General features: G+C 42.3%; 5 protein-coding genes across 7 annotated transcripts in view; 3 read left to right on the plus strand and 2 right to left on the minus strand.

Moving 5' to 3' along the window:
- The window catches only part of usp4 (ubiquitin specific peptidase 4 (proto-oncogene)), a 25,519-nt gene extending 7,683 nt beyond the window's left edge, over positions 1-17,836 (minus strand). Inside the window, exons 1-18 of the mRNA XM_080727655.1 lie at positions 17,667-17,836; positions 16,146-16,273; positions 15,206-15,336; positions 14,980-15,106; positions 13,177-13,322; positions 12,754-12,815; positions 10,545-10,691; positions 9,854-9,971; positions 9,590-9,763; positions 8,261-8,419; positions 7,357-7,581; positions 5,396-5,479; positions 5,182-5,276; positions 4,594-4,776; positions 2,671-2,906; positions 1,778-1,996; positions 1,603-1,673; positions 57-172 (exon numbers count right to left, since the gene is read on the minus strand). Coding sequence (XP_080583781.1) covers positions 57-172; positions 1,603-1,673; positions 1,778-1,996; positions 2,671-2,906; positions 4,594-4,776; positions 5,182-5,276; positions 5,396-5,479; positions 7,357-7,581; positions 8,261-8,419; positions 9,590-9,763; positions 9,854-9,971; positions 10,545-10,691; positions 12,754-12,815; positions 13,177-13,322; positions 14,980-15,106; positions 15,206-15,336; positions 16,146-16,273; positions 17,667-17,824 — 2,579 coding nt within the window. The 5' untranslated portion in view covers positions 17,825-17,836. The remainder of the gene's footprint in view (positions 1-56; positions 173-1,602; positions 1,674-1,777; positions 1,997-2,670; positions 2,907-4,593; positions 4,777-5,181; positions 5,277-5,395; positions 5,480-7,356; positions 7,582-8,260; positions 8,420-9,589; positions 9,764-9,853; positions 9,972-10,544; positions 10,692-12,753; positions 12,816-13,176; positions 13,323-14,979; positions 15,107-15,205; positions 15,337-16,145; positions 16,274-17,666) is intronic.
- A 2,897-nt stretch (positions 17,837-20,733) lies between these two features.
- Positions 20,734-28,333, minus strand: emc3 (ER membrane protein complex subunit 3). Its single transcript, XM_080727275.1, has 9 exons — positions 28,181-28,333; positions 26,244-26,415; positions 26,093-26,150; positions 25,815-25,908; positions 24,738-24,842; positions 24,266-24,347; positions 23,609-23,688; positions 22,385-22,467; positions 20,734-21,608 (listed from the first exon to the last, which is right to left on the minus strand). Exons 2-9 carry the CDS (start codon positions 26,396-26,398, stop codon positions 21,480-21,482), a joined length of 786 nt encoding a protein of 261 aa, XP_080583401.1. The 5' UTR covers positions 26,399-26,415; positions 28,181-28,333; the 3' UTR covers positions 20,734-21,479.
- Positions 28,334-29,472: 1,139 nt separating this feature from the next.
- LOC308287865 (RNA-binding protein 5-like) lies at positions 29,473-42,290 on the plus strand. Of its 2 annotated transcripts, none has more exons than XM_080729180.1 (25): positions 29,473-29,611; positions 30,289-30,341; positions 30,760-30,979; positions 31,804-31,950; positions 32,064-32,133; positions 32,881-32,954; positions 33,680-33,763; positions 33,876-33,936; positions 34,157-34,225; positions 34,327-34,487; positions 34,608-34,705; positions 35,215-35,302; positions 35,778-35,849; positions 35,939-36,005; positions 36,110-36,192; positions 37,871-37,961; positions 38,092-38,183; positions 38,295-38,474; positions 38,957-39,115; positions 39,300-39,377; positions 39,657-39,836; positions 40,254-40,322; positions 40,418-40,521; positions 41,395-41,524; positions 41,792-42,290. In XM_080729180.1, exons 2-25 carry the CDS (start codon positions 30,325-30,327, stop codon positions 41,915-41,917), a joined length of 2,520 nt encoding a protein of 839 aa, XP_080585306.1. In that variant the 5' UTR covers positions 29,473-29,611; positions 30,289-30,324; the 3' UTR covers positions 41,918-42,290. The 2 variants fall into 2 exon arrangements, with proteins under 2 accessions (XP_080585306.1, XP_080585307.1); XM_080729181.1 differs by having other exon boundaries at positions 29,505-29,611; positions 30,320-30,341.
- A 15,691-nt stretch (positions 42,291-57,981) lies between these two features.
- Positions 57,982-119,991, plus strand: LOC308287421 (sodium-coupled neutral amino acid transporter 3-like). Its single transcript, XM_080728590.1, has 16 exons — positions 57,982-58,218; positions 78,758-78,996; positions 80,464-80,548; positions 80,933-81,048; positions 91,110-91,183; positions 93,248-93,340; positions 96,249-96,330; positions 101,988-102,070; positions 104,766-104,824; positions 108,153-108,311; positions 110,761-110,840; positions 112,354-112,454; positions 115,680-115,804; positions 116,336-116,480; positions 117,071-117,174; positions 117,895-119,991. Exons 2-16 carry the CDS (start codon positions 78,857-78,859, stop codon positions 117,997-117,999), a joined length of 1,551 nt encoding a protein of 516 aa, XP_080584716.1. The 5' UTR covers positions 57,982-58,218; positions 78,758-78,856; the 3' UTR covers positions 118,000-119,991.
- Positions 119,992-130,250: 10,259 nt separating this feature from the next.
- Positions 130,251-143,621, plus strand: LOC308287453 (inter-alpha-trypsin inhibitor heavy chain H3-like). 2 transcript variants are annotated; one of them, XM_080728626.1, is made up of 21 exons: positions 130,251-130,365; positions 130,908-130,937; positions 133,797-133,951; positions 134,165-134,269; positions 134,371-134,533; positions 134,626-134,736; positions 134,857-134,985; positions 135,779-135,895; positions 136,116-136,284; positions 137,432-137,557; positions 137,992-138,173; positions 138,727-138,912; positions 139,080-139,219; positions 139,846-140,006; positions 140,139-140,168; positions 140,291-140,371; positions 140,480-140,593; positions 140,800-141,001; positions 141,214-141,386; positions 142,293-142,404; positions 142,553-143,621. In XM_080728626.1, the coding sequence occupies exons 1-21, from the start codon at positions 130,258-130,260 to the stop codon at positions 142,689-142,691; spliced, it is 2,733 nt and encodes a 910-aa protein (XP_080584752.1). In that variant the 5' UTR covers positions 130,251-130,257; the 3' UTR covers positions 142,692-143,621. The 2 variants fall into 2 exon arrangements, 1 of the variants encoding a protein (XP_080584752.1); XR_013962134.1 differs by lacking the exons at positions 142,293-142,404; positions 142,553-143,621 and having other exon boundaries at positions 140,480-140,574; positions 141,214-141,355.
- The last annotated feature ends 558 nt before the right edge of the window (positions 143,622-144,179 follow it).

Raw genomic sequence — 144,179 nt, forward strand, 5'->3', positions numbered from 1 at the left:
GACCATGAATGCTTTTGTTACAATGTCAAGACTGAAGGTTGTCATGAAACCCATACCACGGATCGTGTTCTCCGAGCGTCTCCATGGTTGTGAAGAGCTCGATGCATTCCCTCAGAGCCACCGTGGCCTTCTTTTTCTGGGGTTGGAGCATGCTGTCGTGTTTCTCATAGGCCTGCAAACACAGGGACCATTGGAAATTAAGATTTTTTTGTTTGGGGGTTTTATGCCTTTATTGATAGGACAGTAGACTGACAGGAAATGGGGGGAGAGATGGGGAGTGACATGGGGCAAAGGTTGTCCGGATCGAGAATCGAACCGGCGATGCCGCCAGGCATCCATGCCTATGTGGCAATGCTTAACTCATTGAGTGCCAATCCCGAACTAGTTCGGCTTTATTAGCGTATCGCAGAGTGCCGATCCCGAACTAGTTCGGCTTTAAAAAAAAAAAAAAAGAAAATTGAAAAAATATTTTTTGAAAAAATGTTTTTGTACCCCATCAAATCTGGTGAACATGATTTCAATCGCGATTTTGCATGTTCCACCCCCATACAACCCCATCTAACATACAGGGCAGCCATTTTTGTTTACATAACATGTAAAACATAATGGCTATTATCTCAAGAATGCCTGAACGGATTTCCAATCGGATTTTTTTGTTTGAAAGCTGTGAACAAACTGCACAAATCCACTCCAATGCAATCCAGGATTGCATTGGATTTTTTAGAGCTCATTCTTCTCTGTTTTTTTCCCATGCATGAGGTGTGCAAAGTTTAATCGAGGCTAAATTGCAGAAAATAGATCTTCTAAAATGCTTGGTAGCCAATAGCTAACTTCAAGCTAACTTCATCCTCTTCCTGTACATGCACAAAGGAAAGTGTTCAGGCATGTCATGGCTGCAGGGCTTGTGCATATACCAGCACTGTCTAGGTAGAATTCTCTGGTCATTGGGGCCCTCTAGTGGTGAAAAAGGGGGCACTCAAAGAGTTAAAGGAGTAGTTCACCACTTTTCAACCTGTCTTCATATAATAGGTCCTCACTAATGTTCATGATAAAATATCACAATTTTTTTCTACTCAGTCCAAGTCTCCTAGGAGAGCTTTGGGAAGTTCAGAATCCATCGTCTTGTGACATCATCATTTTCCAAAAAAATGTTTTAATCAATATTTTTGAAAAGAATATTTAGATTTTTATTATCGCGAGAACAATGGCTTCCACTTTAAAATTGCAACTTTTCAGGAATAGAAAGCCTGCAGTTTCTATAAGCTGGATTGGCAATCGATGATGTCACAAGACGATGGGTTTCTGACCTGCCCACAGCCCTCCTCTGAGAGAAAAAAAATATATATATATATTTTTGAGTGAGCACCAATTATATGAACATAGGTTGAAAAGTGGTGGAGTGCCCCTTTAAGTGGTATGCCACATTTTACAATGAAAATGTTATCTTTTTCCCAAATAAAACAAAACATACAAGGGAGGTAGTCAGACATGGCATGCAAACAATGTAGATATATGACCCTTGATGTGTTTCAGAGGAGTGTGAGCCAACATTAGCCAGAGACATTGTAGCTGTACTGTAGCCTTGTAGCTTGTACTACTGACCTCCGCTTCCTGGTCATCGTAACACAGTTTCTTTGTGTCGGAGTCCCAGTCAATCGCCACTGTGGAATGTGCTGCAGAAAAAGAAAAATCCAAACTTTGTCAGCTCAATCAAAACGAACACCAATACAAAAACAATATTCTCAAACATTTCTTCTATGAAAAAAACGTAACTTACGATTCAGTTTAAGGACATTTCCGTCGCAAGGCAGTGGGCTGATGTTGGCTGTTCCGTAGGAGTTGACCATGCTGAAGGTGAAGAGCTTGGGAGGCGTGGAGCTCAGCTTGGCTTTAGGTCCGTTTTCCAAGTCGGAGGTCTCCTCGTCCTCTTCCTCCTCTTCTGACTGGCCGTTCTCTGGCTCCGGGCTCACCTGGTGGTCCATGGCCTCCTCCTCACCTGCAACAAAACCACAACGACCACGGACGATCGATTTACACCTTTATACTCTGCTAGAAATAATCCTTAGTAAGCCTGGTCCATTTGTACACCCTCAGAGTTACATGAACACTCAGAATTTCACGACATAGATTCCATATCCTTCCATCAGGGTTCCCACACATTTTTACCAATTAATTTCCAAAACATCTCCAAAACTTTTTCAGAATATTTAACCCAATTTCCAGGACTATACAACAATAATTCAGCTCAATGACAAGTCGTGTACTCCTATGCGCAATGCCCAAAGACAGGTAGTGTATGCCAGTGGTTCTCAACCTTTTCAGGCTGTGACCCTTGAAATAATCATATTTTAACTGGGGACCCGTTGAGGAATTTTGTATAGCACGTTTCTATTGTGAAAATAGCAGATCTACATGCTCACAACGCCTCGCAATGCGAGGCGTTGTGAGCATGTAGAACGGCTATTTTCACAATTTCCGCCTCTAATATTTGACAATGTTTAATTTGTCATTTCAGAGGTATTAACAAAATCAATAACCAAAGACAATGCATTGCTATTTTTCCCAGGACCTTCCAGGACCCTTGACCAATTCCAAAATATTTTTCTAATTTAAAAATATTTCCAGGAATTTCATGACCGTGGGAACCCTGCTTCCATGTTGGTGGCTTACCCTCACATAGCCCATTCCCATTAGGGCCATTGCAGGTCCCTGAGTGGTTGCTGCCATTGCTGGAGCTGGCACTGCATGAGGCCCCGTCTGACAAGGGGCTGCCACAGCCGGCGCTTAGGTTGGTGTTGTGACTGGACGACGTGGAGCATTCAGCCGCCTGGCTGCAGCTGGTGAAGGTGGCTGAAGCCGTGGACCTGCTTTCACTGCAGGGGCTCTGGGAGTGCTTCACATAGCGTCTGGGCCACAGAAAACAGAAAATGACAGTTAATCTGGGGTCACTGGAACCAGAGGTCGTATTAGGCCAATTATCGGTTTCGGACAAATACTGAAAAAGATTATTCCCTCTGGACATCCTTTGCCAGGAAAAAAAAGGGGGGGAAACCAGTCACAAGTGACGCACGGCAAAAGCAAGATGTGCAACACCAAGTGATTCTTGCCTCAAATCAACAACAATTACAGAAGAAGCATCCAACAGAGGTGCCAAAAGAAACTAAACAAAAGCTGTCCGTTACGACAGATCCATTGAAAGAACAGTAGTTATGACACCCTTTCATCTCGCCGCAAACACGTGTCTCATGTATTGTGCATGCATTTATCAACACCCATTGAGGATTCAACGTTCAAACTACACAATTCGAACGTTCAAACTACACAATTCGAACTAGTGGTCACCCGCATTACTTCCGCTTTCTTCTTGTTCTTGCCGTTATCTATGAGCACACCAAAATAAATTCCAAATCGAATGCAAGTTGTTTTGGGCAATAAATGATTTAACACTCGAGTGCCATAACTACTGGGGTAGGTTAAGACGCCTGTGGACGTCTGTTATATTAATATTATTCGTTTCAAACTCTCTGAATAGCTTTGCATTTTATGTCACTCCGAAGTCTTGTGTATAGGTGAAACCGCATAAATGGAATACACACCCAATAAAATGTTACTACTCAAATAGAAAAGCTCTAAAAGGGCTCTAAATGCAGAAAGCCTAATCCACCGTCCATGACCCTTGAGTAGGCTATATTTTGATTTATTGCCGGCCAGCTCCATCCTCCAGTTAAGTCAATGAACATTATGAAGGATTATTCTGTGTGTGCCTATTTTTGAGCAGCACCCTTTCATTATTCAACGAAGTGTTCTAATAAGCTAATGATGCAATAATGCAACATTATATGCATCATTACACAAACAGCCGTATGCACAACAACAAATGTGCTATTTTAAGATTAATATGTCTGTTTTTTGTACCAGATGTTATCCAGTGATTGATCAGCAGGCGCAATAAAGATGGCACGGACAGACCCTGGTGCCCGAGCAGTCCAATCTCTTTCACGTGCACAAGCTAGCCTTGTTTACTTCCCCAGTCACACGCCGTCTATTGTCTAATCAGGGGCAGACTTAAAACATACATAAGACGGGTGCATATCAGGTGTTTAAGCATCTCTTTGATTGGCAACGGGAGAGTGACGTTGCACCCAGACTGAGTTGCGTCACTGGTTAAAACCAGGTAAAGATCCATATTAATACATGCGCAGAGTGCAAAAAACTATATATATAAGGATAAAAAAAAAATCCTATTTAAATGCCCAATTGTCAGTAACTCTCTGTGAACCAAGACAATGTAAGCAACTTGGGACATACCAGTGTTGTTTTTGAGCAAATTTTGATTTAGTTTTAGTCAGTCTTAGTCATAGATTTAGTTTTAGTCATAGTCTTAGTTTTAGTCATAGTCATGACTCTTCTCCACTAGTCCCTCCCTAACGTTTTAGTCTAGTTTTTATTTTGTTGACGAAATTGTCAATATATTTAGTCCTAGTTTTAGTCATCACAGCTTAGTTTTTTATTTAGTTTCCGTCAGTGAAAAAAGGCAGTCGACAAACATTTTTCGTCATAGTTTTAGTCGACGAAATCAACACTGGGACATACCCGATCCTTTCCAGGATCTTGTCGTACAGAATCTCTGCTATGAGGTTCAGCCTGGGAACAGTAATGAGTAGAGGCTGGCCAAAGAGCATGGTGCCCGTGGAGCCTCCGCCATGCTTGGAGTGGCGCTCCCTGAAGTAGACAGGCAGGTTCATCTTCTCACTGTCCTCCTCCTGTACCTCGTACCTGCAAAGAGCAAAAAGAACACGCTGCATTGGGGAAAAACCCAGCCACGGCAACAAGCCCCGACATGTCATCTTCACTCCACTATTTCTCAAACATTTTCATGTCAAGGACCCCCAAATTGATATATATTTGGCCACGGATCACCAATCTGAAAATGTTTTGTCCCAGAGATCCCCAGAAGAAAAGATTAAGTTATAGAAATAATTGTTTTATTATTATTATATTTTTAAAAAGCAGATGGACAAGCTTGCAGCCCAACACAAATTGATGCGCTGTGAGCTTGTAGATCTGCCGTTTTTGAATAACGCTACTCTAACTACTTTTGCTGGGGACATCCCTGGAACCCTGGGGGTCCCCGGACCCCACTTTGAGAACCACTGCTTTACACCCAACACTGAAACTTACACAAAGATGTCGTCTTTCTCCATGATTTGGTTTAGGCCATCGTCCCGCCGGTAGATTTTATGGAACCGGTGATTGTAAACGTCGGCCACCACCATCTAGGAAGACACAAGTAAATTCAATTAAAAATATGCAAAGCACAGACACATGATTCCATTTCAACCATGGAAATAATACTGAGATCATTCTGATAGCATAGGAGGGTTATGTTGCTTACATTCTCTGGAGGGAATCCACAGAGTCGAGACAAGGCGCCGCACAGGTCCATCACTGTACCCATCTTGGGGACCACCACTCGGTACTGACAGAATAATGAATGAAGTGATCATCTCAGACAGTGAACCACTTTATTATAATGCTGCTAAAAACACTGTTAATACCAGTAAAACGCCCTAAGGGCGAGAAGCGACCGCGGCACATTGGTGCGTGCATGCATCCGCCTGGGTGACAGCAGACTGCTGGGCGATCGCTGGGGCTTTGGCATGGGATCAACTTTGACAAAGAAAGAAAAGCACAGACCTGGTTGGTTGCTTAAGTTGGACAAAATGTGGTCATATTTTCTCAAATATGGAGATGACTGACATCTGACGTCATAGACCACATGAGACTGACACAATATGTCCATATATGGACATTCTCAGATATGTGCTTAATACTGATGACAGGGATCTGATGTCATCAATGATGTTCTGACATCATTGTGATGTCAGAACAGGTCAGCTATAGCCTTCTGCTGAGCAGGGATGAGGTGTCACACAAGCGAGGAGCTCATTCGGCTTGAGTTTCTTGCAGGTGGGATTTATGGCTCTTTGAAGTGAGCCGAGCCGGATCTCTGCGATCCGTTCCTTTTCAAAGAGCCGTTCAAAATACTACATGTAAAAAGTACAAACATTCTTTACTACAATGTACAAAATACACAAGTAGAAGTGTAATTAAAATGTACTTGAGTAAAAGCACTAAAGTATTGGTATCAAAATGCACAGAGTAGTTCACCCCCCAAAATGACTTTTTTTCTATCGATTACTCGTGCCATGGAGACTTGAGTTCAATAATGTGTTGTAGACTATTTGTAGCATTCCTAAGACAAAAATATGATTATAGTACATTTAGCCTCAATATGCAGAACGTCACATTTCACAGGTTTTCCAATTAATAACATTTGGAAAAATCATTTGAAAATAGCAGATCTACAAGCTCACAATGTGTCGCAACGTGACACATTGTGAGCTTGTAGATCGGCTAATATTTTCAAATGGCGGAAATGTATATGGCCAAAATGCAGGCCTATATAGGGTTGAAGTGATTTGTAATTATAATCAAAATCTAGAAAGTAACAAAATAACTAAAAGTAACTAAAATGAGACAGTATTTTGAACGGCTCTTTGAAAAGGAACGGATCGCAGAGATCCGGCTCGGCTCACTTCAAAGAGCCATAAATCCCACCTGCAAGAAAATCAAGCCGAATGAGCTCCTCGCGTCACACAATGACTGGCGCACGCACACACAGGATCTGCAGGTTTTTATAGTAAATGCGACCTATGGTCGCAACAACCTACATCAACAGTGAACACAATTCTGTTTCAAAGATATGAATTTATGTCTTCTATTAGAATTTACATTAGAGTAATATAATATGAATTGCATTCAAATAGTCAAGTAAGCCTTGGGAACCAACCGATCACGAGACATGGTAACACATGCTTGTTGCACAGTCAGAAGGAGAAAATATTTGTAGAGATCAACGGCATCTGTACTCAAGATTAGGTACCAATCATTATACCCTTTTAGTAATGATGAGATGCAAGAGTGCGGACTAGCCAACTAAGCTTTCATGCCGCAGTACATCTATGGAGGTAGTGTACTTCTTGCCTTTCCTGGCTTTGACCTGGGTTGGCTTCCATAATGTCTGTTTGCTTTCCACTAGTTCAGTACCGACTTATGTTTCGTTATGGACAGAATAGTAAATCTTCAGCCCCCCGTCACCTCCGCGCGGTCCAGGGGAACACAACCGAGCGCTCCCTACCTCCGGTTCAGCCAATCACAAGCTTCCACTGCCGATACCGGGGTGCTGTTTTGATACACGCCTTGGATGGACAGTCTACACAAGAATGCTACTTCTAGTCCCAATCTGTTTTGTCGAGTGACACCTGTCAGGCACTGATCTGATGGCCATCTCACCTGCGTGGGTCTGGACTGGGGGTCCGAGCGGACCAGGAACACCTCCATGGTGCGGTCCTTCTTCATGGGCAGAGGCAGTGTGAGGTAGCAGAACGGGTCAAAGGTGACAGAGACCTTGGAGCACTCTGGGCACACCAGAGTAGACTTGAAGAGGCCGTGGAATATGTCCACTATAATAGAGTCATTGCGTAAGCGATGGTTAGTCCAAGCTTCTGTAGCTACAATCTGTAATACAAAAAAGAAAAAAGGGGTAATAGAGGGAATAAAAATCATATAAGATCAGGAGAGGGACGCAGCAAAGTATTGGTTGGGTAAATTTGTGAAGGATGTAACTTTGCATTTGCAACTTTAGATCACATACAACATTTTGCTCCAATGTTTACAAATGATGTAATATTTAGAAATGATGTAATGTGTCAAACTATTCACACATTTACAGTGCAATTTAATAGTGAATCCATTCATAAGGAAAAATGCTCTCAATCCAATGACTCAAACAAAAGATGAGTCGGGATGACAAATGCTTAGAAGGCACAAACATCTGAGATATATCATGTAATCTTACTTCACATGCAGGTGTTGCCTAATTATTACATAACCGTCCAATGCAATTATTTGCGATTTTCAGAATTATTTAATTTTGCATTATCGTCATAATCTTTTTCCATCATGAAAAATACATTTCCAAATATAAAAAAAGCAGAAATAGCTGATCTACAAGCTTGTAAAACTCTTGTAGATCATCCCTTTCTGCCATTTATTTATTTGTGATATCTGCCCTGTGCAATTTTTGATTACGAAGCCTAAAAAGCCAACAGAAATTACATTTGTATTCATTATGTTCAATCTTAAAACTTAAATTTGTAATGGTTGACAGTCCCAACCACAGTTTGCTGCCTGTTACCTCATCCTGACGGCCCTCTGCATCTCGCAGGGCCAGGTAAGGCTTCTTTTTGACACGGTTCAGGTCTTCATGCAGCCCGTCCAGAAGGAAGGCCAACAGCTCCTGGGAGTCCTGCTGCTGGTAGCCAGAGAACTGGGGGGCAAACCGCCCAACCTGCGTCTGGAACAACGCAGTGAAAACACAAAATGTGAAGAGGTCAACATCACGCCACTTTTTGTCCATAAATTCAACGTAGCAGAAGTCCTTTTCAGGCTGTAAAGATACACAACTACGTAACTAAGTTGACACTGGATTAACCAATTAACATTTTCATGTCCAGGACCCCCAATATTATATGCATTTGGCTGCCGACTAGGTATGGGACGATATGAAAATGTAATATCAAGATTATTGTGACAAAAGAAATCGCGATTTACGATATTATCACGCCGATCAAAGTCCTTTTTCCTGGGGCGGAACATTTGCCTAAAAATAGCAGATCTACGGTTTCACGGTTAATTTTCATAATAATATGATCACATTTTTCTGGACCTGGATAGTGTTGTTTGGCAGGGGGATGTGATTTTGTTAAACAGACTCTGGGAGGCGCAAGAGAGTAGTCTTATCTCATCATGTCCAATTGGAACAGTGAATGAGTTTTGGTGTTACGCAGTGGGGTCTTTGGACCAGGGAGGATGAGACAACATAAGGTTAATTCTGTGTACTTATATACAATTTTGGGTTGAATTCTTTTTTTTATAATAATTAAAAACCGTTAATTAACCGGTTAATGCTGACGGCTAACCGGTTACTGAATTAACCGTTAGTGACATCCCTAAACGCGACGCGTTGTGAGCTTGTAGATCAGCAAAGACATTTGATAGAGTGAAAAGAAGACTATCAAGTATGTATTATTATAAGTACCTTTTACCAATTATAGACGGTTTAAATGGTACTGGATATGCAGCTTGGCAAATAAAAGGTGAATTGATCCCAGTGCATGACGGATGACAACATCACGATAAAAGATCTCCACGATATGATTACCGTGAGTTTATTTTTTTTCACAATAAACGATAATATCGATTATCGTCCCATCCCTACTGCTGACCCCGAGTCTCAAATTATTTTGTTCCAGGGACCACCAGAAGCAAAGATTTTAACAGTTTTCGCTTTTTCAAAAATAGCAGTTCTACAAACTGCTATGAGCTGCAATGAGCTTGTATATCTACTATTTTTGAATAGTCAAAGTATAAAATGACACAGATGCTTTCCCGGTTTTAATGGGTCAACACTCCATTAACACAGGATTTTCAGCTGCAGGGTTTGTTGGACGACACCACCACTCACTTTGAAGGTGCGTGGGGCCACATAGCTGCTGCGGCTGAGCCACATCTGTTTGACCAGGTCAGCGTAGGCCTCTGCGATCTCCCCCCTCATCCCCAGCGGATTCTCCCGGTTAATCTCCGCCTCGTACTGATCGTCCAGGAAGTATTCGGTGAGTGAGGATGCGTTGCTCAGGCACTAGAGAAAAACATGTTTGTTTTTGAATACCGCAAAATGCTTCTGGTTGTATCTAAACATTTGTTACATAACAAGCAACCTATATCTTACCTGGAGGGCAGAGTTCATGAAGCATGTGTTGCCAAGATTGCTGAGACCACAAAGGCCGGGCTGAGATTGTGACTCTCGGTAGTTGTAGGAGGAGCTGTACGAATTGTAGCCACCCAATCTATTGGAAGTAAAACAAAAATAAACTAAATATATTGAGCTACATCCTCCATAAGGCCTGCTCGCCTACCCAGGGCTGTGACTTTCGTGGTGGGGTGCAACTGTCAGGACTCAAGGAAGCCGATTAGTTTGTAAAATGGATGCTGTAACTGTTTGCAAAAATCTAACCGGTTTTAGAGGTCTGCTATATAAAAAGGCAACTCAATATGTGAGTCCAATATTTAAAGAAATATTTTCACGTCAAAGTGAATTTGAAGGTAATGACATCAAATTATGAGAAAAGTGAAAATTACGTTTAACCACTTAAATGCTATAGAATTATTTGACTAGGGTACCCTGGGGCTCTATACTTAATACACTCCTTTTCCCCCCTCTACAGTAAAGGAGATCTTCTCATTTTGCCGAATGTTCAACCCAGAATAGGGATGCAGGGGTCATTGGTAAATGTAAACACTAGAGTAAAGTTACTCATAGCTGTGAAGAAAGCTTAAGTCAGGTTGTAACTTTGTAATTAATGACAATTTTGTGAAATAATTAATGTAATACACTGTTATCTGATTAAAGGGGGTCTTACCTGTTACCACCAGCAGTGCTGTTGTTCAGTGTGTAGCTGGAGTTACTACAGTTATCTCCGTTGGTTACTGTCGAGGAGATGGTCGCTGTCGCGTTTGAGGAGAGTTTAGGGGAGGTAGTGAAAGTCCTCGATGTGGCAGCGCTGGATCTGATGCGCATGAGAAAGATGTTTCAGACAAACATTACAGAGCGAGGTCAGGATTTCACTGCCATGACATCAGAAATAAATAATAATTATATACAAAAAAACTGTACATGCACACACAAAATCTTCCTTTTTTTTGTGCAACAGAATGATGTTCTGTACCAGGACAATAACCATCATCCTGTCTTGACAACTAAAAGCCCTGAGACACCAAGCCAACTTGCACAAACTTAACAGTGACTGATCGTATGGCTTTGCATCCTCACATCTCTGGTAAAAAGCAAAGCTGGAACGCCATCTACAGCTGAAGCTCAACTGAATTCTGTGACTGCTTCAGAGGAATTAACTCCCCATACCAGTAGATGGCAGTAGTCTGTATCCTCACAATCCCGGCATATCCTCAAATACTTGGGAATCTTTTCCCACTATGCGCCTTGTAGGGCAAGAAGTTTAAGTAAGTAATAGGGAGTCAGTCAAAGAACATTCTAACTTGGGAAATCAGGATGGGGTGAGGAAGGGTTACGAGAGCTGTAGATTTGTGGGCCATATTAAAAATAATCACATCACAGACCTACTGTCCCTCCAGCCTATAGATATGCGTCCACAAGGAAGCAGCCAATTAGGTCCAAGCCATCCGTACAGCCCCTGACCACCAGCATGCATTCAAATACAGCATCATTTGTATCCTAGTTAACAGAAGCATGTCAATCATAGATGATCCAGGAAATCTCTTAGTTACAGATTGTCTTTTCAACATAGTCTTGTTGTCAGTCACTGGGGAAATTTAAAAAAATTGCATTTGCATGCATCTTCCACAGAGAACTCTGTATTGATGTAAACAGAGAGACACATATATTCATAAGTGCATCCAATGTTTGCTCCTGCTTCATTTTAGCAGCCTCGCCGCCACTAGCGGCTAATGCACAATGCACAGCAACTATGGAAGCTGGAAAGGCAAAGGCAAGTCAACGTTACTGCCAGACAAATTACAAGGCGGGCCATTTCTCAAAACCAGAACGCAAACAACAGACTTGTTTCCTTGTGAAGAATGACCTCATCAAGTTAAAATGGGGTTAACCCTCACAAATGTTATTGTTGCTATTGGATGATATTACGATAAATATCTGGCCAAACTTAAATTACTAACATTACAGTAACAAATTCAATTCAAACTGAGTGAATCCAGCAGGTTGTTGGGGTTTCCCCAATCATAACTGTCAATCATCCCACACTGATAGGGAGGACAGACACCAAGATGACTGAATGAGTACACTTTAATGTGTCGTGATCAAATATCACACATCGTCGTCTTCTTTACAAGATTCATGTGACCTGCGACCAAGCTGGACTTTGATGCATATGACCTTTCTCCAAGCTGTGGGAAGAGGCTGTTTGAAAGCTACATTTATGTTTTGAAAAAATACCAAGTGTACTGCAACGCCAAGATTTTTTTTTGAAGCAGAACAGAGGTAGGAAAATGCCTGACAACGTATTTAACTCGCTTTACTTTCACCCTTGTGTTGGTAATTAAAGATCAGGAAGTAAACAAAGCCATAAATGATAGTTATCATTACCTATGAATGTTTCTAGAACAGATTACAGAGCATTTGTTTCTAAACTGTCACCAAAACATTCATCCACTATTGGCGTGCAGACCAGTAGGAATGGCTCAAGATAGTTAAATCACTGGGTTCATAAAGTGGTTCTTTAAATGTTACCTATCAGTTTCATATATTCTCTAAATATGCTTGGATGGCATTATTCTCTGCACTACAATAGGGAAGGCAAAACAACCTGAGCCTTGTCACGGCTCTCGTGTCAATATTTCATTCATCCGTGCACCCTTTTTATGTCAATGGCTTGCTGGTCACTTTTGTTTCTCTTCCGATGCTCGGATTGTCTCAGACTGAACATCCAGAGAGGGCTCCCTCATTGATTAACTCCGCCACCAATTCAACATGCTCAGTCAGGGTATGACTGACTGCTGCCTACAGCATGGGACACACGGGCAACTACGGGGCCACAGATGCTCATGGATGGCTTTGCGGACGGTGTTTTGGCTTACTTGGGATGGGAGGCTTGTCTGGGCCATGTGCCATCCTCGTTCTTCCGTTCAATCACAAGCACCTGGGAGAGACAAGCAGGTGAGTCGTTCTGACTTTCTTACTTACGAGATCAGATTTGAAATCAATATGAGCTTGGGACTACCAGCTAAAAAGGTACATTTAAGACATGGCTAGCAGTTCTGTTAACAGCATGTTTCTTTTACTTATTTATGAAATTACTCTGAATAGAACGTCCGGCGCTCATGCCATTATACAGTATAGTTAAGATGGGTTCTTTATAATCAATAATGTATATGAAAGAGACACTCTGTTTACATCTATCATTAATACATTGTGTGAGAAGTAGAACTAGAGGACTGATTTGCTTGGTTTCTTGGAAACAAAAGGTCAGAGGCTATTTGAACGATATGGCTCTACTTTACCTGTCCTTGGAACAGACCAGCATCCTGCACAGTGCTGTCTGGCTTGTTCAGCTGCTCGTACGTGTTGCTCATGTATTTGTTCCACAGCCGCGTCTCCTTCTCACATGGAATTTCAAAGAGCGACCTCATCTCCTTCTCTATGGTATCTGAAGGGATCCATAACATTGTTACTTCACAAACAGACAAACGACTGATGCCCAAACAAGTAGAGTAGACCCCATCAATGTGTGTTTGTTCTAGAAATTACCGGAATACACTTGGCGGGTTTTAAACCATATCTGAGCACAGAGCAGTAGATAGAAAGCTTTACACGGATACTGCGAGACAATGCAGGAATGGATATACAGTATATTCTGGAGTGGTTGGTATATTCAATCCAAGGAGGACTACAGAGGTGGAATAACTGAATGTTGGTAAACTGCATGTCATACTATCACAAGGGAGATTTACTACAGTCTGCACTGTTAGCAACAACAGCGCAACCACTTTCTCCCCAATTTAGTAAGTATGCCAATTAATTCCTCCCCACACACATTTGTGTGTGGTCACTGCTGTTGTATCTACATAGAATCTTCATCCTACTCCTCCCGCCCCACACCACACTCCCTGCTGACAGGTGCATGCAATGACAATTTTCACCCTCTCCGCCCGGCTTCCCTCCCCCGGACAAGGGCCAATTGTGTTCGCACAAGACCCTCGACAAAGCCAGATGCACCATGTTGGACGCAAAACAAATATGGAATTATTATCTCAGTACACATGCAGTCAATGATTTCCATCATGGAAAGGAACATGCACTACTCCGTCATAGACGTCATAATGTCTGCAGAATCAAGTTGAATTACTAATATTCTGGGAACAATATGCTCATTCCACAGAGAGGCTGCCAGTGACGCATCGTGACCTGCTCCCAAAAAAAATAAAAAACATTAAAAAATTAAGGATGTTCCAAAGGTTCAAACCTTTGAGGAGCCCCCACTGGTCCCGAAATAGGCTTCAGGACCAGCCTTACCCCAGGGCTCTATACTAGGTCCTACTACTAGGATCTAAAAGCTCACAACGCATTGTGAGCTTGTAGAGCTGCCATTGTATTTACCCTGACCCCCCCCCCCCCCCCCCCCCCAACTTCATTCAACTTTCTCCATATAATCCACACGAGGAATGATGTTTATAAATACCTTGTGGCAGTTTTTTTTATCCCTCCGAAAATATATACCTAGGCTTAACAGAGCATACGAGCGAAAATGAAACTAGCGCTAGACGCTAGTTTCTAAAAGTCGGCAGAATGTGTGTGCTCGTCGGCCGTCTTACAACCTTTTCTGTCAAGTCTGGTAACTAAAACTTCTCTACAATGTGTTTATATCACCACTCAATGCGATTTGAGACATGAGTTTACAGAATCACAGTACATGATCTACCCGTCGGTTTATTCACAGCGTACAGTGTGAGAACCCCCAGTAGCATACGTTACTATAGTAACCCGACACTGCACAGATCTACAAGCGTGCGAGCTTGTAGATCAGCTACTTTTGAAACTAGACCCGCTGTGCTGTACGGGGAAGGGTAACTCGGGCTTATAGGACTGTGGAGCTGGGAATTTTGGGCCGACGATAGGAATATTTTGGCTTATCGCCGAACCCTAATTAATAGATACGGGTGTGCTGTAATTACTGCAAAACCGTCGGTAATGGGAATACGAAAACCGCGGTAACAAAATGTTACTACCGACCCAGTCCTACTTGTTACACTCATAGTTGGCCGTTTCTAGCCAAAACAATGCATTCATCTCATATTGACTCTCACCTATAGTGTCAGCTTTACTGAAATGACGCGTTACCACGTTGTCCATGTTGTCATTCTCACACAAGTTCAGCTCCAACAAATAGACCTCCACTTTACAATGCTTGACAAACATGCCATGTTCAACCACCTAGGACAAAAACAAACAAAAAAGAATAACTTTGTTAACTGAATTAGTAGTCAGCATTAGATAAATAGTTCAAAAGAGAGAGGTCTCAAGTGGCATTACCTTCCTGACAATGGCTCTCTGGCCCTCAAGACAACCATACCAGCTGACCAGCTTGTTCCATGCTTCAGTGGGAACTAGGACATAGTCCAGCTCATCTATAAGGTGCTCTTTCAGGACTTGCGTCTCATGGTCTATAGGAGAGAAGTAACACAATAATGGAGTTTTTTCCCGATACCATTACCAGTATCGTAAAAGCTGCTGATACTCTATAAACGAGTACGCCAGTCTGTGCCAATGCGATACTGTGTCATTTATCATATGATATGTCATTTACACTACATTTGTAATGCTTTAGTTGATTTTGCACTACTGTTTACATTATTATTTTACTAACTTGTAGCTGCAATTTAAAAACGTTTTTTTTTTTTTTTTTATCTATTCCTCGATCAGTGGTTCTCAATCTTTTTAATTTCAAGGCCCCCATAAAGGCCCATTCCCACTGGGCCAGATAACAGATATCTGGAGATATTTCTCCAGATATTTCTCCATGCAAAGTGGATGGTAGATACAGATAAAAAAATGTTTTGCCACAGATAAAAGTATCTGTGGCAAATATCTGTGGTAGATATTTTTTTTATCTGTATCTACCATCCACTCTGAATGGAAAAATATCTGGAGAAATATCTCCAGATATCTGTTATCTGGCCCAGTGGGAATGGGCCTTAACTCTGAGAGTGTACAGATGGAACTAAATGGAAGTGTCCATTTGGTTCTATTTGTACACCGACAGACCTGTAAGGGTCCATTTGGAACCCGGGAGACTCCCTGGACCCCACTTTTGAGGGCCACTATCCTAGATCGTTTTTAAACTGGTATCGAATCGGTACCCTGTATCAACCGACGGGTAAGGTATCGGAATGGGTAAGGAAAAAAGAAAAAATCAGAACATCACTAGCGTAGACATGCAATAATATTAACAACAAGGATGTTTAATGTTTACCTGAGAACAGTCCGGAGTTATCAATAGGTCCTGGATAGAGGCTATGTTCTCCGACATTGTACATGTCCCAACTGTCAAATCCCACATATTTCTTCCACTGTTTGAACCACCGACTGTCTATCAAGTACCTGGAAAGAAGAAGTGCTCATGTTGGTAACAGTGAAAGTCACACACATTCAGTACTACTACTACCACAAACTTGAAACTACTTCCATGTTCTGTCATTAGGCTTACGTGATCGATTACTGGCACATTTCCTTTTATTTCCAAAATATAAAATGCCTCTTTGTCTTTCTAACTTGTTGGGAAATACAGTATAATGCACTGGCCCTTATTCTGCCAGTAAAGTACATTATGCAAGACCAAACAAACTGTGACATGCCCTGGCTAGCTGTGTCGCATTTACAGATATAGCAACAGCCAGCACCACACCACCTTTAATCTCATAACAAGTGACAATCTCTTACACTGCGTTGCTTTCATGACTCTAAAAGTTGGATATAAGAGATCCCTAACTGAAATACCAACTTACCACCAACTTACTGCATTATTTTGTTGGTGAACAGTGCCACTAACATACCATAGCCCCTTCACATAATCTGCAATTCTATCATCTAGTCAGGTCAAAGATGTTCTATTTAAGACACTATGGGACACATTAGCCACATAGCTAGAAAGTTGCTAATCAAATCAAATGGGCCAGTGCATGATGACTCCTTGAGTTTCTATAATTTCTGACAGAGAAAGAGTGGCCAGTCAGATTGCTCAGTATAGCTCGCTTCCCTATGTCAACAACACGAGCCCGGCGTTGTTAACATTCACTGAAATAAACACTTGTTATTTTCGGTTTCAGTTCATTCATCTCAGGGCCCTGTGATCTTCATTTGAATAGCATAACAAACAATAACTTCAAGCCTCACAGGCGCCAGCTAACGCCAATTAGCTATACAGGCAAAGCTAATGCTAAGTTAACTTACGGGTGAATTGAAACTTAAAACATTTTGTTTCGCTTTCAATGCAACCCCATTTCCTGGTGATTACGTTAGTTGGGAGTTGGAGGAAACTGGTTTTACACAAACATGGCTTCATTTGAACACGGGGCCTTTTTTAAGCCGAGTTAACGTTAGCTAGTAGCAAACTACAATAGCTCATGTCATGTTTAGTTGTCAAAATTCACGTAGTCCTGAAACCTGTGTTACTGTGGGTTTATTAGCTAGTTTATAGCAACTTAATTGACGGCAGTCAACCACCGGTGTCTCATATATACCGCACAAACACACACAGCGGTGCTCGTTGTAACTGTATGTGTTGACGGCCACACACACACAGCTAAAAACGACAACACATTCCACTTCACTTGTGAAATCATTGCATGAGTTGGCCCGTCTGTGCCGATAGCTAGTTAGCTCGGTGGCTAACAGCGTTAGCATTTCCTGTTTGTGTGTGTGAGCAAGCAAGCAGGCTAGGCTAGGTAGTAGGCAGGGCTGACGTTGTTTTAGCCGTTTAAGCCCGAACCCTTACCATTCGTCGCCTTTTCGCAGAGTCGTTTTAAGAAGCGATCCTATGGTCTGTTTCTGATTCTCGGTTGAAGGTACTGTCGGTATCTGTGCGGCTACCACCGGCTCCGAGTCGGAGTCGGCCGCGCTGCCCGACTCGGGTCCGCCTCCCTCGGCCATCATGCAGAGAGTGTACCGGTGTCGTGAACGCGCGGTTGGAAACACAGCCTCTTGAACGAGCTTCGCACAGCGTCCTTCTGGGACGGCTCTTGCTCTGTGGCCACCATGCAGCCGAGGAGTCCTCTGCCACTGCCCCCTCTTGGCGTATGGGGGCCCTGGGTACAACGATTCACTGCATGAATGTTCTTCATAGGGGGTTTAACCTATAACTCTATGGGTTTAACCCATTTAAGGCCCATTCCCACTGGGCCAGATAACAGATAAAAAAAATCTCTTTCTCCAGATATTTTTCCATTCAAAGTGGATGGTAGATACAGATTAAAAAAAATCTGCAGATAAAAGAAATATCTGTGGCAGATATGTTTTTGTATCTGTATGTACCATCCACTTTGAATGGAAAAATATCTGGAGAAAGAGATTTTTTTATCTGTTATCTGGCCCAGTGGGAATGGGCCTCTGGACTGGGAAGTGGGAACGCATTATTTTGTGCTTTAACTATTGAAAAATAGCAGATATTCAAGCTCACAGCACACGCTGCGAGCTTGTAGATCTGCTATTTTTGAAAAAAAAATTGTGAAAGTTTGTGCAAGTCTTTGAATATTTCAAATACTTCTAAGATTTTTGGAAAAACCTAAGATTCCATTCTCAGAATATTTAGTTCCAGGGACCCCCCAGAAGCAAAATTTGAGTTACAAATGTTCGCTGAAAAAATACATAGCCAATATTCAAAGATTTGCACACATTTTCACGACTTTTTCAAAAATAGCAGATCTACAAGCTCGCTATTTTTCAATAGCTAAAGTATAAAATAATTAAGGCCCCTCCTCATTGGGCCCCTGGGGGTCAGCAACTTTTTGACATGAAGTGCCATGTTTGAATTTTCCTGATAGTGTGCCATTGTTTGATCATGACACACCATATCAAAATTGTATATTTCCAACTGATTTTGATTATCCATAGGCTATACATTACATAACAACCTTTTGTAATATTTTCTTTCAGTATGTAATGATCATTACACTGAGCAATAACCCACCTCTCCCAGTCTCCCTCCCCAGTCAAATTATGTGCAGAATGTAATTTTTATATAGATTTGAGGGGACTTAATGGACCAATCCCCAATCACATACACACCCATTGTAACAGTTACAATGGGTGTGTATGTGATTGGGGATTGGTCCATTAACTGACTAAACCTTTTGTAATATTTACTCTCTCACACTTATGCCAGTGTGCCAATGATCACCCTTGGTACCCTTGCCTAAAGTTGCCTACCCTGTATACTTTATTAGAAGTTTGCATAGGAAAAAGTACAGTACAGTTCACTGATACAAGCCAAGGTTAACTAAAAGGATAAAGACCACAAGCTTTTGGGCTTGTTTAAATTGGGGCTGCAAACCCACATCCACATCTGAAAAGTAAAATATTGTGCTACGGCGTCGGCATGGGACCGCCTCTTAAGATTTGTGGCGATAAAATGTTTCAATAATATTCCCACTTCTTCCAAGTGGGGATGGGGACCTGGATGGGGACCCGGATGAGGAGTAATGCATTTGGGTCCCCATCTAGAATCAATGGGGGTAAATTTACTATAATACTTTTTTTTGTCTTAGGAATTCGACAAATACCAAAAAATATTATTGAACTCAAGCCTCCATGAGGTGACTAATCGTTTGAAAATGTTGGGGGTGAACTACTCCTTTAAAATGTCCACAAAGGCTGCAGCACTCAAGACACGTGGAAGGGCATTCCATACCCTTTCGTTTTTTACCTTTTTGAGCGATGCAAACAGCTCCTACATTTCACTCTATTTGTACGGAATTAGTATGGATCTCTATGTATGGGCGTTCATACAGGGAGAGATCTCCACTATCGTGGCAGGAGATGGAGATGTGACAGTGAAGAAGGAGAACGACCCCTGACCTCTCAGTCTTCCTTTTGTGGCAAATGTTATCATAGAGAGGAAACTAGATTTAGTCTTTAAACACCGGCTTCGACTGCTCTCTTCGCATTCAATCCGACTTTTTCACCATTTCTCAGACGTTTGAATGCAGAGAGTATGCACTGGGTATCCACGGAGGAGTATCCACGGTATCCTGTTCTCCGTGCACTTTGAAGTATGCATGCGCCGATATCTCTCGCCTTGAATATTATTCCCCTCAGGGGAATCGAACCCAAACCGTGGGTTTGTTGCATCCGTGCTCTACTGACTGAGCTAATGAACGGATGATGTGACTCCTTTTTTGTGCATTTATCTTTGACGTGGATAGTGGGGTAGGCGTGGATAGTGAGGGACTGAATATTTACTATTCTGTCCATAACGGCACATAACTCGGTAACGCGGCTGAGTGGGATTGGGTGCCGTTCCCACCCAATACCGCGCCGCTCCGTCGGGGTCTGTGGCGTGGGGCGTTACACCGGGGAACAGAGCATACTTGGCATCTGGTTCGAGGCTGGGATTCACCTCAGGTTTTATTTTTGCGCTCCTCTGAGGTTGACCACTAGATGTCGACATTTTACTACTAATATCTCTGCATTTGGATACTGGATATCCAAGTATCCTGGATACTTTCTGCATTGAAGAGTCTGAAAGCACGTGAATATTTCGCATTAAGTGCGGGCTGCATTATGTAGGCCTGTAGGACGAAGGCCCTACTACATCCTCCCAGTGAGGGCTTCTTCCCGGGAAGGTGCGTCAGTAGGATACAACAGCAGTGGTGACACAGAAATGTGTGTGCAGGAATTAATTGACATAATGACTACATTGGGGCGGAAAAGGGGGTAAAAAATTATTGGCTACTAAAACAAATAATTAAAAATTATGATTTTAATCCTATGAATGAAGGTGTAATGAAATAAGTAACACGTTTTTACGTATAGTCAAACAAGACTTTATACAAAACACAGGGAATAGTTACAAAATAAACTGCCTAAATAAATATATATTAAAAAAAAAACATAACTTCAACTACATGTTTTCCTTTGCCAGAACCCAGCAATTTTTAAGTCTAGGTCCATCAGTCAATATCAAACGTCACGAAGGCAGCTGCTCTGTTTATGAACTGACAGAGGACTGATGAAGGATTGTGGAAGTGCAATGAAATAAGTATCACTTTCATAACCACAGCTATGTAAAATGACAGTAACTGTATCTTGTTTAGTTTTTTACAAGGACATCTGAATACAACGGTAGTAACACAAACGAGCATGAGATTTTTTTTAAAAACACTAGAGTTCACATACTGTAGTAGCTCATTACCTAACGGTATGTTAATAGTAATGATAGCATATAAATACAAGCTAATTGATAATGCATTCCAACAAGAAGAAATATGTCTTTCATATACGTGTTTTACTTTTCCATACTTGTTTAAAAACAAATTGTCAAAGTTATGCCTTCTAACTTGTTATGTCTCCTAATAGACAACGGAACCAGTGTATATAGTTTAGCTGCGGGTATTTCATTGCAAGCAAACCTGACCTGATGCTTAATAAATGTGACGACAATGATTGTATATGTAGTGAGTGTAAACTTTGCATAATGTTGAAGGGGATTTGCCTCATTTCTACACAATTCATCTCAAAACCTCTAAGAGATCCCACCTGCCAAATGAAACACAATCAAACCGAAGGCTCTTATTAGTTACAGTATAGTCAATCAGAACATGCCGGTGGGCAAATCCTTGCTAAACATTCCGTCAAAGTCCAGTTCCCTGCTCATCAGTTCCTCTTCAACACTATCAAGTGCCCACTGGTGGTCAGTTAGTTCCAGTGCTTCCCACTCCGCCTAAAAAACAAAAGAAAGTCAAATTAACAAAATCATGCTTTGTTAGTTTACCCTAAACCTGGGGTCTTCAACGTTTTCAGGCCAAGGACCTCGTAGTTGAGTCTCTCTCTCCCTCTCTTTCTCTGCGCCCTGTGTGCATGTATGTGTCGCCGTGGAGAGAGAGAGAGAGAGACAGATAGAGAGAGAGAGAGAGAGAGAGAGAGAGAGAGAGATGACTCCTGCGGGTACCATGCAGCTCTACATTGTGGGTTGAAGAATTCATAAACACAGGGGGAAAAGGAGGCATTATTACGCAGCGGATAGATGTCTCGTGGACAGATGTGGACTAATAATGCGATTCCTTGCTGCAGTTGACAACCTGCAGTGAGCTCAAACACATTAAGCAGGATCTTAGTCTCTCTCTTCTTTGTGTATCCATAGGGAACCACTGCTGGTCATCAAACAAGTCAGAATGTTGGTGAACTATCCCTTTAAATCCCTGAGCATTCATTTCAAGGCTGCTCAACAGCACCGCCCGGTGGCTGCAGCTGCTGTTGCCGTGAGACATACATAGCCATGAGATAGATTGATTGATTGAATACTTTTTTAGCAGTTTGCGTTGGAAAAGACAAGAGCGTACAGTTTGGATACAAGGTCTACTTATAGGATTTAAACAGAAGAAAGCACTATGGCTTGTTTACATTGGGGTCCTTTGTACTCAATTCATTGAGAAACATACACACTTCGTCAAATGCCGCTGCGGCAGGAGCCGCTCAAAAATAAAGCGCACGTTCTACCTTGAAGGCTTTATTTGTATCTGCAGGCATTGCCATGGCTGCACCGCTCATCTGCTCCTGCATGATCCTGGACTGGTCAGCACCTGTGGGGAATGATGTCAACAAATACTTAGTTTAATCACCTTGGAATTATAAATGGTGTTCTTCTGACTGCTGTTGCCATGTCTTTTGATTGAGTGAATATTTTATTAGTCAAAAATGGAGTAAACAGTACAAGTGTAGTCAATACAATAAAAGAAATGTAGTACAGTACAAGTACACCCTGCCTAAAAGGAGCATCCCAAATAAGCCTTTTTACGGTCTTGTTTATGTCGGAAGTCCTTGGTATTCCATAGCAAAATAGAAAGCAAAAAAAAAAAAAAAAAAACATTCAAAAATCATCGCAGTTATAAAAACACTATATGTACAGGGTAGGGGAAACTTCTGTGCTCACTTCTCGCCTGTCTATGGGAGAAGATTGCAAGAGATTTTCCCTATCTAATTTAATCTTTACTAATTCCCTCGGTATTTTCAAAGAACTTAAATTTGGAACTCTAACTAACCAACTGGGAAAGAGTTGGGCTTCTAAATCAACCATTTAGATCTGTGGGGGGGGGGGGGGCTTGTATCTAAAGTGTTAGTTGATCATTTTGTGCTTCTTGTTGTTTAAACCAATGGTTTTCAAACATCAACAACAGGAAACCCCCAAATTAATACCGGTATGTATTTATCTGCAGACCCCAGGCCCCATCTGAAAAATACCAGGCAATGCCACAGACCCCAAGACCCCAAGACAGATTTGTGTTGTTAAAGGTAAAAGAAAAAAGGCCACATTTTCTTCAATATTTTCTTTAAATATACCAGAGCTATAAGCTCAGCAAATATGCGGTGTATATAGGGTTAAAGTGCTCATAGTCGCTTCTTTTGGGCTTGTTTTCATAGACCTGGTTGCTCGTTTCTTTTTCGTAAAACCTGGCAACTCTGCGTCTGAGGGTAAACCCTTTCACACGAAGAGTGCTGCTCTGTCAAAGTATGATAACATTAGTATTACAAGATCCTTTTCACACTGAACAAAGCCAACATTCATTCAAGAAAAACTCAAATAAATAACAGCACTCAAACAGCAAGCACAGCATGTAAATTAAAATAGGCATGCGTCTCATTGTGCACAAACAAGTACAGTCTCACTAGCTTTAAGGTAGTGGGGAGGGGGGAGAAACATGATGGAAATTAGATAAGAATTACCATTATCTTGTCCAAGGATTAATGAATACATGCTCCGCAGTCCAAAGACATTCAAGAAATACCACGATGCTGAGCTCACCCTAGAACAATGCACACACAATACATTAGCAAGTATGTAGGTCATTATTAAGCCCCTGATACACGTAGCACTTTTCATCAATATATCAACTAGCAACAAGCAGAAGAGTCAATTGGGTATGGTACCTTGGCTAAAGGGGGAAAAAAATAAATGGACTTCCTAAAATAAATTCATGCCTGTTGATAAGGTATGGCAACATGACTGGTGTCTTGCACGCGTGAAGGCACAAAAACATTAATCCAATTACGCTGCCAATGGCCATACCCAATTGACGCCTCTGGTCGTTGCTGGTTGATATTGATGAAATAATTGCTACCTGTATCATGGGCTTTATATTATTTATATTTATACATATTAATATATATATATATATATACACACAGTATATAGTATATACACACACGCACGCACACAGCGGTTACAATAGTAATGCGCAGGCCTGCAGCGTAAACTGCGGGCCCCGCATTTATTAATAGTGTGTGTGTGTGTGTGTGTGTGTGTGTGTGTGTGTGTGTGTGTGTGTGTGTGTGTGTGTGTGTGTAGACAGACAGCTATAGTAGATAACTTTCTATTTTTACCAAGACGCATCCAGGGAGAGCAGTTCTATTCCTTGTTGCAACATGGGCTTGAAGCGTAGTGTGAGAGGGAAGGGAACTTTGGCTGTGTAGGACAAAATATTTGATACATTTCATTACCTCAACACAGTCAGTACATCAACAACATATTATTGGTACATTGCATTCATATTTAGTAGAAATGTAATTCATTCACCAACTACTGCACCGTGTGCTGAAGCATTACATTACACCTCTGTTGTTATCTACGATTGTGATTTTGTTGAGACGTGTGTAATTAACTTAACCACCAGTTTCCCCTCAGAGGAATCGTTTGGTTACATATCCGATAGAAGAGTTTAACTTTTGAACAATTCTCAATGTACTGCAGGCAGCAGCTAAAACTAGTTGATGACATTTATAGAGGTATAACTGAATAATAATAATAATAGTAATAATAAAACAACATAAGTCTGAATGTAGATGAGGGCATTACTTGTCACGAATCCCGAAAAGGTCCAATTGATCCAGCCTCCAATAAGGATCATAGGGAGCACATTGGTTACATTTCCTTTCATCATGTCTGTCAGCATACTGGGATCTGGGTGAAGACACAACCAGCAGAGAGTACACATCATCACTGAGTCCAGTTCAATCATGCTTTTGTGCTAGAGTCCTAGAGTCACCCTATTCTGGGGGTAACATTCACAGAAAATAGCCGATCTACAAGCTCACAACACGTAGTGTGGTGTGTTGTGTGAGCCTGTAGATCGTCTGTTTTCGGCCTCAAACGTTGTGGTTTTGTTTTTTGAAGCGGGTGGTGAAACATTAAAGGTGGTTGCATACTGCTGTTTTTCGTTGCGTTTTGGAAATCAAAAAAAAAAAGAAAAAGAAAAAACGTTTTTCAGGCCAAGGAGAGAGAGGACAGAAAGAGAACGCAGGGACCCAGTGTCGACCATTGTGAAAAAAAAACGATCCTGGTCCGAAAATAAATACGAAACGGGCGGCAGTGTGCAAACTTGATTGACATAACGTAGGTTGCTTTTTTTATTACGTGATCCAAAATTCGCTCCGATATTCGACCGAAAAAAACGCTGGAGTTCTGAATCTATGACCTGATGAAGCTGGAACCAAGTCGTCTGGAGAGCTTATCATAGTCCAAGACTTCCTAATAAGCGGCCGGACAACAACGTCATTAAGAGGCATCTGGACAGTATCACAGATGTTGCATGCATGATGCCACAGTCACAATGCTGTTGAGCCGGTTCTTGTTCCAGACGTTTAGGTTGTCAAATCAGGTTATCATGAGTCAGATCACACACACATGAAATCTGCTGCGCTTCCTTAACACACACAACCACTGTTTAAAATCAACTGTCCCTTTATATGCAGAGTACATGTCAGTATAATCGGTACTTGGGTATACATCTCAAAACAAAGGTTTAGCACTGGTTAGAACTGCTAATGCATCTGGGCTACTATGGTACTTTGGTTAGAGGGTGGGTAAGACAGGTTTGCGTCCACACTGTTAGGAGAAATGTTTGAGTTTTATAATATTCAGAAAGAATATTACCCGTCATCGGGGAGGGAGGAACGACGTTTCTTTTGGTCTTCTTGAAGAATCCATCTTCTTGATTATTGAAGTAGAACTTCCTCATCAAGAAAGACTAAAATGGAGAGACAGTGTAACATAAAAATAAGATAAACATAACATAAGAAATCCACTTCTTGCCTGTAGGGGACTTGTTTAGATAATGTTTTTTGACACACTGTACTTGGTGGGAAATCACTTTTGTTTAGTTAGTTTATAAATAAATTCAAATGTAATTTGAATTGGGTCTGAAAAATTACCTGTTTGGGAATGTATTTCCCATTTTCTCTGAGAATTCTGCTCCTGATAAGTACCTGGCTGGATATTGAAATAAATAAATAAATGTGTTTATACATTGTGGTGGATCTCCAGTACTGGTTCACATATACATTGTAGGTTAGCTTAGCATACCTGTCAGATACTTGTTCTAATGTCAACTTCTTGTCACTTTGAAGAAGAATGGAAACATAATGCCGAATGACCCCAACCAGGAATGTAATGAAGACAATGGGCAGCACCACCCAGAGTCGAATATTGGAGTCCAGCAGAAGCTCCGGCTCAGCCATAACTTGTCCTAGTAGACCTAACAACGAAAGAAGCAATGGAACAAAAAAAACAACAACGTGAGAGGTCAGCACCATGAGAGACAGCGAGTATGAATGAAAAAGATTAAACCACAAATACACTCTGTGTGTGCGCGTGCGTGCGTGTGTGTGCGCAGACTGCGCACGTGCGTGTAGACCCCCAAGCCCATGAGAACAATTACACAGCGCTTTAACACCAAGCAGCAGTGCAAGACTAAGAACTTTGTTTCCTCTGGTGATCCAGCCTATAGGACACACAGTACACCCACGGACAGGTTGTTGGAGGGTTTAGGCAACTTGGGAATCCCAAAGACAAGGCAGAAAGGTTGGCAAAGTATTGTGCCGTCTCTGCTGCCATATACAGTATGGCGGAGACGCCATATATGGCACTATACTTGTGCACATGGAGTGCTGCTGAGTGACATGACATGCGCGTTGTATTGTTGAGGACATATCCATGCGTTTGTGAATGTAACATTTACTGTCCCTGTGAGTGGACATAAATACATTGTTACAATGTATGTGTGTGTGTGTGTGTGTGTGTGTGTGTGTGTGTGTGTGTGTGTGTGTGTGTGTGTCTGTGTGAGTCAGAGTATATCATTTGTTTTTATTGATCTTCTCCTTGTCCCCCCTTCTTCCCTTTCACTTATGGAAATAACAAAAACAATGGGGCTTATTGGAACATAAAAACTAATTTCACAAGTTGATTTTCATTCATAGAATAGCCTAGGTATCTCTGATCAGAATTCTAAATATTGAGCAAATGAATAACTCTAAATACAAATTAATTCATAACTAATGCAGAGTAATTAATAAGAGTTTGGGACACAGTAAGGTGTTATGAGTGACTGAGTGAGTGAGTGAGTGAGTGAGTGAGTGAGTGGGACTGGGGAGGGAGCATAGCATAGCCATGTTCCCTCAGGCCTATGGTCCCTCAAACCTATCATCAGGGGGTCCTCAGTGTTACTACAGGGGGTCCGCCAAATCTTTGTGTGATGGGGAACATTATCCAAAAATAGCAGATCTACAAGGTCACTCACAACCTCGACTCAAAACGTTGAAGACCCCATGCAACCCAAAAGTAAACTGATCAGGGAACGGGGCTGACCCCAATCTGACAGTAGTATACCCCAAGTAGTTGCATATTAATTTGTCTCTGTTGAATTCATAAATGATAAAGGAGCTATGTGTTTAGAGTTACGTTGACATAGTTGTTATTGTCACGTAATACACGCTAAACAGACGACGATGTCGCTCGTAGATGTAGAAGGAATGGGTTCTCGGTTGGAGCTAGCTAATCATCGCTAGCTAAGTTTAGCTTATCGAGAGAGAGAGAGAGAGGCGAGGTGCAGGTTATGTAGCGCTAAAAGCCTCGTTTCTGTACAGTCAGTGGTAGAGTAGGCAAAACAATGGAAAAAGACATTTCTGTTCCACTGTGACTTGTTTACCAGATCAAATAATCAGACACCAATTTATGGAATGTATTATGTTGATAGATAATGACACATTGATACATAACATGATACATAACATTGTTCTGACTGCACATATAAAGTGTTGTTTCACCCAAAGTTACATGGAAGGATAAAGGGACATTGATAAGCATTCTGTGAAAGGCTTGTAGAGCTTGCACAATGAAAATGTATTTTTCCATTGTTTGCGAGGCTAATCATGATAGCCAACATGGCTATAGCTTTGCTTCATTGACATGATTGTGTTGCAGGTTTTGATTGTGTGAATCAGTCAGTGTGAGGGTTGTCTTACCACCGGATTCTTGGAAGCGTTGACCACCGTCCTTATGTCCCTTTTTTAATCTCCAAATAGCAGCAGAATATGGATATTATGTCAAGTGTGGATGGGATGAACCAGATGGCATTAGTTAGCCTCTACAGCCATTGTGATGAGTGTGATGGTGAATGAAACTGTAGGGGGAGGAATGATGATGAGAGCACATTTTTCGAGCAGCACCTGGCTGCAGACACTAGGGTCCTGTTGATGTCCACGGGAGACAGGAACATCAACAAGTGGCAGGAAGTGACCTCACAGTGTCAAGTGACTTCATGCCGCTTGTGGAGGTCACGTGACGTCTCTGCCTTGCAGTCCAAGGCACTACAGTCCCTTTGAGCCGCATTGTCGCTATGTGTACATGTTATCTTTTATCTTTTAGACAACCCAACTCTACCCCCTAACCCTAAACAGAACCTCCATGGGGTAGAGCAAGAAAGAGGTGTGAGGTCACTTCCTGCCACTTGTTGATGTTCCTGTCTCCCGTGGACATCAACAGGACCCTAGTGTCTGCAGCCAGGTAGTCTTGGGCATTTTTCTGGCATCACTGGTTGAGACTACAGCGCCGCCTGGCGGTGATGATGGAATGTACTAAATGCTATTTAAATCTTTTTGAGAAAAGATATATAAATTAATGTTTATTTGTTCCAAAGCAACTGAAAAAGATTGCTGCTATTTGTTTCAAAAGGCTTTATACCCTGTGTATACAACATGTATAACGACACAATGTGACATAGCTCCGTTTACACAATGCAGTACCCCCCCTCCAACTATGTTTATGTTCCCCTTTTTCAGCTGTTATTATTGTTTATTATATTTTGACACTTGCTTTGGCAATGTAAACGTATGTTTTCTCATGCCAAGCTCCTTTGAATTGAATTGAAATTGGAATGTCCAAGGCAGCACACCATCAAATATATATATTTTAAACTAAATTGTAATAAAACAGATAACATTCAAACAATGAAAGGGCAACAATTTTAATTTTGTATTGCAAAGTATGCAAACTGTTAATAAAGTATTCATTCAATCAATCAATCAATCAATTAACAAAAAAATAACTAAACTTTGCCAGGGGACTGTCTGAAAGGAAAATAAATTGCAACCACATTTATTTTTTTATTGACTCACAAATTGCCTTCCACGTTGGATTATTGTTATTACATAATAACAACATGAAATTATTTTTTAGCTGTGATAAAATAATAGCTAAAATAATATGACGCATTTCCCTCACCCTCACCCAGTGGGGGATGGGCACACCCGGAACAGAAGAAATTTAGCTCAGCTAGCCTCCTTAGCTACTGTGACCGCTGGCGCTGGGTACTTATAGTATACCATGTTGTTAGTTATCCTCAAAAACACTATTTGATGCACGTTAGTTAAACCGTGGACTATCACTCTTCACTGGTAGGTCATGAAATGACACCGCCGTGTCTGTCATTTACACCGCTACTAAGCTAAACGGCTAAAAAACTATGCAGATTGTCATGTATTGTAAACAACAGACCATGTTAGTTGCTAGTTATCACGGGTCGGCTGATAATGCTGTGTTTCTCAAACATTTTCGAGTAAAGGGCCGCAATTTAATGAATAAGTAATTTTGATGCAGAAACGTAGCTAATTAGATCATTTTGGTGGGGGGGTCTGGGGGTCCTCCCCCAGAAACATTTTAAAAGAGTAGATGTTATTTCCTGTGTTCTGGTGCATTCTACAAGGAGTTTGAGTTTGATACTTTTATCAGGCTACTAGGATGGGAAAATGATGGATACATGTTTGCATGTCATCCATTAAGCTCTGCAACACGTCTTTTGCTTGAAGATCTGTTTTTGCACACGCATTTGCATGTGTTGAACATAGAACATGAATTACGGTAATCTAGGCTGTAGTGTAGATCCTCCTGTCGCCGACGATCTGTGAGAATGATGTGTTGTGTTGTGAATGTGCGCATGAATGATGAAACTCAATGACCCCACTTTTGGTGCATGGCCCCACCTTGGGTTCAAATGTACCTCTCTTCTTGCTGTATGTTAAGGACTCTCAAAATGAAATTTATTGTCTTAAGAAATTCTTTTTGTTTATTTCAGAACTGTTTGACGAATCTAGTGTTTTCTGTAGTGCAAATGAGAGCTGATAAAAGGTAAGATATTAAATATGCTCATATGGCTTCACCTGTAGTCTCTGTATAATTGTTTTAGTGCCAAACATAGCGTTACCACCATATCCTGCTTTTAGTATTTGATGGGCTGGGAGACATGAAATGAATACAAAGGACCCCAATGTCAACAAGCTATAGTGATATATTGGGTTTGAAAAAATAGTAGACCTTGTATCTGAACTGTGCTGTCTTGTAGGCTACATTTCCTATGCAAACTGGTAATAAAGTATTCAATTTGCAAAGCTAACTCGTGACAGTTAAGCCTTTTTTAATTTACTGGGTGCAGGCAAATAAATAGCGTGGCAACGTTTCGAAGTCAATATACATCTTCATCAGGTCATGTCAGGTGTGTTCTCATTGAAGTCTCCGTGTGGTACTCTGAATTTTGTTCTTATTGCAGACAGAGTCGTGGGGAGAGTCGAGAGAGTCGGGAGAGTCGGGAGAGTCGTGAGAGTCGTGGAGAACGGAGTGGAAGATATGGATCAGATGGGAGTAGAGATGATCCAGAGAGGCACGAGAGAAGGAACCGTGATGCAGAGAGGGATTGTGATCGACGCTGGGGCGATGAAAGGCACAGAGAACGATTTGATGCACCACGGAGAGGTCGAGATAGTCCTGAGGTCAGTGAATAATAACGGCTATTTGAGGGCATCTATCTTATGTAAGTTATAGACCTCTGGAAAGAGCACTGAACACCTTTCAAGAGATGCTTCAGAGAGCAGAAGGGCTCATCTGTGCTCAACGGGGACAATTTGCATAAGAGAAAATAATAATACCTGGGCACTTCAGGAGACTACCCAAATTAAATATACTGACTGGAGCACTCAGAAATCAGAATCAGAAAGACTTTTCTTTTGTCACAACTTCAAAAATACTTTACCGTTAAAGAAGTGTGAAATGAATTTGCCAAGGCCCCTCAGACTAGCAGTTCATTATTAAAAAAGAGAATAAAACTATATTATAAAAAACATCATCACATGATAATAAAGTGTTAAAATAAAGGGTACTTTAAGGCCTAACCTATAGTTAGGCCTAAATCAGAAATTAGCCTACAAAAACAAATATGTTGCTACATACTGTACATGTACTGTAAGCCCCTCCCAAACACAAAATGTGTTCCCGGCCTGAATGGGTTAAAATCTTCATATTATTCACTAAAACATCTGCTTTGTGTATGTCAAACACTATTTATTCAAAAGTCTTATCACACGGTAAAAGAAAGGTCTTTGTGTTCTTTCTGTCTTGGCCACAAGGCTTTTTTATTAAATAAAATGGTAAAAAAACACGTGCAAACCAGTCGAATGCTCCAGTATCTTATTTGTGTAGTCTCTCCTGAAGTGCCCACGAGGAATTATTATTTTCTCCACTGAATGAACACCCGTATTTGTCATTTTTGTGGAATATTATGAAGATGCAGATTTAATTTTTTATGTTTTTGATACAGAGGGGGCCGAGAAAGCGACATTCCAGTGACCGGTCAGATGATGAATATGACGGAGATCCTGACCAGGACTACAGGATGGAGCAGGAAGAGGAGGAGAGCAAGACCATTATGCTTCGAGGTCTCTCTCTCCATGTCACAGAGGATGAAGTATGTTTATGCCAAGCCCTTATTTCAATTAGAATTATAACTAAGACTGAGGAAATGAAATGTATTTTCTTTTAAAAGATTAGACTGAGCCTCATTAATCTTTTGTTCTTCAGATCCGGACCGCACTTGAGCAGCTGCAGGGCCCCCAACCTGTGGATATCCGCTTGATGAAGAAGAGGACTGGTGAGTGGAGTTGTTCAAGAGGGGCATCTCAGCATTTCATATCCATACTCCACACCATGCAACCAGCCTCCCCTATCACTGCTATGCCTTAATGTCACCATTCTACCGCTGTCAGGCATAGATAGGACCCCCCCCCCCTCTGTGCCCGATATACTGTATATGTTTGTGCCGTGATTTAGGGTATAGTAAAGAGGTAGTTGTTTACTTTGGGGCTGCACAATTAAATCACAAATCGTGATAGCTTTCGGTAATATAATCGCGAACCGTGGCAATTCATTTTAACACCTTTTTATATGTACCATTGTTGCACCTTGCCTTTGTGTCCTCGCCATTACGCAAGTTAACCAGAACATTACACAACCCATCTCCATGTCAATCAGGCTGACAGAGACACAATAAACCGACAGAGGTCATTACTTTTGATTTTGCCTAAGTTATGACACCACCAGTATGAGCAACAAATACAATGATAAAATAATGAAACGCATTTCCCCCACCACAAATCAATATTGTATCAATAGTTGTCTTCAAATTAAATAATCAGGATAATGAAGCCATAATCGTGCAGCCCTAATGTTTAGTATTCTTTTGTGAAAATAAATCATGTTTCGATAAAGGTTACCTACCCACTTGGGTGTTAATTTGAATTGGACCCACTATACAGCCGACTGTGACAAGAGTTTGAATGTTTGTACCAAAGCATTCTAACTAACACACCTCCCGTCTATATTTGAATGCTGTCTCTAGGTATAAGCAGAGGTTTCGCCTTCGTGGAGTTTTATCACTTGCAAGATGCTACCCGGTGGATGGAGACCAATCAGGTTGCCTCAACAATCACCAAGTCTAAAATTTGTCTTGGAGATTAGAGCCCCAAATAACAGATTCAACTGATCTTTTGAGAGTTTTGAAAAAGAAAAGTGTCGATTTACAGAACTAAAGGCTTTAGGACAATGACGGTATTCTAAATTGTAATTTAAAACTGATATCTGAGACATCTGTTGATGTCATGGACTACTCAAAGTATTTAAAAAAACATTCAAAACATGGGTCATTTAACTGCTCAGTTCAATTTGTGAATTCTGTTCTATCTGAGTTGCCCAAAGTGGTATTTTTTTGTTTGTTTGTTTTATAGTCATGACTGCTCTATGGTTTCATAGCACACTCTGCTCCAGCTCAGTTCCTCAGTTCCTTTGCTCATCCCCATTTAAAATCCGAAGACGGGAATTGATTCAAGGACGAGCTGGCAGCACTCCGGTCCGAAACACTAGCAGCACATTAGCAATAGCTTTAATTTTGAGCACTCAACCCTTTATACACAGACCTACAGCGCTCTCTCTTTCTCTGAATTCCTTTCTATCACCTGATCTGCTACTGCTCCCCGTATTCACTGAGTGACTCTACCTAAATGAGTGTGTACGCCTAGCCACTCTTTCCCGTTCCAGTTGTGCTCACTCGTTGGGTGGGACTAGTGGCTGCTACCTCACCTGGCAGTTTTAACGTGACATCCTGGAAGCGGAAATAACTCTCGTGTTTTTGACTTTGGCAGAACAAGTTGATGATCCAAGGAAAAAGCATAGCCATGCATTACAGCAACAGGAGACAGAAGTTTGAAAACTGGCTTTGCAATGCTGTGAGTTTAATGAAACCTGCGTGTGACCCCCACTGCATTTCAAAAGTCAAGCCAACACGTTTGTTTTTTATTTGTAACTAACAAAGCGGATGATGTTGTCCGTTGTTTACAGTGTGGCCTGTACAACTTCCGGAAGAGGTTGAAGTGTTTCAGGTGCGGAGCTGTCAAAACTGGTGAGTAGTAATGTTAGGCCTGTACCTCACCTATAAACAGTTCATTGAGGAAAGATGGGAATAGCAGATCAATAATGATGACTTTGTGTCCTAAATAATTAACTGTCTGCCAAGTAGTACATCAGATAGTCCAAACGTGATATGATAGTTGCTTGTCAAATTAATGTAAGAACTTCTGCATTGGTGTTGATGAAACTACTTTGCTGTTGTTTGAACACAGAAGGGGACTCTGCTGGAGCAAGTGGTGTGAGTGCAGAGTCTCAACATTCGGGGGATTATAATGGCGATAGTGAGTGCTGCCTTTCATAATATGCAAATATTAGGATATTATATTCAATGTATTGTACATAAAGTGATCAAATTCTTTACAATTCTCTTTTTCGTCTCCAGCAATTATCTTGAGGAACGTTGCCCCTCATTCGACCGTCGATGCGATTCTGATATTGCTGGCACCCTATGCTAATCTGTCTTCTGGCAACATCCGCCTCATTAAAGACAAGCAAACGAGACAGAATCGAGGCTTCGCCTTTGTTCAGCTCTCATCTCCATTGGTATGATCGTGTTTTGTTGTGAAAGTCTTGTAATTATGATGCAATGTTTGTTGGAGACTGAAGGGTGGATCTACATGCATATCTGTCTGATATTAAGTGTCTTCAAATCCCTGCGTGTAGGAGGCCTCTCAGCTCCTCACTATCCTCCAAAGCCTCCAGCCACCTCTGAAACTCGACGGAAAGACGATTGGTGTGGATTATGCCAAGAGTGCCAGGAAGTGAGTCTTGAGTCATCATAAACATAATTATCCTCCCAGTTCAGATCAGATTTGCATTCATCACCTTGAAGCATCATATGGAGAAGACAGAGTTTGTTTGTCACCACCTGATTGTTTTACTTTTGATGTGACTAGGCTGCCTGTAACTATTGTTTGTTTTCTTAGTGAATAATCTATTGATTAATCAAATAAACAAAGTGTGGTGTTTTTCAAATAATTATTTATTCGTTGCACACCTGTGTCGCGCACATTTTTTGAAAATGTTTGAAAGGTTTTGTGATTTGCATCACAAATAGGGATGGCAGGTTGAAAGTGGTTAAACCTAATGAAACTAAAAAAAAATGTATCACTTATGGGACCGTTAATTGTCCACTTATGATTAAATCCCCTTTTGCAGTTATTGATGGTTCGCCCCAGGAGCATGTTTCCCACACCAAGCCTCACTAATGAATAGCTTCACGGTTTGACACAAGCCCCAATTAATCGTGTTGTTCCCACTTCCCTCACAGAGACTCGGCGCAGCCTGAAGGGATCAGAGCCAACGCTCTATCTGTTGCCAGCACCGCCATCGCTGCTGCTCAGTGGTCATCCAGCCAGGTACAGTTTGTTTCTGTTTGGTATTTTTTTGTTTCGGGAGCTGATGCCACATGGCATTGGGGTGTTGTGACATAATGCTGAAACAACAAAAGCTCTGTGTAGTATTTGTGCTGATATATTTCTTTGTTGATAGCTTCTTTTAGTCTCCTTTTAGTTGACCTTGTTCCAGTGATCTGTATAGTCAGGAAACTGTACCTTTTCCTATGCAAACTTCTAATAAAGTCTTCAATCAATCTGGAGTGTTGTTCAAAAGGCGAATAATTAGTCACAGCACCACAGTCACAGTCAAGCTCCCTGGTTTATTGGTGGCATTTCAACCGTATTCTTCAGGCAAGTCTGCTTGACGAGGACTTTAATACAGTGCTTTAAATACAGTTTATAGAGATAATACATATATTTTCTACTAAGCACCTTGCCTTCTTAGATGTTTGACCTACACTATGCCTCATACTAGTTTGTACCTTGTACCTTCCAGTTGCAGCAGGGTTTAGGCGCCACCTCTGACTATTCCTCAACGCAGGACGCGTATGCTGCCCAGTATGCACAGGTCAGAGCAAATCAATAAAATCAGGTCATCACATGAATGATTTGAGGGATTGTCATATTTTAATCGGTGCGTCATCCTTTCTCGTACAGACTTATCAGCTGTGGCCCCAGCAGCCTGAAGCATTGGCACCTGTCATAGGAGACGGACTGTTAGGAGGTAGTATAACTAGTTAAATTAATAGTCACTTTGTTGAACCGTGCTATAAATGTAACAAAACTGTCATCTGCTACCCACAACAAATGATTATTCATGTTCCACAGCTGCTCCAGGAGCGAAGACGTTGATCCCAGCAGTCACAGGGGTTCTGTCCCAGCCACTCATTATCAGCCAGTCTGCATTACAGGTAGATACGTCATCAACAACCCTAACTGTTACCTCACAAAACAACTATGCTAGGCCTAGAATTATTGAATGCTTTAACCAGTGAAAAATAGCAGATATACAAGCTCTGTGGCCAAATATCATTTTGGGGGTCCTTCACATCCACAGATCCTTCTCAAAAAATTAGAATATTGTGTAAAAGTTAATTTTCTTCTGTAACATAATATATATTTTTTAAACTTTCATAAAGTTTAGATTCATTGTGCATGCAGTGACATATTCTTGTATTTTTTGTTTTAATTTAGATTTTTATGGCATACAGCTCATGAAAATCAAAAATCCATATCTCAAAATATTAGAATATTCCACACAGCCACTCAAAAGAAGCATTTATAATACAGAAATGTCAAAGTTCTGAAAGGTTATGTTAATTTATGCACTCAGTACTTTGTATGGAATACTTTTGAACAAATTCCTTCATCAGTGGGGCGTGGCATGAAGGTGGTCAGCCTGAGGTACTGCTGAGGTGTTATGGAAGCCCAGATTTGCTTTGATAGCGGCCATAAGCTCATCTGTGTGGTTGAGTCTGGTGTCTCTCATCTTCCTCTTGACAACACAACACAGATTCTCTGTGGGTTTCAGGTCAGGCCAGTTGGCTGGTCAGTTAAGGCCAGTAATAGTTAGTTAGTTACTAGTAGTTTTTGGCTCTGTGGGCAGGTGCCAAGTGCTTCTGGCTAAAATAAATCATCTCAATAAAGCTTGTCAACCTACGGAAGCATTAAGTGCTCTAAAATCCCTGGGTAGATGACTGTCTTGACTCTGAACTTGATAAAATGCAGTGTGGGCAAAACCAGCATTGCATTGTATTGCAGGTGTTGGTCCACTGTGTTTTATCAAGTTCAGAGTCAACACAGCCATCTACCTGGGGATTTTAGAGCACTTTGCGCATCTGTAGGTTGACAAGCTTTAAGGAAATGATGATTTCCTTTAGCCAGAAGTACTTGGCACCTGCCCACAGATCCAAAACTACAGTAACTGGTGTAGTGACCATGGTATTACTAGCCTTAACTGACCAGCAAACTGGCCTGACCTGAAACCCACAGAGAATCTGTGTTGTGTTGTCAAGAGGAAGATGACAGACACCAGACTCAACCACACAGATGAGCTTATGGCCTCTATAAAAGCAAACCTGGGCTTCCATAACACCTCAGCAGTACCTCAGGCTGACCACCTTCATGCCACGCCCCACTGATGAAGGAATTTGTTCAAAAGTATTCCATACAAAGTACTGAGTGCATAAATTAACATAACCTTTCAGAACTTTTACATTTCTGTATTATAAATACTTCTTTTGAGTGGATGTGTGGAATATTCTAATATTTTTTTCATGAGCTGTATGCCATAAACATCAAAATTAAAACAAAAAAAGCTTTTGAATATTTCACTGCATGCACAATGAATCTAAAATATATCAAAGTTTAAAAAATTCTATTATGTTACAGAAGAAAATGAACTTTTAAACAATATTCTAATTTTTTGAGAAGGATCTGTAGTAGTCTCTCAAGAACAGACTAACTGAGCTCCAGTTAAGTGAAAAGGACCTTTTCTTTGACAAAACCTAACCTCTAAACCACACCCACCTGGGCATAACACCGGGAAAAGAGTGTCCGATATAATTCCGCCTTCTTTCCTCCCCTCAGGCGCACCAATTAGTTGGGGACTTGGGCGTGGCGCTGCAGCAGGCACCGTCACTGGCGACATCCTCTACTGCAGCCGTCAATGACTCTGCTGGTAAGATGAGTTGACCACCCAATGGTTTTATCCACAGGCGTAATGAATGGAACAATCATAATGCGTTGAATGGATGAAACAGACTTTTAAAATTATTGTAAATCATTTGTACTGTTGTTCTTGTCACCAGCTGCCCCTGACACTTCCACTTACCAGTATGACGAGTCTTCCGGTTACTACTATGATCCACAGACGGGGCTGTACTATGATCCCAACAGCCAGGTATGGATTTGATGAGTTCTATTGGTTTTCAGCCTCACATTTATTGTCTACCAGAAGAAGCTATTTTGTAATCCCCAACATTTCTCCTATGATCTTGTCATTGTTTAATAGTACTACTACAACTCCCAGACTCAGCAGTACCTGTACTGGGACAGTGAGCAACATGCTTATGTCCCTGCACCCGACACGGGCAGCACAGAGTCGGCCTCCGCAGCGAGCACCACCACTGGCTCGGCTGTCAAAGAGCCCAAGGAGAAGAAAGAGAAGCCAAAGAGCAAGTCTGCACAGCAGGTCAGCCACAGAAAACGTTTTAACTCTCTGTTTTGTGCCCTCGGTTTCAAGAGCTTATGGAGATGATTTCTGCATTTGATTTAGTTCAGTCGTAGTCTTTTAAATTAGAATTTATTTTAGTCATCTGAAAGGTTTTGGCAGGCCTTGATGGCGTCGTAATGGCAGATTTTACTCTTGGTTGCATGCTGAAAATAGCCGATCTACAAGCTGCGACGCGCTGTGAGCTTGTGGAGCTTTTTTTATAACACACATAAAATGACTTGCCTTTTAGTTCTACTGGATGTCTTCTCCACTAGTCCCTTCCTAACCCTTTTGTCCAGGTTTAATTTGTTGACGAAATTGTCAATATATTACGTCTTTGTTTTTACCTAGTTTATTTATTTATTTTTTCGTCAATGGGAAAAAATGTAGTCGATGCTTTCCGTAATGGTTTTAGTCGACGAAATTAACACTGTTCTGCATTCCCTGTTTTTCACCATTAGATCGCTAAAGACATGGAGCGCTGGGCAAAGACCTTGAACAAGCAGAAGGAGCAGAAGGAAAGCTTCAAGAGCAGCTTCCAGACATTACATTCCAGGGAGGAGGACGGGAGAGAGTCTGCTGCAGCAGATGCAGGCTTCACCACGCTGTTTGAGAGAAAGGTGCTTAATCACTTAAACCTAAGGCCTTTGTGAGCCTGTTGATTGGTTATTTTTGATATTTTTTATGAAATTGTCACCTGTGACAGGAGCTCTGTATTATCTGATATTCTGTGAACCTCTATTTTGGACCCGCCATGTGTTAAAATCTCTATGCATTCTATGACATGACAACTTTTTTTCCCAGCAAAATGGTGGCTTTGAGGTGCAGGCCTTTATGAATGAGCACGCGAAGATCGTGGAACAACAAGAATCGTCAACAAAGGTGAGAGGGAGGTCTATGAAAGACGGCACTCTTCCAACATCCTATGGTTATTTGGGGAAATTAGGACTGGTGTAAGTTAGGATAAGGCTTTGTATGGAAGAAGGGCTTAAGTGCTTAACTGAATAAATATATACTAAACAAATGGCCAGCATAAACAAATGGCCAGACTAATCGGTTATCTGTATATAAGTGATATTGCACAAATTGAATTCATGAGGTGAACATTTATTTCCCAAAATCATGAATCATCGAAATAACATATTTCTTTATTCATTGCAGAGCGGTCTGGTCGCAGCCTACAACGGGGACAGTGACCCAGAGGAAGGGGCAGCCGAGCAAACGGAGGAGGAGACGGCAACGCTGACCGACTGGACCAAGATGGCCTGTCTGCTCTGTCGAAGGCAGTTCCCCAACAAAGAGGCCCTGCTGCGTCACCAGCAGCTCTCCGACCTGCACAAGGTACAGTAAAGAAAGGGCAGAGTGTGCTCAATCTGAGCCACACAGTGGATATTTTAGGATGTGCCATCTGCTATCATGGGTATACAACAGTCCCCTTGGCACCGGGTTAGGTAGAGACTTTAGATCTACCATTTTCAGCTTAATTGTCACATCACAGGTTTACAGAAGTAAAGAAGTGGGTGAAATGTGTTATTGTGCATCGTTCCTAATCTTCCTATCGTATCATTATTTTCCAAATAAGAAAGAAAGGGACGAAGAAGAGGGGGGAGGCTAGGGAGGAAAGGAAATATCTACAGTACATATTTACATGGTACCTGAGAAGTATACTGTGCATTATATGCTTTTGAACATTAGTAAAGGTGCTAGAAAAAAAGCGTCTCTTAAGTGATTAAATTAGTCGCTGTTAATATGTTTCAGCAAAACCTGGAAATTCAGAGGCGATCTAAGCTGTCGGAAGCCGAGCTGGAGGAGTTGGAGAGAACGGAGGTATAATTTGATCCAAATCTGCTCCTCATCTTTGAGGTCGATGGGATTCGTTAATGAGATCATTATTTCATGGTTGTTTTGCTTTTGGTCTACAGCTGAAGTACAGGGACAGGGCTGCAGAGAGAAGGGAGAAGTATGGCGTTCCTGAACCACCTGCTCCTAAAAAGAAGAAATTCTACCAGCCTCCCGCTCCCACAGTGTAAGACAGAGAATCACAACCTTTTTCATTTAAAGACCCCCCAGTTTGATATGCACTAGGCTGTGGACCTCCCGTTTCTTGTGATTTCACCCTCCGGGATCCCAGTCTACACGGCAATAACTTGGCGTACAAATGGAGCCGTAACGGTCCATTTGGATCAATTTGTACGCTGTTATTAGAGTTACAGACCCAGAAGGACCCGGACCCTACATTGAAAACCGGTGGTGGGAGACATATTGGTAGTACAGCTAGATATCGAAACGCCAAATTATGTCAGTCACAAAATGAATTTCCTTATCTTGAGCACTATCATCAAACACCATATCAGTAAAAGTTAATCATCTCTCTGAAAGGATACTGTTTGCAAACATCGCGCAGTGACAGGTCTTTGGATTAGATTGCATGATCTGATTAAATGTCCTGAACGTAGTCTATCTGAAAGGTCTTTGACAATATTCAGCCAACATAGCTGATGTTCATACTCCAGTGTGGCAGTGTTAATTATGACAGCAAATTCTGATTTAGTCTTTTGAATAACACACCATTTAGTTAGTTTAGCCCTATTTTAGTCATCTGAAATTTGGTCTTGGTCTAGTCTTAGACTAAATATCAAAATATTTTGTCTTGGGGCCCCATTTCCGTCTGTGCCTTACCCTTTATCCCTGCACTTCTTTGCTTTTTTTACTTTGAAAAACATTTTAAAATATTACAAATAGCTGATCTACATCAACACGTTGTGATTTACAAATGTTTTTCAAAATAGTACAAAATGGCAAAAAAACAAAAATAGGGCCCTTAGTCTTAGTCAACAAAAGTAACACTGCAGTATGGAATCCTAATGTGTTTCATGGAAATGTAACGACGCGCACACAGGAACTATGAGCAGCCCACCAAAGACGGCCTCACCAGTGATAACATTGGGAACAAGATGCTGCAGGCCATGGGCTGGCAGGAGGGTAAAGGTCTGGGACGCCATCAGCAGGGCATCACTGCTCCTATCGCCGTGAGTAACTACGCACTACTTATAGCTGGAGGTTGGGGGTCAGTGGTGGGAAAAAGCACTCACATTTTTTACTTTACAATTAAATCATTGTAGTGGAGTAAAAGTAAATTATTTTCCTCTGAAATGTAGCAGGGTAGAAGTAAAAGTACAGAAGATTGGTACAGTACTTGAGTAATTAGTTACTATCCACTACTGGTTGGGGGTGTAACCCATGTCAAATCTGCCGTCTCTAATAACCGTCTTCCCCGTCTCCCCGTCTCCCCACAGGCCTCATTAAGGACCAAGGGCACAGGCCTGGGAATCAAAGGAAGTGCATATGAGCTCTCAGCGTCTGACACCTACAAGGATGCTGTTCGGAAAGCCATGTTTGCACGCTTCACTGAAATGGAATGAATATGACCGGTGGGGTGGGGAGCAGGGGGGCTTAGTTTCACAAATCATTACCAATGATAGGCTATAAGAAAAGACATTGATGATACTGTGAATATATATATATATTTCTTTTCTCACTGGTTCAATTGTTCCATATCTATTTTGTCGTTGCCTACAAACTTTTTCTTTTTTAAGTGGAACATGTACACTTTGTATAGTTATTTGTATTATTTTTGTACAGAGTAATGTGATCCTTTGAGCTCCCCTCTGCTATAGTAAAGCTAAACATTGTGTCACTTCTCATGAAGCTTTCTCTGGTGTATAATACGTGAATAACTTACTATAAAATGTCCCTCCGTATCAGCCCTTTAAGTTCACTTGAACAACACTATAACATGCCCCTCAGTACTGGCCCTTTCCCTGGCTTGAACAACACATTAACCATAGATATAAAAAGCTAGATACCTCATTCGCCACTGCAGTTTGTTGGAGTGACCTGTAAAAAAAGGATAGGTGGAAGGCATGCTGCCACTCAAAGTGAGTACTGGATAATCACGGCACCTCTTTTCTGGGACGAGGGTAGAATCTCGGGTACGTTGGAATAAACAAACAACCAGAGGGTACAGAGTTCCTATATCCAAACGCACCCTGGGTTACAAAAAGCCCCCACCTGCCTCTAATTGACCTGCCGAACTTCAGTTTCTGTGATGCACGCGGAAGTCCGGAAGCTTGCCTTGCCTTTTTTTACAGACACCTCAGAGCCGGAGGAGGCATCTACCTTTCTGTCTATGCACTTAACCGCTCCAGTCTAGCTGCTCAGTGGCCATTGGCCAACAATATATATATGTCTGGTTTTACTGGGAAGCTTAAAGGAGCAATTCACCAATTTTTAACCGCCATATCATTGTTTTTCATTAATGCTCATAATATTGCACATGTTCTGTCTACTTGCACTCATTAGTGGGCTGTGGACAGTTCAGAAAACATCAGTGGGGATTCCAAGCTACAGTAATAGAAACGACACCTTTCGTGGTTGGCATGCTGAAATAGATGCTGCCGTTCCTGCATTCATTTGAATAAATGAATAAAAGGTTGATATTTTGTTTGAAATAGCCAAAGCTGCCTACTGATGTCATCTGTAGGCATGTTTCTGAATGGTCTACAACCTTCCTCTGAGACAAGTAGACGGACAGAAATGTTGCCATCTTATAACGAGCATTAGTGAGAACCAATGATATGAAGGAGAACGTGGTTGAAGTGGTATGACTGTATATATGTAATATTTCAGAACCATAGTTGTATATTGCAGGGTACAGACTGACGTAGTCAATAAAATGATGTATTTTTATTCTTTATTCTAAGATAATATTTTAGAAGTTAGCCAGCAGGTTTCCAGAAGGAACGATACTGACAAGCCTGATTGATGTACAGAAAGAAGGCTTTGTGACTTGTTTGTGGGACCTCTTAATTTCACACTGAAGACAAAGTAGTGTAGACCTGCTATCAATGCATAAAATAAAGGGACCAAAGGGTCTATAATATAGTCATGAAATGATTTGCAGGCAAAACTCATACTTGTAAGAATTATCTCCTTTACCTGACTTAAAAAAGGCAGATATGTTGTCTATGACCTGCTCTTGTTTTTAAAAACTTTTCAAAAGTGGCTGTGTCACTTTTAAAATGTATTTTGTATCCTTTTAGTTTATATGTACCTGTTATATACTTTTATTGTTTTTGGTTTTATCTGTTGTATAGCTTACTGCTTTGGCCATGTTTTGGCAAGGTCTCACAAAAAGAGGTTTTTAATCTAAGTGTGATTTCCTGGTTAAATAAGGGTTATATAATAAATATATTTGATTTCCACTCACTGCCCAAGGTTTTGTTTTGTTGTGTGTAATCCGTAAACAAATTATATATTGACTGTTCTAGGTGGAATTTGGGAATGTTGAAAAATAGAAATGCATATACAGTAACCTGTGGTGGATGTTATTCCAATAGTTGATATTGCAAAAATATTGTATTTCTAACAACATATCTCTGATTAAACCTAGACATTTTCTTTATTGAGATATAATGGTTACTTTCAATTCTATTGCAATCTTGGTTCTTCCAGTTAGTCATCATCAAGCTGCTCATTACAATGTGTATGGTTAGTTTAACACACATTCATTTATGCCTATTGAGATTTGGACCCACATGGGGTTTTAAATCAGTCTTGGAGGCATGGGAGGGATCAGTCAGGAGCTCATCTTTAATATGAAACATGTCCTTATATTATTCTCCCCAGCCTGCGCCCCTGCTTCAGCCTCGGGCACAGACAGACTAATGATGGGCTCATGTCTCTGAACTGTAGGTCCCACTCTGAAGAAATTCCTTTGGAAAATCTTTCATGTCTTTATACCTGGACTTGGAATCTACTATGTTGACCTAGACCTGGAGCAATGGACGCAGACACTGATTACATTGGGTTTGTTTGGATTCACCCCCTGCCTGCAACTCACATCCTCTGCTCTGCCTGTAGCCTTTTCTTTGTCCATCATCAGTGGTGTGGGAAAGGTACTTCATTAAAAGTACAAAAGTATTGGCATAAAAATTAAAAGTAGGCTGCTCATTATGCAGTATGTCCCATTTCAAGTTTTCAAATGTATAATAAACATCTTTTGAAAATAACAGATCTACAACCTCACAGGTACTTGAGTGCATGTACTTAGTTACTAATCCAGTCTAATCAAGTTTTTCTTCCTTACACACTGCCCTAAACACTTTTAGGCTACATAATACCTTGGTGACAGGGAAACTAACCTATTGTAGGCTACACCACCATTTTTAGACTGGCACTGCTGCTAATGTGCTATAACAAATAGACCAGCTGGGAAGATTGTAATTGTATCATGCTATACAAACTGACAATTGATGAGAAATGTGTCATTTAATATATCAGATTAATGTGCCAGAGAGTGAGAGCAGTGTAGTGGTTGACTTGAGTGACCTACCGGTATGTGTGTGACGTGTGATCATTTTATCACCAGGGGGCAGTATCTATTATATCTGGTACAGTATTTTCACCAGATAGACTACTTGATAATGGTCAAATAACAAACGTCCTCAGGAGAAAAACATTGAAAATCCAGTATTTTTTGAGAAAGTAAGAATATAGAAATGTAATTACCTTGTCTTGCTAAATACAATTTAAAAATACATTATAATTGACCGTATCTATGTCTGTCTGTCTGTCTGTCTGTCTGTCTGTCTGTCTGTCTGTCTGTCTGTCTGTCTGTCTCTAACGCCTGACACTGTGGTTCCCCTGACACATCACTGTGACATCGGTTTACTATCAGAACCGTCACAGCTTGTGACACTTTTTTACGATTTATGGGTTTGTCACTCTGACATCATGCTCTGACATCACTATGATGTCAGGGGAACCACTCTTAACAGAATGGGTTTGCCGCTTTGACATCACACTCTTGCTTCCCTGTGATGTCACACTAACAGAATCCCTTTTATGCCCATATATGGAGTTCCCTGATGTCATCAATATTAAGCCCATATCTAACAGGACTTCATATGGGAATGCCAATATGGAGTCCACATCGGCCAAATAACACACTAATAGAATCCATATATGGCTAAGACAGATGGCCAAGACAACCCATATCTGTGTGGCTGGTTCTACAGACAGGGATCTCCATACAAGAGTATGATGTCAGTTGTCATAGACCAGTGGTTGTCAACCTTTTCAGGCTGTGACCCCCTAAATAATCATATTTTAACCGGGGACCCCCCCACCCTGACGAGCACTACAAATGTATAAAACGGTTCTATTGTGAAAATAGAAGATCTACATGCCTGTAGATCTGCTATTTTCTCAATATCTGCCTAAATAATTTGACAGTTTGGCCAATGTTTAATGTGTCTTTTTAGAGGTATTAAGAATTAAGTCCGGTTTAAATTGTCACTTTAGAAATGTGCAGATACCCTCTATACACTGAAACTTTGTTGGTTTGTTTACTGTTGAGTGACAAAACAATGTTTCACTTTAAGCTAATCATCTGGGGACCCCCCAAAATATTTTGGGGATCCATGGGGGTCCCGACCCACATGATGTCTATGACATAGACATCATAGGACTTTCACAAAACGAATAACTGAGTAAGCATGTTTGGGCTCTCACAGCATATCTCCATATACAGTACATGGATCTCTAAATGTCACTTAATGTATGTACCCAACTCCATATTTCTGTAATACTGATGACATCATGATGTTGTTCACAAACTACACACCTCGCTGTCACTTGCTTTCCATAGCTACAGATTGCACAAGGAAGCCATGCCATTATTAGACCATTTGTTGTGTTTTAGTCAGCTCTCTGGCAGCGAGCACACCCACATTATTTTCTGCTGCTGTTGGTAGTCATGGCCGCCTGTTGCCATCCTATGGTTGCCACCTTAGCTGTGTGGGTGTTCAGACTACTCCAAACTGTACTGATTTAATGCTAGCTTGCATAATGTCTTTTAGACTATTAGACCTAAGTCTCCACTGGAACACTGTATGAGAGGATGACACGATCTCCCACCTTCAAACAGCACTTCATGTGTACTTGAACGCAGGCCTTCTCAACCTTCTTTCAGGAGGTCTAAAAAATATCAGATGTATGAGCTTACAACGTGTCACGATGTGACGTGGTGTGACCTTGTATAGGCATTTTTTTGTGACGGTAAAGTGGTTGTAAATTCTTACTCAGTTGGGAGACTACAGGATCAGCTTACTATCAACTGTGTGTGTGAGTTGACCTAGTATAACAGTTACTATTATTATCATCGTTATCATTCACATCATATAGAATAAATAAATTATATTGTAACGACCCTGCAAGTAACTCGCAAGTAACTCGCTCCTCCAAGCGAGCTAGCTCTCTTGGCGTTGCAGGTTGCTTGCCTTGTCTGCTGAGTTGGGGGCCGGGGTTCATCTCCCGTTTGGAGGCGAACTTCTCCACTCAGTCTGTTAAACGTTACATTGGTGTCAGCGGGCGGATCCATGGAGCGTGCCCTCGCGTGAGGGACGTGAGGAACTGGCCCGGATGGCAGTGAATCGTTCTGTGAGGAGGGGCTAGTGTAACGATCCTGCAAGAGATCTGGCCGCAACTCGCTCCTCCAAGCAAGCTGGCTCTCTTGGTGTTGCGGGTTGCTTGCCTTGTCTGCTGAGTCGGGGCCGGGGTTCGTCTCTCGTTTGGAGGCGAACTTCCCCACTCAGTCTGCTAAACGTTACAATATTTACAGATAATGTGGTTGACAGACATTAAACCTTATTGTGCATGAAACTGCTGCAATCTGAACAGGATTTCTGCTGATGCACTTCCGATTATCCACAAAACTGCCCGATGAGGTGTTGTCAAACTCCAAAAGCTCATGCTCTGACTTCACTATTAAATAAACAAAAATACTAGTAGCCTATAGAATGAGATCTGAACTTAAGATCAGTTAAGTTTTGTGTTTGTGCACAAAAGTGAGTCCACGAAGATCTGTTACAAAGTTACATACACTGTTAACGTATAGAAGACTATAGAGATGTTGCCTAGCAATGTTTACTTGTGGTTCTGTGAGCTAGAAGAAAAGAACGTTTGAGGGCGTGAGAATCTACAGCAGAATGAGGTTTTGACAAACATTGACACTAAATCAACCTTGCAGACAGACAACCCATGATTTCAAGTCCACCAACGTGGCTCCTTAAAACAGCATACTTGATACATGTCAGCCACAGTAAAGTATTTTTCCTTCCCGAATGACATGCCACCTAAACAACTCTAGCAGTAATTGCTAGCTGTCTCTTGATTTACAATGACGTGGATCCATACAAATTACAAAGGCCAATTCTCTGTGTCCTCCAGTGACCCTTGCAGCTCAACTCTCTCATGCACATACAGCAATCATCAATGTTCATTTATCAGTTTGAATCTCTTTGAGTGTAAGCCTTTACACAGTTTACAGGGCCCATTTGGTAACATTTAGCTTACACTCTTGAACACCAAGACCAAAGACACTACAGTGTATTGCGGTATACTTCCCTGCAGGACTATGACCTCTCTGTTTCTATTGATACATTTTAGATGTAGCAATATGACAGCCAGTAAAACTATCCATGCAATGTGGGTATAAACTGGAACAGGGCATGAAGTTGCTCCTCATGAGAACTTTCCCATTTGCCTTCTGTTACTAATCTATCAATGATCTGACAAGCTCTCAGTCTCGTTCTGCAGAAATATCCAATTAATTTGATCACGACCATGATCATGAGTATTCAGTGCTGGAAATCGCAACGTGTTGTGAGCTTGGAGATATGCTATTTACTAAAGATTTATTTACATTTTATACATTTGAAATCTGTGTAATGGTACATTCTGCATAATGGGTACTTTCTACTTTTGGTACATTACATTTTGATACCAATATTTTTCAAGTATATTTTGAATTCGGGACTTTTACTCGTAACAGAGTACTTCTACTTTGCAGTATTGATTGAGTTTTACTTAAGAAATATATGTGAAGGGGCGTCCGCTGGTCTAGTGTACCAGGCGCATACCACATACTAGGCTATGGTGCCTGCTGGCGTCGCCGGTTCGATTCCCGATCCAGATGACCTTTGCCACATGTCATTCCCCATCTCTCTCCCCATTTCCTGTCAGTCTACTATCCTATCAAATAAAGGCATAAAAAGCCCAACAAACTAATCTTAAAAAAAAATAAAAAAAAAATGTGAGCACTTTTTACACCACTGTGAGTATTCTCTGGACAAACTGTTTGCCTTAAATCCCAACTTTTATTTTTTCGGTAAACATTAAATATCATGGCCATTACTGTCAAGCTGATTTATAGTCAAGCTGCCATAATATCCAAGGATACATACTGTACAGTGTTTGTAATTGCAATTGAAATGTTTGTTTTCCTTTCCTCTTGGTTCTAGGGTGAAGTGCCTTTAAAAGACGACTCTCTGGAGAAATACCCGACAAACAGAATAACGCACACTGGTAATACACTTGACTCATGCAGGCATAGTCCTTTAATGCTCGGGCCAGCTGTCCAAACAGAGGACAGCTGAAGTTAATAACTGCAGAGGAACATACAACAGACACATTAAATTAGAAAGGGTTTAGATATATTATGAATTGTTCGGATTCATAAAATGAGGTATTTCAGGAGTATTCCTTCAAGAATTCTTTGTTTATCCCTCAAACAAATATTACAGACACAGTATTTGTCCCTCAAACGTAATAACATTTAAGCATGCTGTTCAGGTTGATTAGCTGTCTACTTTTTCTTGCTCATTATTAACCAACACAAGGCCAAACAATGGGGTAGGCCTATGTTATTTTTGAGCAGTGCTCCTGGAAGGAGCTAAGCTCCAACATCTGGCTTTTTCCGGTACACGAATCTGGCCTTCATCTTGGTACAAAGCTCTCGAAGTTTGTTGTACGCCCAGTTTCATATTGGCCATGTACGCTTAATGAAAATAACTCATTAGCACGGCTCACTTCACACTATAGTGACAACTCAGCCTTTGAAAGTGCTCTTACAAAACAAAAAGTACAATTGATCACAGGTGTTTGTAAGTTAATTTAATTTCCTTTAAGTTTAAATGTTTCATAGTGGGGAGTTTAAACCATAGACATAGAAAGGTAGACGCTCCCTTCGGCTCATTATTTTTTGGCTTGAAGCGAGCCCACACTGTTTCGTAGGAACAGTATTTCTAGTTGTTTGCTGATAACTTCAAAGCTGTTTGTTTTATCTGTAGAACTGACTGCAATGAGGAGTTCATTTTATGTTATTTAAGAGATTACTACTTGAGAGTTTTGTCACATTACACACAGTATACCTCAGGGCTGATGTTGTTTAATCCTCAAAGACTGCAGAGAATGAGAAATGCCTTGGATGTTGCCTTAATGGTAAATCATCCTTTGCACTACAGCGAGACTATTCTTTTCAAATCTTTTATTTAAGTTTTTCAGTGACAGAAATCTCAGGGGCAGGCATACATAATGACATCTTAGATCCCATTTCTTTCAAAAGTAAAATAGCAGGATTTTTAAAGCAGGTTATAACATAAGATCTGAGGTATATTATTGCATATACAAAAAGGTACAGAGACAGATAGTAAAAAGAAAATATTATGTTACTGAACATCCCACCCAGACAAAAGAAAGTATTTCCATTTTAGTAATTTAGCCAATTTCCAGTTCCACTGCTTCTCTACGAGTGATCCATCCCTGCTTAGCGAGACTATTTATTCGGAACTATCCACAGCATGTCTGAGACTGAGGCCGTGAACCTGTGATATTTGATGTCCATACAGTACCACCACCCCACCTTCCTCCCTTTTGGGGCCCATGTTCCTCTGGCTGCACTCTCCTGGCGAGGCACCTGGCCGTGCCTTCAAGGAATTCCTCCCACAGTGAGAAACAATGCTCAGGGGTTCTTTCTTTCCTGCAGTGTTTTGTGTACCACAGCGTATGGTTTCTCTGATGGCGAAAAAGAGAGGATAATGGGCCAGGCAGTCCTCCCTGTATGTTTATGTGTGTGAGGAGGGTGCTTTGTGAACTCGTTCTGTACAAACGTTTTGTGTTTGATTGAAGTCTGGAGAGAATAACAAACAAAGCATTTTGGTGGTATGACAGATGTCTCCTCTCGATAGAGGCTTCAGAACCTCGCTGATTACTGTGGACGTCTCGACTCGTGTTGCATTATGTAACAAGTCACACAAGCGCTGGAGCTGGAGCTTCATTGTGTTGCATCCTGTCGGTGCCTCGCCAAGATCTGTCTATACTCATAAAATGCTCTGCCGTGATTGTGTCTTCTTCTACATCTGGAAAATGTTCTTGTGTAGGGGTCATCAATATGTCTGTATGCAGACAGAATGTGTTTGTGGTCAAGACTTGGCCTTGTCTGTGTCAAATGTTTGATTTTCTGTTAATTTACCCAACTACTGAATTAATAATACCCAACTACTGAATGTCAAGTCTCCAGGTTTTATTCAGAATATGTATGACACTGATTTACTATGACGCCATGGCATATTTAGGAGTCCACTAGTGGTTCTCAAACATTGTATATGCAAGGGGCCCCATAATAACTCTGAGAGTGTACAATTGGAACCAAATGTACCTGTTTTTGTATACACTCTCAGAGTTACAGACGGGTTATGGTCATTCAGGGCTGTCTCTTTATTTGGTGTTTTTGTTAATATTATTGTCCGCTCATTATGTCAATGGCAAAAATAATATTTTGATAAAAATGTCCACCACAAGCCAACATGTCGATGACCCCTGCAGGCTCTGCCAAGATTGTGTGTCTTTTACGTTTGGAAATGTTCTTGTATTTCATGATTGTTATTAGCATTGGACTCACACAGTGAGTAATGGCTGGCTGACATGTACAGTGTGGGTGGCTCTAAAAGCTCCAATTAAGCCATGCACCCTCAAGGATCATTCCCTGACGTCAAGCAAAACATGGCTGGAAATGTGACAAAACAGCACAGTGTCAAACTTCATGACCATGCATTATGTAATAGGATGGACATTTTTAAGGATTAAATATACAATACCTTTTATATTCACAAGTGTACTGCTTTCACACAAATTATTGATGAATTATTATCACGGAATTGAATGTTATTATTATCGTATCAATCGAAGGGTTTGGTGATTTTTTTCAATATCTATATGAAAGAGGAAAAGGGTAGAGATAAGCTGTGAATAACACATGTATTGACCTGACTGCGTGGTAGTTGAAAATAACTCTGGAACACTGCTGAATAATTGTCATCTTGTTTGAGTTATCTTCACCATCACAACTTTTTCTTGCTCTCAACCATCTCAGCAGACTGAGAAGTGTATTTTCTTCAACACCTATGATGTTGTGAGTCATCCCTCAACAATCCCGCTGGCACAGAGTGTCAAGTGTTACCAGTTTTAACTTATGTTCCAACGGAATGATGCGTCACACCACCTTGCTCCTGCCCCTTTCCCCACAGCCACAGCACCGGCCAATTCTCACCAAAACGTGGTCGATAGCTTCATAATAAACAAATGGGGCTCAAATCCGAGCACTTGCATAACCACAAATTTTCCACAGCATTGGTGTGACCTTGTGACCTTGCTTGTGATAATGAAAGTTGAATTGCTTCTCTTCTCCACTTGCTGGGACCATTGGAGGGAGGGTTGGCCTTAATTGACTTGGATCCACAGTTTATCTTCCAGCCGGACGCGGCAGAACAAACTGAATGGGTTTAGTGATCTGTGATGCCATGTATTCTTCATCTTCACCTCTCATTACGGGGGATGGTTGGTTGTGAACATAGGGGTGAAGGGAACATGAGGAATCAGCCCATCTCCCTGCTTGAGAGGATAAAGCATCTTGGCACAGATCCTCTTGCTACGAAAAGGCTGAAAGCCATGCAGCTTTACAGAATATTTGTTTTGATAGGTTAAGACCAAAGTCATTATTTTGTATTTATTTTAAACTATGTAAGACACTCTTGATGAAGGTCCAGTGGGACCAAAACGTCTGTCATCTGAAATAAAAGGAGCAGTTTTGGCTGATGCTGCAGAATGATACTTTTTTTAATCTCTTTTATCTACGTGGGCCAGTTCTTAAAATCTAGTTGGTTGATTAAATTGTTCACCCCGTTCTGGCCTGTTCTGTACAGTTTTGTGAGTGTGTGTACTGTGATATAACTAATTATTGTTATTAACGTTGATGTGGACCAGACATATATCATGTCTGAATGTGATTGATGCATTCTATTTTCAAATGTGAACATGCATGTCACCGCTAAGGTTGACAGATTTCTTCATCTCAGTCTTCCTTCTCACTGCCACCAGCCACCCACCGGGGAAATCTTGCTATTATTCCCATTATTATTTCGACTACGGGTGCCTTGTTATGGAATGTTTTTGTTGTTGTTGACAGCACACAAATACATTAGCATCAGTACTACACAACCTGCGAGATTGAAATGGACTTGCCTTTGTGTCCTCTGCTCTAGAGCTGTGCCATCCTCTGCTTGGCGGCCATAGCTGAGTGGTTAGTGAGCCCGCCTGGGGAATCAGAGCCCCTGGTTTTCCAGGTATGATTCCAGGCCAGGCCAGCAATTGTCCCTGAGCAAGACTCTTTACCCCTATTATAATAGGGGCTCTCTGAGAAAATACATGTAGCTGCGCACTGCTCCTAGTTGTTATGGAATGGGTAAAAAGCAGAAGAACAATTTCACACATGTACAGTATACATATGACAAAATAACACCCCAAAGGAGTGGACCAGACTATTCTATTCTACATCTTAGTCAGGTCGGTTATATAATTTTGTCAGATTTTTTTGAGGATTTGCAAACCTATACATTTTTGGAAAGGTTATTGTCTAAGGAATCAGAAAATCAATGTTCCCATTTGCCCAGATGTGTTTATGGTGGCCATATTGGAATTTACAAAATGGCCACCATAAAATTACGTTTTGTAATATCTTGGCCTCTAAATAAGCTGGGACATTGATTTTAACTGCTAAACCTACATTTTCAGGGTCAAGGAATCCAATGGTGGTAGTTATAAATCTCAAATAATTACCACATTAACCCTTAAATGCACGACTGGGTCCAAAACGGCCTGGTGTGGTTGTTTTCTTGCAATATTAGTTTCACAATGTAATTTTGTTGGATTTGTTTGAAGATTTGCAAAACTATACATTTTACACAAACAAGTTTATTATCTAAGGAATCAGAAAATCAATGTTTCCATTTGCCCAGATGTGTTTATGGCAGCCATATTGGAATTTACAAAATGGCCCCTGTAAAATGTATGTTTTGTCATATCTTGGCTTCTAAATAAGATGGAACATTTTAATGGCTAAACCTATATTTTCAGGGTCAAGGAATCCAATGGTCCAAGTTATCACTATATATTTTTGAATCATCCCATTGAAATACACAATCCACCATATGGGTAAAAAAAACAGCCCAGGCAATCAGTCAGATACCAACTCAGAGTTATTTTATATTTAATTGTGGACTTTAATTGTTTGTGTAACCATCTTAAACATCATGACATGTGTAATCAAAGACAGTCTTTATGCAACATCATAATCATTATCCTCACTTTCGTGCATCACAGCTTGGGAATCATCATGTCAGCACAGGCTTAGCTTTGAAGGAACATCAGAAGAACAGTCCGATTTACACTTGCATTGGACCACCCCAAGGATAGCCTTTGGGGCTGGGAGGACCTTTGTGGTTGTTGGTTTCAGCATGCCAATTAAGTGTTTGAAATACCCATTTTGCAGGGGATCCAGCTGTTGATCCTTCAGAGCAATGGCTACTTGTGCCCATGCCCTTGTTTGGACATGGACTGATTCAAAACTCCAGGTGTTGGAGGGAGCTTGTCACTTTCTGCCCTATGTTTGCAGAACAGATGCCATCGCAGGTCAGGAATGGTCATGATGTTGTTACCCTAGGGTGAGAAAGCTGCACATACAAAGGACTCCAGTGTTAACAGCATTCCTTCTGTCACTTCTGCTTCATCCAAAAGCATCTACAGAGCATTGATAACGTCTTCATCTGTTTTGAGGTAGATCTGCAGCCAGGTTGCCTTGCCTATACAGTAGAACCTCCCTGTGTTGTCGACCCCAGCGAATGCATGGAATGCTGGCAAAGCCGCTCGCCACAGTGGTTCCATCTGCACAACAACAGAGGCCATAGAAATGGATGTGTTCTTCAGCAAGAGGCCACAGTTTGCTTTGACCTGCACTAAAATGTCCTTATCTGGGTAGGGAAATACAAACTGTGCATTAGGTGGGTTTTGTTGTGAAGCCAGCACAGCCTGGTGGATCAGCAGTGTGTCTGCTTCTTTGTGGTTATGTTCTGCAAAGACCAGGTCTTTGTTACTTTAAATGTATCTAGAAGCAGATGTGATGATCAGCTTGGAAGATCCCCTGTTGTACTCCAACATACACCAACATCAAACACATTATGTGTTTGATGTTGGTGTCATCTCTGACTTGATACTTAATAGAAGCTTCTACTTCGTTTATCTCTGGTTGCACTCTTCAGAGAATCTTTCATCATAATCTTGTGTTAATTGCAGCAGTCTGTCATTGAAGAAGCCACTCAGATCCTTGACTGTCACTACAGTCACTACTACTCTCTGTTTTGCTCAGCTTCTACGCAAGCACCATGCCATCCACTGTAAAATGTATAATGCTGTATAATGACTGTAAATCCTGTATCTGTTGCATCTTGGTGGGTAGAATTTCCAGCTTGAGGTGGCTGGTCTTCATGGGGCATATCTTCTTTTGTCACACAGTGAGGTTCACCTGTATAGGCAAGGCAACCTAGCTACAGGGTCTACCTCGAAACAGATGAAGATGTTGAAAATGCTCTGCAGATTGGATGAAGCTGAAATTATGGAAGAAATGCTGTCAACACTGGAGTCCTTTGTATGTGCATCAACATCAAGACAATCCCTGAAATGCCGTGGCATCTGTTCTACAAACATAGGGCAGCAATTGACAAGCTCCCTCCAACACCTGGAGCTCTGAAGCAGAACATCTTGAGAATCGATGTCCAAACAAGGGCATGGGCACAAGGAGCCATTGCTCTGAACGATCCACAGCTGGATCCCCTGCAATGGGTCCTTCAAACACTTGGATGGCATGCTGAAACCAACAACCAGAGAGGTCCTCCCAGCCCCAAAGGCCATCCTTGAGATGGTCCAATACTAGTGTAAATATGACTGTTCTTCTGGCAGATGTTCCTGCAAAGCTAAGGACTTAGCCTGAACTGACATGTCAGTGCAGCAGCCAGTTCCAGAACGATGACAATTCCCAAACTGTGATGCATGAAAGTGATGATGATGATGATTATGATGATGCATAGAGACTGTATATGATTAGACGTGTCATGATGCTTATTAAAATGGTTCATACATCCAAAGTTCACAGCTAAAATACATCTCAATAAAAAAAGTTAGTATCTGACTGACTGCATGAGCTGTGCCATTTTACCCATATGGTGGATTATGCATTTCAATGGGATGATACAAAAAATGAAATGATAACGTGAACCATTGGATTCCTTGACCCTTAAAATGTAGGTTTAGCCATTGAAATCAATGTTCCAATTATTTAGAAGTCAAGATATTACAAAACATTTTACGGCAGCCATTTTGTCAATTCCAATATGGCCACCACAGACATCTGGGCAAATGGGAAAATGTATTTTCTGATTCCTTAGATAATAACCTTTCCAAAAATGTATAGTTTTGCAAATCCTCCCAAAAAATCCAACAAAATGACAGTGAAACTAATATAGCAAGAAAACAACCACACCAGGCCGTTTTGGACCCAGTCGTGCATCTAAGGGTTAATGTGGTAATTATTTGAGATTTATAACTACCACCATTGGATTCCTTGACCCTGAAAATGTAGGTTTAGCAGTTAAAATCAATGTTCCAGCTTATTTAGACGCCAAGATATTACAAAACGTAATTTTATGGTGGCCATTTTGTAAATTCCAATATGGCTGCCATAAACACATATGGGCAAATGGGAACATTGATTTTCTGATTCCTTAGACAATAACCTTTCCAAAAATGTATAGGTTTGCAAATCCTCACAAAAATCCAACAAAAGTATAAATCAAAGCATAAGGGACCTGACTATCTGTCAAGCTCGGCTGCTGGTGATCTCTGAACCACAACGCTCTCTCAGCCTCTCTGGACCTTCCGCACTGGGTAGCCATTCCCCACTGGGTCTCTCCTCTGTGCAGACGCTGTGCTTATATATTCCAGAGGTGAAATGTCCTCTCCTCTCTAGCCTATACACAAGATGAGGTTGGCTCTTAGCGGCAGCTTCAAAGGAAATTGACAGGTGGCGGCCTAACCCCTCCAACCCCTAGTGTACATGTGTAGGTTAATACTGCTATGATCAAAGAAATTGGGGGAAAGATTAGAAGAATGTCTCTGCATGTAGCCTAGATCTAACCTATTCGATCCACATGTAGATTACATTCTGTCCATTCTGAGCCCCTTTTTTGGGCTTTCGGGCCTACTACAGAATAGTGTGTGTTTGTGTTGGGGTGGGGGGGTCTGTTGAACAAACATTCTCATAAAAGGAGTAGGTAAACACTTTTCTAAAATGCAGATAGGCCACAGGCATAAATAATTTATGAACAAAGCAAGTTTGAATGAAACTGACCTTGCTTTGTGTGTGTGTGTGTGTGTGTGTGTGTGTGTGTGTGTGTGTGCGTGCGTGCGTGCGCGAGCGCGTGCGTGCGCGCGTGCGTGTGCGCGCGCGCGCGCTTTGGGCAGGCCTATTTAATATCTATCTATCTATCTATCTATCTATCTCTCTCTCTCTCTCACTCACTCTCTCTCTCTCTCTCTCTCTCTCTCTCTCTCTCTCTCTCTCTCTCTTGGTGAAGATAAAAGGCCAAAAAGGGACGATACCTCGTGCCATGTGACATCAAAACCAGCTTCAGCCAATGACCTAGAAACGGGGCGCTTACGTGCGTAAACGGGGTGGTCTTTGACGCATGGCATCATCATAGGTGGCAGCATTTGATCAGCAGCTGATGTATTAATTTCTGATTGCGTGTCAAAAAAAATATTGTTGGGTCAATCCGTTTTATGAATGAATCGGGCGTGCATTGGCAATGTTTTTTGTCCTGTGTGATGCTTATGGCTGTGTCAATCCCTTTGTCTACTGTGGCACGTGTAACAGACACTAGTGTCAAGCAAGCACATGCACGACGATGCTAGACTATAAATATAAATGAGCTCGAAACAAAGGAAAATACACCACCACCATAGTATTTTATTTATCTGAATCTTTTTTTTTTTTATTTATTTTTTTAGAATAAACTATAACCAGTTAAGCGACACTGAAGGTTGTAGTAGGCTATAGTAGCTGGACGGACGCGCGTCGGATAATAGCTACGAGAGCTGTCTGTGCGCGCTCTGGTTTGGTGCTATACTGTAGGCTACTGTACACATTGATTGGAGAGAGAGTAGCTACATAACAGGAGGCGGAACCTGGACCCCCTCGACATCCCACTTTTTAACAGATGATTATGAAGACAATTTAGCGAAGAACACATGCCATTTACACAACAATTCAGAGGGAACGCGTGTTACGGAACCCATAGCAGCGCTCAGAGGAGCGGAGGCGCACCGAGCCGCAGAAGAGACAAGAGAGAGAGACGAGAGAGCCATCCATTCCATCCAGAGGAGTTCAGATCAGTGCTGTGTGGAGCTATTTGGAGTTTTGTGGAGGACAGAGCTGGTAAGATCCACCGTTAACCTCCGATATGGAACCTCATTTATGGATCGGCTTTTCAACGTTATCGGCTAAATGAAAACTTTTGAACAGGGCACTGATCGAGGGCATGTCACGCTTTTTTCCCTCCACTACAGAATGGTGATTTGGTGAAATGTTGTTGGTAGCAGTTGGTTTCAACCAGTGGTCCGGGGACCACCAGTGGTCCTTGGGGGGGATTCAAGGTGGTCACTGGTCCCTAAAGCTGGGAGAGTTGGTTACCAAATGGACCCTTAGTTATAGATCTTTAACTCTTGAGAGTTCAATTATTGTTAAACACCTGCATAATTGCTTAATTTACAAGAAGTCTACACAATTAGAGAATATAGAATAATTGTTATTGTTATATTTTGATCAATGTTTGAAAATGGAGGTCCGTGGCTCATATTATTTCGAAAAGGGGTGAAAACGCTTAGCTACAGCTCTGTGCAGCAGAAAGGCACGTTTTAAAGATAACGGTTTTCAGTCGAGGCGAGGGCGACCAAAGGGTCCCCCAATAGGCTAGCCAGGCAGGTTGATGATGGAGATGGAGGGCGAGGCGATAGCAAGCAACTAAATATCGTGACCTAGTGATGTAATTTTCGTGAATTATGTTATTGTTCGATAGCACTGTCTGTCTGGCGAGCAGCGACACTGATGTCGACGCTCATCTGTCAAGCCGTGACACGTCATGAACGGGCAGGAATGACATTGTTCTCACATCAATAACCTATGAGTCTGGCACCCTGTTGCGCTGGCCGTTGGCCCGTCTCCTCCGAGCCCAGTGTCCATGCTTGAATTCCGGATTGTTGTAGGGCAGCCTGTCTATATATTAATTTATATATTTTACATTATGCAATTGGATGATGGTGGCGCGTGCGTGCCACTTAACTGCTTAGATGCAGGTGTCGACTGGAATTTCCATTATAGGTAGAATACGATCATCAATTTGATGTTGACACTATTGAGGTGCTTTTGTACACATCATTCAGAGGCCTTTTTGGTTCTGTAATGTAGCCTATAATGTTCAAACAAGTCCATGGTTATCCCTCGAAATGGATGGTAATGCTGCATGTGGGCAGTGTGGGCATCCATAGCTAATGCTTCCCCCACCAGCCATGTATGACTCATTTATCACTTTTCAGCTGCTTTTGTGACGACCTTCTACAACATGTCACTCTACTGTGACTGTTGGGGAAGCGATGAAACCATTCAACGTGTTTCAAAGTGTCATGCCGCGCGACAGTCCTGTCTGCCAGTTGCTCCATCCAGGGACTCCATGGGCAGAAAGAACCCAGATCTGCCATCAGGCAGGAGTCCCCATTCACAAGGGAATTGTGGGAAGCAGGTGGAACGGATGAGTGCTGGACTTGATAAGCTGAAATGATCAGTTATGCTTTCCGTCTGTGCTGCTGCTATATTTGATTCTCTCTCTCTCTCTCTCTCTCTCTCTCTCTCTCTCTCTCTACTCAGTCTACTGGCGGGGTGCTATAGTCTGACCTCACTCCTCCAGAGCACTGATTGCATTCTCAAAAGACTGATCCGGTCTCAGCCAGAGTTGGCATTTCTGAGCTCTTGATCTGGTATTTGAAACATAAAAGCTTGTGTGTCAGTAAGTATACATTATTGTGTGTGTGCTTGACTGTGGATGGCCACACACGATGTGTATGCAATTATATATTGTGTTACATAGGCCTATTCTATGGCATTTGTCTTGTGGATTTTAAATGCATGCAAGAGTGGATTCCCTGGACTCCCTGTGGGTTCCTTTAGGGGGGGTCTATTGATTGACCCTTACAAGTCTGTAACTCTGACAGTGTACAAATGGAACCAAATGAACACCGACGGGTCCATTTGGTCCCATTTGTACACTGTCAGAATTATGGGGAGGGGAGACCTTGATATTTTAAAGTTTGAGAAACACTGCAACAGAAAGTGATAGCAGCAACACTTTCTGACCCTTGTTGTGAACTTGTGACAAACATCAAATGGCCAGAATCCATCCTTCAATGTTGCAATCACAATGGATAGGGCCTTGATCCACTGAATGCAAGGAGTTGTTTTATTTCTTAATCCAAATCATCGGCTGTTTCAGTTTCTGGGACTGACAAGTTAGCTACAGTGTATTCAACATATCCATTTTTTTTAACTGATTACTCTTTTCTCCATGATCTCTCAGAATCCCACTTGTATTATTACGTGGCAGGATTGTTGTTGATTGATATCTCTTCGTTCTAACTCAAGTCTGCTCCATGATGCATGACATGTGAGTTAATGGACAGCTACTGTAAGTGGGCACAGCCGCACAGTGATTCACTCAAGTCCCTCTTCAATTGGATCAAGCTATTTTATAATGTACCCCCCTCTCTCTCTCTCTCTCTCTCTCTCTCTCTCTCTCTCTCTCTCTCTCCTGCTTCAGGCAGGTATTGGTTTACCTCTCTGCAGGAATGAAAAGAAAACACGATGTGGAGTTATTCGCTTTCAAATCGTGGGACCACTGCACACAAAAATGAAACCCCCTACACAGTGACTTTGTCCATGTTCTTAGAATCTAATATCATAGTCAAATCACAAGACTAGACTATGAAAGACATAAGCCTGTGTCTGGTCTGGAGGCTCGATCGACTGTGCTTTCTTTATTATTGTGTTAGATTATTGAGATAACTGCTACTCACTCAGTCAGAGCCATTCCTCAACATGACCACGTTCAAGGCAGATCAAATACGCTATTCCTTTGACTCCAGGCGGTTGGTTTCAAATCCTGTACTTATAGCTTTAAATACACCAGTCGTTCATTTGGAATCTCCCATTGAGTGTAATGCATTTTGTCATGGCTTAGGTTGCAGCCACTTCATTATTGCATTACATTATTTGCAAATTTCTTGGTATTCTGTTGTTGGCTGATGTGCCTGAAAAAGAAGCTTGTGAAGAACTGCATGCATAAGGTCAAATGCATGGGATGTATAGCTGTTAGTCACAGGATGATGGGTAAAGTTATTATGCCCTTAACCTCATGTTCTCTGCAGGTCCTTTCTATGAGACGGAGGAGGGGCACTAATCTAGACAGTGTGTAAAGTAACTAAGTACATTTACTCAAGTAGGTATTTTTTTGAGCGATGATCTTGGAAGGAGCTAAGCTCCAACATCTGGCTTTGTCCAGGCTAAGTGTGGCCTACATCTGGCCTACGTCTTGGTACAAAGTGCTCAAAGTTAGCTGTACGCATAAGGTCACATTGGACAAACTTTGTGGAACTCATAAATAGCACAGCTCACTTCACACTAGGTGTGATTTATTTTACTTTACATGAGGATTTCCAAGATTTCAATACTTTTACAAATATTGTAGCCTACTCCACTACAAGTATTTGAAAACTTTAGTTACTTATTTACTTATTTGTAACAGTATTTTTACATTGCAGCAGTATTGATGCTTTTACTTAAGTTAAAAATGTGAGCACTTTTTCCACCACTGAATCTAGACTGGGAATGTAACCTTTCCGTTGGTTCATGAGATGCCCTTTGTTTCCTCCACCACTAGTATGAGACAAACTGTACACAATCCTGAACACCATCACTCCTCAGATTTACTGAAGCTGTAGTGTTTTTTTACTTCTTGTTGGAGCTTTTGTGTTCAATGCAATTGTGGGTCAGTACTAGAGAGAGGTTTTATGATTACTGCTTAAACCACCCACTCCCCCTATGTGCTCAGAAGTCCTGTGTCAGTGGATTGGGATTGGGATGCTCTGTGGCATGTGATGCAGTCAGCAGTGCAGCGCGTGCACGCGGCCACGCGCGCAGGCGCAGACACACACACACGCACACACTCACACGCCACAGTGGCTACCACTGTGTGCGTTGAATTTCCAGCTGAATGACTGAATTTTCCCTGTCATGCTCTCTCTCTCTCTCTCTCTCTCTCTCTCTCTCTCTCTCTCTCTCTCTCTCTCTCTCTCTCTCTCTCTCTGCCCCATGTGAGAGAGGAAGAGGATGCTCGGGCACCAGGAGTTTGGAGCACATGACTCAGACACGCCAGTGCTGGCATTGAGTGAGTGAGTGCAGCAGTACTGTCAGGGTGGCAGGCTTCTTAATTTCCAACACTACCTTCCATTATCCACACCTTAAATGGTAAACAGTGCATTTATATAGCACCTTGATTGTGGATCACATACCGATGGCGGAGGAAACCATGCAAGGCACCAACCTGCTCATCGGTTGCAATTAGGGGTTCAGTGTTTTGCTCAAGGACACTTTGACACTAACTCTGGGGGAGCCCGGGATCGAACTGGGAACCAGCATAAGATCTCCTCATATAGGAGGACTCTTTTTGGGCTGTCAATGATGACCTTTAGGGTTGGGATCCTTTAGGATTTTAACGATTACTGTTAGAGCGACCGGGAGAGCCGGGGCCGGTACCTATTCGTCCGCCTTGGCGGCGCGGAGACCCCACCCCTCATTTCTCACATGGCCCTCTAGCGCCACCATGAGGCCGATTCAGATTTTGCCCGAAAATCACGAAAATCACTACACAGTATGTCTACACTCATGTCATCAACATGGATCAGGAAGATTTTGGAAAAACACATTTTTGCTCTATTTGTGGAGATAAGTGACCTACGGTCGCTTATCTCCCGATTAGGGAGTCTTACTGGTAGTATTCAAACTGCTAGCTTGAGCAATAAATATCACATCATTTCTTACAGCTAAAGCTCAGGGAAAGAGCAGCAGTGGGAGGGAGGATTACACACACGCACACGTACACGCACGCACACACAAGACCTTCTCAAGGGCACTTTTAAAGAAGATGAATGCTGTTTGACACACAGATTTCGGCTCTGGAGGTAGAGTAGAGCGGCTGCTGGCTTCTTGAGAATCGGGAGGTTCCCAGTTCGATACCGTACCCGGCTCGCTCCCCCTCGGTTATTAGTGCCCGAAGAGTCCCTTGAGCAAGACACAGACCACGGCCCCAAATGCTCCTGATGAGCAATTTTAGGGCTGCCTCCCTGTCAGTGTGTGTGTGTGTGTGTGTGTGTGTGTGTGTGTGTGTGTGTGTGTGTGTGTGTGTGTGTGTGTGTGTGTGTGTGTGTGTGTGTGGAAGCATATACTGTAAAGCGCTTCGCTTTGGATAAGCTGCTACAGTAGGCTATATACTGTAAATGCACCACTTACCATTTCACTGCGCATTTGAACTAGCGACCTTCTAGTGTGAGTGTGAGTGCGTGTGAGTGTGTGTGTGTGTGTGTGTGTGTGTGTGTGTATAATATGCATACTTAAAGGGGAGAACCACCCATTTTCAACATTGAACTATGTAAAAAAAAGTAATTCCACTTCTGTGTTGCCTAGAACTGGAAGATTGATTGCAGGGTTGCATGTGTGTGTGAAAGGGGGGAGTGGGACTGAGTTACCAGGGCCCAAGGTGGAGAGGCCTTAATTATTTCATACTTTAGCTATTGAAAAATAGCAAATATACAAGCTCACACTGCAGCACAGTGCCGCGCTGCAAGCTTATAGATCTGCTATTTTTGAAAAGTGCAAATCTTTGAATATATGTACAGTATTTTTTTAAGCAAACATTTGTAACAACATTTTTGCTTCGGGGGGTCCCTGGAACTAAATATTTTGAGATGGGGGTCCGTGGCCAAATACATATCATTTTGCAGGTCCTTCACATGAAACAGTTTGAGCACCACTGACATAGAAACATAGACTTTAAAAATAAAACTCAAATTGTCACGATCTTTCAAAAATAGCAGATCCACAAGCTCGCAGCGTGGCACTCGGTGCCGTGCTGTGAGCTTGTATATCTGCTATTTTTCAGTAGTTAAAGCACAAAATAATGCGTAATAATGTGTTCCTGCAGTCTAAATGGGTTAAACCCTCTCCCCCTATGAAGAACATTCATGGGGGGCTTGCAGTGAATCCTTGTATCCAGGGCCCAGAATTTGGTGCGACACCCCTGTGAAAAGGGTTGAAAACCACTGCCACAATGTATAGGCCTGTAATTATGGTTGGACCTTTGTCTACGCTGAGTAGACACATTTAAAGGAGTAGTTCACCCTCAGACATATTTTCTCAATTACACACACCACGAAGCCTTCAATTCATGGAGATTCTTTAGTCTTTGTTGCATTCCTATAAGCCAATAATTTAATGACCTTCAGAGTCTCAATGGAGACTCTTTGAGTCTCCTACCAGAGTCAAGTCATTTTGAGGGTGAACTACTCCTTTAAGTCCTTTTTGTGAATGTTGGCAGAACCCAAAACAAACAATTTCTCCATGTTTTCTTTTCGATTTGAATCCATCCATCCAATCAATCTTTTAATCTGCTTCGCTGGAGGAATATCCCTTGAACTGTTTGCGTCCACCGTAACCATGTATTTAGTCCATGTCTGGATTTGGAATAACCGGCCTCACCATCTGTCTATATCCCCTGACATGTGATTCTGTTGTTTCTCCCACTCCACTGACTCATTTGTGCTGTGATTTTCCCTTACTCATTTCTATGACAGGGCTCTTTAACCAGTGGTGGAAAGTAACTAAGTACATTTACTCAAGTGAGGTACTTTTGCTTTACTAGAGTATCCACATTTCAATACTTCTACTTTTACTTCCACACTACATCTCAGAGGTTTTTCACTTCAGTACAATTATTTGAACACTTGATTAATATTACAAAACATACCACTTCAGCCCTATTTAAACGCCGATCTACATTTTAGACATATGATACCTTGTGAAACGTTATGTTCTGCATAATGAGTACTTTTAGTTTTGGTAGAATAGCCGCTGGGCACCAAATACCCGCCGGGGGTCTGACACCGGCGTATTTCGCATTTACCACCATTCAAGTTAAACACCCAGGCTACTATTTGGAAAAATACAATATAATGTATTTTGATGCCAATACTTGGCATATATTATACAGAGTGTTTCTGCATGGCAGTATTGATACTTTCACTTAAGTAAAAATAAATCACACTCAGTGTGGAAGTAAGTGGTGCTATTTATTAATTAATTTCACTAAGCGTCCCGTGAAGCTTGGCCAATGTGACCCTGGGTGACCCTTTTCTCGGGACAAACGAGAGAAAGCCCAGATGTAGGAGCGGTTGGCTCCTTACAGGAGCACTGCTCCAAAAAGTGAGTAGGCCGCTTTTTCCACCGCTGCTCTTAACCAATCCAGCAGCATTTCAGCTGCTTCTCTGTGCATTGTGTTAATTACATTTGCCCTACATCTCTCCTCTCTCTCTCCTCTAAACGCCCACTCTCCATGCCTCGTGTGCTCAACCCCCCTATGCCCTCCATTGTCTTGTCACTTCAAGTCCTATTGTCTGCAATCGTGTCATGTGTGGTCATGTTACTACATTGCCCTCTGTACCCCAACTTTCTGTGGGGTGTAATGCCTGTGTGAGAGTTGAGCCAGAGTGACAGGATGCATGCGACGCGTTTGCTCTATAAATAAATCACAATTTGCGGTGAGTCACCAGACTGGCGGAGCGCTCCCACACAAGCATGTCACGAGACAGCCGGAGCGGAGACAATGCCTTGCACCTCTCACACCTCCTGGACCGGCTCTGGCTCCAGCTCCACGTGGCACCCCTGACAGCACTGAACCCACAGGCCACTGTGTATCCGCCCGCCAGCCACCCATCCACCCAGCCACCCATCCAGGCAGGCAGGCCATGCAACATCACAGTGAATTGACCTTGGCTTCTCTTACTTCCACAGAGACTCAAAGCCATAAGTAGAGCCCAGTTAATGCAGGCCACAGAGGATGGAGCAGAGATGAAAACAAACAAAAAAATATTTTTTAAGATCATTTTTTGGCTTTGGCTTAAATAAAGGCAGACCTTTATTTATAGTTTGTAATAGAGATGGATATGAAACAGGGGGAGTGATGGGGAGAGACATGGAGCAAAGACTGCCAGGAACGGGACTCGAACCCGCTTTGCACTGACATGCTGGCCGGACCGCAAGGCCAGTGGACCTACACTATCAGAGTCATTTTATTAAACTGAATAGACAATTTATGTGACGCAAAAAAGAACTGGCAATGATGGTTGTACTGGTTGCCTTTTCCATTGCAGACTTACTGCAATTCTTTCTCTGCATAAAGAGTCAGAGATCGTGTTTCTGTACAGTCAGTGCACACATTTATATTTGCCCATGTAGGCGTTTGTGTTTGACTGATTAAATACTTTATTAGTCAGAAATGTAAAACAGCATGAGATACAGTCAGACATTTATGGCTAAAAGGATAACGCAAAAAATGGGGACTTGTTTCCATTTTGGTCCTACCTGTGCGTGCGTGTGTGTGTGTGTGTGTGTGTGTGTGTGTGTGTGTGTGCATGCGTGCGTGCGTCCGTGCGTGCGTGCGTGCATGCGTGCGTGTGTGTGCGGTGCCAAGCCAGCGTTGTGGTCATCATCATCATAATGCCATTCTTTACGTCACACCAACATTCGTAGAGAAAAGTAGGTTACCAAATCATCAAAGGAGATTGCAGAGTAAATGAATCACCAATCCCCCCCACCCCCTCACATTGCGTGGTATAATCCTGGTTAAAGGGACGTACGGCATGATAAACACTTGACTTTGCTGCGAGAGATAATACCGCCCACCTGATCCTGGATATTATCATACTTTTTTACTAGTGTTGCCAACGGATACGGCAACATCCTTATTCAGACTGCGTTTCTCACTCCAGCTCAGCCTCGTGTGGAGATGAGGATGAAAAAACAAACATTTGCCTGGGCTCTGCCGTTCATTCACCCAGCCTGGCTGATCACAGTGGGACTCAGTAGGTACAACCACCTCACAGACTATTTTACAATTGACGATTTATTGACGTTATTCTTTCCAAGAGGACCTTATCAGGTCGAGACTTTGGTATCCCTTCAATAAATACTGCATCGTGCAATCACTCAAAATAAATAAATCACACCCAGTGTAAAGTGAGCTTTGCTATTTATGCTCATTTCACACTCATGTGAAGTGAGTGAGTGGTGCTATTTACGCCCGTAGCCAATCACAGACCAGCATTCCAGGTGACATCACCATCAACAGCCAATGAGGGACCAACATTCTGCGACCTGATATGTAAATAGCAAGGCGCAAGTTGGCACCTCGGCAGAGTGCCAACTTGCCCACCCACATACGTACATACAGAACCGTACTTGCGTGCTCTGCTGGCACTAGAGGTCTTCATGGGTCCAATTTTACCTACCCGCGAAAAATGTACCCGGACCCAAAAGGACCCGCCTATTATTAGAAAAACATGTGAACCGATACCCGAGCGGCACCGAGACATGTCGGAGGCGATCCGAACGGAGCCGGCTATAATTAAAAATAAATGAGATCCAAAACCTGGGCAGCACCAAGAGATGTCGGAACCGGAGCCGAGATCGGAAATGACCGAATGTCAACGTTATTATGAAGAGTTGTATATTATCATTAAATAGGACATTTTCTTTCTTACCGTTGCTTGCTGCTCGCCCCTGGTCATTAACATATTTCCCAGAGTAGACCAGTCAATCAATGCGGACAGGAAAAATAAATCCACATTTTCTTTAGATGTGTAATCTTTCTTCTTAGCCATTGTTAATGCTAATCCATGGTTAATTTATGTCGCAGCAGAGCATATTGTTTTGTTTATCATTAAAAGTAGCCCACTAGTTCCTGACAAGTCACGTGACGTAGCAAGGCAGCTCGCCTCTCATTGACCAGAAGAGAAAAAAGGGGGGTGCGGGGGTGATTGACAGCTGTGACAGCCAATCGCTGTGTCCATTCGGGTATCAATTGAACTGGCGATCTCACTGTCAGAGACCCGGGACCCGGGGCATACAGTAGCGGCTCCGACCTGGCTCCGAAGTCGCTACTTGTGATTGGACCTGGACCTTGCTCGGTGCCAGGTCGGATCCCGGGTAATTTCGGATCTCCGACCTACTCGAAGACCTCTAGCTGGCACACAGGTCAGCCATACATTGCCATGAGTGCACAAGACACAAGGCAAGTTGGCACCTCAATAGAGTGCAGTCTAGTTATGAGTTAATTTCATTAATCGTCCCGCAAAGCTTGCCCAATGTGACCCTGGGCGACCTTTTTTCTCCGGACAAATGGACAAAGCCAGATGTAGGAGCAGTTGGCTCCTTACAGGAGCACCACTCAAAAAACCAAGATGCAGGGCAAGGCAGACCCATGATTATTGAGGATGAGGAGGATATAGATGATGACAGCACAGATCAGAGATGAGATGGATGTGACGATTGTTTCTGATGACAATGGAGAATACTGACAGCAAAACAAACCATTGAGGTGAGCGATGTCTGCACACAAAGACAGAGTCACAAAGTAAAGTTCTCAGACGCCGTTTGGTTTCCATAGACGCCAGTCTTCTATTGAAGAATGTTGCACAGCGAAAATAGCCAATATTCAAGCTCTGAGAGGCTCATTTCATAATGTTTCACAAATCGCACATTATATTTATTTTTACCTGCTTTAATCCATGCAGAGTTGAGCACAAGCAACAAGCCAAGGAATTGGTACCCAAATACTTACTTACTTACCTTACTTACTTACTTCAAGCTGCAAGGTTGTGTTTTACTGTTACAGCTTGTGGCCACCATGCATCCCACTAAAATCAACCAATGTATTCTTTCTAGACTTTACCTGCATGTTTCTCCACTACATTCTGTGTAAAGTCACATATTAGTGTGCATGATTAATAACACCTGCTTCTGGCTATGGGAGAGACTAATGAGCTCATTAATAGAATACAGCTCACAGACTGAGACTTTGGATATTTAAAGAACACATAAAGCACATCAATTTCACTGTTGAAATTCCTCAATGTATTAGTGTATGTCTTATACCCACTTTGTAGAATATACATAATACATTATAATATGTGGTTTAAGACGTAATATGTTTTGGAGATAAAGCCAGATCGAGGGGCCAGACTGAGATGGTTTGGGACATGCACAGAGGGGAGCAAAAGTGGAGATTTATAGAATATGTCGTTTAAGAAATGACTTATACATCTCACATTTGTAAAATGCTCTTATGCTCTTTTAGTGGAAATGCATACTGTCTGGTACTGTATACAGCTTTAAGTCGAAGATTGTGTGTGCATGTGTGCGTGTGTGCATGCGCACGTGTAATTGTATGTGTGAAGAACAAGAACACAGACAGATGGTTGTTTGATTCTTCCGCAGTGTTTTACAGTGTTTATCGGCAGAAATGTTTACCAGGCGTGTGCTTATTTCAGGCATCTGCTCCATCCAATGGTGCTTGCAAGCAACCGTGCTTAAACACAGCTTTTGTACTGTGGTGTGGTGTGATGCTATTCAGTGGCTATTTTTAAACAGGAGCAAAGAGTGGATGGCTTCATTCCTGATCTCCTGTCTGAGCACGAGAGCTCTAATCTGTCAACTTGAGTAAAAAGGCCATCCATCGGGAGGAGGAAGCCCCCAGACCGATAAATATAGTTTCTGTGTCTATCTAGCTACTCATCATCAGAGAAATTGTCGGTAGGTGTAATCTCTTAATCTGCGGGGAATCACTTCCTGTTCATCATCCAGTGAGGGGTGTATTTGTCTGTGACACACTTGCTGTCATTTGTTGTTGTTGTGCAACTATTAACCCTTACAGTGCCTATCCCGAACAAGTTCGGCTTTATTTCAATCCAATCCAATATTTTATTTGCTATATTACTTACCCCGAGCTGCTTGGAGCAACGTGGGTGGTCCCGGCTCGTCCAGCGCTAGCCAACGAGAGACACTAGATGGTCCGACGATTTATTCCATTGAAAATGGTTTAAAATAAAGTTTAGACCCCCCCCCCCCAATGTTCACCGAATGTTCACTGTAGGCGGCGCGACGTATTCCAGTGTGCCTATCCCGAACTAGTCCGGCTTTTTTAATAAAATGAATAAAATAATCCGAGGCCGCACCAAGCCTGGCTCTAAATTTAAAATCTAGGCGGCCGACCGAAAGCCCTTTCCCCCGGCCCGTAATCGGGCAACGCGGCCGCATCACGCCGCCCACTCCAATGATAAATCACATCTTTAGACAGGATTTTCTCCGGATTGTAGCTTTAGATCGGGCTTCTAAATGGGTTAGCATTTTGGCTACGTGTCAGCTAGCTTCCTCCTATCGTCACCCATAACATTGGCTGGAGTGAAATCCCAAGGCACTTGGGACAGTGTCGACGGAAGCTAGAGCGAAGGTCTATGGAGACATTTCTGGCACTCTAGCGCCCCTTGTGGCCGGCGGCACTGTATGAGTTAATAAATGAATACAACAAAACCTAAAAAAAAAACTATTTTTGGCAGCAAATGCTATTTCCCCCAGAAAATAGTTATCAGTATCTATAAACATACTTGAAGATACACTTGCCTGACTTCAGTCCTTCGTGTTATAAATTGTGGGTTTACACACAGCCACTGAAGTGCCCAACCAGTGAAATCTCAGGATAATATCGTCACTGTCGGGCAGAAGCCTTGTATCTCCAAGTTTCAAATTTGTACGTTTTTTTCATAAAGTAAAGCCCTGCTTCGTCCTACAAGACTGTGACACAAAACGAGTGAAAAAAGCACACAACGCCTCACAGACGGTTTTGCAAATCAAAAACAAACGGTTTTGGACTCAACAACAACGATATACAGTACACTACTGCACTGTACAGTACATCACATCAGGGTCAAGGTTTCACTACCCTCCCGATTTCAGTGTCTAAATCAGACAGATTGTATGTGACAGCTTTGGAAGCAGTGTGGAGTTGTCCTTTCACTAAAAAAGATTGACCACAGTCTGGACATAGGATTCGGGACCTTCATCAGATTAAGGGCCGCTGAAATTACAGCGGAGCCTTATTTAATGAAGCCTAGAGCGTCTCTGTGAGTCTGGCAAAGTGTTGGAGGAGGAGGTATTAAAGTTTGATTATCCATTGAGCAAAGCCACACACACACACACACACACACACACACACACACACACACACACACACACACACACACACACACACACACACACACACACACACACACACACGGCATCATGCAGACTAAAGTAATCAGGATACCGAGTCGTTCTGGTTTGGCATCTGGTTTAGGCACCTGGCCCGCTTTGCCCCTGACTCGTTGGATGACGTCTCCTTGTGGAGTAGTTGACGTCAGAAAGGGTCAGCCTGAAACGAACCCACACGCTGTGTGTTGACAGAGACAAATTGAGGTGATGTTCTTGGACGAGGGGGTTGAATAAACACTGCTCTGTCGAAGCTGTGAAAAGACATTGATTTACGGTCCCAAAAATCAACTGTGATGGACCTAGCCTAAAAAAGCGTTTAAGGTAGGGGGATAACTGAAATAAATGCATTTGAATACAAGTTGAAGCCAGTGCGCACTGTATGTCTTCTTACATTTAAAGATTAGATAGATAGATAGATACCTTTATTATCCCTAGAGGGAAAAAGCCCAGAGGCTGTCATACATTATGCAGTGGTGTGTGAGAAAAGGACAACCAAGGACAAATCTGCAGAGTCTATTGTATGCTGTGTTAAGTGGAACAAGATCTGATTTCGATTTCGATCTGATTTTGATATAACATGTCACAATAGTCAAACAGTGGAAATAATAATTGTCAGTGTGTTACAGATATTAAATGAAAAGCACTCTGGAGCTATATGAAACGTTTATAATCATTATGCCACCTTCCGGAAAAGGGAACTATGCTAAGAGTCTATTCCTCCTTTACTACCAGTAAGGCTCCCTAATCGGGAGATAAGCGACCGTAGGTCACTTATCTCCACAAATAGGGCAAAAATGTGTTTTGCCAAAATCTTCCTGATCCATGTTGATGACATGAGTGTAGACATACTGTGTAGTGATTTTCGTGATTTTAGGGCAAAATCTGTAGGAGCAGTGTCCAAAAATGTGTTTTTAAAAATCGGCCTGGAGGTGGCGCTATATGGGACAGATTCATGTTGATGGGATGAGTGTAGACATACTGTGTACCGATTTGCGTGATTTTAGGGCGAAAATTGTAGGAGCAGTGTCCAAAAATGTGTTTTGCAAGAATCGGCCTCATGGTGGCGCTAGAAGAGGGCCATGTGAGAAATGAGGGGTGGGGTCTCCGCGCCGGCAAGGCGGACGAATAGGTACCGGCCCCGGCTGTCCCGGTCGCTCCTAGCCGGAGTTACGGCATTTTATGTGAGCTGCAGTGTAGGGGGTCCTCCACTGGGGGCGCCACCACTTTTGCATCCGTTCTGGAGCACCAGGAGTCGGCGGTCCCCGGGAATTCCCCGTGAGCAGCCCCGTTGGGGTGGTCATTTGGTCATGTTTGCGCATTTGGTCATTTTTTACATCTGGGGGTCCCCCAGGGACCTGGGGGTCCCTGGAGCTCCAGGTCCTTGGAGGTTGTAGTTTGGCAGCCAAGGAACGTGTGTGCAAAATTTGGCATGGATCGGGGCAACGGTTGCGGAGATATAAGCAGGGAAAAAGTGTGACGTGTGAGGTGTGACAGACAGACTGACAGACAGACGGAGTTACTTACACTTTGTGGTGGTTTTAATAGTAAAGTGCGACCTACGGTCGCAATTAACGTCCCAATAACATACTGTATATCAACTATTGATATGGTCTTAATAAATGTATTTACTAAATCATGATTTGTCATTCACTTTTTCAGAGTTTTGAGATTTTGTGTACAAGGTTAAGTGTTTAATGTGGAGAATTCGTATCACTTTGTGTAATTTCACTCATACAGTACACTGCACCGCTCTAAATATGTTGGGAAAGCCGTGGCCTCTTGACAGTGCTTTTGTGGGGCACCTGGAAAGTGGAAGTTTTGAGAATTATGGTCTATCTAGTCTATCTTCTCATGCAGAAGAAAATTGCACGTGGGATTTAGCAAGAGGTACCGGTACATCCTGATTCCTGAATTACTGGACTTTCCTTCTGTCCAAGTGTACATATTATTTATTATTTTGCAACAGTGCTGTAGTCTAAATATAGTCTATATTACGTATACCGGTAGAAACAAACAATAAAGCATGAACAACATCCACATACGTATTTGGTTGCTTTACACCATTGGTCCAATGATGTAAAAGGAACCAAATGCATTTTTAAGCTTTGGAGCATGACCCCGCGTGCTGACTTTATTCTTGTCATATTATATAGGCCTATACTAATACCGGATGTTGGATTTTCATCGTAAAATGTAATTTGAATACGAGTGCCTGCTTGTACCGTGGCATTGCCCTACTTTTTATAGAATAATATGTCAACACATAGATTTTTTACATCTTGGGTTGCTTGTGGTTGTGAGTGAGTGGGCCTTTTATAGATATACGGTACGAGGCCTTGCGGAACGCACGTGTTTTCACTCTGAGCTGTTTCTCAATGATGTCACGTGTTGCCTTTGTTATTTCTCACGCTGATTGTAGGAGCCATGACTCTGACCAATCAGCTCCGCTGTTTTGAATCTCCACTGCCTGCCCTGTGGCCATTGAAGAGGTGCCCTCCTCACAAGCCAGGCATCCCATCATCATTTAGTATCCTGATTGTGTCCAGTCCTCCAGAGGCTCCCTCTCTGAGCCACTCTCATTTGTGGTCATGTTTGAGTGACAGCTCGGTACTGTGTAGTGATTTGTCTCCATATGAGGAGTGGGCCCTGCCTCTCTAGCTAGCGCCCCCCCACTAGCATCTCTGTTACAAATGTGCGTGAATGTGACAAGCTGGCAAAGCTGGCAGAATTTCTTGGTGCCCTCTATTCAATTAGGGCCCAATGAAATACCTTTTTAGCCCCTTGAGTGGTCTGGCTAGCGGCAGCCATTGGGGGCCCCCGGGAGCATAATGATGCCTGGCACAATAGAGCCACTGTTCTCCAGGCTCGTTCCCAGGACACCACACAACATGTGCCATTGTGTGCCTTGTGCTTTGCTGCCCAACCACGTTGCTCGGCTTTAGCCGGGACACCAAGAGAGAGCCTGACTGTGCAGTAAAGCCCCAGCCACAGCAACGTGGCTCTGGTAACGTAGGCCTGGGGAGGGCTTGCTAGGTGGAGACCATGGTTTATTCACCTCCCGATTGTTTGGGATGTGTTCAGATAATTTTAGGGAAAGCTGCGTTTATAAGGAGGCGGGCTGCAGAGCGGATGTGGGGGCTTAAGGAGAGCGGCCGTGCACTGGCGGCTGCCAGAAGTTTGGTGGAAAAGAGAGTCCTGAACACTGCTGCCATGCATGCTCGCCTTGCGCGGCCCTCCTTCTCAGAAGAAACCCCTGATCAAAAGTGACACAGAAACGGTCGGAGGCACAAATAAACCTCAGACCCATTCTTAGCTGGTCGTAGCTGGTTCTGGGTCTTTCATCTCCCTGTGTGGGGCCGACTGTTTGTGTGTTTCTGTGTATTTCTGTGTGTCAGTGTGTGTGTGTGTGTGTGTGTGTGTGTGTGTGTGTGTGTGTGTGTGTGTGTGTGTGTGTGTGTGTGTGTGTGTGTGTGTGTACCTCCTCTCTAGACTCCTGCAACCCACCCCCCCACTCTCCTGCCCTTCGGCCCTGCTTGCGGGGCATAACAAATAAGATCTTTTGGGGCCAGCGCAATAGGGGGGTCTCAGTAGACAGCAGCATCCAGGAGATGCATGTCACAGGCTGCCATTCAGGGCCCCTGCACACACCAGCAGGTTAGCTAAGACACCACGGCAGGAGACCCAGGATGCATTAAGGCCGAGGGGCCTGAGGAGGTCCGACTGTACAAAAAGCTCTGTGTGTTGCAGCAGAGTTGATGCTTTCTCCAGCGAGGAAGCTGCGAGAGAATACCTGTCAGTTGATGTGTCAATTACATGTATGGGACTCCCGTGGAAACCACAATTATTTCGCTTTCTGGTTGCTGTATAGTGGCGTTTGGAGGTTTTGGATTCATTGGGGTAAGAGAGAGTGTTTTGTATGTGTGTATGTTTATAAATATGTACATCATGCAATATTATTCTTTTGTTTTTGGAGATGCCTCTAGCAGTGCTCCAGACATTACAGCGTTTGGCAACACGGAACCGCTTAAATGGAATGCCGCAGGGTACTAGCGCCTGACGAGTCGTTAGAAACTGACTATTAAATGAATAGCTACAGTATTTATTAATTATTTATTTTATTATTTTATTTAGGCCTTTACATTTCCTTAGGAACATAGGACATCGATGAAACTCCTCCATCCTCTTCAGTCTCGTGCCCTCCTCACCAGTTGTTGTCATGACAGCCCTTGCTTGCACCATCATCTTCTGCTCTGTGGTTCTTCTCCTCTCTTCCTCCAGGTTCCATGTTAGAGCATGTTTTGTGATTGAAATGCATTTTCGGTATACATTTCCGGTGCCTACGTCATTTTGGCACGAGTGTCAGGGGCAGACACTCGCGAATAGACCAGTTAAAGATTATATAAAAAATAATGTGACACTGTATTGATGTGGCTGAGATGGCAACTTTCAGTTCAAGATGTATGCAAGAAACAGTATCTTTCCAGTTATAGGTCTGTGTACCAGGCAGCATTCTTGGAAAGTGTTTTAATTTAGAACTCAGTCACGTTTCCAGGATCCTGGAGAGAACAGCCTTGTAGTGGCATGCCTCATTTATCTTCCAACATTCCTTTTGTGGCTTGTAACACTTTTTTGTTTCATAGCGTCAAGACATTGTTAGTGAGGTAACGTTCATGCCCGCCATTGTGAAGACTGGTGTTCCTATACCTCAACGGTGCCTCCAGCTTGGCCACGCAAGGAGGGCATTCATTCTCCGTCGCTGCACTATAGTGACTCCTACAGGATGGTCGAGGTGCCTGTACAGCAGGGAGCAGAATCATAAATCATCGTCCCTCCTAGTCTCGGTACCTCCGAGATGTCATTTATTTTATTGACAGGGGGCCCGCCCAGCCGTGGGGGAGCACGGGGGGGAACATGTCGCGTTTTGGACTGCAGCAGCATGATGTCACTCGCGTTCACGTGTGGCTACTAACTAACTCTTGGGGTGCCAATGTCCTAGTGGGGTGTCCAAAGTGTATATAGTCGGCCCTTGGGTGTTTTAATATTTCCCCCCTTTTGGAAAGAGTTTGGACACCCTGTCCTAGTGGTTAAGGTACACAAACCACATATAGGCTCTAATTTAGCCTGACAGCAACTCCCAATCCCAACGACCTTTGCTGCGTGACGTGTCACTCCCCGTCTCCCTCTTGCGTGTCTATCTCAACTGTAATGTAAAAACTCTCCTTCTTTAAATTGGTTTCTTTCATGTGTAAGCAATTCCCAAACCAGTTGTCCTCAAAACCCTGCCCCCAATCACTGTGATTGATTGAGATGAGCAGAGGGAGCATTCGCCGACGCTGGCACAAGCCCCTCACTACCCTAGTGGCTTGCTTTGAATCTCCTCTCCTCACAAGCATCAAGCGCAGGATCTTGAGGGAAATAAAACCAGCTGCGCTTCACGCTTCAACCTTACTGGGTTGAAACGCAACCTGTGTGTGCAATCAGTCTCAGTGTTTGTCAAATATATCACTCATGACAGTCTGTCAGTCTGTCATGAATAGCAACATTGGTGATGCTGTAGGGCTTGCCTTGCTGTGCCAGCAGACTGCACAGCACCTTTTAAAGTACTGGTTACCAAACACTGGGTCAGGACTCATTTGTGGGTCGCAGACACATTTTTATGGGTCCCTTTAGTTTTTGTTTCCTGCATTAAAAAAGAAAAAAAAACATCCCCAAAAAGCTTCATTTAAGAAAAATCAAACTAGAAGCAGTGCTCTTCCGAGCACAGGTCTCCACCAATCTTTATAATGTAAAAAGGGTGGCAGGTGTTCTTCGCCAATCTTAGACTTTTCATGGCAGTCGGACGCTGCATGCATGATTTGAGGCATTATGTTCCAAAAATTTGTTTTGCTAAAGTCTACCTGCTGGTGGCGCTATAACAGGCCAATGTGAAAAGGGTAGCATTGTTCCTTGACTTAGTGGGAAATTGGAATATGTGTGGCAAATTTCACGGTAATCGCAAGCTGCGTTGATGATTTGAGGCATTTTGTTCAAAAACAGAGCAATCCTGCAAACTTTGGAAGACAATATTAGCCAATTAGGATGGAATATGAAATATCAGACGGATCGGACTTGATCACATGACTATAGAGATACTGTGTACTGATTTGCATGATTGTTGGAGAAAATCTGATGGAGTAATAGCAAAATATGTGTTTTACATAAGTTGTCTTCCTGGTGGCGCTATAAAAGACAAATGTGAAAAATGCAGGGCAAAGGTTTATCCTTAGCCTCTAGGGAGGGCGCATACAAAGTTTTCCACTTATCGGTGGAGTTAAAGGTAAAAAAACACAAAAAGCGCCACCATGAGGCTGATTTGAGAAATTTGAAGTAGCATTTCTTCCTCGGCCTAGTGGGAACGTGCGTGCCCAATTTCACCAAGATTGCACGCTGTGTTCATGATTTTTTTTTTTTTTTTTTTTTAGATTTTTTTTTTGGGCTTTTATGCCTTTATTGGATAGTACAGTAGACCGACAGGAAACAGGGGAGAGATGGGGAGAGACATGCGGCAAAGGTCATCCGGATCGGGAATTGAACCGGCGACGCCGCCAGGAATCAATGCCTATATGGTATGCGCTTAGACCAGTAGGCCACCGGGCGCCCCGCTGTGTTCATGATTTGAGGCATTTTGTTCTACAAGCATTTGTAGATCTGCTATTTTCATTAGTTTTGGTCCCGGGCAAACATCTAATTTCTCTTTTGGGTCTCGAGCTAAAACGTCTGGGAAACATTGTTTTATGGAAATAGTCATTTTTATAGAAATAGTCATTTTATAGAAATAGTCATTTTATAGAAATAGTCATCTCATAGAAATAGTCATTTTATAGAAATAGTCATTTTATAGAAATAGTCATTTTATGTGTGGTTGTGTGCAGGTATCACTCTCTCCGAAAATAGCCGATCTACAAGCTCACAGCGTGTCGCAGTGCGACACAATGTGGTCTTCCTCAGTATACGTATAGCTGAGTATAAATCAGGTATTTCAACGCCATCGACTAAAATCTTATGGTATTTAGTCAACTATAAACATGTCAGATCTATTTTGGTCAACGTTTCGGTCAATAGACCTTTACCAGGAATTCAGAAGGTCTATTGACTGTAATGGTGCTTAAAAAAAGTTTCCCTATAGAAGACGGTGTGCAGGTCATTCTTATTTTATTCTATACGTCTGATCCCTGCCTATACGCACCCATCTATGAGCTGATCGGGTGCACATAAAAAGACTTTGTCTTGTCATTTTGGGGGCGGGAACCCCTTTTGGTGTTTTTACCCTTAAGGATGGGAACCCCTTCTGGGGTTCTTGTTGCTATGTATAGTATATAGCAGCATAATGTTTTGGTAATTTTTGAATAAATATTTGATCAGCCCCAGTCCTACATTGTTCCTCTAGTTCCTATAGCTTAATGGAATTACTGTAACTCATGAAAGGCACCGCTCACTTCACACGGGGTGTGATTTTTCTCTCCCCCCACAGATTTCTGAAGGAAAATAAAAAGCTGGCGTGCAGCACACATCCAAACACACACCTTCACGTACAGACAACCACGACAACGAGGCACCGTCCGGCACAGAGATGAGTGAGGATAAACCGGCTGAAGCGGTGGAAACTCCTCCTGCTGCTGAGGTGAACGCCATTCCTAACGGGAAAGGGCACGAGCCAGTGGACATGACCACAGCATCCGCCAAAACACCTCCTGCTCAGGATTCTGACAAGTGAGTATATGCAATCAATAGTAAGAAGAATAAACGTGATATGCTACATAACTTCATGCATTGAACTTCATGACAGTATTATTTTGTATTATATTTTTGAGCGGTGCCAGCCGCTCCAGCAACCAAGTGTATGTCTGTCTGTCTGTCCGTATCAGTGACCAACCTTCAAGTGGTGCTGCTGAGCAGCCTTGAAGTGTTTCAAGTGATACTGTGTACTATGGTATGGTATAGGCTAAGGCACCGCTCACTCCCACTGGGTGGGGCCTTCCCATAGTTTATGGTTGTTATTGCACTTATTGTCTTATGTTCCATATGCAAGGGATAATTCCATATCCCAGGGTCTGTCTAGGAGATGATGACTATGTAATAATCATGTATCTATCCATAGGTAGATAGATATCCATATACTTTGTTCATTGTTCGTCGAATATAAAAAATAGCCGATAGTGAGTTTGTAGATTGGCAATTTATTTTTTGGCTGAATATTCACCTATACATGTATTTGCAGAATTTTTGTCAATTATTACATGCCCGGAATAGAGACGGGTTCACTTCTCTTCAACAGCCGGTCCGGGACCTCTAGGGGGTCCTCAGAGTTACTACAAGGGGGACCTTTTTCTTTTATTTACATTAACCACTTGGAGCCTAACAAATGTTCTGAGGGGAACATTAGCCACAAATAGCAAATCTACAAGCTCACAGCACGTCACACTATTTTCGACAAAGATGTTTGGTGAAGAGGGCGCAACGTGTTGTGAGCTTGTAGATCGGCTATTTTTGACAAAGAGTTTTGTTGAAGAGGGAAAAAGAGCAGATCAAGTACAAAGCCTAAGGTCAAGTTTACTAAGTACTGACAGTTTTAAAAGTCTGAAAATACACTGAAGACAGTGCTGTCAAACAAGTCTATGAAGTATGAAGCCATCAATGAAATATGAAAAGGTTCAAACAGCAACACAATTTTATACAGACCTGGGGGCCTGTGCTTCATTTCTCTCTCAGCTAAGGGGGCCCTTGGCCTGAAACCGTTGAAGACCCTTGCACTGCAGAGTGGATCATTGGGTATACGTATTGCTTTCTCTTACAACAGGAATATCACTGAGGTTGTTTGTTGTTTCTCCTCTTTGTGCTCTCATTGGGTGATGGACGGTCTCTCTCTTCGCTACATTGTAGGGAGGTTGTGCCCAATAGTGCTGAAAATGCCAGGTATGTAACGCTGACGAGCAGAGGGTGTGCGTCAAAGCGTGCCTGTGATTCACTCATCAATGCTAATGGTAATCACAAAGAAAAAGGACAGAGATGCTGCATGGAACATAAAATCGGAATCCCATGGTGGTCGTGTTGAAAGAGTTAGATTGCAGCCGCAGTGGGATTGCAAAGGGTTGCTGCCTGGCCCTGGGGTTGGCTTTTGTTTGTTTAGTTGCTCATGTTCCCTCGTATTCTTACGACAACTTGTGTTTTTCCCCACAGAACGGCGGACACAGAGGCCAACCGAGCAGACAGCCAGGAGTTCTTATCAAGCATGGAGGACAAGAAGACCACTCGCTTTACAGATGTAAGTTTGTTTCCCTGATTGTCCATTTGCTATTTGATCATAGTCTGGCATAGGCTCAAATACTTTTGTCTTATGTCTACTGATTCAAGCTAATATGCCAATGTATTACTATTGTACTACTATTGTATCCCTATGGGGGGGTTTCGCTTAATGTTCCCTGATTTTGCATAGCAAGCATGCGTGAACAAAATTCAAGGAACATCTCTGAACACGGAGCCCTTTAACGCCAAGTCTAACTGTATTCCATTTGTTGCAATAAATGGTTAAATCTACTTTGACGTGAGTGACCCTGACTAAAGTACAGTACTTGAGTAAATGTATTTAGTTACTTTCCAATACTGCTCTTAACTGTGCTTTATCTCTCTCTCTTGTCGTTGGCATCAGTTCGAGGGGAAGACGTCGTTCGGGATGTCGGTGTTCAACCTGGGCAACGCCATCATGGGCAGTGGCATCCTGGGACTGGCGTACGCCATGGCCAACACGGGGGTCGTCCTGTTTCTGTGAGTTGCACAGACAGATATAGATCAGTTTGTACTCTGTGGACGTCAAGGACGTCTCTTTTCATGTCAACGACCCCCAAACTGTTTTGTATTTGGCCACGGACCCCCATCTGAAAAGAGTTTGTGCCAAGGGACCCCAGAAGAGAAGACTTCTGTTCAAAGAAAATCCAAAATTATTAAAAAATCTCCCCCAAAATGACAAGATTTCCACTCAAATTTTCAAAGATAGATGATCTACAACCTCACACTGACTGCAGTGCTTTGACCAGGAATCAGACGAATCCGCCGGTGCAAAATAAACTTTCCCTTGGCTGCTTTGGGTTTGGCCCCGCTCAATTGTGAATCCCATTTCCTCACCCTGAAGAGTTGGGTGACCAATCAGAGCCCAGTATTGATCTGGCCTAACCAATAAGTGTCCAGAGCCATTTTTAACCCGCCCCTTGGGGAAAAAAAGTCCATACTATATCCACCTCTTTCCGCGGGAATTTACTGGAGAATGTTTTGCACCACTCTGCACCACACTTCCGGTTAACAGCAGACATACAAGCTCACGTCGCGTCGCAGATGCAGCCGTTGTGAGCTTGTAGATCACACTCGGCTGCGGCGCCGGAAGCTCCGTCCAATTTCTGCGCAATGCACAATGGGATGTTGGAAACTTGTGGATAGAAGTACCAGACTCATATCCACGCAGTGATATAGTCTGGCTACGCAAGGCTAGCAGTGCTTCAATCATTGTCACTTTGTGAGGCACTATGAGTTTTTTCGAGAAACAATTTTTTGAATAGCCAATAGAATATGGTTAAAGTACGGTAGTGACCATATGTTTACCTTTCTTACTTGCTTATTAGTACTTTTGGTGGCACGCACTTGGGCCATATGTCAAATCGACCGGCTTCATCGGGATACATGCATGCTATTTTGCTAAGAGATATGTAGATAGATATATACCGGTATAGTTTAATTTATATGTCCATATATGGGCTTTCCAAGATATGGGCTCAATATTGATGACATCAGGGATCTCCATATATGGGCATAAAAGGGACAAGGACTGCCACAGAGATTTCCATGTATGGACATTAATTTATTTGTGAATTAATTTTCCCCAAATTGTAATTAATTTGCTAAATTCATGTCATAGCAAACACACTTGCAATTTCCAATTGCATCTTTTTAGTTGTAAGTCTGTAAGTTGCATTGTCTAAATTGTTATTGTAAAATGTGTTAAAATGATTGTGCTGGAATATTAACAAAATGTAACCCTCCCATGACCCCACTTTGAGAACCACTGATATAGATGGCAGTGGACAGATGTTGACGTATCATGGCGGTGCCGTGCTCTATAGGTGATGAAACAGCTGCCATTGCAATTTGCGGCCATTATGGCTGAACCGGAGCTCACAGATGTTCGCTGACGCAGTTGCCTTCCTGCTTAGATTCCCTCACTGGAGGTCTGTTTAAGACAAAAATAGCACTTAATTGTTATAGGCAATTACGCGGGCAGCCAGACATATTTGTGAAAGCCTTAATTGAATGTGTGGTAGATAAATGCTTGTCATTTGAATAACAGCTCTCTACTCTGATAACGTAATAACGTTCAGAGACTGATGATGGATTGATAAGTATCTGTGTTGAGATTAATTAAGTTCAGGTTTCAGGCTTTGTGAGATAATGAAAGTACAATTGGTGGTGGAATTGAGTTATTATGTAAATGGCACGGTTGCACACTGCCAGCTGCAACGTTTTATAATTTTTTTCTCAGTGACTAAGCTAATATACAAGAAGGGATTTCAGAGTGGTGGCATCTTCTTTTGGGGAGGGGGTGGGGGACAGGATATCAGAATCTATCTGATGCAATTCAATTCAAATGACATTGATGGTGCCAAATCACCCGAAATGATGCGAACGATGCAACACAAATCCCACAAAATGACGCAAATGACTTGAATTATACCTGACACAAATCAGGCAAATCATGCCAGTGACACAAATAACACAGAATTACGCAAATTCAAATAGCCAGGTAGGCAGACTTTCATCAGACACTGCTCTACCTCAAAGCAATTCAGGCTTGTGTTTCCAGAGGCTAATCTGACCAGACCAGATCAACACTCTCTGGCCCCCTTTGTATTTTCACACCTCAGCATTCATTTACAAGGTGGCTGGTGTTGAATTTGGCCGAGCTTTACCTAGTTCTTTCCATGCTGTAAAGCCCCCATAATACCTCTTTTATTAAGAGATTCAGCCCAGGCAGCCCAGATTATTTCTGCCACCAATCTCCCATGGGTAAACTGACAGCATAATACAAAAGTTAAAGTAATGATGGGTAATGTTTCACACATTTTTGGAGCTGTGTGCAGCTCCCTATACGTGGCTGTGTGGGTCTGTCTGTGTGTGTGTCTGTCTGTCTGTGTGTATGTAGCCTGACTTCGGCGCGTAACTAGTGCCGCACCATTTACGCCACTCGCGCAATATATACATCAAAATGTGCGGCTCGGCCGGGAATGGTGTTCTATTACCTTTCGTTCCGATCCGCCTTACCATGCCGACGTAATCGGCAAAAAACGACGCTTAATTGTCCCCATTGACTTATAATGGGACAATGCAAGAAATCACTTTCAAGTATTTTTCTCTCGTAAACCATAGGAGCTACAGTTTCAAACCTCGGAGAGGAGATTCATAATGATTTTAAGAATGAATCGAAAAATAATTACATCACTCGGCCTCATGGTGGCGCTATAACGGCCCACTTTACGTTTTGCCCCGTAACTCTTGAACCGTAGATCGGAAAATTAAAATTCTTTTTTCAAGACGCATCTCCCCATATAGGCCACGCCCATTTGCGCCAGGATAGATTTTCCGCCATCTTGAATTTTCTCCAAAACACACTTTTTGCTCCTTTTCCTACATATTTTCTTCAAATGTCACAAAAATCGGTACACATGATCTACACACACACACACACACACACACACACACACACACACACACACACACACACACACACACACACACACACAGCTCCACTTCACACGGGTGTGATTTTATTAATGCTGGGAAGGATTTCAGTGTGGCTCAAGACAAACAACGCATTTATAATGATTGATTGATTGATTGATTGATTGATTGATTGAATACTTTATTAGCAGTTTGCAAATATAGCACTGCAGGAAAGTACAATTCAATACAAGGTCTGCTAAAGAGGATTTTAAACCCAAGAATGCACTGTGGCTTGTTTCTATTGGGGCCTTTTGTACTCAATTCATCGAGAAACATTTAATGACAGACGAATATAGAAAACTATGCAAGATCCTATGAAATAAACAATTTGGGTTAGGAGGTGGGGTGGTAGGCTTTGACTTTTTACAGGGGCCAGTTTCAAATTGCAGCCACCTGTAAGTGCTCTTTCAGAGCGGTTTTTCAAAGAGTAGAGACTGTTGGCACTTGGCAGGCCGTTCCACAGTTTGGAACCCCTTGATTGGTGGAGCTCCCTCTGGTGTTGTGACCGGTGGACGTCATTAACTCTCCTACTGCCAGATTATTTATTTATTTATTGGGTCTGGTGCCATCAAAAAGCGGCTTACCTTTGCGACGTTATAGTAGATAGACAGACAGACATTTATTTATTTATTTTTATTTTTTTGGGTTGTGCAATAGTGCACTTTGGTCTGCCAGGCAGCAGAGAATGAATGTGAATTTGCCTGTTATGTGTTGAAGAAGAAGAAGACCAGTCACTGGCCACAGAGCCTTACAGCCAGAGGAAATCAACAAGGAAGTGAATTGTTCTCCGTTGATGTTAACGCATAATGGATTTTTTACACCATCACCGCGGAAAATGTGTTTACAGTAGACGGCCGCGCGACCCCTCATCAGCTTACAGTCATCAGACGAACGAACCGAACGAGCGCCGTATTGGCGGAGAGGTCTTGCGAATTGGGGCGAACGTGAACGTTCAAAGCGTGGTAAGAGTTAAAGTAGTTTGACAGGTACATGGGTGTCGTTGTGGTGTAGTGCATTGGTTCTCAAAGCGGGGTGCGGGGGACCCCCAGGGGTCCTTGAGGGAGTTCCTGGGGTCCCCAGCTAAATGATAGTTAGGAACCAAATGGACCCTTATGGGTCTGTAACTCTATGAGTTACTCTCTCAGAGTTAAATTAAATATTGATTTTAAAATATAAATTGGGGTCTCAGAGATATAAATACCATTAAATGGGGGTCTGTAGGCTAATGCATGTAAAACTAAGGAGGTCCTTGAAAATAAAATGGTTGGAAATCACTGCCAGAGCCGTAAAAATCTTCTCTTATGGGGGTCCATGGGCTAATAAGTGGCAATTTGGGGGTCCTTGACATGAAAAGGTTTTAGAACCACTGGTGTATCTTGTAGACCAGAAGAAGTTGCTGTACTGTATTTAAGAGGTTTCGCCTATGATGGTATCCTCAAATTATGGACTTCAGGGTTAATGTGGTAACAGATGCCATAAAAGAAAACTGAACAGAGCTGGCACATCCATCCAAAAATAAGTCTGCACAACAGACTCCCAGTCAATAGCCATATTGATCAACTTTTTAGACTAAAAGTTAGTCTTTTTCTTTTCAGCTTGTAGATCTGCTATATATATATATATATATATATATATATATATATATATATTTTTTTTTTTTTCCAGGTAGGCCTACTCAAAGTCAGTTAACTGAAACAAGAATAAAAACAACTTTATTATGACTAGTTGAAAAGTCTAAAAGAGAAGGCCCTGCCACCCCAGGTTCATTTCTTTGTCTTGGAGGTTTGTCAAGGATGTTGGCATCCAAATATTGTACTTTTACTCCACTACATTTACTTGAAAACTTGTAGATCTGCTATTTTCAATCATACATTTGGTACTTTTAGTGCATTTTGATGCAGACACTTTCATACTTTTACTTGAGTACACCTTGAATTCCGGATTTTTACTTGTAACAGAGCACTTCTACATTACTGATGCTTTCAATTAAGTAAAATATTTTTCCACCACTGGAAGGCAGTTATAGTATCTTTCCATCCCTGCCCTGCAGGTATTGTGTTCTGTACTCATGACCCTAGATTCAGGGTCAGGTCAGTCCACTCCAGCAGTTGCCTCACTAACCCTTAGGGTGGGATCATGACCATGCCTTCCTTCAAGGAAACGGGTCACACTCTGCTATGTAATTACCGTAGGCTTTTAGCTGAACAAAGGGTGTGTTTATTCTGTATTTGTTACATGGATGGCAGTCCCTTTTACAATCCTATACGATCTCTACAACACCTTATAATCCATAAATGGTTGGGGCCCCTTTTTCACACTTATGGATTTAACCTCTTAAAAGGATCGCTGGCTAAATAAGCCTTATATGCCTTAATACATATAGATTATAATTACTTGCGCCAGCAGAGCACGCAAGTACTACTTTTGGTGCCATCTGTTTCCGTCTAGCCTCGGAAACCCAGGCTTCTTTTGGCGATCGGAAGAAAAAGAAGCCTGGGCGATCGCGTTATGATCACTGTTTGAGGAAGTGTAGAATTGCCCTAACCAATCAGTGCAGAGAGCGTCGCACCGAACGTCATGATGCAGCAGCGTTCTCTGCGCTGAGCAGAGGAGCAGAGGGGGGGAGAACACATGCTATTGGCCAGAGACTCGCGGAGAGATTCACCGCGCCCGACCATCTGCCTACACAAACTGGTCCGCGTTAGGTTAGAGTGGTTTCTGTCCGACAGTACAAAGGAAGGGCTTTTGGCCAGTGAGAGAGCACCGTTCTTGGTGACATCACCACCAGAAGTCTATCTATCTATCTATATCTAACTATATCTCTAACTATAAATTTGCCAAATCTATGTCTGTCTGTCTGTCTGTCTGTCTGTCTGTCTGTCTGTCTGTGTTTACATCATCCAATGGGAAAACCCTTGAAAAAACACAGGGTGATGTCATCCGATGGGAAAACCCTAGAAATAACATAGAGTGATGTCATTAAAGGAGGCATACAGACCAAAACACATATAGGGTTAAATTTGCTCTTTATCCTAACCCTTCATATAGATTTTTTTTCATAGCTGCCCCTGTTGCTAGATTTCGTGACCCCCCGGGATGAATAGTCATCCCGCTAGTACGGTTATTTCTTTAGCTTCAAAGTTAGTAATTTTTTTAATGGATCGTGTCTACACAATGTCCTGACACCAACCAAACCGCTGTTTTGATCTCACAGGCACCCTTACCTCTCAAACAGACGAGAAGGTCCGGAGACGCGCCTCTCCTCCTCCCCTCCCTTTCTAGACTCTCCTCTCTCTGCTCTGCTGTAGCAGAAGCCAAGGCAGCGACGCGCGACACCTCGGTTCTTTTTCTACTAGTTTCAATGGACTAACAGACTTTAATAGCTTCATTGAAAGGTTTAGCCAATTTACATTTCTACTACTTCTACCGCTTTACCACTCGACGGATTGGTCTTGATCACTTGACTACAGAGATAATGGTCCCGATTCATCAAGCACTTTACAGCCATATTACACCCATATTTTGATCGCACCGGCATTTCCAACAATTCCTACGTTAGTGGTCAGATTCAGCAATGTTATATTGTTGGGGATTTATTCAGGAAATACGTCAGGAAATACGCCAGCTTCGAGGCTGACTTAACAGGGCGCAAAGCTTGCGTATATTTAGAATGGTTTATTCTTCATGCAAAATCCCCCTCAGGACCACTGGTTGAGACCCACTGCTGTAGACTACTCACTACTGCGTGATTACAGGTCCAACTGGGAAAGATGGATAACCACGCCCCGGACTCATTTTTGAAGCTTGTGATTGGCTGGACCGGACGTAGGGAGCGCTCCGTTGTATAGTCACTTGGACCGCGCGAGGTGCACCAAAACCCAATTATCATGGCGTTTATCATGCGCTTGCCCAGGCCTTACGGCCTGGGCATAAATATAACGATTGCATTCGGCCCTGGCCCGCTCTTCGCGGCCACTCGCGCCTGCGGCGCTCGGGGGCGAAGAGCAGGACCAAGGTCCGCTGGCCTTCGCGCCGCTTGCAATGTCGTGGACAATAACTGTGAAAACGAGCGCTCTATGCCGTTTCCATCCATCTTTCCCAGTTGGATCCGTAATCACGCCTCACTACTGTATTTGATCACATAATGAACGCCACAAATAGCCTATAATTCTTACCATTGATAAGGAATAGCAGCGTTTCACTTCCAGTATGCCGTGGATATATTCCACATCTTTTAGCTTATTATTTGGTGGTGGGTTGAACCTTGTAAACTTCTTTATTATCATTACACATGGCAGCATTACATTCAGTGTCTTTCACTCAATAGGGACCACTCCCGTCGCAAGTTGATGATGTCATATGTCCACGTGTGGTACAGCTCTACAGAATGCATGTGCTGAATAAACCTAAGGTTAATATGAGCATCAACAGAATATTTTAAATACTTTTTATACATAAGCTATTTGAAAATATAGCAGATCTACAAGCTTGTTGGAACAAGGGTGTGATAAGGACGCTTGTGTCTCCGTGAGTGTCACGTTATATGAGTCTGGGTTGCAGTGTAGTTTCTGTATCTGTCTGTTGTATCTATCTATCACGTGATGGATAATGTGCTGTAGTGTACGAATACTTTAGTTCAAAATTGAACTTCGCTCCACCTCCCTGGTAGCCTGACACAGTCACAATATGGAGATTGTTCTTGGCAGGCACACAGGCCTATTTTCTTTATTGTTTTTTTTTATATTGGGGGGAGGGGGGGGGCACGTTTTACAGTTGGTCTGTCTGACTGTCAGCAGATCTGTCCTCCCACTACCAATGCATCGGCTGACTGTTCCACCACAACGCATTCTTCCACGATGCTCAGACACAAGAGCCAATGACAGACGGCCAAGAGTTGAAGTCGAGGTGAAAGACGTGCCACTTGGGCATTCCAGCAAGACTGAGAGAGACAGAGAGACAGAGAGAGACAGAGAGAGAGAGAGAGAGAGAGAGAGAGAGAGTGTGTGTGTGTGTGTGTGTGTGTGTGTGTGTGTGTGTGTGTGTGTGTGTGTGTGTGTGTGTGTGTGTGTGTGTGTGTGTGTGTGTGTGTGTGTGTTTTGGTTGGCAAGAGCAACAAAAGAGGGAGAAAATAGATAGTTGGCTTGCGGAGGGCTTGCCCCGTGAAAGTCAGTGGACGAAGTTCTTTATAGATTCTAGGCCACATCAGGGCCTTTGGCCAAAGGCTGTCGGCCGGGGGAACCGAAGCATTTGAAGATATTATGGACCCCCCCCCAAAAAAAGCACTGCTAAAATTCAGATGAACCCTCTGAGAGTGGAATGAACCCACTGAGGACTTTGTTCAGTGCAGTCCAGAGTAGTTTTCCTCTTCGTTAACTCTGTGGATTGGCTCACCCTTACTTGCACACGCCTGCCTCAGCGTTGCCTTGTAAATACCCCCCCTTCAAATAGCCATGTATCCAGGGAAGTGCAGAGAATGTTAGAGTGGCAGGGGCTGACATTTCTAAAAGGGCCTTTGGTGGAAATATCGAAAATAGAAGACCTCCACAGCGCGTCGCAGCGCGTTGTGAGCTTGGAGGTCGGCTATTTTCAGTGCGTGATACCACACTGAACTAAGCATAATCAACAGAGAGGACAATTCTTTCAACATGAGACACTGCATTCAAGTTCAGGAGAGTTTGGACAGGGCAATTTTCTTGAACGCTGCCTTTGGGTATGGCATGGAAAGAGGGCATTTGCATTTCTTTCACTATAGTAAAAAACTGCATTCATGGTCTGGAGAGGGCACTTTTTACAGACGGATAAAAGGTTTGATGTCTATGTGTGCACGTGCCTGCATGTATCTGATGTGTGTGCTTATTTCCTGTGGTATGGCGGGTACGTACGTACAGTACATGAGCAGCTTGTGCAGCCAGCCTAGCCCTGCTGGAGTCTAGCCCAGGGTGAACCGGAGCCACGGGATCCCCCGGTCTTCAAACACATGCTCTGTTCCCAATACCCAAGAATGTCTTCTCCACGCTGCAGCTGCATAAATAGTACTCTACAACCTAATGTACAGATTAAGAATGTGATCTATTGACACACACGTTCACACGGCGACCACAAGCGGCCATTTTGCTCTAACTTCAAACTTGTGTTGGTGGGAAACACCAAGCAAATCGTATGGGATTTGGGTTTCCCACTTCCTCGAGCATGTACCGGTAGTTAGACAGCAAAATGGCCGCCGCGGTCAGAAGAACCATGACTTTTTCTAAATTCTTTGGTCATTGAGGAAACTAGCAAGAGTTGTAATAAGTAATAACAGGGTGTAAGTGATAATTGTTTTGTTAAAATAAGCGTTAATATATCTCTATTCTGATGTGTGGTGTTTATTCAGTAGTATCCAGCTCTTTGGTAAGCGGAAAATACTTTTTTCACGAGGGGATACCAACCCAACTAATAAGAGAGAACTCATACAGGATAAACACGCTAAATTGGAGCGGACACATTTTGAACTGATAGCCTACAATTTAATCAGATAAATTATCTTTGTGGAGTTCTCATTGCTTATTGGATAACATTGGCATCCTGACCTGAACATTTATTTTCTGTTTATTAATTAGTGAGCTGGAGAGATGGGGAGACCTCTACACAGCAACGATTGCTATTGGAATATTGAGATTTAACTAAAAAAGCTGGGTTATAATATAACTTTCATTATTATTTGTTTATGAATATATATTTAACCCATTAATACCGGGAACGTAGCTACCGTATGAGCTTGTAGATCTGCTGTTTTTGAAAACACATGAAAATCTGTGCAAATCTTTGCATATGCATTCTTTTAAAGTGATCATTTTGATCTCAAATCTCAAGTATATTTTGAAATGGGGGTCCGCGGTCAAATACATACAGTATAGACCTAATTCTAGGAGTACTTGACATTAAAAACTTTGAGCACCACAGTTACTGTAAAGAAACATATGTTTTTCAGAAAACCATTAGGATTTAGACGACATTTTAAGGTATTTTTCAGGTCTTAATGGGTTGATAACTGCTGTGTTTGTTGTGTGTCTCCTCTGTAGGATCCTCCTGACAGTAGTGGCAGTGCTCTCTTCATACTCCATCCATTTGCTGCTCAAGTCATCTGGTATTGTAGGTATGTGTTCACTGTTCAGTCATCTGGTATTGTAGGTAAGTGTTCACTGTTCAGTCATCTGGTATTGTAGGTATGTGTTCACTGTTCAGTCATCTGGTATTGTAGGTATGTGTTCACTGTTCAGTCATCTGGTATTGTAGGTATGTGTTCACTGTTCAGTCATCTGGTATTGTAGGTATGTGTTCACTGTTCAGTCATCTGGTATTGTAGGTATATGTGTTCACTGTTCAGTCATCTGGTAATGTAGGTGTTCAGTCATCTGGTATTGTAGCTATGTTATCTGGTATTGTAGCTATGTGTTCAGTCATCTGGTAGTGTAGGCATGTGTTCAGTCATCTGGTAGTGTAGGCATGTGTTGTCATCTGGTAGTGTAGGTATGTGTTCAGTCATCTGGTATTGTAGCTATGTGTTCAGTCATCTGGTATTGTAGCTATGTGTTCAGTCATCTGGTATTGTAGCTATGTGTTCAGTCATCTGGTATTGTAGCTATGTGTTCAGTCATCTGGTAGTGTAGCTATGTGTTCAGTCATCTGGTAGTGTAGCTATGTGTTCAGTCATCTGGTATTGTAGATATGTGTTCAGTCATCTGGTAGTGTAGCTATGTGTTCAGTCATCTGGTAGTGTAGGTATGTGTTCAGTCATCTGGTATTGTAGCTATGTGTTCAGTCATCTGGTATTGTAGCTATGTGTTCAGTCATCTGGTAGTGTAGCTATGTGTTCAGTCATCTGGTATTGTAGCTATGTGTTCAGTCATCTGGTAGTGTAGCTATGTGTTCAGTCATCTGGTATTGTAGCTATGTTTTCAGTCATCTGGTATTGTAGCTATGTGTTCAGTCATCTGGTATTGTAGGCATGTGTTCAGTTGCATGCACTTTACACATGAATGTGACATGTGAATGTGTTCCTTTCATCGACTAAAACTATGACGAAAACCTTTCGTCGACTACCTTCCTTCACTGACCGAAAACAAAATAAAAACAAAATAAAGATATAAGCTATGATGACTAAAACGAAGACTAAATATATTGACAATTTCGTCAACAAATAAAAACTATACTACAGTAAAATGTTAGGGAGGGACTAGTGGAGAAGAGATCCAGTAGAAGGAAAAGACAAGTCATTTTATGTTTGGTTGTGGTCGGATTTTGCGCATACAGTCCACACTCATGTTCTCACCGGTAATGCCTTTGTTTTTAATTGTTCCATTATCCATCACTTGTCTATTTTTTATGCATGTTGGCATATGCTGTCTCCTACGCACACATACACTTTTAGACATAGTTTAGACATCAGAAAATCTCCATTGCAATATTTCACTTGTAATATATAGTATAATGTATGTTCTGAACTTCTGATGTGTTAATGTGTGGTAAAATGTATATTATGATACTTTAATGTATACTATGGTATAATTTAAGTTGCTTTATACATAGGTTTCATGAGAGGTAACTGCAACTGTACAGGCAGGACCGCACCAATGCACACGACTCCTTGCAACAAAACAGTTTTAAGGCCAGGCCACAACAATGCAACTCTTTGTAACTGCCATTGTGGATAGTGGTTGCAAGTAGTTGCAAGGAGTTGCCAGGATTGTAACCCTGGTCTCTCGTGTGAGCGTTTTGAATCATTTCACTATTTTAGGGGCAAGGCCACATTTTTTGAGGGGCACAAAGCCAAATTCCAGGGCAGGAAGGCCATCAAATGAAGCCCATGGCAATAATGAATTGAATGAAGATTTTATTTTAATATACCGTATACCTACTGTATACGAAATAATGAATGATTGAATGAGTCATTGAATTAATTAATCATTGAATTCATTAATTAGTTAATTAATTAATTAACAAAAAGAGAATCGAGAATCAAAATCTGAATCTCAACCAAAGAAAATGGCAGAAGAGAAAACAGTGAAATCAGAGGGGGTGGGTATAACTATAATGTACTGTATATGTGTACTGTGTTACGATGCTTGAATGTATGGTATCATATGGTACTGTATGTATGATTTGACGTGTTTAATGTAGAGCATGTTGTGATGTGTATATTTATGGTGTTGCGTTTCAGGAATCCGTGCGTACGAGCAGCTGGGCTACAGGGCATTTGGGACACCAGGGAAGATGGCTGCTGGAATTGCCATCACATTGCAGAACATTGGAGGTACGGTAGACACGCACGCACAAGCACACGCATGCATGCACGCACGCACGCGCACGCACGCACGCACGCACGCACGCACGCACGCACGCACGCACGCACACACACACAAATACACACACACACACACACACACACACACACGCGGTACTAGATTAGAACGACCATCTAAAAAATACATTGGTGTATCATCTCATCTCAGCAACCCAATTCGGAAATAAAACTTAAGTAGGGGTAGACATTGTGTGTGGCATATGTGTACAGTATCTGTATTAGCAGACCACATGTCTGTTATGGCTTTATACATGGCAACATCTGGTACTGTAGGTGCACATCTTTGTTGATCTCGGTGTGTGTGTGTGTGTGTGTGTGTGTGTGTGTGTGTGTGTGTGTGTGTGTGTGTGTGTGTGTGTGTGTGTGTGTGTGTGTGTGTGTGCTCGTGCGTGCGTGTGTGCGTGCATGAGAGAGCCCATTCACTTGACCTAGGCTTTAACTCAGGGGTCCAGTAGGCTATACAGTAGGCCCTATATACAGTAGGCTATGTGCAGCCTCCTGGCCCTTGACTATACTTGATTTGATAGGTAATCTGTCATAAGAACCTTGGACTGTATCAGATGTGTGAGAGGATGTGTGCATTACCTGTACATGCATTGCAGATGAGTCTGTTAACCTTGTCTATGCAGGAATATAATATGCTGATATGAGATTTGATATACGGCCAAGGGATGAAAACAACGTTAGCTGACTCATATTTATTTATTTATTTTGTATCACATCAGAAGTGGGCCAGTGAAGGCAATTTTGTCCCAGTCCAATCCTGGTGAAAGACACCTGCAATATGACAGGTTATATGGATAATCTGACAGATTATTAATTATAAGCAGACAACATAATTTATTGCAGGCTATACCTCAGGTTATACCTCATGTAATGCCAGCTAGCGTTAGCTCCATCGTCTCCTCATCTCTGCTCATTGTCATACCACTCAAAATTGACAGTTGGGAGGAGCCGCTTCCAACCACTGCTTTAGGTCATAGGTTGCTGTATGCCAGTTTCAATCATCCCGTCCACTGATCCAGCACAATGTTAGTCTTGTGTAGCCAGATGCATCGCTGCCTACCAATGCTAGTCTTCTGCTGATGTCAGAATTCAATTTATTGGCTAGAACAGTGGTGGGTGATGACAGTGAAGTGACAATTTAAGGACATTTTTAATACCTCAAAAAGAAAAAAAAGGGAAAATAGTAAGATCGTGCATCAAAATAATCAACTAAAAAAGAATTAGCCAAACTGACAATTAATATAAGAAAGAGGCAATTTAGGGGCATGGTGGTGCAGTGGTTAGCACTTCGCCTCACAGCTCGAAGGTCCTGGGTTCGATTCCCGCCGGGGGAAGCTGTGGGCGCTGGGGGCGTCATCAGCACCCACACCCTAGGTGGGGTTGACGATAGGGCCTTTCTGTGGTGAGTTTGCATGTTCTCCCCGTGTCTCCTTGGGCATAGGCCCTCACACAAAAACATGCGCAGTAGTCCTGGTTTCTATACTACCTATCCAGCCGGGTGCTCCCCAATGTCCCCTGGCGCGGCAGGGGGAGAGCGGAAACCAGGACTACAGGTTAGGTAGTCACTGGGTGAGAAAAATGGGTTGCAAAACTGTGGGATAAAAAACATTTAAAAAGAAAGAGGCAATTTCTTGAAAAAAGCCAATACCCCAGCTTAGAGGACTGAAACAAGTTGAAGACCCAGATTTTGCACAAACATCATCAAGAACAAATAGATCCTTATATATAAATAAGTAATATGTAAGAAAAAGAGATTAAACCTTTACTTGGATGTCCCTAACCAAATAAGACTACACACAGCTTAAGTAACACAATTATTAGGTTACTGGCTGAAATAGATCACACGCACGCACGCACGCACGCACGCACGCACGCACGCACACACACACACACACACACACACACACACACACACACACACACACACACACACACACACACACACACACACACACACACACGGAGACAGACACACATCATCCACGTACATGCACTCAAGACTGCAAGCAAGCACATGTACGCATGCACACACACTCACACAATGCACACTGTGCCTGCCATATCATATCGTACAGTATTTGTACACCCGGGTGTGATTAGATTTGAGTGATGATGATGAGAAGGCTATTAAAATGAATGGACAGGGATTTAACATTGTTTCTCCAGTTCATATACTGTTCAACTCACTGAAATTAAGAACTCAAAGGCACCGCTTATATACTTCACCCTCAGGGTGTGTTTATTTCCTGTGACATTCTTTCCAGGATAATACTGACAATCCTGTGAAAGAATTAAGGCCTGTGTGAGGATTATGTGGGTTGCATTTTGTGCTGTGTGTGCGTGTGTGCGTGTGTGTGTGTGTGTGTGTGTGTGTGTGTGTGTGTGTGTGTGTGTGTGTGTGTGTGTGTGTGTGTGTGTGCATTTTGTGCATGCCTAGTACTCTCTCACAGTATGTGGCCCTCAGTACTAGTCTAGCATAACCAACTATTCCACAATCTCCAAATGCTACGGTATATAGTCTGGAAATGCACCTCCTGAAATCCAAGTAACGGAAGCTAGCATTTCCGTTCAAAATATATTTGAATTTATCTTTACATTTTATTTTATTTTATTTCCATTTCTGCTAAGCAGCAAGCAACATATAATGCTCAGATGATTTTGATTTATTCTAGGATAAATTTGTGCAACTGTAAAGGCGAAACGGAAGTGGGGAAGAGGCTTCACATCCGCTTTATGTTTTACTCAGAGCTTCTGTTGCTCCAGACTGTATGACATTTGGAGGCAACAGTCTGGCCACGCGAGACTGCCTCAGTACTAATCCACAGCTTCCTCTCTCTCTCTCTGTCCACAGCCATGTCCAGTTATCTCTACATCGTCAAGTATGAGTTCCCTCTCGTCATCCAGGCCTTCCTGAGAGTGGACAAGCCTGCAGGGTGAGTGTCATACTCACAACGTTCAACACGTTGGCTTTTTTCAGATGGCTGAAATATATATAATACATTTCAGCCATTCTGAAAATAGCCAACGTGTATGGGCTGCACATGAATATTATGGGCTGAAGTGGGTTAAGTTATGTTTTGTAATAATAACTAGTAACTAAAGTTTTCAAATAATTGTAGTGGAGTAAAAAGTACAACATTTTCCTTTGAGATGTAGTGGATTAGAAGTAAAAGTATTGAAAAAATGAAATACTCCACTAATGTACATGTACTTAGTTACTTTCCACCACTGAGAACAGCTGTGGGGAGTGACCCTCGGGGGAGAGGGCAACGCAGCCAGAAAACTAAAACAAAAAATGTACAATAAACATGATACCAGATCAAATATTTCTCTACAAAAGTACATGCTTTAAAACAATATTGTATTCAAATGACAAAGTACATTTCTTTTTAATATCAATGAATTGCTGTATTGAAATTTATACATTTTGCAGGGGTCATTGCCATGCTGGCAAGCGGTGGACATTTTGTCCAAATATATATATTTTTTTGCCATGGACATACTGTACAAATGAGCAGAGAATAATCTGACCAGAAACACACAAAGAGCCAGCCCTAATGTATACTAGCGCAGCGGTTCTAAAATTGGGTCGAGAGGGACCTTTGGGGTTCCTTGAAGGTGGTCCAAATGGACCATCACAGGTGTGTTAACTCTGATAGTGTACAAGTGGAACCAAACTGACCCGTATGGGTCCATTTGGTTCCATTTGTACACTTTCTGAATTATTCCATTTGTACACTTTCTGCGTCCTTGAAAATAAATATTTTGAAAGTGTGGACTCTGTGTGTCATACTGTAGCAAATCAGTGTCATGGATATTCTGAAGAAAACCTGGAGACTGACATTCAGTAATTGGGTATTATGATCAAAATGAGAACACTCTAATTATAATGTTATGTAATAATAAAATCAGTAAGTCTCACCCCTATGCCTTATCTTCAACACTTTATATATATATATATATATATATATATATATATATATATATATATATATACACGTACATCCTCCTCTCCCAGTGTATTTCTGCTTGCAGCTGTATAGAGGCAGGCTCAAATGAGATGTCCTTTTCTGTTGTCAGTCAGTGCACCAGGGCTTGGCTCATCATACCATGGCCTGCAGTCAAAAATATTCATTCAAAACGACACAGTAACATCCCTGAGGCATCGCTCAGGCCTCTCAGTTTGCTATACGTGTGGTTGCAATGTGTACGTGTGTGTGCAAGCGTATGTGTTGTTTGTGCTTGTGAGTCATCCAGAACAAACTTGACAGGCCTATCAAACACTCACGGATCTTCCTGTGCATTTGTGAACAGTTTGCGTCAGAGAGAGAGAGCGTCATAGAGAGAGTTGCTAGTGTGTGAAGCGTGGATGGATCGTCTGCCATCACAGCTGGTTCTTTATTGGATTTTTTTTGGTTTGCTGCTTGCTAGGTTTTCTGCTCGTCCGATTGAATATTTGTGTAAATGTGTGTCCGCTTATGGATATCGTTGCTGTCGGATGGAAAGCTTGTATGTGCAAAACTGTTGTATCTGAGAAAATGTACGAAAAGTATTAGTTATGCAGAAAGCTTTTTAAATTATTGCGACCGTTAGGTCACAGTTACTATCAAAACCTCCACCGATTGTCAGTCAGTCTGTCAGTGACGTCATGTCACACTTTTCCCCTACTCATATCTCCGCCACCGTTGCCCCTATCCATGCCAAACTTTGCGCACACACACTCCTTGGCTGCCAAACCACAACCTCCACCCTCCACCTCCATCATTTCTCACAAGGCCCTCTTCTTGCAAAACACATTTTTGGACACTGCTCCAACAGATTTTGCCCTAAAATCATGCAAAGCGGTACACAGTACGTCTACAGTCATGTCATCAACATGGATCTGTTCCATTGACCTGACGGTTGCTTATCTCCCGATTAGGGAGTCTTACTGGTTAAACATTACAGTATAAGTCCCCCAGGGCTCTATATCTGACCCCCTTCTTTTTGGAGCTGTGTGCAGCTCCCTATACGTGACTGTGTGGGTCTGTGTGTCTGTGTGTGTGTGTGTGTGTGTGTGTATGTAGCCTGACTTCGGCGCGTAACTAGTGCCGCACCATTTACGCCACTCGCGCAATATATACATCAAAATGTGCGGCTCGGCCGGGAATGGTGTTCTATTACCTTTCGTTCCGATCCGCCTTACCATGCCGACGTAATCGGCAAAAAACGACGCTTAATTGTCCCCATTGACTTATAATGGGACAATGCAAGAAATCACTTTCAAGTATTTTTCTCTCGTAAACCATAGGAGCTACAGTTTCAAACCTCGGAGAGGAGATTCATAATGATTTTAAGAATGAATCGAAAAATAATTACATCACTCGGCCTCATGGTGGCGCTATAACGGCCCACTTTACGTTTTGCCCCGTAACTCTTGAACCGTAGATCGGAAAATTAAAATTCTTTTTTCCCTGGATTCCTTGGGTCAAGACGCATCTCCCCATATAGGCCACGCCCATTTGCACCAGGATAGATTTTCCGCCATCTTGAATTTTCTCCAAAACACACTTTTTGCTCCTTTTCCTACATATTTTCTTCAAATGTCACAAAAATCGGTACACATGATCTACACACACACACACACACACACACACACACACACACACACACACACACACACACACACACACACACACACACACACAGCTCCACTTCACACGGGTGTGATTTTTTCACTCTGCACCAAATCTCTTCATCGAAAATAGACAATCTATTCTAAAAACTCACAATGCGTGACGATGTGAAGCTACATTATAAAAACGAGCACATATAAACATTACTAAAAGGGTACAAACAAAAGAGAAGGAAAAAAAAACAACAGTAAAAAAGGCTTAAGATACAAGACAGTCAAGACAACTAGAAAACCCTACATTTTAGCCTATTTAAAAACGTTTGTCCATGATCCATTCTTTTAGTTGGACCTTCAAATATGTAAAGGATGGACACTCTCTCATGTCAGTGGACTGTTCCAAATGTTCGAATAAAATAGTAAAAACCTAAAAAGGTGAGATATACGTACGTACGGCGATATAAGGTTTCTGCCCGACAGCAACAGTGATATGCATCTGTCTGTGTTTTGACGGTGTGACTGGTGTGTCCCAGGGCCAGATGACTGAGGGCAGCTCTAGTGGGCAGGATGGCTGGATGGATGATGAGCCTCTACGCAGGGGCGTCATAAGGGGGGGGGGGGTGGGACTGAGTTACTAGGGCCCAAGGTGGAGGGGTCTTAATTATTTTATACTTTAGCTATTGAAAAATAGCAGATCTACAAGCTCACAGCGCGGCACCGAGTGCCGCGCTGCGAGCTTGTAGATCTGCTATTTTTGAAAATTAGTGAAAAAGGTGTGCAAATCTTTTTTTTAAGCGAACATTTGTAACTCAAATTTTGCTTCTGGGGTGTCCCTGGAACGAAATATTTTGAGATGGGGGTCCGTGGACAAATACAGTACACATCATTTTGGGGGTCCTTCACATGAAAAGGTTTGAACACCACTGACATGGAAACATAGGTTTTTAAAAAAAAACTTAGAAGGATTTGAAATATTCAAAGACATTTTCACATTTTTTCAAAAATAGCAGATCTTCAAGCTCGCAGCCGCGCTGTGAGCTTGTATATCTGCTATTTTTCAATAGTTAAAGCACAAAATGTGAGTGAATCCTTGTTGCCAGGGCCCAGAATTTGGTGCGACACCCCTGGCTGGATGGATGACGAGCCTCTACGCTTTAGAAAGGCTTGTGTTTTGTGTTGCATGCAGATGATCCCAATCTGCTGTTCTTGTCAACAACATGAAATGAATCACCTTAACCGTGGCAGTCAGTCCATCCAAAAACTGCTCAGAGAGCTCACAGAGGACATGTGTGTGCGTGGATGGATTGATTGATTGATCGTTTCAGTGCCAGTGGAGACTGTGGTGTGTCAAATGCTTTGCTAAGTGGTCAATACTGTATCAATACTGCAATGTAGAAATACTCTGTTAGGGCATGATCAGTCACGCCACACTTTTATTCTGCCTATGAAGGCGGATTCTGTCAATGCATTTCAATGGGAATGGGGCTATTTGTTTTTCTCCAGAAACCCACAAATGGCAGCAAACCGCTCCATTACCATTGAAATGCATTGGCAGAATCCTCATACAGTAGGTAGAATAAAAGTGAGGTGTGACCGTGCCCTTACATGTGAAAGTACAGAATTCTAAATTTAAAAAGAAAGTAAAAGTACAAAAGATTTGGTGGAAAAGAACTCATTGCAGAATGTCCCGTTTATGTCAAGTTTTCAAATGTATTCAAATGTTTGGAAAATAGCAGATCTACAAGCTTACAATGCGTCGCCTTCCCCACAATGACAGAAAACAGAAAAGACACTAGGATTGAGCCCTCAAGCATATCGTCGTTGTCGAATGTCCAAAACCGTTTTTCATTTAAAAAAATGATTTAAACTAGTGAAAACAGCCGATCTACAAGAACACAATGCCTCGCACCGCGAGGCGTTGTGTGCTTTGACTGTAGATCTGCTGTTTTCACTACCTTTGTGCGACGGCCTTGTATGATGAAGCAGGGCTTTACTTTCCGAAAAAACGTACAAATTTGAAACTTGGGAGATACAAGGTTTCTGCCCGACAGTGACGATATACAGTAGAGTTTAAGAACTTTCTGCTCTATTCAAACGTTTTCAAACAGACACATCGGCACATGCCTAACTGCCGTCAATTAATGGCTGATACATCAGTGGGGCTCTAAACTTGATGGTCACGCCGACAAACAAAAGTCCAGGGTCTGAACCTTGGACTTTAGTCCTCCTAGCTCTCTTCATTTGGTCAGTGGATGCCAGAGGAATGCATGTGTCCAGTGGCCCACTTGGCCGGGCTGAGGAGAGAGCTGGCCAGGTCAGCAACACAATCAAGTCTGTCTGTCATGGCCTGATGATTGAGTGAGTGAGTGAGTGTATACGATCGCAGAGCATGCAGAGACTACAGAGCATGCAGAGACGGCAGAGTACTAGTTTTATTTTTTTGCTTTTTGTCCTGTTTCATTCTTAATGACGAGCAAAGCAATTAACCTAAATAGAAATCAAGGTTTTCACAAACGGGAGTTTGATTTGCATGTGGTTTGTGTAAAATATATATATTGATATTGTATAATCTTGATTTTATGATCTGTGTAAAAATGTCGTAAGGGTCAGTATTTTGTGTTTTTAAGGTAAAAATTAACCGCAAGGATACATTATTTAAACTCTCTACTAATATGAAAAAGTCAATTTGGCCCAAAAAGCTGAAACATCTATCAAATAAATCACTGCATATGGAATTTGAGTGTGTAACCTTTTTCCTCCTTTTTTAACGAGTTTTCCCGAAGGCCCCTGGTGTCGCACCTGAATTATCTCCCACATTCTATTGATTCTATTGTTTGGTCTTCATCCTCTTTAATCAGGACTTGACAAGCTGTTCATGCAGGAACCCACTTCATGCTGATCAGAGAGAGTGTTGATGTCCATTATCTTTAAATCAGTACAATGGATTTTCTTCTTGTTTTCCTTCCTCCTTCTCCCCAGTGAATGGTACCTGAACGGCAACTACCTCGTGATCGGTGTGTCTATTGCCGTAATTCTGCCGCTGGCGCTGATGAAACAGCTAGGTGAGAGTCCAGTCTGTCTGTCTGTCTGTCTGTCTGTCTGTCTGTCTGGGCTCTTCCCTTGTCATAAATCATTGGTTCGCTAACTTTTACATTTCAAGGGCCACCATAACTCTTGACTCAATCGAGTCTCCTCAATTGAGTCTCCTACCGGAAACTCTGCTGTTGATCAAATTATTGGCTCAGGAACAGGCACGTGCCCTTTTATCTGTCTGTAAAAGGTGCCCTCTCCAGACCATGAAAGCATGTTGTTGTACTATGGTGAAAGAAATGCAAATTCCCTCTTTCCATGCCATACCTGAAGGCAGCATTCAAGAGAATTGCCTTGTCCAAACTCTCCTGAACTTGAATGCAGTATCTTGTGTTGAAAGAATTGTACTTTCTGTTGATTGCGACCGTCAGGTCGCAGTTACTACCAAAACCTCCACCGGCTGTCTGTCAGTCAGTCTGTCAGTCTGTCCGTCATGTCACACTTTTCCCCAACTCATGTCTTGTTGCCGTTGCCCCAATCCATGCCAAACTTTGCACACACACTCCTTGCCTGCCAATCCACAACCTCCACCCCACCAGGGACCCCTGGAGCTCCAGGGACCCCCAGCCGCCAAAAAGTGCAAAAATGACCACCCAAACGGGGCTGTTCACAGGGAATGCCCGGGGTCCACCAACTCCTGGTGCTCCAGAATGGATGCCCCTATAGTGGAGGACCCCCGCCACTGCAGCGCACATAAAATGCCGTAACTCGGGCTAGGAGCGACCGGGAGAGCCGGGGCCGGTACCCACGCGTCCGCCTCGGCGGCGCCAAGAGAGCCGTCAACATGAATTTCTCCCATATAGCGCCACCATCAGGCCCATTTTTTCAAACACATTTTTGGACACTGCTCCTACAGATTTTGCCCTAAAATCACACAAATCGGTACACAGTATGTCTACACTCATGTCATCAACATGGATCTGTCCCATATAGCGCCACCATCAGGCCGATTTTTTCAAAAACATTTTTGGACACTGCTCCTACAGATTTTGCCCTAAAATCACGCAAATTGGTACACAGTATGTCTACACTCATGTCATCAACATGGATCTGTCCCATATAGCGCCACCATCTGGCAGATTTTTGGACACTGCTCCTACACATTTTGCCTTAAAATCACGCTACGGTCGCTTATCTCCCGATTAGGGAGTCTTACTGGTTATGCTTAGTTCAGTGTGGTATCACAAACCCAAAATAGGGTCGCAGCACCAAAAGGCCCTTTTAGAAATGTCAGCCCCTGCCTCTCTAACATTCTCTGCACGTCCCTGCTCAGGAATGCGACAAAAACCAAGAAATCTCCATGAATTCAAGGCTACTCCTTTAAATACAGCTCAGTGCCTTCGGAAGTACGCTGCTACACAGTTCGATGAGCATATTGAGTGAAAGAGAGACAGATTAAAGGGAGAATACCGATCTCACTTATACAAGGGCTCTGTTTCCTGAAGACAACAAGGAGAGCAGAACCAATCAGTGCATCCAGAACCCCCATAATGAGCTCTAGCCCCCTAACATCATTACATCAGTCCAGTAAACCGCATCCCTTAACTGGAAAACCCTGCTTTACATGTTCTACAGCGACCTCCGCTCCACTATCAGCCCACTTGTGGTGCCGTTATACGGTAGCAATGCAATGCAATGCAATGCAAAAAAAAAAGGCATATCGTCACTGTCGGGCAGAAACCTTGTATTTCCAAGTTTCAAATGTGCACGTTTTTTTTTTTGTAAAGTAAAGCCCTGCTTCATCATACAAGACTGTTGCACAAACCTAGAGAAAACAGCTGATCTACAAGCACACAACGCTGCTTGTAGATCAGCTATTCTCACTATTTTAAATCATTCTTAAATGATAAATACAAAACGAGCGGTTTTCAAGGTTTCCACAAGGGGGGGGTGAAGTCTTTTAATTCCTTTTTAATACCTCAAAAATATCGAAAAAAGAGCATTACGTAATCAACAAACGATACAATAAACATTGGCCAAATTGTCAAATAAAAACAAGAAAGAGGCATTGTGAGGCGTTTTGAGCTTGTAGATCTGCTATTTTCACAATATGTATCTGTGAACCAAGTCAAACAACTTTGCATGCCTCAACTCCTACAATTCCAGTTCCCAGATCAAATATGATTATTTTGGGGGGTTGTGGCCTGAAAATGTTGAGAACCATCGGTCTAGCTTGTAGATCTGCTATTTCCACGATATCTATCAGTGGAACCAAGTCAAACAACATTGAATGCCTCAACTCAACGGCCTGAAAAGGTTGAGAACCACTGAGCTGGTCTAGAGCTAGAGGTAGCCAATGCTTGTGTTGATTTCACCGGACACAATTTTCAGGCCCAAAACCCAGATTTTCTCAGGCCCAGTTGCCATCATTAGGCACATTCTGTACCTGCCCCTGGCATGGCATAATAACTCACTGTTGACAATGGCTCTCCATTAATGAGCACCCGTCAGGATGATGAGGGACTGTGTGGTACCAAGTGGACATGATGCTACAGTATAATGAGGCCTGTTTGTGTGTGTGTGTGTGTGTGTGTGTGTGTGTGTGTGTGTGTGTGTGTGCGTGTGCGTGTGCGTGTGTGTGCGTGCGTGCGTGCGTGCGTGCGTGCGTGCGTGCGTGCGTGCGTGCGTGCGTGCATGCGTGCGTGCGTGTGTCTGTGTGTCTTTCAGGGTACCTGGGATACACCAGCGGATTCTCCCTCAGCTGTATGGTCTTCTTCCTCATCGCCGTGAGTCTCTTGACACATTAGTCTCGCATGGCCAGAGTGTTGCCTCCCACACTTTTCAAATCCTTCCTGTCATACAGTCTGGAGCAACAGAAGCCCTGATCATGAGCAAGCAATAAAGCGGATGTGAAGCCTCCTCCTCACTTACGTTTCATCTTTGCAGTCACGTGACGCAAACTTATATCTTAATATAAATACTAGTAAAATTGGCCATCTGGCCAGTGATGTATATCGGACCAGTTACCCATATATAGAGACCCCTTGTATCCATATATGGAGATCCATGTACTGTAAGGAGATATGCTATGAGAGCCCAAACATGCTTCCTATGGTGTCTTTGACATCTGACATCATACCCTTTTATGCCCATACGGTACATGTGGAGATCCCTGTCTGTAGAACCAGCCACACAGATATGGGCTGTCTTGGCCATATATGGATTCTAGTGAGGTATGTGGCCGATGTGGCCTCCATACTGTATATAGGCATTCCCATATGTCAGGGGTGGGCAACTTTTATGATTGCGAGGGCCACTATATTTCCATCTTCACTCCAGAGGGCCACATTGCATATTGCTACGTCCTACTTTGTCATTCTAGTATCTCATACAAAAGAAGCAAAAATAGCAGATCTACAAGCTCAAAACGCATCGCGCTGCGATGCGTTTTGAGCTTGTAGATCGGCTATTTGTGCTTCTTTTGAATTGGAATCTTGATATATATATATTTTTTAATTGGAGTCCTGAAATGTAACATTTTGATTTCATTTCAAATGCATTTCGTGATATAATACAAATGCATTGGACATAAAAAACTACTACTATACTAGTCATTAAGCTACTAATATAGTCTGACGGAATTAAAGCAGGTCATGTTAGCAATTGTAACAGCTGAATTCAATAATATATCAGTATTCCGGTATTAACCTGCGGGCCGCATTAAGCGAAGGAGGGGGCCGCATGGGGCCCCCGGGCCGCCAGTTGCCCATGTATGCCATATGTAGTCCTGTTAGATATGGGATTAATATTGATGACATCAGGGAACTCCATATTATGTGCATAAAAGTGATTCTGTTAGTGTGACATCACAGTGAAGCCAGAGCGTGATGTCAGAGCGGCAAACCCATTCAGTTAAGAGTGGTTCCCCTGACATCACAGTGATGTCAGAAAATGATGTCAGAGTGACAAGCCCATAGAACCACAGTGTCAGGCGTGACAGAGATACATACATACGGACAAGCTGTGACCGTTGGCGTTTACATTAATCTGCAATTTACGGTCTCAATAAATCAGCTAAGGATACTGTATATAGCTTGCTGCATAGCAGAAATGGAAATTAAACCCTGTATATATATCTATACAATAATATATAATATTAGGATATAAGTAATATTTGCCAGACCCATGAAATGGGTAGGCCTACATAAGCAAATGTCGGTCTGTCCGGGTTTTCTATATAAAGGGTATATATGATGATGACATGATGATGACATGCCTACAAAAGGCATGATGTCATAAATGATGATGACAGACAGGGGGTCTGGCACAACCAGGTTGACCTGGTCTAGTTGCCAGACCCATGAAATGGGTAGGCCTACATAAGCAAATGTCGGTCTGTCCCTTTTCTATATAAAGGGTATATATGATGATGACATGATGATGACATGCCTACAAAAGGCATGATGTCATAAATGATGATGACAGACAGGGGGTCTGGCACAACCAGGTTGACCTGGTCTAGTTTTTAATACATGTTGTACATTTTATATATACTTTTACCTTTGGTGCTTTAACTATTATTTTAATGCCAATGCCTTTTGTACATTAATACAATTTTACCTGTAACAGAGTGTTTCTACATTGCAGTATTGATACTTTTACCTTAATTTAGTCAGGAACACTCACGTCCAAGTAGATTTAACCATTTATTGCAACAAATGGAATACAGTTAGACTTGGCGTTAAAGGGCTCCGCGTTCAGAGATGTTCCCTGAACTTTGTACACGCATGCTTGCTAAGAACGAGAACGAGAGCTCTGATTGAATTAGACAGCAGAGTCATGTAATGATTAGCAGATCTGTGAATGAGGAATAGGAAAGGATCTGACTGACAGCTGATTACAGCTGAGGTGGGCGAGACACACGTGTCCTGCATAAAATAACGCTGTGCTTCATCATGTACAGGATTTGAGTACTGTTTTCCACCACTGTTGTTTTCCTATCATGATCATGACCTCTTTAGTATTCCACTCCCCTTCCTCCCATTTCCATGGGCTATTTTTTTTTCTTTCTTCCTAGCCTGCCCGGCAGCTCCCGACTGCCATGGTTCTGTGTGTTTTCTCTGACCTAGTTTTGATTGTGGCGAGAGCTGTAATCCATGCACACTGTTCTCTCCCCCTCTGTGTCTGTGTGTGTGTGTGTGTGTGTGTGTGTGTGTGTGTGTGCGTGCGTGCGTGCGTGCGTGCTTGTGTGCGTGCGTGCGTGCGTGCGTGCGTGCGTGCGTGTGTGTCTCTCTCTCTCTGCCGGTTGCCGTATGCGTCTTGTCATGTTTATTTCCCCTCTGCCTGGACGCTAACTTGTATTGAAATTTTTCATTTGTTAGGAATAACCCCTTGAGATGCGGCATCTCGTATTCAAGGGTGTTCCAAAGACAGCAGTACAATATACTGTAAATATACAATAACAAAACAATTAGCAAAAAAACAACAACAGAAAAACCAAATATCAACCAGACCACAACACAACACAACACATACAGTAAGACGACACAAAATCAGGGTATGATACCCTAGCCTAAGCAAGCACAACAAGATTGTTCAGAGTCAGATTACAGAATTGCCATTTTCAATGTCAACCTTAGCATACAGTTGATTTAAAGGAATGTTTAGTTAGTTATTATGATGAGATATGTTATTATTAATTATGAATTTGTTCATTGTTTATAAACGTGTATATAAAAGTGTAATATTGTAACGGTCATGGACAAGAAACTGTATTATAAGAAGACAGTGCACTTTTGAACATATCGAAAGATGATATTGTTGGATATACTGTTGGGCAGAAACCTTGTATCTCCAAGTTTCAAATTTGTACGTTTTTTTCGTAAAGTAAAGCCCTGCTTCATCATACAAGACTGTCGAACAAAACTGGTGAAAATCAATGTTGTGTGCTTGTAGATCGTCTATTTTCAATAGTTTAAATCATTTTTAAAAAGATAAATACGAGGTGTTCACCCGACAACAACGATATGGTTTGAATATTTGCCTGTACATTTCTAACTGAAGTTCTTTTCTAAGTGTGACTCTTTCTCCTGTGCGCTCCTCCTCCTCACCCAGGTCATCTATAAGAAGTTCAACACTCCCTGTCCCTTCTCAAACTTCTCATCCAACTCCACTCTCCTCAGCAGCACCAGCGGCCTGAGCAACGCCACAGATCCCGGCGGGGACGTCATCGACCCCGCCTGTATTCCCAAAATGGTCAACATGAATTCCCAGGTACGTCTGTGTAAGTCAACTCTATAATAATATTGTCCTTCACGTTCTCCTGCACCTTTATGACATCCACAACAACCACCGCCAATTCACTGGCATTCATAGAGTAGCCATGTCCAATTCTGGGCCCTGGGTACAAAGATTCACTGCGGGCCCCCCCCCCATGAATGTTCTTCTTAGGGGGAGGGGGTTTAACCCATTTAGACTGGGAAAGCATTATTACGCATTATTTTGTGCTGTAACTATTGAAAAATAGCAGATATACAAGCTCACAGCACGACACCGAGTGCCGCGCTGCGAGCTTGTAGATCTGCTATTTTTGAAAAATCGTGAAAACGTGTGCAAGTCTTTGAATAATTCAAATCCTTCAAAGGTTTTTTTTTTTGAAAAACCTATGTTTCAGTGGTGCTCAAACCTCTTCATGTCAAGGACCCCCAAAATTATGTATTTGGCCACGGACCCCCATCTCAAAATATTTAGTTCCAGGGACCCCTCAGAAGCAAAATTTGAGTTATATTCAAAGATTTGCTAACATTTTCACAACTTTTCAAAAATAGCAGATCTACAAGCTCGCAGTGCGGCAATCGGTGCCACGCTGTGAGCTTGTATATCTGCTATTTTTCAATAGTTAAAGTATAAAATAATTAAGGCCCCTCCAGTGCCTTGGGCCCTAGTAACTCAGTCCCAACCCCCCCGCCCCCCCTTGTGACGCCCCTGCATGTCCGGCATGTTGTTGTTGCTGTTGACAACAACACGAATCTCACGCCTCACAGCACGTGAATCACAATTCAAAAAAACCTTCATCATCAGACTTCACTGCGCTGCAGAAAAGGAGGTGATGGCTTATTATGTTATTTTGTTTTAGGTTTATTCTGTTATTTTGTTTTGTACACATTAGTAGAGGTGCTGAGGGACAGATTGTATTTTGGCATTTTGGTCACTTTTTCTATGAAAAAGGTTGGGAAATTACTGTGACTGTGATGGTTACTGTACTCTTCTAAAGAGCCTCACATTGTACCGTGCCCACACGCAGGGCTGGGAAGGTTACGTTTAAGTTGTTGGCAACAGAATCAGTAACCTTAGTAACCTAATAATGATTACAGTGAAGTGATAATTTAGTTTATTTTAATACCTTTTTAATACCTAAAATACCTTTTATTACTGCATCAAAACTAATCAACAAACTATACTATAAATGCTGGTCAACCATTGGCCAAATAATTGTCAAATAATACAAGAAAGATGCACAAATCGTGAAAATAGCCAGTCTACAAGCACACAACACTCTCGTGCTGCGAGGCGTTGTATGCTTGTAGTTTGTAGATCTGCTATTTTCACAATATCTGTGGAACCGAGTCAAAACATGTGGGGGGAGGGGTCGCAGCCTGAAATGGTTGAGAACCACTGATTTAGGTAACCTAATAAAAAGTATTGTAATGTGATTATTTTGGTACTGTGGATTACTCTTAAAAAATCAATACAATACACTGTTAAACAGATCACATTACTTATAGGTTACTGGTTTACAACTGTCTGCGGTTAATTCGTCATCTGTAACTGACTACGTTTTGGATGTAATCTTCCCAGCCCTGCGTACAGGAGAGGACTAGCTGCTGAAAGCCCTTTAATATTAGGAGCTCCTCGCTGAAGCCGATTTGATTATAACCATTACTGATGTCATAGCGTTTTACCAGCAGGCATTCACTGTAGTGTAGACTGCATCAGCAGTAGAATATTAACCAGTCATCCTCATGGAGAACTTGAATTCATGGATAGTTTTGAGTTTTTGTCGCATTCCTTAGCCATTTGATGACCAGCAGTGGTTCCCTATGGAGACACAAAGAGTGCAGAGGAGGCAGAGGCACAGTTTTCTGAAAGATGTATGATGCTATAATCAGTTGTGCTCAGAACCTTTTCATATCAAGGACCCCCAAAAATGATTACTATTTTGCCCCTCTAAACATTTCTTGGTCCAGGGACACCCAGAAGCAAATTTAAGACTTGAGAAAGATTTTATATATATATGTATATATATATATATATATATATATATATATATATATATCAGGGCTCATTGCTCATTGCACGGCACAAAGTATCTGCTATTTGAATAGCCAAAGTAATGGTTAAAGTGGGTAAAATCTAAATACTTACTTTCCCTGTTTCCCATTTTTAACCCATTCTTAATGGGTTAAAAATGTGTGAGTTATTTTTTCCCAACCCCGGGTAGTAAGTCCAATCTCTGCTGCTTAGCAGCTTAACGAGAAAAGCATTCTCAAATAGGACCCAAAAGCTGGTGAGTCGCCAGGACCAAGTTAATCACAGGGAAACAATTAGCTCTCTGTGATGTGTGTGAGGGAATAATGGGCCAGTAACACGGCGAGGTTGGTGGTAAAGACGCCTGGGCCGGCGCCGCTGTATCTATGGTGACTTGTTGGGCTTCATTTTACAGACGGCCTACACGATCCCCATCCTGGCGTTTGCGTTTGTGTGCCACCCCGAGGTCCTGCCCATCTACACAGAGCTGCGCAAGTATGTTCATCGCCCCCCCTCTTTCCCAAGATGCCGACAACACTCCTTCTTATAAGCCCGGTTTATATAGCACAAGGGTCTTCAATGTTTTCAGGCCAAGGACCCCTTAGTTGAAAGAGAGATCAAGCTCACAAGCTCACAATGCCTCGCAGCTTGTAGATCTGCTATTTTTGGCTAAAGTTATCAGAATATGGACGCTAGGGTTCAAGTGGTTAATATAAAAAAGAGGAGTTTCTATCACACAAAGATTTGGAGTAACTCTGGGGACCCCCGGTTGAAGACCACTGATATAGCAGATCTGCAGGCTCACAACGCGGTACGCGCTATATCGCGCTCGTGTTTTGAGCTTGTAGATGTTGCTATATTCGGCGCGGCGCGCGACACGGCCGGCGTGCAATCCAAGTAGAAATCGTGTGGCGCAGTGGTTAAGTCCCTGCCCACCACCACACCACGTTGGTTGTGGGTTCGAATCCACCGTGGTGCATCCGGCTCTGTCGGGCGTTTATGTGAACGCAATTGGCCTGTGTTCGGGGAGAGGGTGATATTGGGCATTGCGCGTTATCCTACGAGCTGGCGTCTTTCAGCAGGGAGTGTTGTTGGGCGGGAGGAGTAGGACGAAGGCTCCACGGGCTCCTCACTCTGGTAGACACGTGTGTGGGGAGGAATCAATTGGCATAATGACTAAATTGGGGAGAAAAAGGGGTAAAAATGTACTCTACCACTCAAAATGTAATGAAAAAGATTATACTGCAAAGAAAGCTGTTATGTTTGCTTTGTGCTTGGCTGATCACAACCCCTATCACATGCACTGCTTTTGACTTTATTTTGGTATATGTATTGAATACACCTTATGCACTGCTTGTTATAGCATGTTAAGTTTGATCATCACTGCAGAAAAATAGTTTTTTGAGCGGTGGTAGACCGCTCCATAGCATGGCCGTGTGTGTATCCGTGTATCCGTGTATCCGTGTATGTATGTGTGTATGTAGCCTGAACTACCACTCAGTGACCAGAGAGGGTGCTGTTGAGTCTAGTCTGAGCATCAACTGCAATACTCCCTCTCTCTCTCACACACGCACGCGCGTGTGCACACACACACACACACACACACACACACACACACACACACACACACACACACACACACACACACACACACACACACACACACACACACACAGGGGGAGGGGAGGGGGCGGTCACACACAGGCTGTGTTTTCTTCACACACACAAGTGCACACACACGCACGCACACGCACACACACACACACACACACACACACACACACACACACACACACACACACACACACACACACACACACACACACACACACACACACCACGACCACCGCTCAGTTCACTCGGGTGTGATTTTCCCCCCCCGTTGGATCTAGTGTATTCTACTTTGTGGTCAGGTGGTTTGTCAGCAGGGTTGTCGATGCTATGCAGGTTGGTGCATGTTATGTTTGTGTGTGACAACGACACGTGGTCGATATCTTCTGATTTTCAGCCCTACCAAGAAAAAGATGCAGCAGGTGTCCAACATCTCCATCGCAGTCATGTACACCATGTACTTCCTGGCTGCTCTTTTTGGATACCTGACATTCTATGGTGAGGCCTGGCTTCCTCCCATGGGAGTATAATTATCTCATTATCATGCTCTGTCTCTCTGTGTGTGTGTGTGTCTCTCTCTCTCTCTCTCTCTCTACATCAGGGGTCTTCAACGTTTTCAGGCCAGGGACCCTTTAGCTGAGAGAGAGATAAAGCAGGGACCCCACTACACATTGTATAAAATTGTGTTGCAGAAGATTTTCATAGATTTCTTAGACAGCTTAGACTTGTTTAACAGCACTGTCATGTTGGAGTAAAGTGTATTTTCAGACATTTAACCACTTGAACCATCAAATACTTGAGTCTGCTCTTCTTTGACAAAAATAGCAGATCTACAAGCTTACAACGTCTCGCATTGCGAGGCGTTGTAAGCTTGTAGATCTACTATTTTTGGGTAATGTTCCACTCAGAATAGGGATGCTAGAGTTCAAGTGGTTAATGTAAAAAAAAACATGATCCTATTACACAAAGATTTGGCGGCCCCCCTGTAGTATCTCTGAGGACCCCCTAGGGGTCCCGGACCCCCTGTTGAAGACCCCTGCTCTACACACAAACAAACAAACAGCAGAGCCAAGTCATTATTTTGAGTTGAGGTTTTGCGTTTGTTCATTTTATGTTTGAACTCTTCCACCCACCGTCCGTCGTGTTCCCAGGGCTATGGGACCACAACCGCAACTACAGTTCCAATAGCCAGCTGGGGGGAACCATAGAGTATATATAAAATAGAGAGCGGACGAGCCCCGCCCCCACTATCATTTCAATGCAAGTGCTCAGTGGCGTTTTGAAGCAACGGCTACGTGCTAGCATGTAGCTAATCCAGGTGCATTCTGGGGGAAATTGGAACCAGCTCTGGTTCCAAAATGACGTCACGCTGCTCTCCGCTCAGAGGAAGGATTGTCTGGAGTGGAGGGGGCGGGGCCAAAATGCGCGTTTAGGCTGCAGTTCCAACTTTGGCCACCATCGGGGTTGCTTCAAATCTAGCCCTGGGTTCTGGGGGCTTGGGGGGAACACAACCGCGACTAAAGATCCCATAGCCTGTGACGAAAACGCAAATAAATGCTTCCTCACTCCCTGCATACATTATGCCAATGGTCAATGCCCAGGTACACTTTCAGCTCAATTGGTCAACCCACACTGAGGAGGAACATGTACAGTTTAGTTAATTTAAAGCACAACTTTGTTTCTTTTACAACTAGGGTATATATTTTAGATTGTAATTAGAGAAAAGAAAAGATGGGTATTAAAATGTTTTCATTTACTACTTTCTATTGTTTTAGCGATTTTAATGATTTGGATTTCAGTGGGTGGGGGCATGCGTACAAGTGGCTAAATAATATGTATTTTTGGAGCCCATTTCCAAGATGCCCCGCAATCTTTCATGGGCAAATGTGACTTATAGGGGCTAGTAGTGTTACTGTAAATAGTAATAAAAATACATATTTACTAGCACTTGTACGCACTTGTGACATCAAAATCGCTAAAATGGCTAAAGCGATAGAAAGCAGTAAATGAATACATTCATCTTTTCTTTTCTCTAATTACATCTATAAAATGAACCCTTGTTGTAGTATAATGTAGTAATCGGAACACTAAAGTACTAGATATGATATACAAACATACTTCTCTTGATTTGATTGCATTTTGACTGTCCAGCCTTCTTCAACATCAGAGAAGATCATGTTTTCTGAGAACCTCACTGATATACTTTGTTTTTCATTGGGAAGAAGATCAGTGACACATCTATACTATAATCTATACTATAATTTTGCGAATGTCTGAGTGAGTGAGTGAGTGTCTGTCTGTCTGTCTGTCTGTCTGTCTGTCTGTCTGTCTGTCTGAGTGAGTGAGTGAGTGTCTGTCTGTCTGTCTGTCTGTCTGTCTGAAACAGCGTTTCTCCTCAGTGGCTGGAGCAATTGATCTGAAATCGCATCACCATTAGCATATGAACACACCTGACATAACTGTGAAGCACGTTTGTCACTTTCACAAATCATATGCTGTATTTTCGCATTTTTATGGTGTATCTATATCTATTTAGCCTACAGTACCTTTTGTGACCACACATGTTAAGGGAGGGGCGCTGTTGTTCAGGCCATGCACAATCACACACAAACCCACACACACACACACACACACACACACACACACACACACACACACACACACACACGGGGGGGTGGGGTGGGGTGGGGGGGGGGGTTCTGGCCCTGTTACAGATGTTGTCCAAAAATCATGCAGATCGGTACACAGTATCTCTGTAGCTGTTAAATGGAACGGGTATTTCTTACATTGATGCTCCTACATATTAGCATGCAAGCACCAGTTAAAGTTACTTTCCATCCCTCATATACTGTGTGCACAGTGCACATCCCATAACCCACACACTGCACATCATTTCGGAGCTCATATCTTTGAACGGGTAAGGGCTAGTAACATTAATATCTGGTTTGTGTTGAGTTTGAGAGAATAATCCTGATATAAGTATGCCCTCTAGTGGTCATGGTTCAAACAACAACCATTTGAGCAACTACTAAACTCAGCACAAAAAGAAAGGAAACATATTAATAATTAATTATATCACCCGTTTAATAATACCAAATTGTATTGTGTTTTATATCATTTTTATCGTTGATTTGTCACCTTTACAACGAGGTACAGCTTGTAAGCATCAGGCATTCGAGGCATGAGCTACACAGCCAAACGTGTGGGTAGCGCCGACCAGAATTTTGCCAAAATGGCTTTCAATGCAGAATTTGCCAACATTCGGTCCGTTATATCCCCCCTTTAATTATGCCAAATGGTATTGTGTTTGATATCATTGTTATCGATGATTTGTCACCTTTACAACAAGGTACAGCTTGCAACACAGTGTGATCACATCTCACCGATTCTTGCCTCCCTCGACAGGGTTGTGAGGTCTACTGACCAGTCATTCATTCTGGTACTACGACCAAGGCTGTAGTGCCCAAACTGTGGAACGAGCTTCCACCCCATGTTAGAGCCTCTCAAACCCTGCCTGTGTTTACATCACGTTTTGAAAACTCACTTGTGCTCCTTGGCTTTCCAGCATGATTCATGTGTTGCACCCTCTATGTGTTTTACCCTGTTTATAGTTTATTGTATTTTTAGTTTACATTTGTTACTGAGTGGACAGCACTTTGGTGTGAGTTTGTCATTGAACATTGAAATATAATATGAATAAATGTAAGTTGTGTGTTGTTGTAGGTGAGGTGGAGGCGGAGCTGTTGCACACCTACAGCCGCATCGACCCGTACGACACCCTGATCCTGTGTGTGCGTGTGGCCGTGCTCACCGCCGTCACCCTCACCGTGCCCATCGTGCTGTTTCCTGTAAGTCCCCTTTTATTGTCTTCATGATACATTAAGCATAAGCATCACTTAGTACTCTATGGGTAGTATAAGTAGCAGCGTCTCCACCATATGTGGCGGCTGCCGATTATAGCGGAGACGGCACAATACTTTGCCAGCCTTTTTGCCTCTTTAATGTGCATCCCAAGTTTGCCAAATATAAAGACGAATAGTCGCACGCACGCACGCACGCACGCACGCACGCACGCACGCATGCACACACGCACGCACACACACACACACACACACACAAACACACACAAACAAACACACACACACACACACATACACACACACACACACACATACATGTTTGTTTAGGTATACTGTAACCTTACGAAAATATGCTTAATGTGGCGAAACTATGCCTGATGTGAAAAGAAAAGTATCTCTCTGATTGGACAGGCAGGGGAACCAATGAAGTTAAATGCTGCTCAAGTCACATCTCCGCAATAGCTAACCAAACATGTTCCTTCAAGGGAGTTTGACTCTTTGGTGTTTTTGCGGTTCTAGGTCCGCAGAGCTCTCCAGCAGATGTTTTTCCCCAACAAGACGTTCTACTGGCCTCGCCACATCGCCATAGCGATAACCCTGCTCACCCTCATCAACATGTTGGTCATCTTTGCCCCCAACATCTTGGGCATCTTTGGCATCATCGGTATGTTAGACCCCCAAAAGAGAGATTTGACATTTTGTCCGGGACCCAAACTATAGTGAATGAATGAAAGATACAGGTACATCCTACAAGGGACCATTTTGAGACTAATAATGTTTTTGCAGACTGAAGGCAGCATGCCCCCACACACATTTACAGTAAACTCAAAGCCCTTACATTATAATGTTCTTATTAGTATCTATTTGATCTCAAATTCCTATCATAGTATTCCTGAGACATAATACACTGTACATACGCTAAGCTAGGGCTTTAAAGATATTTGAAGCAAAGCTTGAAAATCACCTCAGGAATGCTAGGTATTTTACAGACCTTATCAAAAGGTCTGCAAAAAAAAAAAAGCAATGGCAATCTTGTGTGACATTATTTATTTTCCAAAATGTGGGTTTCCTAACTTTTCATCTGTAAGATACAGAGTTACAGTTGTCTGGGCTTCAAATGTCTTTTCCCAGTCCATCTTGCAGCACTTCACAGGAACTGAAAGAACTGGGTGTAGGCCTACTACATGTGGATGGGGAGGCGGCTACTGTATATCATTTCTATTAAACTTGGGGTTTTTGTCTCCCGTCTGTCAGGTGCCACGTCTGCCCCATGTCTCATCTTCATCTTCCCTGCTGTTTTCTACATCCGTATCGTACCCAAAGAAGAAGAGCCACTACGCTCAAAGCCCAAAATACTGGTGAGGAAGAGTCTGAATTTGACAAACTACACAGCAATGCCAGAAGTGTTAAATCTACACTATAAAATGTATATGCAGTATGAGTATGTTACAACATAATATCATACAATATATAACTTACACAATTGGTTGTATTTGGTTTCCCTATTCATCTATTGAGACATTTACTTGTTCATTTTGACAGCAAAACAAAACACATTTTAGTTTTAGTCCTATTTTAGTCCCAAAAAATGGTTTAGTCTGTCTAGTCTTATTCGACTAATATCTTTAGTCTTAAGTCTTTTATTCTTATGTCTTAATCAACACAATTAACACTGGTTGACAGTTAGTAGCCTGCTGCCTGAAGGTCAGAATTCAATTCCTCCCCTGAGCCAGCACTGCAGTCAGGCTCCATTAGCTCAGTGGCAAAAGAAATTCAGCACTTGTGTGTGGGAACGTGATCTGAATCTTGGGCGGGCGTGAACAGAGGCGTCAATTTGGTATGGCAAGCTATGGCAGCTGCCATACCTTGGCTACATTGGAAATATTAAAATGTACTTTTCATCGTGCCTGTTGCTAAGGTATGGCAACATGACTGGTGTCTTGCACGCGCGCGAGGATAGTGTCAGTCATGTTGCCATACCTTAGCTTTTTCTGAACTGACGCCACTGGATGTGAAAGCTGCACTGTGTAGCTCTGAAACTATCCTTCTCATTCACCGTTGCCTTCTCTCTTCTATAGGCTGCTATTTTCGCTGGGGTAGGCTTCCTCTTCATGATAATGAGCCTGAGCTTTATCTTCATCGACTGGACGTCTGGGAGCAGCAAAGCCAGCAGTGGCCACTAGGGGCTCTGTGTCGTATGACTTGGTTTTTTCAGGTTTTATATTGTTAAAGTAGATTTGTGTTGTTGTTTATTTTTGTTGTTGTTATCGTTGTTGTTGTTTTTATTTTGGATCATGTTGTTGAAGATGCCCTATCACTTCCAAGAGAAAGTTGTGGACACAGACCTTTAAAGGGATAGTTCACCCAAAAAAAAATTACATTTTCTCTATGGATTATTTACTCCATGGAGACTTGAATTCATGTATCTTTTTGTTTTTGTCGCATTCCTAAGCCAATAATTTGATGACCAGCTGTGGTTCCCTATGGAGACAGAAAGCGTCTCCTCAAATTATTGACTTCGACAAAAAACAAACAATATCCATGAATTCAAGTCTCCATGGAGTGAGTAATCCATAGGTAAAAATATATATTTTTTGGGGGTGAACTATCCTTTTAAGGTGGAGGAGTCAAGTGTAGTCTAGCTCACATTCTCACATAGCCAGACAATTGGAGAGCGCTCCGCCTATATACCGAAACGTCTGATGACGTCTACATTTTATTTAGGGGTGAATAAACCAGAAACAAATACAGAAATGTAAAGACAAACTGCATTATAGAACCAATGCTCAAAAACATTAGGGCGGTCCTTCATATTGGACAATATGAGGATTGGCTTTCAAAGCAGTAGGTGGTACAGTAGGTTTGTTACCAAGCTGTTCTCGCTGCTCTTTTCAATGCTGTCTCACCCCAAGAAGGTGACGGACATCCCAAGAAATCAAACATTGACTGGAAGAGGGGACAAATAAGGCACATCTTGACTGGGTCATAACTCTTGAGTCGGCTCAAGCAGACTTCGCAACGCTTGGCACAGCGACTCACTCACTGAGTGGGGTACCCCCTTCCAGTCACTGTTTGACCCAAAAAGTCACAATATGCATTTTGCGGAGTGAAGCTGGTTGCACACTGCTGCGTCTTTCGTTGCGAAATGCGTTTTTCAGGGCAAGGAGAGAGAGAGAGATAGAGAGAGCAAGGGACCGAGTGGTGCGCGAAACGGGCGGCAGTGTGCAAACGTGAATGACATAACGTGAGGTTGATTTTTTTATTTGCGTGCTCCGAAATTCACTCCGATATTCGGCCCGAAAAACGCAGCAGTGTGCAACCACCTTGAGACAGTGTTGCTGTTTTCGATCTCTTATCGTCTGGCTATACATGAGACTATGTTCACAAGGTCTCTCTGTCCAGATGGGCTGGCTCTCACTCTTAGCACACAGAAATTGTACATTCTGGCACATTCTATGAACAGGTGCAGGCCAGTATAATTTCTTGGGAAGTTTAATAGCACATGATTTTACACCTTTTGCGCCAGGTGAATAAACATGGCTCCTTTCCATTCAGGGGCTGTGCCTTTTGTGAGACTGTAATAATATCAAGATATCATCAGTGCAGAAGGCTGTCTGTCATCTTCACACACCTGGCCCAATGAAAAGAATCCGTATGTATGTTTATTGCTTAGTTGTACACTGTTGTCGTGCAACGTAAAAACTTAAAATATGATTATTTTGGTGGGTCGTAGCCTGAAAAGGTTGAGAACCACTGCCTTAGATTTCCTACAATCTACCAACACCCTATTCATCAACACAAAGATCTGTGCTGCCTTCGGGGTCACAGAAAACTAAGGCATTGATTGATAGACCGTTCTTTTATGATTTTTAAGCCTATTTACTGTAAGTTATTTGAGTAACAACAGCACATGAGCGCGGCAATATTCTGTGCAGCTACAGAGGATGTGTGTGGCATTAGAATCTATTATGCACATGGACATCAGAGTATTGAGCAGCCTGCAGCCTGCTTGTTTTGTGTGTCTGTCTGTCTGTCCTTGATCTGGACAAAACGGTTCTCAAAATTATTTATTTCAAAGACCTCCATAACTCTGGGAGTGTACAAATGGTAGCCTTTTGGTCCATTTCGTTCCAATTTGTACACTCTCAGACCTACAGTATATGGGTCCATTTGCAACCCCTTCTAGGATCCTGAGAGTCCCCTGAACCCAAAGGGGCCTTTTCCACCGTCAAAGAACCGGTTCCAGAACCAGTGCCAGTTCAACTTTCTTGGGAACCTTGGTTCGTTCTTGGGAACCGTGGTTCGTTCTTGGGAACCTTGGTTCGTTCTTGGGAACCGGCTTGTGTTTCCACCAGATTGAACCATGATTGAACCAGAGGAACCAAGGATTTTGTGGTTCCAGTTCCGAACCAACTTTTACGGTTCAGAACCAACTCCGTTCTCGGTGGAAAAGCTCACCTCTGGTTCATCCCATAGGTGGGAGGAAGAACCAGAACCGGTTCTTTGCCGGTGGAAAAGGCCCCTTTGAGAACCACTGCATCTGGATGGTACTCACAATCACACAGCACAGTGAGCCAGCAGGGGGCAACAGAGCCACAGAATGTACACAGTGAAATCCTTTGCCATAACTTAACTTGAGAGTGAACAAAACATTACATCTGTACACTCTTGGAATTACAAATGGATACATTAACTTGCCTCTGGAACTCTAGACCACTGGTTCCCAAACACTGGGTCGGGACCCATTTGTTGGTTAAGGACACATTTTTATGGGTCACTTAATTTCACTTAGTTTCCTACGTTTTGTTTTTAATAATATAATTATTGTTTTTCAAAAAGCATTCCCCAAAAAGCCAACATTTCATCCATAAAAAATAAAATAATGCAAAAATGTCATTAATAAAAGAAAAATCTAAGACATTAGTGAAAATAGCCGATCTACAAGCTCACAATGTGGCACGAAGCGACTGTTTTGAGCTTGTAGATCTGCTGTTTTCACTGTTTGGGTCCTGGCCCGGGCAATCATCTAATTTCTCTTTTGGGTTTTTGAGCTGAAAAATGTGGGAACCTCTGGTCTAGACGATATGATATACTGTAGATTTATTATTTTTCATACTTGATAAAAACCTCATGAGATAAAGTATACGGAATGGAATGTAGCGGTGGTTCTAAGCCAGGGCATATTGAGGCTAATGGCTATCGTCATATTGTTATTTTCTTTTTCTTTTTTTTTCATATCGATCTTCCAGATCACAGCCCAAAGGAAAGCCTATACTGGGCGTGTAGCCTTCACCTTAGAATTAGTCTTGCGTTGCCAGACAACTATTCCACAATCTGCGAATGCTATTTAGAGTCTGGAACTACACCTCCCGGAATCCGAGTCAGGAAGCTGTTAGCTGTCATCTGTTGGTCATTTCCGTTCATGAAAATATATATTTATATTTTATTTTTGTAATCTCCATGTCTGCTAAGCAGCAAGCTATGTAATGCTTAGATGATTTTTATTATATTAGGATATATTTGCCGGAAGCATTTGGAAATTGTGGGAGTTAACAGTCTGGCTCAGACTACCATCTCTAAGGGGCCACGATAAAGGCTACAGAAAGTTGGTTTAAATGGACACGAGCGATACAACTTATAGAAGGAATGGAAATAAATAGTAATGCTATGGCATCGAAAGTGGGCACTCCCCTTTCCTTTTTGGACTGGTTTCACACACACACACACACACACGCGCACACACACACACACACACACACACACGCGCGCACGCACGCACGCACGCACGCACGCACGCACGCACGCACGCACGCACGCACGCACGCACACACACACACACACACACACACACACACACACACACACACACACACACACACACACACGTCACACGCACGCACGCCCACACGCACACAGTACATAGACCACAGGGTCACTTCACTTTGGTGTCTGTAAATATTGCTTTATTTCAGCTTGAGCCCTTAATACTGAAATTAAAGTGATGTGATGCCATATGCAGACGGACATGCAAGCATCGTCTGTAACTGTCCTGCAAAGTCGATGGTTAACTATAGCACTTTCTGTCTGATAAGCACACGTTCTCTGTGCAGCCATTAATGAAATAACATGCAATTAATGTGTTCGTATGACACTCAATTGATAGATATATGATTTAAGGGAATGCCCCCAGATTCAACTAAATCATTGATCATTATATTTATATATATTATATAATGTTGGATACAACAAAGTAAAACAATTCAATGTGTGTGGAAGGTCTAACATGGTACGTGGACGTTTTGTCAGTTTACTACTTGAAGTCTAATCTTCCTGTGCTTTTTGCCTCCACGTTCCCTCCACTACTCTAGTAAATAGATTACTAGATTACTAATTAGCGGTTGTACTGTAAAAGGGGTGTTGAAATGTCTGTGTTGTTTGAGAAGAAACATGGCTCTGCTGTATTGGAGTTGTGGTACTTTAATGTACACATGTTATTGTTCAATCTGTACCTAATACTCAAATTGGAAGTATAAGTGAAGTGTTTTGGTCTCTTTATCATTAAATAGACGAGCTGTTGTTTTAAACTAGCTGTTAACACTTGTTCAGGCTATAATGAGCTGGATCAAGACTAAATGACTTCATAAACGCTTCGGAAAGCCTGATAATGGATATCAGTGTTATTTTACGTTTTTTCTTTTGTAGTATTGTCTGACATGAGTCAGTAGCGTAATAGTGAGGGTCATTTATTATTATTATTATATATTTTTTAACATGTCCCATGTTGCTGCTTTGTGGGGTACCAGCCCTAACATGGAAATACCATTTGGCTGTGGTTTTATTTTATTACTTTTTTAAATGATAAATCGTGTTCTCATGCCAGAGAGTGCTGTATGAGTATTGTATAACTGTTAGTATTGTTCTGTCAAACGTAACCTTTTTGTGATTAAGCACATCTTTCAATCAATTTTCGTTTCCAATATTTCAGCAGGTACCAGTGTTCAGCACAATTTTATGGAGTAGTATGGCTGTGTCATTCTCAGAATAACTTTTTTTTTTTAAATTTCAGTTATTTTTGGTGAGCGAGATGGTCGTATGACGGTTGTGAATTAGCCACCATGAGGGCTCATGCTCATATCGCCAGTTTCATCAGAAAGTCTCATTGCGATCTCTGACTAGCCCACCACGAGATTGTGTTTTGAATTCCAATGTGCAAAAACATAAGCGTGATACATACTGTACTGTTTTTTTTTCTTACACATTCATTTCATCTTTTCATGGGTGAGAAATGTTAATGCAACATGGAACTAAATCAATAGACCTGCTATCTGCAGCACACAGTAGAGATTCTTTTGGGGGGGCTTTTTGACATGTACATCTTTGTATTAAAAGCTGCAGCCCGTTGCGATTTGGTTAATGTATTTGTCAGTTATATGTTCCACAATTTAAACTCTGTTTTTTGAGGAGCCCAATTGGGGTTTTTCATCAAGGCACAAACATTCCATTCCAACTTAAACGTAACCACTTAAGCCCTATATTTTATACTTTGACAGTCGTACGACGGTCTCGCACAGCGACGCAAAGATTTTTTGAAAATCTTTGCAAATACCGGTATGTTCATTTATAATGACATTCCCAAAATAGGGACGCCATGTTAAAAGTGGTTGAAAATGGCCAACAATGCAGTGAGGAGCAGATAGTGGAGACATAGCCATGGATGACACGGCGGTCATCTGTCACAACCGCCAGAGATGAACTTCAACCTGAGTGCTTAAACTCTCTCCCTTTTTGGTCTGTACAGCTACATAAAGTTCAGATTTCAAATATACAGCCCGTACCCCATGGCCACAGATGTTACAATTATGTACGGGCTCACAGCAATAACCGTATCTATAAAAAGCATTTTAATCCGATCGGTGGACATTTTCTCTGTATTTTCTCCATGATGCTTTCAACTACGCAACCCTATTGGTTGGGAAAAAATAAGATACAGCTACTTCTGAGGGCCCGTACATAATTGTAACATCGGTGGTCATGGGGTAAGCGCTTCATATTTTAAATCTTAACGTTTCATGTAGATGTACGGACCAAAATGGGAGAAAGCCCAAACACTTGTTGAAGTTCATCCATGACTGTCATGATATGACAGTCATGTTGCGTGGCTATGGGGAGACAGTGTGCAACAGTGCAGATAACCTCTGGTAACCTCTCGTGTTGACATTTTTTGAGTCTTCAACCTAAACGGTGCTCCTTCGCACGGCAGTGTTGCACGTGGAAAATGGCAGATCTACAAGCTCACAATGCGCTGCATCCGCAAAACACATTATTTGCGAGCTTGTATATGTTGGCTATTTTTGACATGCGGCGCTATGAGTCGGGCTTTAAATCCTCATTTTGTCTGACTTATTGAAATGTGTTTGACTGAATAATTACATAATAAATATTGACATCAGCAGCATTTATAAATAATGTATATAAATGTAAACCCTTTATATTCTACTATATGCATATCTAGTTTGTATAATGTAAATAGCAAGGTACAGTTTTAGTCTGATAAAAAATATAAATGTAATCATTTATAAAGTGCTTTTAAACCCTTTCCCCTTCAATTTATGTCTATTTTCTTGTATCTATATTTTAATACATTGCTGGCAGTTATTGTACTGGAAACAATGTTGCAATAAAGATGAGGTAACAATATTGTAAAGTGTCTTATATTATGTACCCATTTAGATCATTATTGGAGTGGGCCATCCACCCTCATCTAATGTACAAAGTATTTTATGATAAAGCTGGACAGTTATCTCCAAAGTATTTGACAAACATTGGTTATTTTAACTTCAACTGGCTTGATAAAAAAATAGGATAAATGAAACTTGAAGAATCCTATGCTGTATATTTAAGTATATTAATATGGTCGCAGGACTGTCGGATCACAAGTGTCTTTTGAATCCTTCTAAGATTTTTTGAAAAACCTATGTTTCTATGTCAGCAATCTGGCTAGCCATCGTCAAAGAAAAGAAAAGCTTGTATCTTCGAAATGTACAATGAAGAGTTTCAATTATTTTCAGCAAAGAATTTAATCGATTCAGAAAACAGTTTGAGAGTTTTTTATGAAAGTGACAGTCAGTTTTATGAGGAAATTAAAAAGTAAATCTGGTCTTCCTGTGTGGTTGGACATAGTAGGCCTATATGGTCTTTTAAGAAACATGCTATTACTACTAAATACATTTACCATACCAACAGAACAAAGGGGTTCAATTTGACTTGTTACTTTGTATTATACATTATACATCTACATGTATAATAGGTATAGCAAACGTAATGCAAACTAACAGGGAATAATCAGAAGATCAATAACACTATTGCATGGATATGAAAGGAAATTACACCCAAGACCATAACATCCATAACAATGACCTGACTTATGTTGTTTTGTTTTATAAAATGCAACCTGATCATTCTCTCTCTCTCTCTTTCTCTCTCTGTCATCTGTGTCTCTGTCTCTCTCTCTCTCTCTCTCCTCTCTCTCTCTCTCTCTCTCTCTCTCACACACACACACACACACACACACACACACGCACACACACACACACACACACACACACACACACACACACACACACACACACACACACACACACACACACACACACACACAAACACACACACACACACACACATGTTTTGTGATGTGTTAAATAACATATTATTAGATTTGTCTGCGTAGTTATTGGTGGTGATTTTAATAATAGACCTATGGAATGGGATCATAATTGTGCAAAATAGGACTGGCCAGAGGGAGGAGCTAAAATCAAGTTGGATGCAATGGGTTGACGAGTTCACTGGTAGTAGTTGCTCTTTATCACTCACCCCACAGCAAATATTCTACAAGACATAAAACAGATTCAAACCTCCCTTTCAATGACCAGCTTATTTTTCAGCCTCTGCCCATATACTGTAGGCTACAGGCAGGGAGTCCATGGACAGTCAGACAGGGACGTACTGGCCATTGGGAAAATCGGGACAACTCCCGAACGGCCGGTTCATATCCCAGCCTGTCCGGCCATTAGAAAAAAAAAATAATAATAATGTCGGCCTTCGTTCCATTTTGGGGGCTGGGCGGCCAACAAAGTAAATTGTCACTGTTGGGCAGAAACCGTATCTCCAAGTTTCAAATTTGTACATATTTTTCAGAAAAGTAAAGCCCTGCTTCATCATACAAGGCTGTTGCACAAAAGTAGTGAAAACAGCAGATCTACAAGCACACAACGTCTTGTCTGTTTTCACTAGTTTAAATCATTTTTTAAATGATAAATACAAAACAAACGGTTTTGGACATACAAGGTTTCCACCCGACAACGACGAAATATAACTCATGTACAATAATTGGCCCACTGGCTTGTCACTTGTCATGATCTGAAATGGCAAATATTTGAGTAGCAGCAGCGCTATAGAGAGAGATCAGCGCTATAGAGAGAGATCTCTCTCTATAGCGTGCAATGAGGGCCTCGCAATGAGGGCCTCGCCAACTATTTTTTATTTTATTTTTATTTTCATTATTATTGATTTCAGCTGTTACAATTCCAAACATGACCTGCTTTAATTTCGTCAGTCTATATTAGTAGCTTAATGACTAGTATAGTAGTACTAAAATGTATTTTTTATGTCCAATGTATTTGTTTTAGGTTCATAAAGGTAACATGAGTATATAATTAAATGCGTTTGAAATGAAATCAAAATGTTACATTTCAGGATTCCAATTCAAAAATAACAAAAGATTATTCAGGATTCCAATTCAAAAGAAGCAAAAATAGCCGATCTACAAGCTCAAAACGCATCGCGCTTCGATGCGTTTTGAGCTTGTAGACCTGCTATTTTTGCTTCTTTTTTATGAAATACTAGAATGACAAAGTAGGACTTGGCAATATGCAATGTGGCCCTCTGGAGTGAAGGTGGAAATATAGTGGCCCTCGCCATCATCAAAGTTGCCCACCCCTGGCCTACACCATTGGTCATTCATTCTCATTGCTATTACTGTATGTATACAGTATTCATCGAAGCCACTAATGGTGCTTTAAGTACTACTGTACATGGGTTGTGCTAAAATGAAATACATCGGGGCATACTGTAGTGAATTTACAAGAAGTGCTTTGGTAAAAGAGCAAACATGCACTCGTGTTTGACCGTCGTTTTCATCCAGCCAACCAGAGACATGCCAAGTATAAACAAGGTCGTTGCTCTGGACACACAGAGCCCTCTTTGCTCTGCAGGGTCAGAGATTGCTGCTCTGGCCTCTCTCCATGCAGCAGCACTATCCAACACCCAGCGTCTTGTTAGAATGCTGCCCTCATCAGCCAAAATACTGTACACATTGCATCCAGTGTCCCCTACTTTGCAGGATGGCAAGTGGTCAATGCTGCGTCAACAGGAGTGTGTGTGTGTGTGTGTGTGTGTGTGTGTGTGTGTGTGTGTGTGTGTGTGTGTGTGTGTGTGTGTGTGTGTGTGTGTGTGTGTGTGTCTGTGTGTGTGTGTGTGTGTGTGTGTGTGTGTGTGTGTGCGTGCGTGCGAGACTCAGAGAGCAGCTGACTCATGAGCTACGGAAATAAACTTATTTACTTAGTTTTTAAGTAAAATAAACTGAGTCATAAAAATGGCCACATTGATGCTTTTGGTCTCTGAAACACACAGTTAAAGTGACTGGACAGGACAGCGACAGGCCATGTAGGCCTACTACTGGCTTATCTGCCAGTGAGATCCCCCACTACTCCTGATCATCAAGCCCTGCACCAACCCATAGGAGTATATAATGTGTGTGCATCGACAAATATCACCCCACTTCACTCCCCTGAACACGGGCCAGTTGTTTGTATATGTTATAGACCAGGGTTCCCCAATTAGTTTTCCCCAAGGGCCGAATTATGTCTAGGGTACCAAGCCGAGGGCCACAACATTGCAGGGGGCGACGGTGGCGTTCCCACTACTCCAGCGACAGTTTTCGTCGTTGTCGGGTGAAAATCTCCAAATGTCCAAAACCATTCGTTTTGAATTAATCATTTTAAAAATGATTTAAACTAAATGTGCGAGGCGTTGTGTGCTTGTAGATCTGCTGTTTTCACTACTTTTTTGCCTTGTATGATTTGCGAAAGAACGTACACATTTGGAGATACGAGATTTCCACGCGACAACTGTTGCTGCTCTTATACCACCATTATTATTGGGGTTGGTGGGGGCCAGACAATAGCCCCCCACGGGGCCGTAAATGGCCCGCGGGCCGCCTATTGGGGAACCCTGTTATAGACTAAAGAATGACGTTCGGCCAAGCCGGAAGCACCACAGGAGGTGGATTTGAACCCCTAGACTGCACTGGTGGACAGGTACTTTATATGAAGGTCACATGAAAGCTGCGGAGGCTGTCGTTGGGGCTACACTGGACAGTAGGGATGGAGCTCGAAACCCAAACCCGAATCCAATCAAATTTGATTGCCCGGTATCACTAAGCATATAGAGCCTGTTATCGAGCATATAGCGGCCCATCACGTCATGTTTAAACAATCAAGAAAAAGAGGCGATCAAGAAATAAATCTGTCGCTGGCACAAACACTGTCTAAAATTGAATTAGTAAATGAAAAGTGTAGCCATTTAACACATTAATGAATGGTCGTTTTAATGATAGGCAAATATATTTGTAACTTTCATTTAATTTCAGAACTCAGTCACTGGATAAAAAATCTTTCTGCAAAATATTAGAAAACACTCAACAGTGGGTTCGATAAAAGCAAGGTGATCATTATCAATAAAAATGTACGATTTACTGGACAGGGTGGAGGGATGTGGTGAAGGTGCGTGTAACAAGGAAGCTGGAGGTCATCAGGATAACGACCCCCACCACCCTCCACATGGAGATGGTACAGTGAGTTAGAGAAAGGAAGGACTTCTCCCTCTACCCCAGGGGTCTTCAACGTGTTCAGGCCAAGGACTCCTTAGTTAAGAGAGAGAGATGAAGCAGGACCTCCACAACCTCTTCAAAGATTCCATATTGTTTCATTGTTTGACAGCACAATCATCGGTGTATTTTGGATTCATGTCAATTTGTGTTTTCAGATATTTAACCACTTGAACCGTCAACACTTAATAAACTTGACCTTTCACGCTGTACTTTTTCCCCTCTACAGCAAAACTTTTTGCATAAGTTCTCAGGAAGAAAAAAAAGAAAAAAGTTTTTCTATCACTCAAAGATTTGGAGGACCCCATGTCCTCTAACTCAAGATGAGGCTGGAGGGGCTTCGTCAGTCCTCTGTGCAGTTTGCCATGAGAATGTATAACGATCGAGGCACACAACGGGCAACGGTATCCGACTCTCTGTGACATATTAGCATTAAGGCGGTGTGTGACTATTGAAACATCCACTCTGTTGTCACCTGTAACGTTAACTGTGGTCTGGGCCAATGTCATCATAACTATGGGCTTACCATGCTACTATTTAGCCAGATTTTGACTGCAGCTTTAGCACCACACCACACCACACGACACTACACCACACCACACCAGATCAAAATATCTACATTTTCCATTACACAAAAGTACCCCCACTCAAATCCACAGATTTAGAGTTGCAGACTCGGGTCATCTTGTCTAACAATGTAGTTATCGGTAAGAAACAAACTGTCCCTTTTAACTGTGATTATAATACAATATAAACTGTTAAAATGTATTACAACTATCCTAATTATAATACTTTTTAGTACCACTTTTAGTTCCACTTTCACACAACTCTACCCAGGTCCTTGTAGTGGAAAACCTGGCACAAGTGTGTGTTGTGGAGTGGTGTGGTGTTGGTGTTGTCAGTCGAAAAGGGGCTTTTGTTTCATGTTCTGCATCAGGCAGGAGGATTGTATAAAGTGTTTACGTCACTACTTATATTTATTGACAGTGTCTCTTTGTTCTGCACTATCTATTTTTCTCGTCTCAAGCCATGCTGAAGTTTGGTCTTTTCCTTACAGTGGACATTGATATTCACCAGCATGACTGTGGCTGCTTTTTGTAGATGAACTACTAATGTTAAAGTGCATTCGAGGACAAAATTCAAGGCATACACTACTCAAACACTTCTCAGGGTTCTGCCCTGACAATACCCCCTTGTGTGCCCCTGGGGGCCACAGGCGGCCACAGGCACACCACTGCTCCAAGTGGGGGTTTATCAGATAGACATATGAATATTGAGGCTTTAAATTAATATGACAGTTACCTGTAAAACTTTAGCATGCATAGTACATTTTGTTCAAGGGAAAAGGCATAGGTTACCAAAAACTACCAATTGCTACATGCAATTGGGCCATAATTTGGTCAATATTTCAACACAACACGCACGTTGAGCCCTCCTCCTGGGCAGGGACATTGGGCTCTCTCTTCTCAGCATTGAAGTGAGTGAGTGTTTAGTAGTCATGTCCAGGTTGAGGAGTGTTGTGCTGCTGTGGGGCTGTGTCTGCCTCTGGCTTCTCAGCGAGGCCCAAGGAGCTTTGGTTATCTCCCACCATGACGCTGCCATGCAGGTAACATCACTGCTTCTCTTCTCTTTCTGCTATTTTGTGCCCTGCCAACAATACATTAGTGAAAGCAATTACAGGGAAAATGTCCGAAGTATCAAAACCTTGTTTGATGGATATTGTCAGATGACTCACAGGAACATTTGTGCGGTGATGTGGTGTGGTGGTAGGGAGGTGGGGATCAGGTTTCTCCAAAACATTGACCTTTTTTTTTTTTTTTTTTTACGGACCATATGGGGAAAAGTGAAATCTGATTTTTCTTCCACACATCAATAAGGAAATTGTTGGCATTGGCATCAATACCATGTTTTCACTTCCCATTCCTCTGGTGATCTTTCTATCTGTCTAAAATTATCATCTCATCACAGCTTTTTTTTGTTGTAAATTCATCATCCTCTTACTGTATGTTCTGTCTTTAGATTTGTGGTACTTGGCCAATAAACATGCAGACCTTAATCGATTTTAACATTCCTCTTTCTCTCCTGTAGCCTACATGTTGTTATTGTGTTAATAACTCTTTGTAACTTAACTTTGTACGTGAATTCCAGGAGAAAGAGGATGCTCCAAAGTTACTTAAGGTAACTGTTTACTCTATACATATTTTAATTTAAAGGTACTAGATGCAAATACTACAGCAACTCCCTTTACTCCAGTCTTAGCAAAAAGGTTTTATCCCGTCTTCAATAATTAGTTCAGAACTCTGCTGCTAGACTATTAAACACTAAGACCATATCATCGTTGTCGGATGGAAACCTTGTACTGTATCTCCAAAACCTTATTATTTTAAACACTATTGTATGATGAAGTATAGTTACAGAAAAGGAAAAAAAAAGAATACATTGACGATATCACTCCTTGGTTGCTCTCCACTGGTTAAGTTTCAAAAGCGATTAAGATTTTAATTAGTGGTTGGCGAAGGGGCCTTTCCGTGTGGTCAGTGTGGAGTTTGCATGTTCTCCCTGTGTCCCCTAGGCCCTAGGCCCAGGGGGAGGCAGTATAGAGACCAGGATTACTACATGTTTTTTGTGAGGGTACCTACGGGTACCTACCTACGCTAGGGCTAGGGTAGGTAGGTACCCTCACAAAAAACATGCAGTAATCCTGGTCTCTATACTGCCTCCCCTTGGCCAGCCAGGGCGCCTGATGGAGGGGAAAGGAACTGGTTGGATTAACAAGTTCCTTCCACGCGCTACGTCCAACCGGGGAAACTCCCCCCTGTCAAGTGATAAGAAGCGGCCAGACACTCCTCGTGCATTGAAGGTAGCATGAGCTCAGTTTGGTGCTCTGCCCAGGTTGGCAGAGGGAGAGGATTACAGCTTAGGCAATTGGCACCGGGTGAAAAATGGACAGAAAAGATATTTTACTTAACTTTTACCTGCATGGACAGGCTCCCAGATGGCCAAAGCGCAAAACCTCCTATCTGCAAAAATCACTTAATGAAAATTAAAAAGAAAATGTGTGTTTAAAATTAAAACCTATCAACTATTTCTAGTCACATGACATTTTAAGTACGTCAGGGTTCCCCAATAGGCGGCCCGCGGGCCATTTGCGGCCCGCGGGGGGCTACTGTCTGGCCCCCACCAACCCCAGTAATAATGGTGGTATAAGAGCAGCAACTACACTAGTATATCGTCATTGTTGGGTGGAAACCTCAAAATTGTAATATTCCAAGTGCTCCAGATATTATTTTCATTCACCAAACAAGTAAATCAGTTGTATATCATATCCAAACTTATGAAACATCAGCCCTTGGTAGAGTGCATCAAAATGTATCTCAAGATTTGTACGTTCTTTCACAAAGTAAAGCCCTGCTTCATCATACGAGGCCGTCGCACAAAAGTAGTGAAAACAGACGATCTACAAGCACACAACGCCTCGCACCGCAAGGCGTTGTGTGCTTGTAGATCGGCTGTTTTCACTAGTTTAAATCGTTTTTAAAATGATGAATGCAAAACGAATGGTTTTGGACATACACGATTTTCACCCGACAACGACGATAGGCAAGATCGAATATGAGCCAAGTGTGGGACATACAGTAAATACGGTAAAGATGTGGGAGCGATTAGCAACTTAGCACTGCTCAAAAATAAAGCTTGTTGTGCATAATCAAACTATGTTGGACATACTCTATATTTTGATGTGGATTTATTAAACGTAACGTTCATATGGCACTATCAAGAAAATAAAAACATATTTTATGCATATGTTATGCTTTTGAAACTGATATTATCCTAGATAAAGTACTATGTTCTATCCGTCTGTCTTTCAATGTTATATGAGATACTTAAAGTGTGGTTCCTGTGGAAATAAGCCTCGACTTTCTAGGATCTCCTTTTAGTTGACCTTGTACCAGTGATTTGTACTGTCATGAAACTGTACTTTTTTCTATTGCAAACTTCTAATAAATTCTTCAATCAATCAAAAAAAACGTTATGTCAAAAAGGTTGACGACCCCTGCTCTATAGTCTTCCTGGGGTACCTGAACATAAAAAAAGGTGACCACAGCGCTGAACACGGTAAAAAAGAAAAACAAAGCAATTCAGAGCATCAATAAACAACAAATAATATGTAGTGACAGAGAACAAAATATGCTTAGTTAATACAGAACAGGAGAGCAACATACAACTAAAAGCAAAAGAGAACAGATGGGTTTTAGGTTAAAGGCCTGTACTGTCTCTGACCACCGACCTTTTCGTTGGAAATGTTAGTTTCAACTACAAAATGACGTCACTCGCATCTTCTAAAAATAAAAAGCATTACCCCGAATTAGAGTTTGGAAAGCTGCACGTTGGAAAGTCGGAACTCTCCAACGAAAGGTTCGGTGGTCGGAGACAGTATGGACAGACCTTTTAAGTTAAGGCATAAGAGCTGGTAAAATAGAGCCCCTAGTGTGAAGTGACGGGTGCTATTTAATTTATATGAGTTAATTTCATCACACGTACCACTAGCCAATCACAACATGGAGCTGTTTGTGTCAGGATGTAGGCCTGAAATTGAAGGCTGCGCTTCAATTTACATTTTTGAATGCGTTTTCACAATGGGCTCTGACCGGACAAAGCCAGATGTACCATAGGAGCTATATAGCTCCTGTTCCAGGAGCACCGATCAAAAATAAAACCTTAGTGTGTCATAACACCTGCATGACAGCATTTGCCGACCTACCACAAAAAAGCTTTTTTACTTTTGCTTTGACAAAATGCCAATACATTTACTTTGAAAACATTAGAGACAGCCGTAAGAGAGAATCAATCGAGTTCATGAGAACAACAAGAAGAATGGATTCTCATACGAAATGACATTACAGCTCTTGTCCTTTTCCTTAGTCTTTGTCTCCCATTATTATTATTTTCCCCCTCCATTCCTCCTATACCCCCCTCTGTCTGTGTCTGTATCTGTCTCTGTCTGTCTGTCTCTCTCTCTCTCTCTCTCTCTCTCAGGTGGAGGTGGACAGTGTTACAATGCACTGTACTGTAGCATCTCGTTTCGCTCACACCGTCATGACCTCCAGTGCTCTGAACAAGGCCAACTCCTCACAGGAAATCTTCTTTGAGGTGGAGCTGCCCAAGACCGCCTTCATCACCAACTTCAGCATGTCAGTGTCATCTCTCTGTCTCTTCTACTGTGTGTGTATTAGTACTCCTGTATGTCTGCCTCTGTATCTCCCTGTACTTTTTCCACCACAAAGTTCCAAAGCACATTTGTCAGCTACAGCTAACAAACAGATGTACTGTACCGTACATGTATTACTGCCACATACAGTATGAAACCCCTGTGTGCTATTTAACTCTTCTTGTTTGCTCTTCAGGGAAATTGATAATCAGATGTATGTTGGAGTGGTCAAGGAGAAGGAGAAAGCTAAGAAGCAGTATGAAAAGGCTGTCTCATCAGGACAGACTGCTGGACTGGTCAAGTAAGTCAGAGCAGGTCAATGGGAAAAGGATGAGTACAGTACCAGTACCACTAATAATAATACTACAATATGTATTTCTTTATTTTTTGTCTGTGTTCTAGGGCCTCTGGAAGAAAAATGGAGAAGTTCTCTGTGTCAGTGAACATTGCGGCCAATAGTAGAGTGAAATTCATTCTGACCTATGAGGAGCTTCTTAACAGGAAACTAGGCCAGTATGAGATTCTGACCCGGGTCAAACCCAAGCAGCTTGTCCGCAACTTTCAGGTGGATCTCCATGCATGCAATATGTTCACATCACACATTGCTCATGAAAGGCTAATCTCACTGTGTGTATGTTTGTGTTTAACTTTGCACAGATTGTGGCAGATATCTATGAGCCACAGGGTATTGAATATATTGATGCCTATGGAACCTTCTTATCCAATGAGCTGCTCCCTCTGGTGGAGAAAACCGTCACAGACAAAAAGGTATACAGTAGGGCTAAAAATGACTCTTCGATGTCATTAATTGTCAAACCCATGCCAAGTCTTTTATTAGACATGTACAGATGTATGTTTGCACTATAATGTATTATATCCTTCTTTCAGGCACACATCTCCTTCTCACCGACACCGGAGCAGCAGAGGAAGTGTCCAGACTGTGATGGAACTCTGATCGATGGAGATTTCATCATCAAGTACGATGTGAAACGGCCCACGAGCCTAGGGGACGTTCAGGTCAGATATCAACACATAATGACAGTTACTGTAGATGCTTACTTTGTTGCAGAGTTCTTATTAAAGATTTGTTTTTTGGGGCTTTTATGCCCTTATTGATAGTACAGTAGAATGACAGGAAATGGGGAGAGAGATGGGGAGTGACACGCGGCAAAGGTCGTCTGGATCGGGAATCGAACCGGCGACGCCGGCAGGCATCCATACCTTTGTGGCGGTGCCTACTTTCAGTCCGTTCTCACTCCCACTGCTTCACCCCCCTTCCCAATCCCACTTCGGGAATTACTTTTTTTCCCTTCTTCTTAGACCACTGGGCTTACCCAAAGCGTCCCCCACTTGAAGCAGTAGGCATACCCAAAGCGTCCCCTCTTGTGACGTAGTAGGGTCCTTGACAAGGCGTCAGGTGTCTGACTACTTGGGGGTGAGAATATGTTGCTACTGTAAGTGGTATGCGCCTTGACCAGGCAGTAGGCCACCGGACGCCCCAAGTTGCAGAGTTCTTGACTGAATTGAAAACTCCTAATGAACATAATGATCATTCCTAATGCAAAGTTACGTTCCCGACCGTGCACCCGGTAAAATTGCCCAGAGAAGAGAAGAGAAATGGAGTTGTGCTTGCTTCCTCTATGTAAAGACATTCCTAATGCAAAGCATGTCCAGAAACTCTAATGCAGCAAAGCTACTTACTCCAAAAAAAAAAAAAAATGTAATTGATGGTGATGTAGCTTCTGTTCTCTACCTCTGTCACTATAGTGTAATACAGGTATATTCTGTTCTTCCTTTTTCTCCCCCTCAGATTGTGAATGGATACTTTGTCCACTTCTTTGCACCTCCAGATTTACCCAGAGTTCCAAAGAATGTTGTGTTTGTAATTGACATTAGTATATCCATGGCTGGGCAAAAAATGAGGCAGGTGAGAAAGTATATGTGAGACAGAGTGTGTGTGTGTGTGTGTGTGTGTGTGTGTGTGTGTGTGTGTGTGTGTGTGTGTGTGTGTGTGTGTGTGTGTGTGTGTGTGTGTGTGTGTGTGTGTGAGAGAGACAAATTTATGGAATCATATACAGTACAGTATGTTATGTGGGCTATTCCATTCGATGTTTGTACATGACCTCTGATCTTGTTACCCTGTGCAGACACGTGAGGCATTGCTGGCTATCCTCCAGGACCTGCACGAGGACGACTACTTTGCTATCATCCTATTTGATAATAAGGTTGATTTCTGGAAAAGATCTCTTGTTAAGGCCAGCAAGGAAAATGTGGCCGAAGCCCTGACATTCGCCAGAGGGATATATGCACGTGGATGTAAGCAGCATCGATCAGGATAAGTCACAACTTGAGTTCAGTTGTACCTAGAGCTAAGCACCCAATACCCAAATCAGTGGCAGCAATCAGAGGAAGCTCACCTGTTCAGTAGTCTTTGGCACGAGGAAGAATAGACATAGGATAATTGTTTATCTATTCTAAACAAAAGCATTTGTCATACCAAAATGCTCATTTGTCCACCGCCTAGCCTAGCCCTGGCCAAAGTCCTGATTAAGCCTTAAAGTTGACTCATGGACAAAGGACCTTTTTAGTCTGACCTTATTGTATGCTGGAACACTGTATCTCCAGCAAACCTATATTCTCTATGCAACACATGGCTGTTTTTATGCCTTTATTGGATAGGACAGTCACTCGCATCTTCAATAGTAGGACAGGGGAGAGATGGGCATTTACAGGCGGCAAAGGTCGTCCGGATCGGGAATCGAACTGGTGATGCTGCCAGGCATCCATGCCTATGTGGCAATGCCTAAGTGTGAGGATGGTGTGAGGATGGATTCCTGGTGAGGATGTCAGCAGAGTTTGGTATATAAGAGCGCTCTTGGTAATGTCTTCATTAACGGGCGAAGTCATTAGGGACATGAGGCCAGCAGCGCACACCTTGTGGCGCGTTCTGCTTGCGCACAAGTAGGCCATGTGTGGCCTGCTTGAGCGTGAGGCGCAAGTTGGCACCTCGACAGAGTGCAGTTCTAGTTTACTCAGTGTTGGTGCAGTCCAGGATCACTGGAACAATCTAAGAGGGAAATTAAAACTGTATCATCAGAGTACTTTAGAATGTATCTGGTCTGGTGTGTCAGTACAACATTCAGACAGAATTCCTCAGTTCGACAGCCAACAGTATAAAGGGTGAAAAGTATAGCTGAGCTTACACAACGTTAGTAGTTACTGCTGAGGAGAGGGTTCTGTTCACTTTTACCCTCTGTACTCTGTTGGTAAGAAAGGCAGCATACCAGTGAAGTATGGATTCAGTTCTAACTGTACCATCTTTGACACTAGTATATCAGACTGTTTTGTGTTGAAAGCCAGGGGCAGATGCTTTGATACGCCTCCCCCCTTGATGTTTGAAAGCAGAGAACAGGATGAATTTAATATCATTGTACACAGCTGACTGTGTGTGTTCCCCTTCCAGGGACCAATATCAATGATGCAGCACTGGCTGCTGTAAACATGCTGGTGAAAGACAGACAAGATAATGTCCTCCCAGAAAGGAGTTTCGACATGATTCTCTTCATGACTGATGGAATGCCAAGCAGTGGTGAGTTCAACTTTTGAAATACCGGTATAATACAAATACAAATATATAAAGGACTAATCCTGAAGCTAAACAAAAGGTAGCCATGCCACTAGGGGGCGTAACAATACACAACTATAATATAACTATAAAATCTGTCTGTCTTCCTTTTGTGCCTGAGATCTCTGTAACAGAGATCTGTCTGCATATTGGTTGGATCAGCTGGATATCCACACACACGCGCACGCGCACACGCACACGCACACGCACACGCACACACACACACACACACACACACACTATATTTACCATCTGGAAATGTGTGGGAGCTACCATCCTGTAATGCATCCAGCTAAATGTTTGTGGTGCCGTCAGTGAAAGGATGGGAGGCATTACATGCACCATTGTATTGTCCATATTTGTGTTAGTTATATAGGTGTGAATATGTGTACATGCAGGAGTTCAGGTCCTCCCAACAATCCAAGCAAATGTCCGTGAAGCAATTGACGGGAAGATGTCTCTGTTCTGTCTCGGATTTGGAGATGATGTGGATTACTCTTTTCTGGATGTGATGGCCCAACAAAACAAGGGACTGGCCCGCAGAATCTATGAGGCCTCAGATGCGACCGCCCAACTCCAGGTGCAGTAAGGGAGAGAGTGTGTGTGCGCGTGTGTGTGTGTGTGTGTGTGTGTGTGTGTGTGTGTGTGTGTGTGTGTGTGTGTGTGTGTGTGTGTGTGTAGGATTGATATTATTTATATTAGTCTAGAAAGCTATTACATCTTTGATTCACATCACACTATCCAGTGCTTGAAGCTGACTGCTCTCAATGACACCTCATGGGTCCCCATAATACCACGATGAAGGTATTGGCCAACATTTCCGTTGACTTGACACCAATCCATTCATCTGGCCTTGTTGAGACCCATTTCCACAATTAACAGCCTCATGAGTAGGAATAGCATGTTTGAGGAATGTCAGTCGGTTTTCAGAGAACAAAAGTACAGACTGGCCTCAAAGACCTCCTTTAAACAGCAGTCTCTGGTTCTTTTATGTATCTTATCTCTCATTGCTCATAGTCTCTCCTTAGAATGTGGATAGTTGTCACTGACACTGCCTTTTTTTTTGGAAAAGTTATATGTAAATAATGTGTATTCATTATTTACATTCATTAGTATTGTAATATTTCTCACAGGGTTTCTATGAGGAGGTGGCCAGTACTCTACTCTTAGAGGTGGACCTTCGTTACCCTGACAACACGGTGGATTTGCTGACCAACAACCACTTCAATCAGCTGTTCAACGGCTCAGAGATTGTGGTGGCTGGACGACTGAGTGACAATGACATTGATAACTTCATGGTGGAAGTGTTCGCCAAGGGGGTGAGACAGAGGAGTACTGTAGTCTTTTTAACTGAGAAAGCACAGCATCTTTTACCCATTTACTCCCATAACCCCCATTAGACTGCATGAACCAATGGTCTTTGTACAGTATGTGTCTTATATTTGAAAAGTGTTAAACAGCTATTTACTATCTTCTCTTTCTCTAGTCTAATGAGGACTTTCAGGTGCAGGGCCAGGCGACCACTGCAGATTGGAACGTTATCTACCCAGAGAAGGAGTACATCTTTGGGGACTTCACAGAACGTATGTGGGCCTACATCACCATCCAACAGCTACTGGAGCAGAGGTCTGTTTGAATCATCTCAAGCTATAGCTTTCCTGTCAAGGCATTAAGACTGAGAGTTTCTTTCTTTCTTTCTTTTCCCTTTTTACTGACACCAATCACGTTACACACAAGACATACAGTACACAAAGTAAAAAAACGACACATACAGACACATTACACAGACATTAATACAGTAATAGTACAGTATGCGAAATAAGAAAAGGAAAGGACAGACCCCCTAGGTACTGGTACAATCATGGTTCAAGGCCAGGCAAGTTATTCACAAAATGTATGAATGGGTCCCAGGTTTTGTGTAATCTCCCTGTGGGGCCATTGAGAGTACATCCAATTCTCTCCACTTTGATATTCTACATGTCATAATCCACTGATTGTGTGATGGAGGTTCTGCATCTTTCCATTTAAATAGGAGAAGGTGTCTCAACAACACTAATGCGAAAGCGACAGCTTTCTGTGTTTGAGCAAGGGGCCTCACTCCATCTCTATCAGAGCGTCTGCTAAAAGAGCATCTGCTAAATGCCTAAACTGTAAACTATACCAGGGAGTATACCAAAGATAGCAATCAGACTGAGAGTTTCTTACAGTATAGGAAGTCTATGATGAATACCGCTGAACTTTTTTTTTTTTAGTAAGACTGGTACTGCAGAGGAAAAAAGCAATGCCACAGTCAAGGCTCTTGGAATGTCCCTGAAGTACAATTTTGTCACTCCACTGACCTCCATGGTGGTCACCAAGCCTCAGACTGAGGATGGCGAGAGTGATTCCCTCATCGCTGACAAACTGACTGAGGGTAGGGAAGATGGAATGAGAAGGAAAGAAGTGTGACACTTGACTGTGTGGTCTTGTGTATTTATGAAACAATCACTATTAAAACAGCTGAATCCATACGTTGTCATCTTCTAATATTTTTTTTCTTCTGCAGAGCAACGCCAAGAGGCAGATAGACTACTAGGTAAAACCTTTTTTTTTTCTATTTCCAGCCAAGAGAAAAAGAATTGTTTCTGCTTCCAATTGGTTCATTAAAAAATTCAAAGTTATACAAAAATAATTGGATGCTATTTTGTGTATAACCAGGTTTATCAACAACATCAAATCAACCGTGGTACACACCGTACACAACAACATCATGGCGATATGCTGATCCCACATATTATGGTAAATACCCAAGTGCTAACAAATACTGTAGCTCAGCTTCACATATTGGCAGCTGACTTTGAAGCATCCAATGGTAACAGTGCTCTCACCTTAATAATGTCCTTTCAGTGGATGGAGATCCTCATTTCATGATAGAGCTTCCAAAGAGAGATGATGCACTGTGCTTCAATATCAATGACACACCAGGAACCATCTTCAACCTGGTTAGAGACACAACCACAGGTGATTACAGTGACCACTGAACTGATTCTTATTCTGACATTTTTGTTTTAGGCTTAACCTTTGGACAGAATATTGACCTTGATGATTTGAATACTCATCACTAGATTTGAATAGTTTGTTGTATGAGTTCAACTTTTATGTTTGCAGACTCTTTAATGTAATAGTAGTTTTCATCTGTGCAACTGAATCCAGTTTTGGTTCCTTAGGAATTTCAGTCAACGGTCAGACTATTGGAGATAAGAAAGTTGCCCCCGATGGTAAAATCAACACCTATCTTGGACGTTTCGGCATCATTCACAAGACCCTCGGGGTGAGACTGGAGGTGACCACTGAAGACATCTCTGTGATGGAAGACGGAAAACGTGTCAAGTTACTGTGGTCTGATAAAGCTGCCCTCAAAGGACGCAAGTAAGTATAACTTCTCACTTAAAGACAGGACAATACAAGTAGACAAGATTACATTCATATTTATAGTTAAGACTGAATCCCTGCTGTCCTGTGTCCACACTAGAGGGTACACCTATGACCACTCCTTTCTCCCCTGCTTCACTCCCTCCCTTATCTTGTCCCCCCACTGCCTCTTCCCTCTCTCTGCCCTGACAACTCCTTAACACCACCAGTATGGATCTTCTGTTGACCAAAGACTGCACCCTGACGGTCAGTCTAAAAGATTCAGTAAAGTTTGTGGTCCTGCTACACCGAGTCTGGAAGAACCACCCATACCACCAAGACTACCTGGGCTTCTACACCCTGGACAGCCATCTTCTTTCCCCATCTGTCCACGGCCTGCTAGGTACAGAACCACACACTAGAGGGCAGCACTAGGACAGGATAGCATCTCAGATGTACAGTAGTGTACACTGAAACATCTATTCTACCCTCCTCCCACATCATGACTAAGATCTTAATTTTTCAATTAAAGCTGTCCAAATAATTAACACGCTTTTGATGTAATCATGTAGTTATGTTATCTTTCTACCCTTATTCAAGGGATAGTTCACCCCCCAAATAACTTTTTTTCTATTGATTACTCACCTGATGGAGCCTTGAATTAGTGGAGATGTTTGTCACCTTAAGCCAATCATTTAATGACTTGCAGAGTGTCCATTGAGTCTCCTACCGGAGACTCTACCAGTCACCAAATTATTGGCTTAGGAATGCAACAAAAACAAACATAAAATGTTCATGAATTAAAGGCTTCATGGGGTGAGGAATTGATAGAAAACTAGAAGCAGTGCTCTTCCGAGGTCTCCACCAGGCCACACAAATCGGCCTGTTATAGCGCCACCATGAGGCTGATTTAAAAAATGTGGGGCAGAGGTTCTGAATTAGCATCCAGGGAGTGTGTGTGCTCAGTTTGGCAGCGATCGGGCCAACGGCGCCGGAGATTAGCTGGTAACAACCAGGCCACACAAATCGGCCTGTTATAGCGCCACCATGAGGCTGATTTGAAAAATGTGGGGCAGAGGTTCTAGATTGGCATCCAGGGAGTGTGTGTGCTCAGTTTGGCAGCGATCGGGCCAACGGTGACTGAGATTAGCTGTTCACAAACTGCGAGGACGCACGGACGCACGCACGGACGCACGGACGCACGGACGGACGGACGGACGGAGGGGAAAACATACTCTCCCTCAGCCTTCGGCTGGTGGAGACAATAAGTCATTCTTTGGGTGAACTATGGTGGTCTGTCCTGCTCCAGGTCAGTTTTACCATGGGGTTGAGTTTGAGGTGGGAGATCTGCGTCCAGGAGAGGTCCCTGAGAAACCTGATGCCACCATGTATGTGAAGGGACAGGAGCTCAATGTGACCAGGTACGCACGACTTTCTCATCCTATGAGGCTGGATGAATATTTCTAGTTCTGGTACAGATAAAAGTGTGTTTGTCTTTGTTTCAATGTGCTGTAGAGGTTTGTTTTATACACGAGTGGATATAATGTCTCTTTCTCCATTGGTCCACAGAGGCTGGCAGAAGGACTATAGGAATGATGTGAAGAATGGAGTAAATATTCCCTGCTGGTTCATTCATAGTAATGGAACAGGCCTCATAGATGGAGATGCCTCAGATTACATTGTGTCTGGCCTGTTTAAGACTTACTGATAATCGGTAATAGTGGCAATGACGCAGGTCTCACCGGGTTCTAAGTGTATAGAACAAATGTTCAGAATTATCCACTTAAACACGTAGTACCTAAACTGTTATTGTAATTGTACACCATTATGGACACTGCTCCTACAGATTTTGCCCTAAAATAACGCAAAGCGGTACACAGTATCTCTAAAGTCATGTCATCAACATGGATCTGACCCATTTACCATATTCCCTCCTGATTGGCTACCATTGCCTTCTGAAGTTTGTGTATGTGTATGCGACCTGACGGTCGCTTATCTCCCGATTAGGGAGTCTTACTGCTCAAAAATAACCTGCTCAAGGAGTACAGAAGGTAATTATCTCTTAGCTAACTCTGACACACTCTCACATTGATGTGAAAACTGAAATGTTGATTAATGTTGTCCTTGGTAAATAAAGAAATAAATAGTGGGTGTATGGGCAGAGTCGTGGAAAGTGACACAGGCCATCTGTCACAAGATGGACGTGGGAATACTTATGACATTGTGGCCAATGACAGTCTCCAATGAAGACCTTTACAGAAGAACAGGCCTGACCACACTGTCAAGTGTCATAAAGTACAGAAGGTGGATGTGGATTGGCCATGTGTGCAGAATGGACCTAGTGCCGGGGAAGAGAAAAAGAGGCAGACCCAAAGAGACATGGCGAAGATCTGCGGGGAAGGAAATTAAAGATGAAGGATTGACTTGTGGCATTTGGCAGAAGACAGACAGCATTGGCATTCATTGGTGAAGACCTGTTATGTGCTACCCAGCACGAAGACGATTAAGTATGTAAGTAAGTAAGTATTACAAATGGAGAGTGAATGGTAAAATGTGTGAATTTTAAATTCATCCTTACTGTATGTTCTGTCTTTAGATTTGTGGTACTTGGCCAATAAACAGATCTTAATCGATTGTATACATTTTAGCATTCCTCTTTCTTTCCTGTGGCCAAAATTGTGTTATTTTGTTAATAACAACTCAACCTTTCTTGTGAATTGCTTGTGAGACACAGGATTCCACAAGGTTACTTAAGGTAACTGTTTACAATATACATATTTTACTAGATACTAGATGCAAACACTACTGCTACTCCCGATCAAAAAAGGTTTTATAATGTGCAATGCATTCAAAGACAAACTCTGTATAATTACTGCTCAGGGGTCTGCCATGACAATAGTAACACCAGGGGCCATGTGTGGCCAGAGAGAGAAAATGTGAGTGAAATTGAGTTGTACAAATATTTATGTTTTTGGTCCTGAAACACAAGAGTTAAGACTAGACAGTGACAAATGTCACCATTGCCCCGATCCATGCCAAAAATTCTATTCTCACATGCCCCTCTTCTAGCGCCACCATGAGGCCGATTCTTGCAAAACACATTTTTGGACACTGCTCCTACAGATTTTGCCCTGAAATCACGCAAATCGGTACACAGTATGTCATCAACATGGATCTGTCCCAAATAGCGCCACCA

Source organism: Nannobrachium achirus (assembly GCF_963921795.1).
Source record: "Nannobrachium achirus genome assembly, chromosome: 6".
Classification (NCBI taxonomy): Eukaryota; Metazoa; Chordata; class Actinopteri; order Myctophiformes; family Myctophidae; genus Nannobrachium; species Nannobrachium achirus.

Excerpts from the sequence above, each read along its gene's own strand:
- LOC308287453 (XM_080728626.1), top strand. The coding sequence starts at position 130,258 with ATGTCCAGGTTGAGGAGTGTTGTGCTGCTGTGGGGCTGTGTCTGCCTC. Across the intron at positions 133,952-134,164 it reads TTCATCACCAACTTCAGCAT|GGAAATTGATAATCAGATGT; the intron begins GTCAGTGTCATC and ends TTTGCTCTTCAG. Across the intron at positions 134,534-134,625 it reads AGCTTGTCCGCAACTTTCAG|ATTGTGGCAGATATCTATGA; the intron begins GTGGATCTCCAT and ends AACTTTGCACAG.
- LOC308287421 (XM_080728590.1), top strand. The coding sequence starts at position 78,857 with ATGAGTGAGGATAAACCGGCTGAAGCGGTGGAAACTCCTCCTGCTGCT. Across the intron at positions 115,805-116,335 it reads TGCCCATCGTGCTGTTTCCT|GTCCGCAGAGCTCTCCAGCA; the intron begins GTAAGTCCCCTT and ends TTGCGGTTCTAG. Across the intron at positions 117,175-117,894 it reads GCTCAAAGCCCAAAATACTG|GCTGCTATTTTCGCTGGGGT; the intron begins GTGAGGAAGAGT and ends TCTCTTCTATAG.
- LOC308287865 (XM_080729180.1), top strand. Across the intron at positions 37,962-38,091 it reads AGCCGTCAATGACTCTGCTG|CTGCCCCTGACACTTCCACT; the intron begins GTAAGATGAGTT and ends TCTTGTCACCAG. Across the intron at positions 39,837-40,253 it reads AGCTCTCCGACCTGCACAAG|CAAAACCTGGAAATTCAGAG; the intron begins GTACAGTAAAGA and ends AATATGTTTCAG.
- emc3 (XM_080727275.1), bottom strand. The coding sequence starts at position 26,398 with ATGGCTGAGCCGGAGCTTCTGCTGGACTCCAATATTCGACTCTGGGTG. Across the intron at positions 25,909-26,092 it reads GGAAATACATTCCCAAACAG|TCTTTCTTGATGAGGAAGTT; the intron begins GTAATTTTTCAG and ends TCTCCATTTTAG. Across the intron at positions 22,468-23,608 it reads AATCCTTGGACAAGATAATG|GTGCTGACCAGTCCAGGATC; the intron begins GTAATTCTTATC and ends CATTCCCCACAG.